A 144,179-nucleotide genomic window follows, 5' to 3' on the forward strand; every position below is an offset into this window, starting at 1 on the left:
GAAAAAATTTGGCATATTCGTTCCTTAATCTCATTTATTCTACTCTCTTTTGAAAACTCCAAACCGAATTGCAAATTAACATGATTGTTGATTGAAAAAACATTTTTTAAACTGTTTGTTTTCATATTGAACTAACTTTTTTTAACAGCGATTACAAGAAAACTCTACCGAATTTTTTTGAAGCATTGATTTATCAAATTATTGAATTGCCAAATCAAAATAAAGTTCACTTAATTATTTTTTCAAATGTTTCTATTCTATGTTTATATGCCTTGAATTAACAAAATATATATTTCTTCAAAAATTATATTTTTTTAATTCAAGGCATATTGAAACGTACTGATTTTTTCTAAGTATCCAGGATTTGTATCTGAAGCAGATAATTCAATCTGTTCTTTTGTAAAAATACACATTTTGATTATTTCAATATTTTCTTCTCGTACACGTGTGGCAATTATTTTGACTTTTGACATGTCTTTCGTCATTTTATATTTGGATTTGGTCATATCATGTCTTTCTCTCTCTTCTTCGTTTTCTGCATCGCAAAAGCATGCAAAGCATCGCAAAAGTCCTTTCTTGATTTTATCGATAACTTAACTTAGCAATACTTTTCAAAAGATTTTAGACGTCCATTTTATATAACAAAAAGTTGTTTACCTCTTTTTTTTATGTTTTAACGTGCTTTTCAACTATTTATATCATAATGTTGTATCTACCACCTTTTATTTTCGAAGCCACCGTAAAGGGATATTTTTTGCATTGATTTTTAGGGTACCTTTTTTTTATTATTCCATTCAGGCTTGAATAAACAAATAAATTAATTAACTTCTTTAGAAATAAACTTCGCTGCGGAATTATATTTTATTGTTGTTATTCTCGCTACTCAGTCTTCCAGCCAATTAATAAAGTAAATGTTGTTTTTATTCAACTCTTATTTTGTTTTCATGGATTCCTGTTGATAAAGGTTCTTTGCTTTTGTGGTACTTATTGTTTTTTTCCGACTGCAGAGACTCTTTGATATTATTTAAGTACCACTTGCTGCCATAAATCCTGTCAAAGCTTTCAGTTTGCGTTAATAGTCGTTTGAACTGGTACAGATTCAAGTTTTATGTACAGTTTTTTGGTGCTCGAAATAATTAACATAACTTTTCTTACCATCATCAGTTAAAAAGAAATGTATTTTTTCGTCAGAAATGATATGAAAAAATGAAGGTATTATTTTATTTATAGCGAAAATACATTTGTTTTCATCAATTTATTTAACTTTTTATACATAATACATATTTGTACATGGGCAGGCTCCATGGTTTATTAGTCTCGATTGTCTTTTTTTCGTTTTAGAAGGTTTATATGATAATTTTCTGATATTCTCGTATTGTGTTCATGTTTACTACAGTTTTTTTCATGTTTTAATTCGTCGTCTACAATTACATCAGTGGCTAATTTATGAATAAATTTTAAGGATTCTAATTAAAAGAGTTCAGTTACATTTAATTGTTTAGTTTGTTTAAAAAGTTCTTTAGTTGCTGTTAGATAGGGTTTTTTTTTTTTTTTTAAAGGAATAACCCGCTAAGCCTCTATTTTGAGGCTTGTCAGCAGGTGGGATAGAGGGGATATGGAAGAAGGTAATGAAAAATACACCACAACCCCCAGACCAATTGAGAAAAAATCTTTCTTGGATTTTTTTCTTGCAACTGGCGGGAATCGAACCCGCGACGCCAGTTTCACAGATAGCCGTCTAACCAACTGCGCCACGGCGCCTGTCATATCATATACTAATTTTAATGTTTTATTTTGCTGTCTTTGTAGTCTGTTTATGTCATTTTAATTTCCTGATCCCCATAGTAGTTGCATGTAACATATTTTAGTTTTTAGATAGGCTACGTACATTAGAATTTTTTCCGTTTTTGGAAAAAAGTTTTTGACTTTAAAATAAAGACTCGATAATGTCACCACTTTGCTAATTACATTGTTGATATGAATTTTCCATGACAAATGTCTGTCTATTGTTAGTCCTATAGTTTAAAGTATAGTTTTTACAGAGATAATAAAATAATAAAACCAAATAGATACCAAAATAAAAGTAGCTATATTTGTTTATAAAATATTTCGAATCAACACTCGTCTTTAATGAGAAAAAATATTAAATAAAATTATTATAAAAAATAGAGAAGAAATTAGGAGAGACTTAAGCAAGAGAAAGGAAAAGATTCTTTAGCGTGATAAACTGAGATATTGTACAACATTATTTTTTGGTACGTGTACTTGAACACACAAATCTGGATTTTCTCCCAAAGGGGGGTAGGTATATATTTTTATTTATATCCCTACAGAGATGAGGTAGAATTTTTTCAAATTCAGGATTATGGATATTCGAGCGTTTACAGGGCTTATGACCTGTCATTGGCTGGGTTAAGTGGCCACTTTAAGTACTACAACATTCCCCATTCCGCTTATTAGCGAATATCCACACCAGGTAACATTTTTGATTTTTGTATTTATGTTACGAATTTTGAGAAACCATCCACAAGCGAGTTGGAGCCACATCTATGTATTGATATTGAAGTTAAGTATTAAATTATTTTTTTAATTAATTAATCTAATATTTATGAAATAGGTTTCGTACGTACATTAAAAGCTGTAAAACAAAAATGCTTATTTTTCAATATCTATTATATTAGGATAACAACTACACGTGATAAAACTTTCAAAGCGCCTGTTGCACCTCATAAAATATGTTTAAAAAATTTTTGCTTTTTTGTAAAAATTGGGAATTCTGAGTTCAGGCGAATAAATCTAAGGCAGATATAATTGACAAGATCAAGAAAGGGTCTCAGATATGGTTTGGTCATGTAGAACGAATGGATGACGAAATAATGAAAAAACAGGTATGCATGGTGAGAATGAACGGTAACGTGGTAGGAGGATGACCAAAGAAGACGTGAATCAGGTAAACCAAAATCTTGTCATGTTTAAAGCAGGCAGAACCGAAGGGCATGTATGACAAGATGTATGAATGTAGAAGATGCTAATAATGTATGCCAGGATAGATGTATGTGGCGTAGTAATAGTACAAAAAAGGGAATATAAAATAACTCGTGCAACGGTAAAGTTTAAAGTTGAATTAATTATTGTTACGATTTCGCCAAAACAGACTATTATTTTTTCATGCGTGACATTTTGACGGAAACAGTAATTATTTAACTCTTTAAACAAAATTTTCTTTAGTGTAGTTAGACTCTTAACCATCCAACAAATTAAAAAATGTATATAAGTGATTACGACAGGAGAGTTGCTTTATTTGATATGCATATGATTTATATTCTAAAAATTGTTTGATTATCTTTATTATTTTTTAAGCGATTGTTAAGTACTGTTCCGATACTTAAATGTTTTTTGTAATGTCTTTTCGTAATCTGATTAAAAATGGTTCTAGGGGGTATTTATAAACATATAAAATAAGCCTGTAATTGGGCCCCATATTATTTGAATACAATTATAAGATGAATTAGCTTGATTATTTATCTTATAGCCTGCAACCAAAGTGCTTTTTGTTGACCACTAACAAAACATATTTGTGGTCTCTTCAGTATTATAACAATACACAAAATATTTTTAAACCTATCTTGTTACGAGATTTGATCAGTAGTTACTCTTAATTATAGATTGCGCCCAAAATCAAACAACAATTTGAACATAATGGCTTATAAATAATAATAACATGGTATTATGGCTAACTCTCTTGGTTTTTTACTATCATTATGTATATGTACACGATGATAAACAAATACCAGTTGATACAAACATCAATACAAATATTTTAAATCCTAATATTGTGTTTATGTTGGAGACTTAAACATGTTCTGGCTGTTTCACAATAACCACAAAAAATTTCATTCCTTTTGAATGCTTCCCTTCCAAATGCTTTTAAATGTTTATCAACTGTCATGTGATCAACTCCTAATGATCCTCAACGTTTATTTTGCATCTGACATGGATCTTTATCAAGTAATGTTTCCAATTCTTTGTCTTCACACTTTTCCGGTGCGCCAGGGCGTTCTTCGTCTTCAATTAAAAATTTAATTTAAAAAAATTAAAATCATTATTTTTGAAGCGTCTAAACCAATATCTGTATGTTGTTTCCGACAAAGCGGGTTGTTGTAAGTATTCACATGAATTCTACATGCTTCAGCTGCAGATAAAAAAACTAATTAATAAATAAAATATTTTAGAATAGGGTTAAATTACAGGATTAGTGTTTTGGACGAGCTCAAAATATTGTAAATCTTGTTAATAATAATATAATAATAATAATAATAATAAACTCAAAAAAGAGTATTTGCGGGGAATAGCATTATCGACAAAATCAAGAAGGGAGCTCTGCGCTGGTTTGGGCATGTAGAACGAATGGACAGCGAGAGAACGGCTAAGAATATTTGCAATACGAATGTTGATGGATGCAGAAATAGAGGAAGACCGAGAAAGACATGGCATGACCAAATCCAACAAATACTTGAAAATGAGCATGTCAAAAGTAGGAGTAGCAAAGAAAAATAAGGGCAATAAAATAATCGTAAATAATATATTCATAAACACGATAAACACACACTGTTTTAGTGGCTAAGAGATCTACGAAAACCTGTCAAATCTATCCCAAAGAATTTCAAGTTGTGTGACGAATTGACTAATCTACACTTTCTGGACATTGGGGCATAAAAATAAAACTTGACATTTGGAAGATTTAAGAAATAGCAGATTTTGACTTCTGGTGATATGGTTGGGAACGTGAAAAGAAATTGATTGCAACAAAGATGAGACAAACGACAGGGATGTATATACAAACAACAACAACAACATTCCCTTTCCGCACCTAATGGTGCATAGGGCACTGCATTGGTATACCAATCACAGTGTATCTTGACAATTTTTTACTACATGAAGGTAAGATGATTAGTCTGACGCTTCAGGTACCAGTCCAGGGACGGTGAAATATTCTGATGTGCAAACACTCTTTCAAATAAATATTTCATATCAACCATGTCGGGAATCGAACCAGAGACCTTTCGCATGGTAGGCAAACGCGCTGACCACTGCACCACGACGCCGATGAAATTTCATATACAAAAAAGTTAAATAACCATCATTCAAAATCACATTTTTTTACAAATATTCTCTTTTTACTTAAATAATTTACAATATTTTTATGAAATAAATTAATCAATCAATAGTCTAACAAGTTATGTGACATCGTGTATTGAACTATCCAAACGAAAATAATTATACAGCACAAAAATGTTAGCATGTTATCAACTGTAGAATAATTATTTAATGATACACACATAATTATTCATGCGCAAGTTAGCAGGACTATTTGATTCAATTGGGTGCAACCAAGATACTCGGAAGTTTAAATTATGTTAATTAAGTACCAACGTAAATAGAATATTGGTCTATCTCAGTTTATCTTGAAGATTGGTACAACCAAATCGAATATCTACAGGCAATGCATTTATAACATTAAATGGCCTCAAAACTAGAAAGACCGCGACTGTCATTTTGAAAGCTAATTGAGAAGGAGGGTATATGGTTATGGTTAGGGTATATGGATGGTTACCTACCTACCGTACTCGTATTGTATAGGACTCGTCGCACATTATTCATTCGATGTGTATCAGTTAAATTTAAAAAATAAAATTCTTTTTTTTTTCTGAATACGGTTTTGAAATTTGACATACTTAAAAAAAAAAAAAACAATTTACATCATTTCGTCATTTGAATTTTAACAAAAAGGTTTCTAACTTTTTACTATGCTCTTAATTGTACCATTTTTAATACAATTACAAGTTTTAAGCGCATATTTTTTTTCATACTTACGCACCCATACACACGCACCCTCTCCCTCATTCATTCCCACACGCACATTCACATACACATGAATACAAACGTCACACAAATACAATTACTAAACTTCTTTTCTTATATATTATGTGTCATTATATTTACAGTGGATTTTTTTAATTGGCTTTAGTATTGTTAAGATTTTTCTAATTATTTTGTTTATGTAATAGCTGTAAAAACTCCAAATAAAATAAAAAAATAAATAAATAAAATAATATATATAGGAATTTACCAGTTACATAAAAAGTATATGGTAAATTAGGTGGTTCACAATGGAGTTCTGGTGCTGACCCTTAAATATGGAATTATGATGACTCTCGGGCAAATATTTTGTAAAACGATGTATTATAGGTGCACAAATATTGTGATCCGTGCATTATGTAAGGCTGAGACTAGCATTATCGACAAAATCAAGAAAAGTATGCTCCGTTGGTTTGGACATGTAGAGTGAATTGACAGCGAAAGAACGACGAAAAGGATTTAGGATGCGTATGTTGATGTAAACGAGTAAGACCGAGAAATACATGGCATGACCAAATTCAACGTTTACTTGAGGATTGACTAATCGGCGCGCGTGCATGTGTAAATATATGAATGCAGACGAAAAGAGGTTTGTATTCAAAGTCGGAGTGATTTGGCTTTCTGTCTTCCCTATCTACCCCTTCGGGAAAACGGCGCGGTGGTTTGTTTGTTTATTTGAAACGCGCTCGAAACTTGCTTTGCGGTGAAGTTGAAAAAAATTTGGCGCAAAGAAGTATCACTTAGTCAACAAAAACAAAAATAGCGAATACCCTAATTTTCGCTTTATTATTTTACGCCACAGAAAGATAGACTCTTGAGAGGAAGAAAACAAAGAAAGTTAAACGCGTTTACAATGTGGTGCAGGCTCAGAGTAACAATTCTCTAGAGATGCCCATGGCAAAGAACAAAAGCGTTCCGAATTTTCGGTTTGGTTATTCAGCAACAAACGAGTAATTGACAGTTTCGGTTAGCACTCGCAATTCTCAACACAAGTGCCTACGGTCCGTTGTATTGAATCTGTAGCTAAGTTCGTGATCAATAATCATAGAATGGTTTTTCTCCGTATGGGTGACTCTAGGGGTGCAGGCATGGACAGCCTATAGAATTAATGTTTCTATAATCCAAGAATTAGGTTATCTTGATTTGCTGTCTCTTTATTTCAATATTTTCTACGCTTGGATGCGCCTCACAAAAAAATTAATAACTCTATCCTATTAGTAATTTTGTGTAGGTATATGTAAAAATACTACTAAAATGACAAAATCTCCTCAGTATAGCTGACCTGTTTTTTCAGAAATAAACATAATAATCTATCGTTTATGTTCAATAAACATCCTAGACATTTAAAGTTCTTTAACACGTGGAGGCGACCGCCCCGCGGTATCTTAAGTGTTCATAAATTTGTTCTCGATGAGTCCTAAATTTTCACAAAATATTTAAAGAATTCTTCGTGCGTCGTTTTGCCCTAATAAATAACGGCTCGCTTAAAATGTTACGAGAAATACAAGTTAGCATCGCGATTATTTAAGTGTGTATTCTATAATAGAAGAGAGATATCATCGCGTCGTCTGTCATACCAATTTGCTGAAACAAAAGAGTGTGGAAAATATTTTTCATATCGTTTTTCCTCTCAGCTTTCTTTAACTTGGCACTTGTCCAAGTTCCGCGAACTGTAGGCTACGGTAGTGTGTACCATCGGCATTAAGAACAGATTACTCTTCACCATATATCACGCCCGTAGCCTATCCGCCGTCTCTTCTCCCGAACTCATATAAAACAATATTTATTTGTTGTTTCATTAAATAAAATATAAATGACCCGTTTCGTTTTATTGCGATTATTAAGTGCTACTTGTAAACGTGAGTTTGAGGTCAAAAAACAACAGAATAGTGTACATGAGTAGATAAAATAAGGGAAACAATTACGACGTTTCAATCCATTCCAAACTACGTATTTATTTGCGTTATTCTCGTATTCTTTTTCTTATTCTTCCGTTGCCTCGTCGGGTCCCCCTGACGCGACGTTGGCGATCTCTGCAGCGAAAACATTTATTTCCTGCGCTACTCTTACATATATTCGACTGCTTACTAATATACTAGCCTCGGTTCCTGGGAAATTATGACCAGAATGATTTCCCGTTGCCTTCTCTGGTTTATTATTATTATTTATTTTACACGCGTTCATTTTTAAACACTTATGTATTGTACTTATTGCATTTAGGTTAATTAAAAACTTTATACCAAAACTTTATAAAAAACCAAATACATTGAAAACTTTATACAACACTTTTGTACGCAGTAATTTAGAGTTTGCATCCGTTGTGTGGAGTTCACAATACATAACAAACATAGAAAGGATTGAAAATGTTTAACGAATTTTTTTTTAATACCAAGATTATAAAAACAATAAAACGCTTTGTACTTACAGCCAATGGATTTTTTACCCTTGAAAATAGACGCACTGTATCTGAATTATGCTATTTACATAAATTATTAAATAAATAAAGTAGACTCTTTTAACCTACTATCCAAAATTAATCTTAATGTCCCCTTTCGCGTAACAAGAAATAAGTATTTATTCCATCTGCAAGTCTGCAGTACTATGCACAACACTCTTTCCTCTATCGATCTTGCTCTAACTATAATGCTTTTTTTTCATCTATTGATATATTTTACATACCCCTTAATTTATTTAAAAATAAATTAAGACTCATTATTTCTGACTGCGATACGACCCCACTTACTATTTAATGATGCACACTCCGGAACACTTACTCCCACACTAATACACAAACACACATCTACTCTTACTCTCATACAAATACATATAAACACATCCTTTTGTTGTAACACAATTTAATAATATGAATGGTTTTTATTTAGAAACTTTGCTGGTCTGTCTTAAAACTGTTTTTTTTTTTTAATGTTTTTATATCAGTGTCGGCTGTTTGTTTCTTTAAAATAAATTAATTAATTAAAAGAGTAAAAAATAAGCACGGAAAATATAAAACAGTTTTATTTGGGAGGTACAAATTGATCTTGAGTCTTTGATCTTCGCAAGTTCGACCACATCACCGAATATCACACGCAACTTCACTGGCTCAGTATCAGGCATAGAAGAAACATTCACATTCTATCTCTTTGTTCCAATATTTTCAATAATCCCACTTCGCCTTTTTATCTGAGAGAGCTCTTCCAGCCTCTATCACAACACGGACTATCTCTTCGTTCTAGTTACGAAAGAACCCTTTTAATACCCTTTCATCGCTCTAATTTTCTCGCGTCCTCTTTCACAGTAATAGCTGCTTGATTGTGGTATAATCTACCCACTAATGTTAGAGATGCTCCTTCTTTATTTACATTTTAGTCAAGATTGAAATGTCACCATCCAAATATTTAAGTGGTTCCTTTATCCTTCTTTTTTCTTTCCCATCCCCTCTCCTCTCTTCATAGTGTAGCATTTTATTTTTGTATTTTTTATTTTATTTATCTTTGTTTTTAATTTTCTATAAAATCGTAAAATTCAATATGTCCATGTACTTGTAATTTTCTCAAACTGAACGGTTTGGGTAGCTAGGAAAAATCTCGCACTTATATGTATGTAAGTTGTATACGTATATAAAGTATTAAATAAAACATGTTTCAAAATGACGAGACATTGCTAACATATTTCATCGTCTAAAACTAAACAAAGTGTTTTTGTATAGCGCTTATATATTATTTGGCTTTAAAAACACATTAACCGAGTTGTATTTTAATGTCATTGTAAAGTTAGAGCATTCTTGATAAAGGGGAAAAGAAGCCAGTGTTGATTCCACATGAATATTATAGTGTCATAAAGCTTATCCATACTTATATTATAAATGCAAAAGTGTGTTCGTTTGTTTATTTGTGTTTCTTTCACGTCTCAACGAAGCAACTGATAGATATATTTTTTTTGCATAGGGATAGCCTGAGAGATGAGAAGTAAATAAAGATGCTTATTTTTCATCCCGAATTAAAAAAAAGCAATATGAAAAAATTTATAACATCATATATCAATAATGAGCAATATTATTTGAAAATAAGTAGGCGGTAAGGTGAGATGTCAAAAAGAAACAATTTGAAGTTAATTCATTAAATATCTATAATTGAATTACTTTATCTATTGTTATAGTAGAGCCAATTTAATAGGTCACATTTGACATTTGTCGGTTTTAGCTTCATAGTGAGGTGACCTGCTTAAAAACATCGATTAATGTTAATGAATCGATTCGGACTTTAAACATAATATATGTGAATTGAATTCAGTTACTATGAAAAAGTACTTATAGGTACTGTAATTTTATTTTTAAAACCATAAGTCAAATCTCTGTCCCATTATTACTCTCTATCGTAAATTTAAGAAACAAAATAAGATAAGTACATAATTTAACAAAATTATCAACATTCGATTTTTCTGGGTAACATCCCTAGTGTTTAAAAAGAAAAAGAGTTCACTGATGCAACATTGTAACGACGTTTAGAACAGAAAACGTTTATTATGTTTAGAATGGTTTATTAGTGAAAGTAAATCGTAAAATTACCTTCTTTTGTCGTTATTACAATAAATATGTAATCGCAATTGAAAAAAGTTAAGCAATTGTGCAGTTCTAAAGTCGAAAAAATAAATAATATTTTATTACCGCCCTTAAAAGGTTATGTTGTTGAATTTTGATGAAGTGTCAAATGTGACCTATTAAATTGGCCCTACTATGGTTTGGTTTTTTGTTTTGGATTTGCAGTAGAATTTTGGATTTGTAAACAGAATAACGATGCTTCGTCGCCATAGACAAAACGGATCGGCGTGTTTTTTTCATAGCGATAGTTGAAAGACCGGCAATCGATAAGAGCTACTTTCTATCCTGAAAAAATACATCATTACAACAGAAGAACTATTATTGATAAACAACAAAACTATTTTTTTTTTTTAATTTTCTTACCTCTAAATATAGAAGTTTTCTTTTATGAATTTATATGCTTCTTACGGTACAGTTTATTTGATGAATATACGGGTTTAAGTAGACCGGGAAATATTTGCGATGTTCTAGAATCTCTCTCTATCAGTCGACTGTTTGTATAAAATCAAGAATCAGGGTATTTACTATATTTACTCGTGTCCTAACAGGACACAATACAGAGCCACGAAGGGAAGAAAACTAACTTACTTAACATATGGATGGACACACAAAATCACAAGTCTGTGTGCACAAGTCGAACAAACAGTATTCCATCTTAGCTAATTATTTTATTTATAAGGTTTCCCTCGTCTCTGATTGCGTAGAATATAATAACTCAAATATCAACTTACTCTATCTCAGTCAACAGAAATTCAACACCTAATCCATATTATATTCAGACCAGATTTAGGGAATAATAATTATTACGTCTTTTATAATAATTTGTACAGTACCAAAATAAACAGTTATTTGGCATTTCGTATACAATAATATTTATTAATTTTATTCGAATGTTTGTTATCTTGTTTTGTTCTTATTTTTTCATTCTTTATGGTATGTATATAAAGAAGTGTATTTATTTTCTTCTTTATCAACATTGAAAGGTATTACAAAACTTACTGATAACGTTTTTAAGAAGGAATATACAATACAATACGAATCAGGTTGTGGTCCCGTGGCTAGTTTCTCGGACTCACGGACCAAAGGTCCGTCGTTCGAATCCCACTCTACCCCAACTTGATTCCATTTTCTAATAGTGAGTTATTTACAACTCGTTGAGAATGGCCCTCAAAATTAAATATTTGGGTAAATTATAAGAACGCAAATATTTATTTTAAAAAAAAAAAATTGAAAACTTGGTAAAAGTATTTTCTTTTAATTATTTATTATTATTTATTATGATTAATCTCACCCTCGTCTTCTGTTAAAATGTTCTCTTAAAACCTAGATTTCCAATATCTATATTATTTTTTGTTTTTTCTCCGTGGACTCCCTAAACGTTTTCTTTGTCTGTTATTAGTTATTGCTTTGAATTATTTATATATATTTTTTTCATACTTGAGACTTTTTAATTGTGTATTAAAATAAACAAAAACTAAATTGAACTATTTAAATTTTATAATTTTCAAGATTTGCACATACGCAAAATATTTGTTGAAAATTTATTAAAAATCTAATAGCGTCATAGCCGCGATTATGAACGGATATCTTCATCGTTATATTATACTGAGGCGGTATAAACTAATATCGATATTTATGTACGAAAGTATGTATATTTGTATGAAAATTCCATGTATCTTCGTCGGTAACCTTAAATTTGATTTTACTTAACAGAGAAAATTGAATATAAATTTAAACATCCCATCAGAATACGTACCCAGGTAAAAATATCACGTCTTCGAAATATATTCTTCTATTTTAACCACCATGTTTTTATTTCAACATTCATATATTTTAAACAGATGTTGGAAGTTTGATCAAATAATATTCACGTATTTTTGCCTTTATTTTTTGCTCAGCGCTTCTCCATACTGTTTTCTTACGTGGAACTTATATTCAATATTCCAATCTTCCTGTCGACCTCCCGTTATATGCAGAAAAACTTCTCTACACCTGATTATATTTCTCGGGTTGCACATAAATCTCAGTTCTCGGGTCCCAAACACTGACCCGGCAAATTTTCGACTAAATATTATTTTCTTACCCATCATTGAAAAATTGTCCTTTCATCTCCAACATAATTTATGAATAATAAATTATATCGTCTCGGGGTTCAGGACAAACGATATTTCGTGAGGCTGTTGGAAAAATTTATGTTATTTTGTTTAAATTATGATAAATAGCGTCTTTTCGGGTCAAGTAATTTTAGAAAGAGTGTTAGCTTTGCTTAAGCAGGTTTTTTGTATAATTCGAAACTCTTCTGAATTTGAATGGCGGTCGAGTAATTGATTTATTAATTCTGAACACGCACATAATATGCATGGTTAATCTCGCTTTACATTATATCATTTTTTAAATTAATATTTAAATCACTAACTTTATTATCGGCCGCGTGGTGTAATGATCAGCGCACCTACCTACCATGAAAGAGGTCTCGAGTTCGATTCCTGACATGGTTGACATGAAATATTTATTTGAAAGAGTGTTTTAACACTAGAATATTTCATAATCCCTGAACTGGTACCTGAAGCGTAAGACTGATTACCTTACCTTCATGTAACAAAATTGATCGAGATATGCTGCGATTAGTGTATCAATCCAGTGCCCTATGCACCATTAGGTGCGGAAACGGAATGATGATGATGATTAATTTTATGGTTTTCCGTGTTAAATAATATAAACAAATATTATCTGCGTAAAATCACTACATATATTTAATCTGCCGACCGGTTTTAGATCCCGAAGTGATTTTTATACAAGGTAACTTATCCACGTATCCCCACCATTGTTCGTTTTTTAGTATACTTTTTTTACACGTTTTTTTTATACGGAGTATTAGCGTGAAACCACTATGTAAAAAGAGGTTCCGGTCTCCGGTGTACATGTACAGTGGTCCAAAAGAAAGTTTTTTTTCATTGGATCTCTGCTTTAATGCAGCAGCTCGAAGGGGAACGTAACAAATGTCAATCGATAGTCCCGTCCCGTCTTTAGGAACTTAGTCATTATGTAACATTTCGTTCGTTGACTAGACCTTGCGTTCTGTGTGCGAGAGTTTTACAAAAAAAAAGACTGTGGCGCAGAGAAAATTCTGCAGTCATCGTGGTTTGCGTAACATTGAAGATGCGCCATGTCATCAGGAAATGGATTAAAAAAATTTGAAGAAAACACTTCAATAATAGATAAACCTAAGTCCGGCCAACCGGGGTGGGGTGGGGGTCATCACGAAGTGACAAAAACGTGGAATGTACAAATCGGTCTATTTGTGCTACTTTGGACCTTTCCATTTGTAAGCGTCAATTCAAAACGTTATGTGGAAATTTTGAACATTTTTTTGGTACCTGAACTGCAAAACTTACTGATTATAATCAAAGAGAGCATGGTTTCGCGGTTTCAGCAGGACGGAGCAGTCACACACATCCGCCACAAATTCGTATTTTTTTGTTCATCAGGAGAGGTGCCATAAATTATTGGCATCCACGCAGTCTTGATTTGACCTCTGTGGACTTTTTCTTTTGGGGATATCTAAAATCGAAAGTTTACGTGAATAAACCAAGTTCTCAGGTGCAGTTGAACGATAATATTCCGAATGAAATGGCAGACATTACAAAGACTACGTGCCGAGCCGTCCTGAGGAAATTCACTGTTCGTTTAGATAAGTGCAACGAGAGAGAAAGATTGCATTTAGGTGACATTATTTTTTTTTTTAAAAATTCCTTAAATGTATATTTTCATAATTAATAAAGGTTTTTTGATGGGCGTCTCTCTTATAATTATATCGCCATATCTTTCTTTCGAGACACCTAGTATTATGAAATATTTTCCATGCTTTAAACAATTTCATGATAGCGGAAGATACTTCTAGTAATACAAACGCCATGAGCTCTCTTGCATTAAACTCCAGAGTATTACGTCTATCATTGTTAAGAAGCAACGGTGCATAATTATTTTTCTTTAGTGCAGAATACTGTGAATATAAAGTTGAATATTGTGTATTACGTATTACTCACGCCTGCAAGGAAAATGTTGTTTGATTTCAAGACCTTTTCTTCATTTACACGTCAGTGTAAATAATATATTTCACACCAGCTAGTCTGGAAATGTTATCAATAAGTTTTTAGTATTATTATTATTATGGATAATTTATATCGCGCCATTTTCGTAATATTCAAGGGCGCTTTACAAAGTGATTACGTAAAGAAATAAATTTAATTTTAACTTTTTCAATGTGTAATTTAAGCAAAAACAATTTACTTTGTTATCACACGCAACGGATTTATTCAAATGATTTAGAGAACGAGTGGGCTCAAAGTTTTTTCCGAAACATCACTTCACTCTCACAGATTCGCACCTCTGCTGGGAGAGCATTCTATGCCGTAGGGCCTAGAAAGGGCGTAGAAAGAACAAAAGAAGTATGTTCTGTTTGATGGTTGATTTCCAAAATATATAAAGACAAAAACATAATTATATAAAACATAATATATCTCGCTGGATGTAAATTATGTTTTGGGCTAATTTTGTCTTTCTAGGAGTTCAAAAACATAAATAAGTATTGTATTTAAATGCATTATTTACCTTCCCTTTCGAGACGACATAGTACTATTAAGCGTTTTGTCCAGATGTTTGTTAAATTTATATGTTTAATAATAATAATAATAATAATCATAGTCTATTAACAAAATAACAATTACTTTATCTACTACATACACATTTAGATAATAGATTTCTCTGGATCATGTCCAGTCTGCCTAACTAGGTACAACCTGTTTTAAGGCAGACATTTTTATTTTTTTTTTGTTTTTGTAATAATTTTTGTTATTCCTGTTCTTGAATAATATGCGTGCTTCCATTCTGCATTATGTTGTATCCCAACTCAACACAGGACTCCTTGTGTATTTTTGTATACATAAATAAATAAATAAAAACAAGGAAATGCTATTCCGACAGAATTTCCAGTACTAAACATGAGACAAATATACGTTTAAATTGTTCTACGACACTTCCACGAGAAACCTGACAGACATAATGATAGATAACAAATATATTACTCTAGACAAAGACAAAAAAGAGTTCTTCTACTACCAAAGACAAAAACAAATTACGGACAAAGACACTACAATTTTCTGGCACATATACTTTTTTTTTTAAGTATGAAGATACCGGAGAGCAAAATAAATAACAATGTATGTAAGATTTATAAATTTAATATGTATGTATCTTATATTTTTTAAATTTTAACTATGTTTTACAATTCGTATAAATTGGCTACGGCCGTTAGTAAATATATTTTTTTAATAAAAAAACTCTAGTTCACAAATGAATAGCTAAATGGTTTAGAAAGGAAGCTGCGGAATATATTTTATATGTCAAGAGTATAATTTGTGTTTTTCTGAAAGTCTTTTCATTTTTTTATCTTTTCTTTTTATTTGCATTTTCTTATTTCTTTTAAAAATTGTACATTAAATTATAATTGTAATTGATTTCAAAGTAAAGTAATGTAATAAAAAAAACACTGGCACTCCGGAACGTGCTTATGGGGTGGGGTCAGTGGGGTTGCTACATCCACAGATTAAATAACAAATAAATTAACATATTACAACAGAGATGAAGAACATTTTAAAGAAGGTAATATAGAAGTCAAGGCATCTACAGGGCTTATGACCTGTCATTGGCTGGTTTAAGTGGTCACTTTACACACTGTGTAACATTCACCATTCTGCCCATATTAGAACATCTATATTACTTCAATTCTTTCATCTGTTGATGTTTGTGAAGTTAAAGAGCTGAAACCTTTATTTATGCGGGTGAGATTCATCTAATTGAATTATTTCACCTACATACTAGGCAACGCCTGAAATTTTTATTTTTTCAATTTCTATACTTCTTCATGGACCAGGTGGATTTATCAACAATATTTTGAGTTTGTCCGAATTTTTGTAGACAAGGACTGGATTCAACTCCCTGGGGAACTGTTAACATTAACATATTACAACAGAGATGAAGAACATTTTAAAGAAGGTAATATAGAAGTCAAGGCATCTACAGGGCTTATGACCTGTCAATGGCTGGTTTAAGTGGCCACTTTACATATCTTCATCTCTGTTGTAATATGTTAATTTAAACAGCTCCCCAAGGAGTTGAATCCAGTCCTTGTCTACAAAAATTTGGACAAACTCAAAATATTGTGAACAAATAAATTTTTAAATGTAATATATATACATTTTTTTAAAACTGTAGCGGTATTTGTGTTTAATTCGTTGGATAATTGAAACAATAAAAAACATATATACACATTTTTTAATCGATATTGACGTTCTATATTCTCAAAAAAAAAGAAGACTTAGTGATGTATTTTATCATTAAAACATTCTTATGGACACGATGCGTGACACTGCGTCGAATTTACTAAAATTTCATATAAAGTTGGATAAACGTAAGACCACAAATACATTATTTATTAATAAAATAAATAAAACAACTTTGTTTTTAACCACCAACTTTTTTTTCTCCACCGACCGATTTCAAAGCAAATAAGCTTCTTCGTTAAGGTTTACGTAACTAATGAATTTATTCCTATTTTATTTTTATCATTTTAACTAAATACTACAAGTGGACACAATAAATCAAGTATTTTTTTCTTACAAGGGTGGTAATTTGATATCAATTTCTTCGAAGTATTAATGATTGAAATATGTTGCGACCGAGGGAAAATATTTTTAAAGGGGGAATATGGAAGTATTTACGCGGCCTATGACCTGTAATCGAATGGTTTATGTGACCACTTTACACTCTGTATAACATTAGCCACTATGCTTATTTTTATACATCCACATTTCCTCAACTCTTCCATCTGATTACTTTTATTCCTAATTTTTATTAGTACGCGCACAAAACCCAAAAGCAATATTTTCGATCGGTTTTTTTACTGAAAAATACTTTAACCTGTTAAATAATCTTGGAAAGTAAAAAAGTTTATGTTTTGGGATTTACGAGTCAGCAGATTCGGTACTTGTAGGGTTTTGATTAAAAATATCACGAGTCTCCGAATAAAGAAGTAACCTTGTATAAACATTAAAAGTTACACATTTTGCCCAGCTTGGGTGTAATCCGCGAGCTTAATTTATTAAGAGTTTTACATACAAATTAAGTACACAATATTATTTTCTTATGTCTACATTAAACAAGAAAACGCTGACAGAAAATGACAGAAAATTGTTTTAGTGGTTTATTATTACTTAAAACGTTATTAGGCCGGCTTTGCATATTAAGAAAGAAGTTATAAAAAACAACTTTTTCGATTTCATGCGAAATTGCTTTTCTTGGCGCGATATCGGAAAACTTCTTTAATAATGTAAATGAAGAATGTCTAGAAATGGTACATAAATTGAGGGGGTAGAACATGTGTATAAATACATCCATAAATAAGGTTTTCAATTTAGTATCAGTCGTTCGGAAAAGACTTCAATATTACTTTATTATTTTTGTCTGTTTTGTGATGTGAGATAAGGCACCCATTTGCGATTTATTTTATTAGGACGCGATACCAAAGTTTTATGTCCTGTCTAAGAAATCACTCTCTTTTTATGGCGACTATTATTTTGTCAAAAAATATTCATTTCAATAATAATAAAAGTTTTGATGGCTGCTTAAGTAAGGTTTTTTTAAAATACATAAAATACTAAATAAATATTTTAGGCGCCGCACTCTATGTTGTATTTTGGTTTAACAACCGAATAAAAAATGGCGGCTACGTTAGATTTTCGACGGCGCGGCCATCCAAATTCACCATTTTGGAAATATTTAACTATGTGTTAAACGAATCGTTTACTATCACTTGTTATTCAATATAAATATTTCTCCTAACCTTAGCTCTTTTTATAGCTTTCAATTTTGTTCATACTGAGAAAAGTGTTCGATTTTATTTTATTGTTAATGACTACAGATATTAAGATTCAATTAAAATAATAAAGTATATTTCGTTTGTAACATACCATCATGAAAATATTTAACTTCATTTACCCAGCAGAACGTTTAAAATCAATTCATTAATTTGTAATTGCTACACAATTTAGTAGATATTATTTTCATCAAGTCAATATTACACTACACCGAACAAGTATTACGTTCACGTCACAGGTAATTTATGTAATTAAAAAAATGTTCATCAATATTGATTTAAAAAAATAATATCACACATTTTTCATACATACATAAAACAGTAAAGAAAAATCGTAATATTGATGTGAAACCGTTTTTTTTTAAATTAAGAAAATCGAAAAGCATTGCGTTTTTATAACAGACTAGCGGACCCAATAGACGTTGTCCTGCCCGAACGTTGGCTTGCCTGCTATTATCTGGTTGAACAAACGTTTTTTCGTAAATAAGGACATGCGTTATTTATTTTGGTCTTTTTTGAGCTATTTATAAATTCGTAATAAGGGTAAATTTTTCGTTTTATCTTCTCATCTATCGACTGAGAGTCCTAGTTGTGCTCAAATCATGATTGTGCAAAAAACACTGCTCTAATGCCGTAATACAGGAAGAAAATACGGGAATACGTATTAATGAAGAAAAGTCCAACCACGTTTTACCCTGAGCCTTCTAGAATTACTCCACTCATCTCATGCTCTACGCGAATTTAGTCATTCTTTAACCGTAAGGCGTGTTTTGATGTGATCTTGACATTTAATTCTATGCCAAAATATATGAAAAGAGAAATGCCTGATTGTAAAGCGTGCAAAAACTGCCTGGATAAAAGGAAAAAGACTTTTCATTGATAAGCAGGTACTTTTTTATGATTGAATTCCAAAACTAAAAAGTATTAATATTCAAATACTGATTTTAATTAGGTACTTAGGTACTAGGTAGGTACTTGTTAACGGTTAAATTCCAAAACATGAAATAATTATTCCCAAATATAGAATTCTTTTTGCAAATGTTAAACTCTGCGCTACAGTGATGCATTTTGTGTATAAATCCGTTTTTCAAAAATGTTTCAAATGACAGTAAACATTATTTAAGCATTACAAAAATCCATTAAAAATATGTAGAAATTAAGAAATTGTAAGGAAATTAATCAATTCAGTATCCATTAAAAATAATTGTTGTTAGTAAATGCTAACTTTTTTAACATACCAAAAAACAACATCCTCCGAATTTTCCCATGTATGCATTTTAGTCGAATGCAACCCTGGAAGTTCGATGAAAAACACATATTCGGTCCCAACTTTTTTTCTGATGAACATATTGAAGATATTATTATTTACAAACCTATTTCACGTAAGTTAGATAATTTTGCAAAAATCGCATGTAAATTTGTCCAGTAGCTATTGAGTCTCTAAAGGACAAACATACATACATTCGTTTTTATAAATTTGGATTTAGTTTTTTCTTAACCTTTTTTAGCAATAACACTCAGAATTCTGACTGATAAAAGGTAGCTCTACATAATCCTATCAGCAGAACCCAGTATTACCAAAACTCCGCCAACCACAATATTAGTTCGGTTTCTTTTGGGTACGCCTTTGTTAACTCCCGGACATTATCTGCTTACAGTTTCACTTGTCTATTTCGCCTTTTTTCACATGTTTTTTTAATTACCTAGTTATATAATTAATGTACATTATAATTGGCAGTAGTGCTGTATTGTACATTTAAATAAATAAATAATCAGCATTTGATGTCTGAACTACTGACTCGAAAGGATTCACAAGAGTTGGCAGCCAATTAAAAATCATAGATATTGTTTATTGATGTCGTTTGCTCCATCTAAGGAGCGGATATGGAATTAAAATATATAAAAAAATTATGACTCGCATATAACTGTTTTTTATGTAAATGTCCACAGTCCACACATTGGTTAATATTATATTTTTTTTAAACTTCAGTTCTTTGTCAATTTAGATGTGGTTCGGAATTATTATTATGATTTGATTTTGATGTTTTTAATTAAACAATATAGTATTATCGCGATATGATTCGATGTTCGATCATCTATCTCGTCTTCATATTATTTAATTACATTGATTAATTTTACAATTACGTTTAATTAGAATTAGAATAACTAACATGATATTTATTTTTCAATGAATTTACAATTTAGAAGTTAAAAGTAACATATTAGATCGAAGGTTGTCGGCGCGGAAAATACAACGATTTCTCTTGTATTTTCCTTTTATACCGTTTTGACACCGCCCTCTCTGTCGGTCTTGTATATTGACACAAAATAATTAGCATTGTGAGTAATTAATTTAACTGGCAATTTGACTAAAGTTGACTGTTTTTTTATCCAGCCTGCATGGGAGGTCTGAGTGTTGGAGTTTCGTTATCAGTGGCTCCACTGGTGGTAGCCATCTGCAGAAGGAAGTCCACCCGCCTTACTGCGGTCCTGGGCGGTCTCCTGCTGGCCTTGGCTTGCCTTTTCACCTCCTTCGCTGTCCAGCTGCATCAAGCCGTTATTAGCTATGGTAAGGATCCAGTGACATTTAAACGATTACAAACAAAAAAAACATAATTTTTCCTGTGTTGTATCACGTGCAACCATTAGATACCACCACGCAGTGCAGAGTTTTAAAAGCGATATAAAATATTATTCAATTCTATAATCATAATAGTCAGGTGAAAGAAATCCTGACAAATTAACGCTTCTATAAAGTATCACCTTCTTTGTGGTATTGACTATTCCTGATTTTATTTTCCATTAATTTTTTTCAAAACCAATCTGTTATCTTTAATATTAATATTCTCAAGTGGATTAATTGCGTCTGGCCCTTATACGGCAATAGCGGCACAGAAATTTGAACCTTATTTTCGTGGTATCAACGCTAAATTAGGGTTATTGTCGTCTCTTGAAATGTAATATTCTCACGGAATAGTAATTGTATTTCCTTATTTGTATTAATATTTACCTGGGTTTTTTAAAAATCATCCATGAGATTATATTGTTTCAACTATTATTATCACAATAACATTTACCTATAAACTGTTTTTTTTAATGAGCCGTGAGAATATAATTTTTCAGTATTATCACAAAAACATTTACCTCTAAATTACTATTTCTTAAAAGCCATAAAAATATTCTCCAATCCCTTTAAATTCACAACGACTAAATTTCAATGACTTAGAGAACATATTTATAAATTCCCTTAAATTTAACTATTATTTACATTACGAAAATAATTCAGTTGTATCCTTAATAACGACTGTCGTTTTTATTATTTTTATGGATAATTGATTTAGCGCCAAGATTAATGAATATTCATTTTAATTTGTATTATGGATACGTAATATAGTTCATCTGAGATCATAATTAACCTTCATAGGGCACCTAGAACGAAGTGGTACTCAAATATACCACCAGAATTGAGGTTCTTATTTTTTAATATTAAGTATTAATAATAAATCTTATTTCACAAGAGTATCGGGTAGATCAGTTTTCCACTCAGTTTTTTCATATGCAATTGATTTATCATTTTAAAAAGAACATACTTCATTAGGTTTAAGTTTTTAGTAAGACGTAAATCAACCATAAGTGTCCTATAAAGGGTTAATCAAGGCTTTAGGGGCCGATCAACGATCTAAAATGGCCGTGAGGACAGATTTACCAAGGCCCGTGAGGCCGATATAGGAAAGCCGAAATTTATAGATTGTAACAGTTGGCGACAGCTGTTTTATTATTTTAAATTACAAATTCTTCGCTTTTAAATTTAATCACTTACTAAGCGAACTTTTTGTGGAGATATTTAATATATATTCGAATCAATATAACTAAGGTCCATAGGTCCGATTTAATAGGATCAAGAGGACAGATACACTAAGACCGACTAAATGAGTACCAGCATGTAACAGTCGAGCACAGCTAACTGTTATCTTTTTAAAGTAATTATTCTTTTATATTTCATTTTAATCGCTTACTTACCAATATTTTTACGTAGATATGAAACATTTATGTAAATTTTGTGTGGTTTTAATTGCATTATTTTGTGCGAAAGATTATTCTTATTTACATTATGATTACTCTAAGCAACAAAAATAAAGTGAGGCCCAATGCCACGATGCTTCCAGGTGACCGAGGATCTCATCAAACGAGGCGCGAAGAGCCAAAAATAATGCCCGTATGGCCGATAAACTGAGGCCCGGGGAGCTGATTACGTGAGGTCTGGAAGGCCGATTACATGAAGCCCGAAGGGGCGAATCCTTTATCATATATCAATTATGCGTACTGTTTTTTTTCCAATAAACACCGTATTTTAGCACTGATACTAAATAACTAATTCGGTATTTTAGCTCTTGTTTCACCATCGTCGTCATGGGTTGATACTATATCAATCGCAGTGAATCTCAATCATTTTGCATAACAATGCAGTGCTTTTGGAACCATGAGTTGCGATATACGAGGAATTTTATGGATCTTGCAAATCTTAAGCATGCAAAAAAAAGTGTTTTGATGTATTTATTAGAATGTTAATTTTTTTCTTTAAATAAATTTTATAAAAGATACATGTTAAAAAAAATTCTTTACAAATCTACTTTATGCATCTAGTAAATTTTATCACTGTCCAAAAAAAGAGACTAACTCTTGTGCTTGGAGAGTTATTTAAACTGTTGTAGTTGTTTATTTATAAGAGTTTATATAATTTTAAATATACGAGTATATGAGAAACTAAATAAAAACAAAGGATATAATAAAGAAAAACATAAAACTATAATACATTCATACTAATTAAAATCTAATGTAGTTTTTACACGTGTTAAAAAAAATCCTTAGATTTACTTTAAATTTATTTTTTGATTTATTATTTTTAATAGTATTTAGTTAATTGGGGAGATTATTATAATTTTTTACATCTTTGAAGACGGTTATTTTGACCATGACGTGTGTGGAATTTAGGAATTTTAGTATTATGTTGGTATCTGAGTGACTTATTCATCTCAAATTTTTTTTCGTCTTTATAAATTTGTCTAATAGAATTTATTTTAATAAGAGTGTCTACTGTATGAATCTTAAATATTTTATATGGACTTTCCGTATTGAATGTTGGGGGTTTCTTTAGAATTACTTTAATAATAAATCTATATGGACCACCCCATCCTGCAATACCATATTGTAACAAAGATTGTACAATTGAGTAATAAGCTATGTTTAAATTATTGATTTTTAAAATATCCCTTAATATAATAAATATGTATCTACATTTTCTAACTAGTTCACTAATATGGTATTTCCATTTTAAGTTTTGGTCTATGTATACACTGAGATATTTCATTGTATCTGTCGTATCAAGTATTGAACATGTTAGATCGCAGTTAGTTTTGTTGCAATTGCTTTGGGTGAATAATTATTTTTACTACTAAATTTTATTTTTTTTGTTAATAAACAATGGGATGAATTTCGTCTTTTCCGTGTTTAAAGATGATATATTTTTGTCAAACCATCATTTTAATTTATTTATAACGTCATTAGCTACTAAATTTACTGAGTTCCAGTTGACTCCCTCAACTAAAACAACCGTATCATCGGCATATGATATTATTTTTTTATTTAAATTTTGACAAAATATGTCATTGACATAGAATAAATAGAATTAATTGATTTGTAGAGCTTGTTGAATGTTTGTAATTTTTATTTGCAGGCATTTTCTTAGGAGTGGGCTGCGGAATGGTACGCGAAACGTCATCCCTGATGCTGGGACATTATTTCCGTAAAAGAAGAGAGTTCGTAGAAATGGTAGCGCAAGCGGGAGCAGGAGTGGGGATAGCACTTTTCAGCGTCTTCTACAAGGAGGCCGTCGGGTGAGTCCAAGAACAACTAAAATTATTTAATCAACATTTTTTTTTACTTTTATGTGTCCGGGCGGACGAAGAATACAGTTATGTGTGTGTGTGTGTGTGTGCGAAATAAAACCAGAATCCTAGAGGAATATTTCCGACTTGATGGCTAGTTTTATTTAAATCCCCTTAAAAGGAAGTCGACTGGAGATAAGCCTACTTCGTGGCATAGACTTTGTCGCGTTCGCTGGTTTAACATTTGAGATTTGATTCCTAGATGGATAGACGTAAAGTATTGATTTTTCACTGCAATATTTCATTGTATATAGACTGGAAACTTAAGCGTAAGACTGATCGCCTTACCTTCTGTGTAACAAAAAATATTATTACACCCTGCAATTATAAATGCCGTTCTCTATGCACCACTGGGTGCGGAAAGAGAAATGATGATGATGATATATAAACTTTTTGTAGAACGAAATTCTTAAGAGCACTCATCCTTACTGTTTTTAGTTTATTTGTGTATTTATTTATGTATATTTTTATAATTTGTTCAATAAATGAACAACACATTCAACGTATAACAGCTGTCTGGAGATTGGAAATTTACTCAGCGTAAACCAAATACCGCCATATATGTATAATGGTTGCGGCGTGAAGGAAACACAAACACACTTTCGCATTTATAATATTAGTATTGATTATACAATATATATTTTTTTAAATTTTAGAATAATCTCGATACATAGGAACTGTAGTCTAATATTTTGGTTTATTTATCAAAATATTATAGCATTGCAAAAATGAAATCTAAAATATGTAGTTATTGGTTTTAACCTTAAACATAGTAAACAAAAAACCTCCCTCGAGTCACTGTATGTTAATCTGAGGTTAAGAAATGATAGCTTGAGGTTAGGAAATGATCGCCTGATAATCATTGTCTCTTATTTAAATTATATGTGTGTCTTCCTTAGTGATCTAATTAGATATTTTTTTATATGAGTTGCTTTATTATTTATCTTGCTTTATATACTAGGTTTATTTTATTTATTTATTTAGGTTATTATTTATTTTATTATTATTTTATTATTTTTATTTTAGGTTTATTTATTTTTCTGCAATTAAATATCTTTGAATTTATCTAAATTTTTGGGATCAGGAGGAATAAACTAATGTGGGTCAATCAGGAACTTCTCAGCATTTGCTCATGCAGAGAGGAAACCACTTAAAACTCTTCAGGAGAAGCCGGCCTGTTGGCAGTAGTTAACAGGCCTTCCGTTCCACTAGAGGAGTGTTCGGCATTTTGTTCCCTACTTTGGTTTATTTATTTATTTTATTTATTTGGATAACCAACAGCTATAATAATCTTATATATATATAACAGAAAAAATAACAAATAAGCCAATTACAGGTTTTCACAAGTAGCATCACAGTAATTCGAAAAAGATTCTCGAACGAAAAATGAATAGTAATTAAATGTAAATTCAAAAGAAAAGAAAAAATACTCCGAATTATTTCGAAAGCAAACGCCGTACGTCATTAAGATTATTTTCAAATAAATCTATGTTAAATGATTTATTTATTACATTAAAATTTATTTTACCAATTGCCTGCACTATATTGATCATGTATGATACTACTTCTCGTGTGAGTTCTTTGATCTAATTAGATTACACCTCTTTCCCTAAAATGAATGTTTTATATATTTGTCTCAGGGTATTCGATATTTTGTCATTTTCGGGAATCCTGATGGACAAAATATTTTATTCAAAATTATATAATGTACCGGCTTAAATAATTTATTTAATTTTATTCTTATATGATAAGGTTTGCTTGAAAATAACATAAAAAATCGCGGTTATATTCATAGCAGCTGCCGAGATTTTAATTGATTAACTGCAATTTGCGACACCGGTTATATTACAAAAACGGGAATGTTAAATTTTATATAAAAACTTAAAAGCGTATAAAGTGTCCTTGGTAGGTACTACATACCCCTACCTCTCTTAGTATTAATTAACATGTAAGAAAAAAGTCATAACCACTTTTTAATTTTAAAATAATTATGTATGGTACACATACACATGTTTAAAAATAATTATGATACGTCTATCTTGCTGAGCTATAGAAAAACCGCCTGCTAAAACGAGTAATTACTTGAAATTGCTTAAAAGCTTTGACTATTTCTTATGTTTCAACATTTGTATAATACTATAAGTGTCCTAATATGTATGTTTTGCCTCCAGGTAGCTATAAGTTATAAGGTGTACAGGTACATAGTAAATAGTATCTATGACTCAATAGGCTCATTATTTGTAAGACATACTGTACTAAGTAATAACTGCTTATTCTCAACTACGTAAATTAGTTCACTTGTTGATTTTCTTAAAACATTATATTTAATGGAGTAATATTATAATATTATACAATTAGAAGGATTTTTTATTTGAACGTCTATACAAGGATTTAGATTACATCGTCAGAATATGATACCTGGGCCGCAATTACAAACGCTATCTTCATCGGTTCATTTCGAGACGGTATACATAATTTTTCTACATCTCTGCCTTCCCCGGCACGGTGAATTTAGATCTACCAACCTGTCAATGCGTGTTTCCATTACGTCATCTCAGACGTCACATCATCGAATTCAACCAAAAAGTGGCGCTGAAACTTTACACCGCGTTCAATATTAAATTATTTCATTATGTCATTTCATTTTCATTTCATCCTGCAAGAATAACAGTATTTCAAATAAAATATCCGTCTAGATAAGAACAACGTCCTGCAGTACATTCACGCCATGGAGACATGAAGAACAAAGAAACGTGGCCTATACTATAGAGCACAGACGTGGTAACGCCCAGTCAGCCCAAACCAGTCAACCCGAACAAGTCCACCCAGTCGTGTAGCAACTTAGTTCCAGCATGTAGTTCAAGTGCTATCAATTTACTCATAATTGCCATTACTATCGTGTGGAATATTCAACTGCTGCAGATATTTAAACAATGCGATTGGAAACATCGCACTCCACGCAGCATCTACGAAGTATCCCATTGGACAACAGAACACAACATGATTTCGCTTCAAAGAACACGCTCAACTACACTGAACTCGCTCCTCTACACTGACTCATCTACCCCTCCAACTCTCAACCAGTGAAATCCTACAAATTATGAAGAGGGAAGATAAAAGTTTTTTCTTAATCCAGAATGATTAGAATTTGAGTACCTACTAATAATCATTAATTAGAATGAACAATGGCGTAAAATCTCAAATTATATTTTTTAATTACTTATTTAATATTCCCCAATAATCGCCGATATAAATTTTCCACAAATTTTCGATGAATTTTACCTAACAATTCAATCCGTAAAGCACAGATTTTTACTGCAATCTAATACTTACCAAGACGTTTACTTAATTGGAGAATTAATCAAGATCCTGATTAAATGTAAATTTCTTACATAATTTCCCAGCATTTATTTAAATTATTAATTACCGGGGCTTTAAAATAAATCCTCATCCGATGTGCGTATATTGTTTCAAAATGATAATTATATCGTTATTGAATACGAATGTTATGAATTTGATTTTTATTTTATTTCTTTATTGAAACTAACTCGGTCATACAAAATTAAACAATACAAACAAAGTAACAACAAAGAATCAATCACCAATCACGGGTTTCACAGAGGAACAATAGTACAAAAAAACATGAAATACATTTCACCGGGAGTGAAAGGAAATCAGGAAAATAGGGACGGAGGAGGAAGTAATTGTAAAAACCAGACAAAAGTAATAATTATTATTATAACAGAGAAGTATAATTTTTTTTCCGTTCTAAAATGAATAGGGGTCTATTTTTTTTTTACTTATTCGTAGCGTAAAAAATATTTCAATATTTATAATTTTAAATACCCATGAAAACTGTTTTGGCGGCGGCATTGGCCACGCCCCTAACACGTCACAACTCAGTTAAATTTTGAAATTTGTTTATGACCGTTTAAATTTAACTAGGAAATCGTCACGAATCTTGACGTCACAATTGTCAAGGCCAAACATGTCGCGTTTTATGTTTTTCTTTTTTTTACAATTTAATTTTAGAAATGACCTCGTATGACAACATGTTTGTACAATTGATTTTGAATATACAATTAATTTTTCTGAATCCTTACATGTTTTTATCGGTATTCATGGTATGTGATATTTCCCTATTATAATGAAAACTAAGAAAACAGCATAAAAAATGGTAAGAAATTCTGATGTGTGTCGTTATAACTAAACTCATATTTTCTATCCAAAAGTTAAATACTTTTATATAATTTAACATTTATGTCAGCTATCACAAAGTTTTTTTTCTAAGTAAAAATAAATATTTACGTTCTTCTTATTCACCTGAATATTTTCTGTGCCTTAGAGGGTAAAACATGGGAGTCCACTTTTTGCCGTTTTGAAGTTAAAAATGCTATACGTGATGTTATACGTGAATAAAACACGGAAGTTCACTTTCGTCATAGGGTCAAAGAACCAGTTAATGACCACCCCCCAGTAAATGACCATTGGTTAATAAAACACAATAAAATAAGAATTGCTACATGTGTCCAATCAAAAAACTTTTAACACTAGAAACTATGACAAAAACAGTAGGCGGACACATCTTTTGGTAAGAAACAAATCTATCAGTTTTGAATTGTGGGTTGTCAAAAGGTAATAGTGCGTCTTCCCGTTATTGTTCTGAGATTGATAGTGTTTTTATAAGGATAGGTGTGGTAAGTGTTTTATATGATGTTTTTTCTTGTGCAATTCTTTGAATACATCTATATTCTAATGTGTTAGGGTGTTTTATAATGTTATGATGTAACTAAATCTGAGTATTATTTTTACTAGGGTAGTAGTGGTCATTCACTGGTGATTCTGCCAGTTTTTTAGAGTAATATGAAATATAATTGTAATACTCGTATTTCAATAAAAAAGTATAAGTACTTTGAAAAATTCATGTGTTTTTTATTGTTTTCTTTTATTTTGTACGCTTACATAATAAAATGTATACCTTCAATGTGGACTTCACTACTAGCTGAACCTTAAACGGTCATTCGTTTGTGCTTTGACCCTATAATTGCCTTTTTAAGTTGAAATACATATCAGAAGTCCACTCTATTTACATGCAAAAACATCATTAGTCCTAGATACGCTTTTTTAATATGTACGTTTATTATCAAAATGGTCATTATTTTGCATTAAATGGTCTTTATTGGTTGAAATCATCTCATTTGGTTCATAAGTTATGATGTTTTGGAAATTGCACAATCGCAAAATCACGTTTTCTGAATATTTTGTTCCGTGTTTTACCCGTTAAGGTACAGTTTTCATTTTGGGACCATTTTATTTTTGTCGCAAACATCTGTGTTCGGAAATGAGAAACAAGTAGTGGTAGAGTGGAGTTCCAACTTTAGACATCCTGATTCCAAGTTCACTACAATACCCACGGAATCCGCTTCTGGGTACATACCATATTAAAAAATATATCGACAAATATAATAAAATCTGTCTTATTCTTAAATTATACGAATCTTGTTTTATTTGTTTTGCGCGAATATAAACTAATCATTATCTTATTAATTTGTTCAATGTATGCGTTATTTGATGTTAACATTAAGTATGCATTTAGAGAACGAGAAACCATAAATATTTCTAAATGATATGTTGCCCGAGCAAACTGAATCTATACATAGGTTTTCTCATATAAATCAGTGTGAATTGAGAATGCTGACATGAAAATTAATTCTAGAGCGTGAGAGTTATGTATTGCAGTTAATTTGTCAGCTCTTCCGCTGTGCGCCATATTACCTAGATATATAATTTGCATTGCACTTTGTAACGATGTGGATAAAATCCACATAACGTAAAATAGTATACATGGTTCATTTACATATTCAATCTTTCTAAAAGCTTTTATATTAAAATTTATACAATTGTTTATTTTTTACGAATTTTTAGTAATTCATTTATTTATGCAACACGGTAAAAAAAGGCTAAAATTAAAAATCTCAAAAAATGTTTAAAAAATGTATCCGACGAATAAAGATGGATAGAAAAAAAAATACTTCTATTTATTTATGATACCATATTTATTACAGCAATTTACATTGAGTTATATGTAAAATAGCTTTAATGAGTATTAAATCTGCCTAACTAAGGAGTTATGTTAGTTCCATGTTCTAAGAGAGTAAATACATTTTTCAGAATTTGTTATTTTTATTATAACTGTTCACTGCATTTTTTAAAATCATTTTTGTATTAGATTCACCGTTATAAATTTAATAACATCGTACATCAATAAATTAGGCAAAAGTTCATTCATACCATATCAAAATTCAGACTTAAAGTTAAGACCTCCGGCGGCCTCCTTGGTGTAGTGGTCAAGACGCTTGACTCACGCATGAAAGGTTCCGGGTTCAATTTCCGGTGAGAACACAAAAATTAAAATGTGATTTTTCTCAAGCCTGGGTGTTCTGTGATGTAATTTACCACTGTAATTAGGCCTCCTGGCCTGTTGTGGTGCAAAAATAAAATAAAATAAAATTATAGAAAAGACGCATCTGTTAAACTATTTACAAATGAGATTTATGTTTAAACAAAATTATTATTAAAAAATTACAACAGGGATGGAAAATACCTTAAAAGGGGAATATGTAAGTCTAGGCATTTACAGGGCTTATGACCTGTCATTGGCTGGTTTAAGTGGCCACTTTACACACTGTGTAGCTAGCTAACGACAGGTCATAAGCCCTGTAAATGCCTAGACTTCCATATTCACTTTTTAAGGTATTCTCCATCCCTGTTGTAATATTTAAATCTCAATGACGCCCGAGGGGGTGCAATCCAGCATTTTGTCTACAAACATTTGGACAAACTCAAATATTGTAATATTATTATTATTAGAGCAGAAGAAGTATATTCTTATGTGCGCCCTACTTTCAAATTTAAAACTCAATAATAAATAAACCACGTATACCTAAATCCAAAGTCATTATCAGGTATTTTTAATTTTCTTCAATTAAAGCACGACCGAAAATAATTTATAGTAAAATATTTTTTAATACTTATACTATATAAATAAAGTAAATAATCGACATATAATGCATTTGATGTACTAATTCAGTTCCCCACACACCGCGGCTAGTGTTTTAATGATGGTCTTATAATATATATAATTACTAAAAATAATAATATTAATATACACATACACTTTTTTTTCTTATTTATATAGTTGGTACTTAGCACGTATTAATCATATGTACTTATCTATAGTTAATTATACGGCTATTTATAATAATAATTGACAGAATGACCAAATTATCTTGGGTTCGATTTAACACAAAATTCAATGTATTTTAACAAACCGTTTCATCCCAGGTGTTTATTAAAAAAATCACGAAATTCAAGATTTATTTACTCTGATACCTACCGAAATTCAAAAGGGGCGAGTTTATTTTTCAATTACTGGTATCCTACTGTTTTTTCTGCTTATGTTGGTAGTCAAAATTACACACATAAGTTTATTTTTTTAAGTTGACATCTAGTTTCTGAATGGTTTGTTTGTTTTATAGCGAATCCCTGTTGTCCTTCTAAATGATATTTCAAACTTTCAGGCAAGCTTGAAAAACAAATCTTTCAAAATTAAACTAATACACTGAATGGAAACATATTGTAATAAAAGCAAATGTTTCATTAACATCAATTTATTATTAATTTAAATACCAGTGTTCATAATAAAAATAACATTAACTATATTTTCAAGTATAAAATATTTATATTTTTTTAATAAAAAAAATAAAAAAAATTTTGCCGCATACTGAATACAAGATATTTCTTTTAATTGATTTAATATCAATTTATTTATTTGGAAATACAGCTGAATGTAGAAAAGCTTTTTAAAAAAACACTTAACAATCACAAAGCCAATTAACGATTCCACAGATAAAAATTATTAAGCATATAAAAAAGGTAAATAACTGTACAATATATACATGTGTATTTGTGTGTGTCTATATTTGAGAGAAAGAGAAAGAGGATATCTATGTGTGTGTATCTACAGGAATTAATTCAGGTACGAAAGGGTACGAGCGTTGTTTCATAGTTATATATTTTGGTAACTGAAGCGAAAAGCTACTTAATGAATAATGCTTAGTTTAAAGGTTCTTGTAAATCAAGTGATGAATGTTTTTTATAACAAGTAAAAGTTTGTACACTAAACAAAAACAAACTAGGTTGTTCAATTCCTGGAAAATTTGGTTATTTCAGAATATTTTTACAGGGCGTTTGATTCATTAGACGCTTTGAGAAAATAATAAATTATCCCAGTTACTGATATGAAACGATATTTCATAATTTATTTTTTCAGTTCCAAACTTTTTGCTCTGACGAGTTGATTTGTGATAGTAACTCGACTCCTCGGCGTTTATTATATTGGATTTGATAAATATTCAAAATTGAATTTATACAAAATTTTCGCACTCCTACACAATCATATTAAATCTTGAATACGTGAATGTCAAAAGTCGAGTTGAATTATTTTGTTTACTAAGGTGCAATATTCATTCAATTTTTGTTTCGTTTATTATCAATATATTAGACAACCATTTTTCCCAAAAAACAAGCAACTAATATGATAGAACACATGTTTTTATATACGTTATTTATAATATTGCTATTTAAGACGTAATATAATTATTTGAAAAATAGTACTCCATAGATAAAAATAACAAATTTAATACCATTTATGAATTTTTTCCTTTTAACGTTATTATTTTCTATCACTAATTAGCAAAGCATTAGAAAATCTTATTAAATATAGGAAATGTGAAACATTGTTCCTTTATTTCATTTTATATCACAATACGCCTAGCGGGCATTTACAAAAATAAATTTACTTATTCTACAAACATTGTAAGTAATCATTTTTAAAAAAACAACATGTTAATATACATATTAGTATTTTAAAAATGTATTGAAAATAAAATACTGTGTACACTGCAAGTCTTAAGGAATAAATATAAGGATTTTCGATATGAGCAAAGACTTTTCTTCAGAAACTGAGTTTCAAGAAAATGTTTTTTTTGTGTTTTGTACGATCATTTAAAAAAAAAAAAGATCTTAGAGACTTTCATTACCACCTAAAATGTTTAATATTTTTTTATTATATGTACTTGTATAATTGTATCTCTCTATAATAATGGACGGAGAATTGAGAAAGTTAACAGCTTTAAATACATGGCAGTTCACATAACTGAGGATTAAAGCGTGCACAAAGAGCTCGCTACCCGCCTAGGAATTGCTGGAGCAACTTTAAACATGATGCGTGTTGTCTGGAACTCTAGTCTATACTCGGTCAAAAGGAAATACTAATTATTTAACTCTTGTATAAAGCCAATACTCCTATATGGATACACCTTACCAAAACTCAGAACACCAAACTTCTGAGTTTTGAGAGTAAGTTCTTGAGTAGAATATTAGGCAAAAGGTGGGTTGATTTAAAACTATCATTGAATTCCGAGAACGGACGCAGCAGCCTCTCATAACTAGCGTCTTGAAGATGCGGCGGTGGACCTTGCTTGCACACGTGCTACGCATGTCTCAAGAGAACCTCAACTCAAACTATCTGTTGTTTAAACCTGTGGGCTCACGCCGTCCTGGAAGGCCGTCGATGACGATCTTTCGACTTTATTTGGCGGAACTATTGACGTGGGAGGAGGCGAGACTGGCTCAGAATAGCACTCCTGCAGTGCTATTCTGAGCCACTCTCGCTGCCGTAGACAACACTTTTATCTCGCGTATTTTGTATGTAAATAAAAGCTTTTTCTGGGCAACTGGTGATGTCCACATGCTCCACTTAGAAGCAGATGTGGAAAAGAAGAGAAAATTATTGTATTTGCATTGACAGTGTCCACCATCAGGGTTGATGTTATCATAAGAAATATATTCTGCTTTCTTTTAATCGAATACTTACAACAAACAAAATGTTAGTTAATTCTTTTTTTTTTGTTTTATTCCGTCGTTCCACGTAGCTTGAAAATGTAAAATAATTTATGCATTTTGTTAAAATTGTAGATTTTGTATTTTGTTACTTAGGTTTCTTGAGTTTGTAAAACTAAAACTTTAGTATCAGTTACTTGACTGAACAATGTTTTTGCATGCGTATTTTGTATCTTCTTTATAAAAAGGTTTGAGGTTTTTTATTAATCCCTTACATTTTCTTCGATAAAATTAATTTCCATCTATTTCCTAAAAGAAATCTCTAAGGAGATGATGTTTTGCATCCTTTCCGATTATTTGTAGTAGACGGTTCAATCAATCTAATGAGTTTAATCCATTTCAACTGGCTACGTCTCTCGGTGTATGTACATAAAATACAACTATGGGGTTCCCCAACAAGATCAATAGAATTTAATTAAAAAATTAATCTAATATTCCATTTCCTTCACAATTTATTTTGATAAATATTATATAATTCAACGACATTTTGAGTTTGTTCAAATGTTTGTAGACGAGGACCGGATTTCACTTACTATTGAGTCATTAAGATCACCATATTACAACAGAGACGGAGAATATTTTGAGAGAGAAATTTGTAAGCCTTAACATTTTTATGATTTACGACCTGCCATTGGCTGGTTTTAGTGGTCACTACACACTGTGTTACATTTTTTTTATTTTTGTCAAAATAAATATTTGCGTTTTGAGGGTCATTTTCAACGAGTTGTAAATAACTCACAATTAGAAAATGGAATTAAGTTGGGGTAGAGTGGGATTCGAACTACAGACCTTTGGTCCGTGAGTCCGAGACACTAGCCACAGGACCACAACCCGATTTTTCATTCACCATTCTGCCTGTGCTTGAACATCAATTATCTCTATTGAATAATCAAAGGTATATGGATGTTCAAACATAGACAAAATGATAAATGTTACACAGTGTGTTAGGTGGCCACATAAACTACCTAAGGATCTTTTTGACTTCAGTATTTTGAGTTTGCTTAAACGTTTGTAGACAAAAGACTGGCTTTCACCCCCTGGGAGCTATAATAAAAAAAAAATACAACAGAAATAGAGAACATTTAAGAAGGGTTTATTTTTTACCATAATTTTGTAACGGTGATTTAATTATTTAGTTTTTATGGTTTACTTTTTATCATGAAAACTTGTCAAATTATGTACTCTGCACAATGTGTATTTTTTGTAAAATTATTGATATAATAGTGAAATATTACTTTTTTTACATTTTTAAAGCAATAAAGGTCTATGAAATACGGTCCAGTAAAAAAACCTATTATTAGTAGCATAAAAAATACTTTTCAATTTGTAATTTTGAATTCCCACAAAAACGATCATTCCATTGGCCACGCCCCTAAGACGTCACGATTCATATTTATTTGCTCCTAGCCATTGAAATTTGTGTAGAACAATATCACGAATCTTGACGTCACAACAACCAAGGTCAAACACGTCGCGTTTTTCTACGAACGTATTTTTTTTTATTTCTTTTTTACATTTATGTATGAAATTATTTCTCCACAATATCCATATTGATTTTGAAAATGTATTTGATTATTCCCAATCCATTCCATATATTTTAATCAGTGTTCGTAATATGTGATAGTTATCTTTTGTAAGTTACTAGAATTCCATTCGCCCATGCGTTTTGTAGCTGGAAGACGATTAGTAATCTAGCTTCCGTATGTAAATATTATCAACTATCAAATATTTAATTTTGTAAATGGGGTTCAGAATTTCAACCGTCCATGCGATCATCAGCTGCAAGACTTGTTATAATCTAACTCCTATCTGTTAAAATTTACTACTACTACTACTACTACCATCACGCCATTTCCCCGTAGGGGTAGGCAGAGAGAATAGACCACCACACACGTCTATCCTGGCATACATTCCTAGCTTCTTCCACATTCATACTTCTTGTCATACATGCCCTTGGGTTCTGTCTGCTTTTGACATGACCAGACTTAAGATTTTGTTTTATCTGGTCGTGCCACGTCTTCCTTGGTCATCCTCGTCTCACGTTGCCGTTCATTTTCGCCATATGTACTAATTAACCATTCTTTCTTAGTCCATTCGTTTTACGTGACCAAACCATCTCAGAGACCCTTTCTTAATCTTATTAATTATACTTGACTCAAATTTGCACTCTCGCCTGATTAAATGGAACATAATTGTAAAACGGTAACTAGAATCCCAATCGGCAATTCACTTTGGATATTGATTTATTGTACAGCGCCCTGGAGATGATATTTACAAAAATGGCGCCATATAAATTATCCAAATATAAAAATTATATCTAACTTTAATATTTTATTATTTATAAACATTAATTTATTTACATATCTGCGTGTGTATATGAAAATATAAAATTTAGGGTTTATCGTACTTCGCTTTGAGCTAGCGGTATACCATATATTATTATAAGTACATATAAGTCAAAATAAAAATAATTTTAAAAGTTAGCGGGAAAATTTGATGGACTTTAGAGACACCCATTACTTAATTTTATCAGTGGCACGCCATGGGAAGCTTAACTGTGTGATATTGGTACATTTCTTAGTAGACCCCTTACATTGATACTTGGAATGATATAATGTATTTATATGCCCATGAGATATCAGATAGATGGTAGACATTAGACACTAGTAATATCTCAAATATCATATACACAAAAGTGGATTAGTTTACCCTTTCTTACGTAATGATCATAAGTTATTCACGACGTAGATTCACAGATTGACTCACGACTAAATACTCGTTACAACGTGGCAAATTAATCTAAGTTTATATCTATGTAAACACCCTTGCAAACTTCGTCAAAATATGAGAAATTCTACAAAAAATATCTTGTACTAATTTCACAGGGTGCAAGAAACACTACAAGAAGTTGAGCAAAATTCAAACACAGAAATATTTTAGAACTTAACTCTTGAAAGGCTGTGCTTCAAAATCCTTTTACACGCGGTGATTTATCATCATTTTTCATCATTTATTTATTCATATATATGTACATTACAAAATAAAATATCTTAATTCATACATATAGAAATAATTAGGTAAAATTAGGTATATGTAAAAAAAACACATTAGTATACATAATATCCAAAGAATAAAATGTTAAAAAAGTAAGAGAATCTTGTAACGAAAAACTCCCTCAGAGACATGAAAAATATCAATGTCCAAAGTGATATTGTTCAACATAGAGATACCCCTTCCAACAGGCATAACCATTGGCAGGTTGGTCCTGTATATTGGAATGTGAAACAGTCTATGTTGACGCTGTCTAAGGTAATTATCAGGAACATAAAAGCTAATGCTCCGCATAATTTCAGGGTTGTCAATAATACCGCGCAACAATCGAAAGAAGTACGTTGTTAAATACACATTCCTTCTAGTCTTCAAACTGCTGTAACCAAGCATACCCTGGAGGAACTCAGTGGGATAAAGCCATGGATAATATTCGCACTCCCTCATCTAGAGAAACCGAAGAAATTTCTTCTGAACCCTCTCCACCATAAGAGAGTACTTCAACTCACACGGTCCCCAAATCATCGAGCCACTCTCGAGTCTACTTCGCACCAACGAGTTATAAAGAATTCTCAGTACTCGTGTACTACCAAAAACCCTAGCAGTACGCAAGACGAATCCTAACATCTTCAATGAACTACTACAAACTGTTTCGATCTGATCATGAAATGTCAGGGAACTCACAAAAGTGATGCCTAGATCTTTAACCTTCGCAATCCGCATAAGATTCTGGTCATTCATTCTATAGCGGGAGAATAGCGTTTTGTGGGCCCTGGTGAAAGACATAACTGAGCATTTTGAAATATTGAACAATAATTTATTTCGTCTTCCCCATTCAGATGTAACATTGTGCAAAATACAGACAATTCTGAAGTTTAGATATTTGAATAAAAAACATGGCGATATGCAATTTTTTAATTTGTCCAAATGTTTGTGTATAAAATACTGGATTCTACCCTCTCGGCTGTCATTAAGATTAACAAATTACAACACAGCTTACAGCTTATGATCTGTCATTGGCTGGTTTAAGAGGCCACTTTACACACTGTGTAACATTCACCATGTTGCCTATGTTGGAACATCCATTTTCTTCAATTCTTCCATTTTGTCTACAAACATTTGAACAAACTCAAAAAATTGTAATGACACCAACTGGTCCAAGAAGAAGTTTAAAAATTGGAAAATTGTTTTCAGGCGTTGCCTAGTATGTGAAATAATTCAGTCAGATGAATCTCTTCACAACAATAAAGGTTTCAGCTCTTTAACTTCACTAAAATCAGCAAATGGAAGAATCAAAGAAATATGGATGTTCAAAAATTGGCAAAATGGTGAATTTTACAGTGTGTAAAGTGGCCACTTAAACCAGCCAATGACAGGTCATAAGCCCTGTAAATATCTAGACTTCCATATCTCCTCCTTTAAGGTATTCTCCATCCCTGTTGTAATTTGTTAATGAAGATATGCTGTTAAATAATTTAGTGTCCATAATTTACAAAAATTATAATATAATTTAGACTTATTATAGCAAAATAAATTCAAAATCATAAATGCGCCGGTTATATAACTAACGCACTCTTACCTACTGCCAATAACCGACTGATTGAACAAATTTCTCCTTTGTTCATGTCTTTTTCACACAAACACCAGCCACAGTACAGCGCCTTTTCCTTGCTATAAATTCTATTCTCGTGATCTTTCTTATACAGTAAAGCAGATTAATTGTGGTATTGGCAAGACCTTCATTCGTATAATTATTTTTCGCGTAGTAAGAATAAATATTTTTTATGTAAAAATCCAGGATATTGATACTAATTTTACTCTCCAAATCCGAAATGAAAATGTCCATTTGAATATTACGATAAATACAACTTCATAATTTAAATAAATAAGAGAGCTATATCAAGTCTTGTATCCCATGTAAACTTTCAATTAAACTATGCTATTTTATTGTTAAAATAAATAAAATTAAAAAAAATTAATGTCCTTAATACGTAATACGTACTTTTTTTACAACATTGGACATTTGTTTAGTTTTATTAGAACATTTTCAAACGAGTGGTTAAAAATGCCCTAAGCAATAAGACAAATAATTACCCGGTTTTGTCAGTAACATAAATAAATACGTAGGCTCAAATCAGTATTTGATATCTGAGAAAATATATAGAAAAAAAAAACCAAAGATTCTTCGGATTCGCAAATCTTAAATTTAAAATGATATTAATAAATAACTGATTTGGTGTTGTTATGTATAAAAAATGAACAAATAAAAAATTGCAAAACGTTAACATAGGACGCGAACAGTCCTGAAAGACTAGGCGTTATAAAAATCTATTCTTCATTTAACCTTGTAAAAAATCAACAAGATGCATGAACGTAAAAAAACCTAAAACATGAAATGTAGAATAATACTAAGATCAGGCGTGTGTAGAATTTTATAATACCTTTTTACTTACCCCTAAGAAAAAAATAACGTCAGTATAACTGAAGGAATTATTTTCTTTTAAAATAGGTCGATTTTAGTATTATAAGCACGGCCAAATGTCAATAATTACTATTGTTCGCACAAAACACTGGCCCATAATGACCACTATGCTGTACTGTACGCTGGTCGAGTTATGGCGATAAGTAATGTTATATAGCCCCACGCCTAGGGCAAGGGGCCTTTAACTTTTCCCCGGGGCATACTTATGCCTGATTCATCCCTTGTGGAATAGAAAGGTTCCTATCGCTAGCCACGATCGCCTCAATGTTGTTTTCTGACCGCAAAGGATCCAGAAAACATCATACATCACAGATTCTATTACCGGGATTATTTTATTAATTATTTAACAACACACGTTCATTTATTTGAGAATAGTTTTTGTAACATACTAGTATATGAAGCAGTATTTCTTAAAGTGGGCGATAACACCCCCTTGTGGGCGCTGAAGGCATTAAAGGGGGCGGTAGGAGGTAATAAAGAACGCAGTTAATTAACGTATTACAAAAGAAATTAAGAACATTCCAGAGATGGAAATGTGGTAGTCAAGGCATTTACAGGCCTTATGATCTGTCATTAATAACATTAATAATAGAATTTTATTTGCCATAATAAACTTGGTGATACAGACAAAATAAAAAAAAAACAAAGGTATGCATGGTTAAATGGTGGAAATGTTACCTCTAGCAATTTATTAGCCTATCGAAAAATTTGAAAATTATTTTTTTTAATTGAACAAATACTTAATAAAATATAAACGATAAAAATGTTAAATTCTTGAATTAAATTGTTTTTAGATTTAAACTATCACTAAGATAGACCTTCTTTTGTCTTGAGGCAGTATTTATTTTTTTATCCTAGCTTTAATTTTCTTGAGTTGTATTTTATTTCAATTGTACCTGTATGTTTTATAAGGAAATGCGTTTGCCGTTATTGAATGGACTGAATAGAAAAATAAATGTATTAATAATAAATATATATTAACTATGGTGCCTAGTGCTTACAATATTTAGATTTACTCCTATAACTAGTTTCAGTGGCCACTTTACACACTGTGTAACATTCACCACTTTGCCTATGTTTGAATACCCGTATTTTTTCAATTCTTCCATGTGTTAATTTTTGTGAAGTTAAAGACCTGAATCCTGAAATGCAGTAAATATTAAAAGTTAGAAACATACTAGTAGCAGGATAATTATTTATTCTAACGATTAAACGTAGTTATGCAGAAAACAGCCAGCTTTAGAAAAATGGAACAGAGATAATAGCACTTATGTGAAAAGAGTGAGTAATCAAATTTACCCAACAGTTGGAATGTTTTAAACTATGGAAAATGATAAATAAAATGCATACGGTTTTTTTTATAATACAAAAAAGAATTGAATTGTATATTTGACCAGATTTAATGATTTTAATGACAGCCAAATCTAAAATCGAATGAAACCTTATACAAATTTTTAATGTATGAGGTGACATTCATTTTCGTTACATTTTGACATCGTGAAATTTTCAGAAGGTGATTATTGCAGTTTTTGTATGAAAGAGGCCTGGCTGTTTTAAACAGAACATAGAATTGACCTTCCTGAATTCGAAAACACCAATATCTCATTTTTTCAAAATTGTGGACTGGCTACCTTCTGCATAACTACGTTCAATTAAACTATGCAAAAACGGTAAAATAGAAACATACGTTTTTTTAAGCTTTTATTTTATTTATTTGTTAATAATTTTACAATGTTTGTATTATTTTACAATAAGTGAAATATGCCTTAAATTAGTTATTAAACATAAATATTTAAACATAATAAAAACGTAATTAATCTAATTAACCTAATTGCCGTCTTAAACATAATAAGCAATAAAAACTAACATAATCATGAAAATACATTAGCTTTATGTACTTTGTGTAAAATTTTTGGTCTATGTCCAAATCTGTGTAGACATGTAGGTAGGTACTAGATTTAACCTTAAAAGGATTTCTTCTTCACGAAAAATCATAATAGAGCGCCACACGTTTTCGCATACGGATTTTTACATAGGACGCCCACATCATATATAAATGACAGAAATTGAAACGACATAAAGATTCAAACATACGCATACGCAGAGAGGCGTTATAAATAATCTAGTTATATTAAGAGAAAACACTGCCTGACTTTTCTTCATACAAAAGTATACCCGTACGTTCTCCCGATATCACGGCACTAGAACAGTACTTTTTTTACACTCTATAGATATATTTATCGCTGCCGTATATCTATAGTATTGCTTGATAAATTGTTTTTTTATAGGAGATAGGACCATCCAAAACGCAATAAAAGCGCCCAGTTGTATCTGCCATCTTCTGGCGTACGGTATTCAAATAGGATAAATCATTTTAAAAAACCTAAAATGTACCGACACCGAAAATTTCATTTTGATACTCATTCTCAACAGTAAAAACAAAATCGGTTCAGTTTTGGGGTGTGGACATTTTTCGTCGATTTTAGTTACGCATAATCAGTCCAACGTGCAGTTGTCTTTTTTACATAGTATCAGGGAGGCATACAATATTTTAATTCTAAGCCAGCGTATTACTTTAAAAATGTAAAAAAAAATCGTGATATTTTACTACTGTGGGTATGCAGTATTCTTACATGTTTTTTTATTGAGATATTAGTTTTTACCTTACAAAGGATTACTCAAAAGGATGCCTTACTACGGTAGATTAAAAGCACTTACATCATTGAAAGAACGATGGAAGAAATGGGACTTGATACAAACTTGTAAGATTCTCAATAATTACTATCACATGAGATGTATAAATTAAATCCCAATACAAATAAATGGTGTCATAACTGTAAGTTCTATCGTCTCCAATTCCACCTCAATCAAAAGAAAAACTTCCTTTTTTAGCAGGGTAGTTTCAGACTGGAATAAATTGACAAGTTGTCCATTTCATTTCGGTCAACCAGTTCTAAAACAATTTGAATGCTTTTTTGAAGGAAAAAGAACGCAGAAAAAATCCAGTACACGAGATATAGGCGCATCAGCAAAGGCTGCCTGCCTATAACGAATAAAAATATAAATAATAATGATAATAATAATAATAATAACAAGGGGAATGCTTAAAACTATCAGAAAATAAACATCTTCGTGTTGACCAACATATTTAGGAATTGAATCGAAACCTAATAAAAAGGCAATGCTCAGAAATCTGAGTTACTAGATAGTAATTTTAAAAATGCTTTTGCGAATGTTTTCCGAATTTTCGGAGGTAAACAAATGAAAATCATATGCATGGAATACTTTTCGAAATATGTACCTTATATTTTTTCATGCTGGGGTGCGTCACATTATACAAAAATGTAGATCTCTTTCAAACATGATTACCCCATCTTTGTGTTCATCAGAACAGAAAAAGTGACATGGGTTCTCTTACGGAATTCTACATTCATTAAAATACTTTATTCACATTAAATATCTTTCGAAATGAAGTTTGTTTGATAACGCTCCATAAAATACCTATTTTCAAACATTCAGCTTTATATATAACGAGCTGAACCCGACGATGCTTCACTATGGCTAGATTTAAGTATATACTCTTATATGGATTAAATGAACACAATCGAATGTTTAACATGAATTATTTTATTTAGTTCAAATTTAATATATACAAAAACATTATTATTTTTGTGTTTTGGAATACATAGGTTGTGAGGATATGCGGGACAGGGAATGTGGTAAATGGGTATTTGAACATTGTTTTTCTGTCACTGTCTTACAAACGCCTCCCTGATACTGTGTGAAAAAGACAATTGCATGTCGGACCTTTTATGCCTAACTAAAATAGACAAATCGACGTTTCGTTTTCCCGTTTTTCGCGCCTTAGCACTGAACCGATTCTTAATATTTTTTTTATACAAAGTATCAAAATATATATTTATTTTTTTTGTTCCTTTTTGAAAAATAGTTATCATATTTGTATATTGTGCCCCCAAAAAACTGGGTGCTTTTATACGTTTTAGGATAATTCTAGTTCTCATACTAAACAATTCATCAAAAAAAACAATAGGGACACGCCAACGGTAAATATCTATAGTGTAAGATACACCTTGAGCCCTCTATAATTAGGACACTTAACTCATGCCCAATCGCTCAGTCCTGCCCTACATGTATTTAGTCGTTCTTTAACCGCCAGCTGGAATTCAACGTGAGCTTGACATTTAATCCGAAACCGAAATGCTTGGTTGTGTCGTGGAATCGTGTGAAAACCGTTCAGATAAATGTAAAAAATATGTTGTAAATTTCTTTTTGGTAAATAGGTATCTTGATATTTGTTTATGATTCAGAATATAAAACAATTCATTTTCAAATATTACATTTTAGTACGTACCTAGGTACTTGTTTATGGTTGAATTCCAAAACTTTAAATCAGTAATTAATTTTTAAATGTAGAATTCTTTTAGCAAATGTCAAACTCTGCTCTTCTCACCAGCAGGGGTACACTTTATTTAGAAATGCCATTTTTAAAAATGTATAGAATGTCACTTAATATTATTTTAGTACTACCAAATATCCAGTAAAAAGAAACAAATGGGTATAAATTATGAGGAATTTAGGGAAATAATCTGATTGGGACCCATAAAAAACAAATGTTGTTTGTAAACATTCAAAAATAAACTTTTTTATGAACAAAAAAATAGGGTCCTTCCAATTTTTTGTATGTATATTTATGCATTTTTGGGAATGCAGCCCTTGTGAAGGATAAAAATTATTAATGTCATTATTGATTTTGTATCCATTGAACAAACATACTTTTAATTGATAAAACAGTAAAATAACTATTATCACTTTCGATTACTATTTTATTTTTTACAAGTTTTGTGAGTGCTGTGTTAGAACTAATATTAACCATTTTTTTCACAATGGTGTCCATTTTTTATAGACCACAGAATATTAAGACGCTACCGCTTTAGAGCCGCCTATACGGACAAAATCATTTTAGGATTAACAATCACGAAATTACCTGAATTTATAGCAAAACAATGGGCCGCAGGTTAAGAATCGCAAGCGCAGCGACAAACCGTCCGTTACACGTCTGTTGTTAAACCAAAAACCAAACCAAAAATTTGCCACGCATTTGTTCTCTGAAATAGAGCGAAATAGCGTCTCTACAGCTGTAGCGAATTATTACTCTTGAGGAATGGACTTTATCCCCTGAGGAGTTTTTAAGATTGGCATGTATTTCAATAGACATGAAGAAGACCTTTGGGAAATAAATATTAACTATAAGGTATTCTCTGAATTTGATAGATGGAATCATTGACGAAATAAAAATATCTGAACATCGGCATAGGTAGAATAGTGAATAGTGAATATTACAGTGTTTAAAGCTATCATCCAACCACAACAGGTCATAGGCCTTAAACTATTTATACTTAATCTCTTTCCTCAAAGGTGTCCTTCACCTCTGTGTTTTTTTAATATTTTTCAAAATCAATGTTTCAATCCGATTACCATTCTTATCTGATCCTACACACACATTGAGATACACACCAAATTTTGACCATTCGCACATAACACACCCTTTCGCACATAGAATATGTTTTTTTATTCTTTTGTGAAATTATTCCCTTAATCGTAAATCAGACAGCCAAAAAGTTACAAAAATGATTGGAAATCGAGATCATAAATTATTTTTTAAATTCTGTATAGTGTTAAATTAATTTGTGTTTATTTATTTTTTCAAATTTAAAAATCAGCATCAAAAGTAAAACAATATGGTAAAGGTTATACGTTATTAAAAACATTTTTTTCTGCTCTACAAGATGTTGTCTCTGCGTTACATATATGATTTTATTTGATGGAATGTCAAGTAGACGAAAGTGAGAATTTCTGACACCACTTTCTGTTTGCGTTTAATAGGGGAATAAAATTGGAAACAAATAAATAGAATGAACTAATTTGTTGTAATTTTTTTTGTTAAGTTCTCATGTTCTCTTCATTTAGAAAAAAACGGAAATAACTTTTGCTAACACTCAAAACACAGTATGAAGTATCTGCACAATAATTGAGTTAGAATGTAATTAATTTAATATCTGAATGTTAATCAAATGTATTGTTCACAGGAAACTCGGGTGGAGGCTGGGATTACAGGCTGTGACGGGACTTTTGGTATTAAGTTTCTTCCTAGGAATGGTATACAGGAGCGCCTCACTTTACCACCCCCAAAGAAGGGCGATCCTACATCTCAAGAATCAGAGGAAAAAGGTAAGTAGCACTGTATTTAGGAAATGGTCTTAATATTTAAATAAGAACTCAAGTACTTCTCTTTTTTAAATATATATTTTTGTGGCAACACTATAGACGATACACGCGACGTCGCGCGCCAGGTCCGAGCGACGGACACGAGAGAAGAGTTTTGGCTGTATTCGGTGACACACGTTCTTTAGACAAAAACTTGATTTAATTTTAATTGTTACGATTTCATACTTTTTCTTAACTGCTTTATTTTACGTTTTACAAATTAGATTCCTTGAGGTATTTTTAATTATTTTTATTCTCTATTATATTAAGTTTAGTCAAGTTTATATATTGTATCTTTTGTATTAATGAAAGATCATGAAACTGTAAGTACAATCTTTTACTCTATCTGTGCATTATACACACCATGTTAGTCTGAAGATTTATCCAAAACGAGCGTGAAGTAAAAAACGTTCTCACGAGACGATTTTTACGGAACGATATCAACGCGGATAAATATTTAGCAATTTATGTGGAACCTACTAGGCAGTTGACATAACCCGACGTTTAGTAGGTAACAAACACAACCATATTTTTTTAAATACATAAATCTCTATTAAGAGTCCTGATACCGACATCAACTGAAGAAATATTCCACAAATCACAACTTTGACGCCAAAGCAATTATACGCTAAAACAATACTCACTTACATATTCGAAAACTATTCTTACTCCAACGACAGGCATAACCCCGACAATACAACGCACACAAATAATATAATCACTAGATCCTCAACACAAAGGCAACTTTAACAAATACAAACTAATACCACTTTCGGGCAAAAGGATTTTGAGTATTATGCTATGTAAATCTAAAACCTACTTCCACTGTCCGTTAAAACAATTAGTAACGAGAAAATGTTCAAAAAGGCCATAAAAAACGGATGGTAGAAGTAAGATGGATTGTCTCATTCGCTCAAACCAATATTGAATCACCTGCTCCACAAGCTTATAGTTTATGTTATGTTTTTGTTCGTGTTTATGCGTTTTATGATATTAATTATAAATGTTAGATTTACAGAAATGTAATATAAACATAAATACGTAGCGTTTATAACTGTAAGTCTGTGTTTGTTTTACTTTGTAAGTACTCTCTGTCTCTTTTTTTTTTTAATATTTTTTTTTGCCTAATTACGGTGATGAATCAGAGTACAGATAAAACACCCAGGCTTGAAAAAATCACATTTAAATTTTGGTTTTCTCACCGGGAATCAAACCTGGAATCTTCCGTGCGTGACTGAAGCATCCTAACCACTACACTTCGGAGGCCGTCTTCTTTGTACTCGTATATTCTTACATGTAAAAAAAAACATTATTATGCGTCTTCGGCACGATTACCAGTGAGGACACATTATTTTTATTATTGTTTACAACATTAAAAAAAATTACCTCTTACGACATCAAGTGGAGATCAGTTCGGTTCTTAGTGTGGTGGTTGGCGCATTGGTCTACTATGCTTGAGGTCCTAGGTTCGATTCCTGATAGAGTGGACGTGAAATATTCGTTTTAAGATAGTTCGATGCTGCAAAATTTCATTGTTCCCTGACTGGCACCTACGCGTAAGACTGATCACCTTACTTTCCATGTAATAAAAACGATCTATAGATCCTGCAATTTAAATCCTAATGCAGTATCTTATGCACCACTGGTTACGGATAAGGAGATGATGATTATAACAGTTGAACGAGATGTATGAAATCTTGGCATTTATAGGACACATGATACATCATTGATTGGTAGGTGATCACTTTACACGTCTTGTAACATTCACTATTCTGCCTATGTTTGAACATGCATGATTAAAAAAAACCAGTTGATTTAAATGAAGCTTTACAAAAATCACAGTTAATTCACAAATGTTCTAACTTTTAATCATTTTCCTTGATTTTGTAGCTTAAATATTTTGAATTAAAATAACATATAACAGACAATTTTTCTTTGTAGACAAATACTTCATTTCAACTATAAGGGGTTTTATCTATGTAATGTTATTTTCTGAATCCGGGCCGATGAAGAATACAGTTACGTTTGAGGAATAGAACCAGAATCCCGGACGAGCGTTATTGACTCGATGACTGCTCTCGGGTGAAAATCTTGAAAAAAGAAAAACGATTCGGGAAAATTCCGCCTCGTAGTGTAGTGGCTGGCGCGTTCACCCGCCAGTCTTGAGGTTCTGGGTTCATTTCCTAGGAGAGTCAACAGTAAATATACGTTTATAAGGTGGTGTTCGCTGAAGCAATTCACTGTTCCTAGACTAGCACCTGAAGCGTAAGACTGATGACCCGTGACGGCTGAAGGGGTTAAAAATGGGGGGGTCATTTTTTTTACTAAATAGGTACATGTATATTTCACAATAATTTTTACAATAAAGTACCAATAAAAATACATTCATATGGAGGCAGTCACAATATGATACACAAATGCACAAAATATTACATTTTATTTATAATTTTGAAAACCCCGTTAGGGTAAAATAAGAATCATTTTGAAATATTAAATTAAACCAACATTGGACAAAAATAATTATTGTTTACGGTATATTTTGAAAAAAGCATACTAAATAATTTTACGTATTTAAAATATAAATACTTTACTAATCAGATTACGCAGATTAGTATATGTATTTTATAACTAAATATACCTTGAAAAATAATTGTATTTGTCTAATATTTATTTTTTAAGGGCACAATTTTGAAAGGAAAACGGCGTTTTAAATAGCTAAATCGTATAATTACCTCAATTTTTATCAGACCACAGCCGCCCGCCCACGTAGTAACTATTAATTTATATTAGATAATTACTGAATATTAAACAAAGTTTTATGCAACTTTTTGTAAATAAAACCAATTTTCTTTGTTTTCTGATAGTTAAATAATTTATTACATGAGAGTGAACAAAATAATAACAATAATTTACAAAGATCATTTCAATCTTGTAAAATATTACGAGCTCTTGATAGGCTGGCACATACTCCAAAGTGAAGAGAAAATATTAGCTCATATTAATCATTTCCATTAAGAATTCGTTATTTTTTAGTGTAGGCATGTGAAATGCATAGGAATATAATCATCATTCTTATCTTGTTCACGCCGATAACAATATTATTTATCTCGTTCTAACCTTATTTCATTCGTATTGTTTATCTCACATTGGACACTGTCCCGCGTTCGTGTGATTTGAGCAAGAATCTTCTAGAACGAGGGTACGTTTCATCTCTTTCTTTCCCATGCAAAACTTTAGAGACAAGAAATTAGTTTTGGGACATTTTAGGAATTGACCCGCGCAGAGAAATGTGTAGCGCGGATTTACGTAAGGTATTTTTTCTGTATAGCATTCGATATACGAGTAATAATATATTAAGTAAAATATGCGTATTAATAGGTACTTATTACTTATATATTTTATAGCTGATTTTTTTTTTACATTATAAAACCTAATTACATTATATTATATACTTTCTTTATAATAGGTGCAAAGATTTTTTATTTTATTGGTAGCAAATTTTGGGGGGTCATTGACCCAATGAACATAAGGCATAGCCGCCACTGCTGATTGCCTTCATGTAACAGATGATGGAGATATATTGCATTTTATATTTAAAAGGTTTGATGATTATGGATTATGTAATTCATACAATTCGTGAAAGTTGTATTTTAATTTTTAGGTTAAAGAAAAGAAGACGCATATTCGTGTTCCAAAGCCTCCGTTCTTCGACTTTTCACCGCTTAGAAGCAGAACTGTACAAATGCTGCTACTTGCATCAGGGACCGCAGCGTTCGGATTGTACACCCCTGTTTTCTATTTGGTAAGTACCTATTTGTATAACCAATAAAGATGCTGAGTGGTTTTTCTTATTTTTTAATAGACTATCCAACTCAGTCAAAATTGTTTTTTTTATATTTCGTATAATCATCGGTACGATTTTTTAAAGTTTTTTAATTTTGAAATTACTCCGCCCATGACGTCACGAGTTGTCGTCGGTGACTTATGCTGCCATTTGATCAATAGTATCACGTAGCTGGCAAAATGCACTAAACGTTGAAAAAAAATGCTACTCGGAAACCGGGAATTCGAGGAGTTCGACTATCACAACACACTCTTATTTTTATTCTTAGAAGTGTGGGTCAGTGTTATAAAAGCTCCTGACGTCACTGCGACCTGTAAAGCTCTATTGTAACGGATCCCCATGAATAGTTCTCGCCCTCCAATCTCAGGTCTATAAAGAGCCCGGCTACTGTGTGAAAGGCGAGAGTTTTCATGTTGTTAAATATCACCTTCCAAACACAAATCCGTAAGGTAAGGGGCATTATCCTTCACATCCTCAGATTTAACCAGTGGTCCCCCGAGGATGACGTTTCTTTTATGATGCAAAGCGTTACATTCGCATAAAATGTGTACGGGTGTTTCCTCATCGGCACTGCAGAACCTACATCTAGAAGTTTCGGAAAGGTTCATTCTAGCAAGGTGTTTATTCAATCTGCAGTGCCCTGGGCGGGCTCTAGTGATACCGCTCACTTGATATCGGCTTAGCTTTATTAGGTCGAAGGGAAACCTTTGCAAGTACCTTTTTATCGCAACACATAACGATGTCATTACAATATTTGAGTTTGTCCAAATGCTTTTACTTAAATCAACAAATGGAAGAATTGAAGAAATATGGATGTTCAAACATAGGCAAAATGGTGAATGTTACACAGTGTGTAAAGTAGCCACTTAAACCAGCCAATGACAAGTCATAAGCCCTGTAAATGCCTTGACTTCCATATTCCCTTATTTAAGGTATTCTCCATCCTTGTTGTAATTTGTTAATGTAATAATTGTTTTTTTTTCATCCATTTGATTTTATTTATATTTTTGCGAAACATATTAGATAAACATGCCTTTAAGGTTTTTTTTTTGCACAACAGGCCAGGAGGCCCAATTACAGTTGTGAATTACGTCACAGAACACCCAGGCTTGAGAAAAATCACATTTTTTTGCGTTCTCATCGGGAATCGAACCCGAGTTTCGAGTATCGCGTCTCGACCACTACACCACGGAGGCCGCCGGAACAAATCAGTTTTTTAGAACAGGCATTTGCCCAAAAAGGAACCGATTGCACTTTAAGCGTATTCATCTTTCAAGCTTGCCAAACCCTTTCTATATTGGGCCTATTCGTAAAACATGCTAATTTCGTCCTAGTGTGTTTTGTGCAATTTTGTCTTTTAAATATAATACTCGTATTTATGTATGTATAAATAAATAAACATGAAACTTTGACGTTTCAAAGTAGTTCGTTCTAATTAAAAACATTTTTATTCTTTTTTCGTACATTTTCGAGAAACTTCGCGGTACAATTAAAATGAAATTTTTACTGCGTGTAAGAAATATTTTTTATATCTAATTTCCCTTAGCACTGAACTTCCTCATTTAGAAGCGGCAACCTTGTCAAAATATGTGAACCTACCACATGGTTGCTACATTATCATCAATGCAACCTTAGTACATCTGAAAAACTGTAATTTTAAACAGATCGCTTAAATTACCTAGGGTGGATTGACTTAAATTGTTTTTTTTCAATGTTTATGAGTGAAAAAACGGCTCGTCGATGGTTTTTGCGTTTCAAAGACGGCAATTTCAACCTGAAAGACATGGAATATTCCGAAAGAATAGTGGACTTCGATGAGGACCGCTAAAACTAGTTATTTAAATAATAAAAACATTTCTTAATAAATTCAATAATTAAACTATCTATTATCTGTAGGTATAATTCGATGTGTGAAAAACTCTTTTGGTAAGTCGAAATAACAAACGTTTAATGTTCGTTCGTTCGTTTAAAGTGAAATGTGTGTTTCAAAACCTTTTGAATTTGACTACCACAGTAAACTAAATTCAATCATCATTTGGATAAATCGAACTCTTTCCATTACGCTTTATACCCTCGTAACAATGAAATGCACAATAGATTGAAAGTTTGTATGTAGGTGAGATGGGTAATATCTTTTCTGTGAGAAATTCTTCCCAATTACCTTGAGTGTGTAAGTATGTACCAACGGCGAATACGTGAAACCTCGTATGGTGTATTTTTTTCTACGCCGGATTTTCTGTTTTTCTGAATTTATCGAAATCTTTAACAATAAGCACTGAACATTTAAGATAAGGTAATATAGAAGTCTAGGCAACTACAGGGCTTATGACCTGTCAATGGCTTTGTCAAGTTACTTGGTAGATAAATACAGACGAGCGTTAAGCATGTCGTCTTGACAAGTGTCAAAAGTCTTTTAAAAATCATGTTCAAGCGAGCATTTTTCGCTTGAATTGAGATTTGTTGGAGCTTATAATCGCTTTGAAGTGAACATTCTCTATCACAGAAGCCTATTTAAAATATAAATGAGAACTATTTGAAATGTTAATGAAGTAAGGAACGTGGACTAATTTTTGCGGTCATTCATTGGTTTGTTTCGATCATATGATGTCGAGATGACAAGTAGGTAGAACATATCGAGGAAGATACAGATAGTACAGAAGTTAAATATACCGTCTCGATATGTACAGATGAAGATAGCGTTCATAATTGAGGCCCAGGTATACTAATTTAGTTAGTAATTTTTATCTATAATTTTTATCTATGTATTTTTTGCTTACGAGGTAATACTAGTTAGCCTTCGATATGTGTTACAATATCCTTGTAATAGCGAGAGCGAGGTTATGGTTGTGACCCCTTTCTCACCACCACAAACCGCTCATATCTTTTACTAAGAAAAACATCCCCCTAAAGAAAATACAACAAAGGAGTTCTGTTTCTCTTGATCCGTTTTAGGTTAATGAGCATTACACAATGTTACTTTGTTCTTCAAAAAATATGTATTCGTATCTTTGTAAATCATTAAATATCTTCAACGTAACCCGTATTTAACGATAAATGGCCCTGTTATAATTTTCAAATGATATATGTATTTTTTTAACTAATTAGAAGGTTTTGACAAAATACTTTTAACCACTAAATTATAACAATATTCCACAAATCACAACTTATTACACTAAAGCAATTATACGCTAAAACAATACTCGCTTACAGATTCAAAAACTATTCTCACTCAAACGAAAGACATAACCCCAACAATACAACACAAACAAATACTAGATCACTATAAAAAATCACTAGATCTTCAACACAAAGACAAATTAAACAAATACAAACCAATATCTCTTTTGGGCAAAGAGTTTTTGAGTATTATGCTAATAAAATATATAACCTATTTCCACTGTCTATTAAAACAATTGATAACGAGAATATGTTAAAAAAGGCCTCAACAAAATGAATAGTGGTGCGGGGAGGAGTAAAATGGATTGTCTCACTCGCCTAAACCAATATTGAATCACCTGCTCCACAAATGAATAGTTTATGTTATTTTTTTGTTCTTTTATTGTGCTTTTTATTATATTAATAATAAAGGTATTCATAAATTAAATATAAACACTAATACATAGTGTTTAAAACTGTTTGATCATTTTGTTATTTTCTCTCTGTATATTCTCACATATATTTTTTTTTATTTAAATATTTTTAACAATCATTGTTTATAATGTAAAAAAAATAAATGAATAAAATAAATAAATATACCTACCTACGTTTAAAGTGGAATGTCGCGTTCATTTAAAAAAATTAAAATGGACTATTCCTAATTGACTCGTGGAAATGTATCAAGTTCAAGATGTACTTTACTCTCAGAGTAATAATGCTAGCTTGGCGCATCATTAGGTTTTACTGCTATTTTAGACATTTTAATGTAAGACTAACTGGAACTTAAAAGTATCTATTTTATTAAGACATTAAAGTGTTTGTAAATTGAAGTGTTTCGGAGAAGCCAAAAACATCTATACATATCGAAAAGTGTGCGTATATTGAATTTAAAATAAATAAAAATAAGTAAAGACGTAATACGTGTACGCAATACAAGTTTGTAAAAATTAATTACTATTTTTAAGAACTAAATAAAAATACATTAAAATACGAAAAAAAAAATTCATTATATTTTATTACCTAGATATATTTTTTAAAGAGAAAATGATGTAAAAATCATAATTGGGTTATCAGAATCATTTAAAGCGGTGATATGAAGATTCCAAGGTATTCTTGCGCTGTAACATTATTTGAAAGTCCTTTAAAACTAAAACCGAAAAAGTTCGTCATGCAATAATTATTAATAAATAGTCTAAAACCTTAGAATCATGTATGCCTTATCAAACCCCTATACACAGTATCCACGCCCAATGGTAAGGTGATCGGGCTTAAGGTGTTAGTCCAGAGACAATAAAGTATTGCATTGTAAAACCACTTTAGAAACAAATATTTTATCCCAGGAATCGAACCCAAAGCGTCTTAGGCAAACGCGTCAAACACTTCACGATTTTATTTGACGGGATTTTTACCTGAGAGGAGATCCAACAGGGATTTATTAAATGTATGAAGCCTATGTAAAAACTAAAATATGTTATATGCAACTATTATGGAGAACAGGATATAAAAATGACATAAACAGACTACAAAGACAGTAAGATAAAATATTAAAGGTACCTTCCTTATTTAGCAGCAACTAGAGAACTTTTTAAACTAACTAAGCAATCAAATATAACTGAACTATTTCAAGTAGAATCATTAAAATTTATCCATAAATTAGCCTCTGGTGTAATTGTACACGAAGAACTTAAACTCAAAAAAATTGTGGCAAACATGGACACAATACGAGAATAACATAAAAATATCATATACAACCTTCTAAAACGAGATAAGGACAGTCAATAACAAGAACACTAATAGACCTGGGACTGAAATTATACAATAAACTACAATACAAAACTAAACAAAAGACTGAGACAATCTTTTCAAAAAAAGTAAAAAATATTAATATCATCAACAGGGTATGATTTGATATTATTTTTGTAAAATTAATGCAATACTCCGTAAGGGTCAATAAATATTTTTTTTAATAAAAAAAATAAATAAATAAATATTTACAGGACGGCCTCTATGCAAGAAAAAACTAATTTATTAAAACATTGTCGCTTTTGACGGTTCTGAAACTAAAAAATGATCATGTCTTCTCACGTATAAAATTTTATCTGAAATCTTTAAATTAAGTTTTCCACGTAAGCGTTAAATGTTTTTTTTTAATTTTCCACATAACAGAACAAACAATTTTTTAAACAAAATATAAGTATTATAAATAGCCTTCACTTATGATCAACCAGATCACATTCACCTGTATTATAAAAACATTTAAGTTTGTAAGTGAAAATTCTTGAAGTTCATTGTAATTTAATATATTATTAAAAGACGAGTGATACTTTAATCCACAAATTTGGAATATCCAGTGACCGGTTTCATCGCTTTCGCGACATCTTCGAGACTTGATTGAAAAAAAAATGACAATGATCCTTATGATAAAAATAACTGTATTTAATTTACTTTCATAGAATTTTGAATTATCTATCCTTACCTCTATTTAGTATAAATACATTAAACTCCTTAATAAAGATACCAGTCTCGAAGATTTCGCGAAAGCGATGAAACCGATCACTGGATATTCCAAATGTGTGGATTAAAGTATCACTCGTCTTTTATTTATATAATAAAAAACCTGTACCATATTTATTAAATGCGGGTTCTTCATCTCTGGTTCTGTCATTAGTCCATATTATACCGCGTGTTTCCATATGAACACAAATTTTATACCTTTTTGCCACTTTATATTATGTATTCAGCAAATTCACATAAAACAGTGGGTTTAACGATTATTAAAATCAAACTTCCGAAGCGCGCTCATGAGGTTAACGGACTTTATACTGTAACAAGAGATCGGAATTTCAATAGGTTTTTGTTTTTAAGTGACCTACCTACACGTTTTGGACAAAAAGGTTTTCAGGATATCTCTTTTTTTTACATTCTCCATTTATCTATTTTTTCTCTAGTTTCCTTTCTCGTGTTTTCAATAATATTTTTCTATGTAATATCAATTAACATTTTTACTGTTCAAACTTTAAAAAAACATTCAATTTATTATAAAAATACAATTTTCTGGGTGAACCTACGCATCATGCGCGTTCGTCCATAGATTGTATGGAACTAATCGTCGCGCGTCGGTGATACTGCAATACCTCGTAACTACCAATGGATTTTTTTGGCGGGTGAACCTAAAAAGCGACGGGTTCAATATTGTTTACGATTTTAATCAACCAAAAATACCACTAGGGTATCAGAAAATCTATTATTATTTAGAGTAAAATAACAATAATTAAAAACTAACGGCTGTTAGTTCCTATAACAAACTTATTGCACTAAAATATATTAGTTAAAAAACAGGTTACGTTGTAGTGCAGTATTATCGAGGCAATGCTTCCCTAAAAATATGTCTTCTAAACAATCAGTGACTAATTTCTTCATGTAATAAAATCTGCCATAAGTTAGTAACTTATTTTTTTAGCAACTATAACAAATGAATGTATGTTTTAATTAGTTTGTAGTTAATCATAGCTAGCTGAGATGACTTGATGATAATTCGCTAATAACCTTTAAATAATTGCGTCAAGCCTACACACGACCTTTCGGCTGCCCAGTTATGCGCGGACCGCGGACTGAAGTTAAATACGCTGCGCTCCTTCTAATTCTAGAATTCTGAACTGGGTTAGTCTTTTGCAATCACCCAGTACTGAATTTACAAGTCCGCGCATGCGCAAATTGAGATCTTTAGTATCTCTTTGGAAACAATTCTAACAAACCAATCCACTTTATCTTTCATATATTGTGACGGTTTTATAAAAAATTTAGCACTTAAATCGGTTAACACGGTGGTATTATAATATTTAACTATGAAATACAACTCTTTTGTGCTGAAATCGTGGCATAAACTTGCTTTTTAGTTTATTTCAAAGCACTGAATTCAAATTTCTGTTCTAGTAGTAGGCACAATTTTTACCTTAGTATGAACCTAGTATCAAGTGCCTGTTTCCCTAATCGAGTAAAAAAAAGTTGAGTAAACATTAATGTTTGAAACATTTTACGCCATTTATTAAAATATAGGCCGGGTATACAGATTACTTTTGAAAAATACTACCTTTACTCTATCTAGCCAGGTAAATATATTTTTCTGACATGACGGTGGAAAATATGAAGCACCTTTGAGCTATAACGGTTGTCGATAGAAATAATTGTGTTCTGAAAGACAATCCGAAGCTTTCAGAATTTTCGTTTAACAATGTTATTGTTTCCCTTTGTTTCGGATTATTTTTTTATGTGTAAGCTTCGGCCGCAGTGAAACATAAACAAAAGTATTCAGTCGAACTATACTTCTTTTTTTGTATTTTATTCTCCATTTAATCATTTTTTTTAAACTGGAGGCATAATATTTAATGATCGTAATCTCCTGTAACATAGCGTGAGTGATTATTTTAATTAACAATCAATGAATTCCACCACCTTGGAAATTTAATTCTAGCCTTCCATAATTATTATTTTCATCTTCTTAAATATACTCAGTAGTCTGTGTTGTACTATAGATTAAGAGGATTCGCGGTGCCAGAAAAGTTTTATGAATATGTATTTGAACATTTTTTTTCTCTCATTATCTTGCAATGTACATTAATATTTTCGTTTTTCACAAAAACTCAAAAAATAATAATAATGACTACTTTAATAATAAAATCCACTTTACTCAAGCAAAAGCCTTACGGCTGTGTAATTTATCCCGACTGTGGGGTCAAATGAATCATTTCATTAAGTCAATTTAAAATCGTTTCCTTTAATGTTAGTTGTATAATAAAACATAAATATGTATATGCTTTTCAGAAGATTCGGTTTTACCTGAGAGCAATGCAGTGGCTTTTCCTAGCATTTACCGTTTAGCTGTACATAACGTGATTAGATATCTATACTACTGCTGGTGGTTCTTATTTCCCCGCGTCCAAGTAACCCTTATTTTACTTTTTTTTGCACCACAACATTACATAATTACAGTGGTAAATTACATCACAGAGCACCCAGGCTTGAGAAAAATCACATTTTATTTTTTTGTGTTCTCACCGGGAATCGAACCCGGAACCTTCCGTGCGTAAGTCAAGCGTTTTGACCACTACACCACGGAGGCCGCTCTCTGCTATCTGCCCTACCTTATGATACTTCTTTTATATACAGGTGTGTTCTTTAAACCCTTTTACATCCGAAACCACGATGGTCAGTATAAGCAAGAAAATATATTTGCACATAAAAGTATTTTTAGAACGAATAAAATTTTAAAAAAAAATATTAAAAAAAAAATGGTTGTTTACTTCTGCAGGGGTGAAACGAGAAGAGGGGAGTCTGATACTGCGCCGCGCTCCCCTCACTTCTCCCCTGCAGAAGTAAGGAACCATTTGTTTTTTTAATATTTTATTTTTTAAATTTTTCTTTGTTCTAAATATTTTTTTAAATATGCTAATATGTCTTCTTGCCCAAACCGATCATCGTGGTTTCAGGTGTGACAGGGTTTAAAGAACGCCCTGTATATATATTATATTATATAATATACTTAAATAGTACATGGTAATATAAAATTTGGCACATATTAATATCTCCCTTCAAAATTGTATCGAATTGACAGCAGAAGTAAGTTAAGCCATTTAGTCCTTAATTTTCCGAAACTTGACAGTGAATCAATAATTGGGTTTCTATACCGAATATGTGTTTTGTTTACATTTGATTAACCCACAAAGGCTAAACGGGGTAAAGTTCATAAAAAAATTCATGTTTTATTGTATTCAATCGTGTATCATATATTTTATTTTACTGCCATTTAAAGACCACAGAGAAAAAGCTCATGTTATACTGTCCATGTGGCTCGACTATATAATAATCTCCCATCCATTATTAAAGGTGTTTTTACAGCAATTTTGTTTAATAATGTCTAAAGAAATATTTCTGTCTCGTAAATTATTTTTCTTCTTTTATTCCCTTTTTCATATTAAATACTAGTATCGATCTTAATTTATACACCTTATGATCAAATATGACCCAGAATTTGTAAAAATAAAAACAACTTTAGCTCAATAATCCATAAATATTTATTTATCTCCTTCAAACTAATCGCCATCAGAGGCAATACACATATTTCAACGTTTTTTCCAATCTTCATAGCACTTTTCGCTCCCCTATCGATTCAAAATGCTTTTCGCAATGTGGTCATTTGATATTATTAATATTTAAACTTTGGGGTCGAACATTTTACTAAATGTTATTAAATATTTGTACATAACCACTTACCGACGTATATGTATATGACACTTCATCAGTAAGTAAAATATACAAATATTTAATAATATTTAGTAGTCATTTGAGTTTAGGGAACAGGAAAAAGTCACACGGGGCGAAAAAAGAAGATGGTGCTTTACCGTGATGCAAAAACTAAAAGTTATCTTTCCAGAAATCTGGCATTTTTCGACAAATATTCTCCCTCAAACGCTTCAATACGCTTAAATAGTATTCTTTATTGACCGTCTGGCCTGTTGATGGAACTCCGAGTGAACGACATCATGATAATCGAAGAAAACAGTCAACTTCCTTGATTTTTAAGGGACTTTGGCATTATTTTTGGGAGAGGAATACCCAAACAATCTATAATAAGCCATGCAATAAAATAATGACTATCCTGGAGATTTTTTTTAATCTATCGCATCTACATATGTATATGCAATAACGAATATATTGCTAAGGATTTTGGCTGGGCTCTGGTTGAAAATTTTAAGTCCTCGATTTGTCGCGGCATCTCTGAGTGCTTTCAATAATCCATTATTCATATTGACGAGGGTTGCAGTATTAAACAACTTAAATGGATGGACAAACTTCTGCTAATATTGTATTATATTTACTATTACCAGTATGTTTCATCGAGATACCGTTACCAATAACGATCAAATTAACGTACCAACCGCTATTATCTACTTACTGATCGAAACATTTTTATAATCCAGGTTCACCTGTTTGGGCCATGATAATTTACGTGTATTTTAATTTCATTGTTTTTATTTATTTAATTTCTTGTGCGCGCGTATTTACTCATTGGCGGGTGGCTTAGTGCTAAATGGCAACCAACCAATAAAATAATACAACCAAATGTGAACAGAATTCACTGTAATTAATTATTTACCATTGTTAAATGAACTTTATAAGTCCGTAAATAAGTCAAATAAATTTTGCAATATGGGTACGTAATTTAATTAATATCGATCCTAGTATTCAATGGAAAAGAGGGATAAAGAGAAAGAAAAAGCAGGGTCATTAAGGAAGGAAATATAAATATTTCATCATGCGTAAATTAAACAGAGATTCTGTAGAAATATATGTGTGATAGTGTGTGGGAAATAATTGCACAGTCGAGCTGCATGGACACTACTATATGAATTAGAGAAGAAAGAGGAACTGTAGATGGGAATTGAGAATGTACTTTAAAAATAAGAACGATGAGATAAACCTAAATAAACATTGAAATTTTTCACGGGGGTATATGGGAGCGTTAGGACTATGGAGTACAGTGAACAGAAGTGAGAGAGAGTGATATCACTCTAACTTTGAATTATTTCAGTTGCCTATGATAAGCAGATAGGTGGTCATATTTCCAAAGACCCAAATATATCGAAAACATCAGCATAATCTAAAATAAGTAGCACCTAATCATGCTGGTAAGAGTGAGCATTTGGTACTAATGAGTAAGAATTTTGGTAATCTAAGAGAGCGCAGAAAATATTTACCACTTAATTTTTTGGTATGGACTCGTCATCATAAATGTTATCCTTTGTTACCGAACAGCGGATTGTATAATATCAATAATAGCATTTTTTTGTGTGATTTTGATTAAAATAAAGAATAAAAGCATGGAAATAGAAAATAAGTCAGAATATTAGAAATAAACTAGTAAAAAAAAATAGAACATTAAGTATTTTGTTTGTAATTTAACGTATTTATTTAGATAGTTTTACAAAATAAAAGTTTAAACAATTAGTTACACCTGAACTGATTAACAATATATATACAAAATATTTTTTGAAAAAAACGAAACATTGTTATTTAATTCAGACGCTATTTGATGACACTATGCATTCCTTTATTTTTTATGTGTTTCCCATCTTCATCTGATTGCATTCTTTCAGTAACTTTGTTTGCTTTATCTCTCTGTTTCTGAAGTTCACGCAAGGGCCATGTATACCATTATTTGTTAATATCCTTAAATATTACTATACATTATATTTCAGGCTCTTCAAGGATATAAAGAAGGATTGGAAGACAGTGCTCTTGTCCTCCTACAAACTTCCTCGGTTTCGCCACTGCTCTCGGCTGTGTTGGGTTTGGACTGGTCATCGTCAGACCCAGCAGTCAATGTCTTATTTCACGTCAATATCTTGCTCAAGCTGCCATGCTAGGAATAGGTAACACATTTTTTTTAAATACATAGTATACATTATTTAATAAGCATTCAAAATCTGCTTCTGAGCCATAACAAAACTCCCATGACACTCGGTACAATCGCAATGGAAGGGTCTGCAAAGCCACAGAATCGCTATATTTTGCTATGAATTATTAAGGAGACTCAACTACATAATAAATCAGCTGATATAATGCAGATAGGAGTTTCTTACATGAACATTAAACCGCTATTTTACGAATTCCCAGATTGTGAAATCAGCAGAATTTCGTTTTTAAGACTTAGTCATTTATGTTTTCCTTTGTTTTCAAATATCTATTTATCTTACATTATTATATTTTTTAAATGTAGGATGGAAAAATAATTTTAACCTACCCAGCGTTGAAGCTAGGGGATGGCCACTCCGGCCAGGCGGGGCGACTGCCAAGGCCGCAACCCTTAGGGGAGCGCACTTTGCAGACCCACAGCCTTCTTTTCTCTTTCTCTTCCTAGAAAATAAGTATTGGAGGGCGCAAAATTCAAATCTTGCTAGGTGCGCTTATAACTCTAGCTACGACGCTGGACCTACGTAGGTAACAGATTTAAGATTTAACCCTCAGGGGGGTTTTTATCAAGTTCGTTTTTCAAACTATTGTTTTTCTAAACAATTACATTCTTTAATAAAGAACTGATTAAGAAATATTATAGTCAATTCGATTTTCATTTATTCTAAATAGCATAAATGAAAATATAGGGCGCGCAGAACCAAGTTTGTATACATCGCACTGCGTCCAAAAGTCCCTCAGAGGAGGGAGTAGAGACCCGACATCAATATACAGAAATATAACATAATTTTGTGTTATGCTATATTTTACAACAAAAAATATTTTACTGGCTAGACTATAAAAAAAAACATGTACTTTTATTAGGCAAACGTAAAAAAATCATCGAATAATCATTTAGTAATTAAATAATTAATAAATTTTAATATTGCACTACGGCTTATTAATAAAAAGCCGGGTAAAAATTCAACTACTCTGGCGATACTAACAAAATGTCCAAGTAATTTTATTTAACAATTTGACAGTTGGTAAAATAATCGAATTCTTAAATAATGTTACTTGTGAATTCGCTTCTTAAACATGAAATGTGATCATACTGTGTTCCCTTTCAATCCCAGCAGTATTTTGACACTTGCACGACACAACACGACATAATTGAATTTAAATCGGCTGTTGCGTACTAAGCTGCGTCTACAGAATACCTAATGGCCAAAACGTAAAACTACTCATTTGTGAGGAGTTTAGTCGGATTCAGGTTCATGCGCGTATGCGGTTTCTGGACTATTTTAATTCTATGGCTAAATCAATATTGACTTCAATGAAGCAGTTGATGATCTGCATTGTTTTATTGATATATTATATTACTAATGAATATATTAACCTTTTCTAGGAATATCTTTGCTAGCTCTGAGCACCGTGCAAGGCTATCATGGCTATGTTCTGTTTGTTTGGCTGTATGGGCTGTGCTTGGGAGGCTTCCTGTATTCTGTGAAAATGCTCACTATGGAGAGAGTTCGCGCTAAACACTTCACCAGAGCTTGGGGTAGATATTTACCTTGATAATGTTTTACTATTCCTATGATTTTGGTGATTGGTACCCAAATAAAAGACCATAACAACATCACATTTACAAAAAATGCTTAATATTAAGTAGAAACATAGTTAATAGAATAAAATAATAACATAAAACTACTGATTTAACATAACAGAACAGAAAATGTTGACTAAGATACCTGATACTGGATTCTAATTGTACTAAATGTTTCTACAAATAATCCCACTAGCTCAGGTGTACACATCCAAAGCTATATTTATTTATGTTTTCTTTTTTTTCAAACATTCAAAAAAAATATATAATTAAGGTAAGTTTACTTCTTCTGATTCTCTCCCGAAATGCAGGATCCATAGACTTTTCAGGAGAGAGTCGGAATAACAAGGAACCTGTTGATTCTTGCAGTCCAACCGTAGCTAAATTCGCCAGTTAATTTGAAGTGTTTGAACCCCCCGAACGATTTTTATTGCAAAACAGTAAAGTTATAACATCATAGTCCTAAGATCTAATTTTAAAAAATGTATAATATGGAAAGTATAGTATTGAACTTCCCTTGTTGGTTTCTGGAATAAAATGTTTATAATTTTTTTTAATACTACTTACTAAATAAAATTTAGTTCAGTATTTTATTTATCACTGTTATTATTAATTTATTTTGTTCTTACAGGGTTTGTTCAAGGTGCTAAAGCGCTTCCTGTGATAATCGGTGTTCCAGTTACCGGTTACATCAACCAACAGAGTCCTCGAGCTGGTTACTACTTTTCCTTCGCTACGACAATGATCGGAGCCATCCTGCTCTTCTTCGTAGGATTCTCCAAGAAGCCAGAACCCAACAGTTCTATAAACTCAACCATGACAGCTGCCACTCTCACTAATGGTGACTGCATCTGCCCCGGTGTTTCTCCTCAAATGCCAAGATTCACTAGCACCTTTAACCATTGCGGGGCAAACTACGGACACTATTCACACCCTGCTCCGTTGTATTCACACCACTTCTATAACCACCATCACCCACATCACATTCACCCATATGGTCATTTGCAAAACGGTTTACCGAAGTCGCTATCCTTCGCTGCTCCTCTAGACTACCGCGATGGTAATTATGTCAACTGCTCAAACGAAGAGCAGAACTGTCCCGGTTACAGCTGTACACGGTCTCCGTATCACTATAGATACAACCATAATGCCAGACTCCGACCGTCCAAGAGTGTGCCGGAAGGATTGGCTCGATACGAACCTGGCTGGTCCCGTGGTGGTTCCTGCAGAAGTTTGTGTCGAAGACCGATCATCAGAAATGTTCAAGTCATCGAACAGATTACCACCTCTGTGTAGTAGATTAGTAACTTATTGAGTACAAGTGTTCAGTAGATAGTATTTGATTACATTAATTAATTGTAATTATTTATTGAGAGAAGCGTGCAATTCTGAAACATTTATGTCCCTGTAGACTGTAAATTTGTACCTATAAAAGATTTCTATTATGATATGTACATAAATATATTCAGCATGGGTATTTGAGTCATTTGAATACTAAAACATGACAAACACAATATGGTATTTTTAATGTCACACCATACATACATCAAAAAGTATACATACCTACTTTTAGATAAAACATTTATTTTCTGATCATAAAATTATATCAATTTTATTATAAATAATTGCTACTTATGTGCTACATTATTCAGTAAATTAATTTTAATTTGTACAAAGACAATATTGGGAAAAAATCTTTTAAAAAATTCAGAATACTAATTTGAAATTAGAACAATCTTGGATAGATTGACTCTGCTTGCCACCAAAATATTTTTAGTTGTATTTTTTTAAATGAAAACAAATAGTTTTATGTTAATTATCACATTTAATAAGTACTTAAACTTAAAACCTGACGCCTGACATAAATAAAATAAAAACCATACCCAAACCAAAAACAACTTTTTTTCTTCAAACGGTTCATTTTTTTATTTATTGTATGTCGTTCATATAAACAGAGCTATTATTATTTTCATATATTATTATGCATTGTGTATACAAAATAATATATTATATGTCTATAAAAGAACTTAAAGAAACCTTTGTGCTATATTTTTTAACAATAAAAATATTATGATTCTTCTTTTTACTGGTATTGCCCATCTCATTGTATGTAGAAAATAATGTGAAGATGTTCTAAAGTAATTTATTTCTTAAATAATTTGAACTGTTTAATGAGGAATTGATAAATGTCTGTATATCTTAAAGTAAATAGGTAAAATTATAACATTTTAAGTTATACTTAAATTTAACCACTGTACTTACAAATTACTAGAATCTATTGTCAATTATATTAATGTTATTTTTTAAATTTTGTTAGTCCTATGGGACCATAAAAAATGCAAATATATTAAATAAAAAATAACACTTATAATAATTCTAACCTACTAAGTTTTAAAATTAAATATTTATTTTATTTTATCAGTAGATAAAATAAAATAAATGTTGGTTTTTTACCTACTGGTACCTAAATCATAAATATGTTTGCTGATGATATAAACTCAAACAAAACCTATAACCTATTAGTAGTTTAAAATAAAATTAAAATAAATAAAATAACTTTTTTCATATAAATTAATTTGTTCTGTACAATATTACAAGAAAAATAATTGTTTACTGTAAGTTAATAAACGGCTTTTATTTCAATTGAATTTACATAATATAAAAAAATAAGGATGTGTAAAAAAAAAAACTAAAGTCATATTATAAAACTAGTTAATTATTTTAACTGAATTTTGTCTACTATCTGCAAAATATCTATATCACTCAAGATCTTTCTTTTGTGTTAAAGAGGTTGCTTAATTTTATATATACTTATATGTATCAAATATATGAACCCCCAACAATCTTAAATGAAAATTGTTTGATACCTGTGTTTTGCCAGTACTCGCATATGGGTTTGAGACCATCACACTGTCAATCAAAAGTGTGTATAAACTGAGAATCAAACAGGTAGCCATGGAGCGAGCAATGCTGAGGGTTAGTCTGAGAGATAAAACAAGAAATAAAATCATAAGAACAAAAACAGAAGTGCTGGACATTATTGGGAGAGTTGGAACATTGAAATGGTACTGGGCTGGTCATGTTGCTCGTAGCTCAGATGATAGATGTACAAAAAGCCTCCTGTGCTGGCGCGCTGGAACTACTACCAGAAACCCCGGATGGCCGCAGCTCTGCTGGAGAGACGATCTTGTGAAGCATTCAGGAACAGCGTGGATGCAAATAGCCCAAGACCGTTTGGCATAGAGAAAGATGAAGGAGGCTTACGTTCAGGAGTGGACAGCTACAGGCCGAAGAAGAAGAAGATATATCTAATCTCCTTTTGAAAAAGAAACCTCCATATATTTTTAAAAAATCGATGAGGTGATGAAATAAAAACCACACTTTTTTTTTTTTCAAACTGATTTTAATAACTTATCTATTTTTTTAAATATATTTTTTAAATAAATTATTCTGTTAAACAAAACAATCGGTATATTATAAATCTTTTTTAAAACACATTGAAAAAATACTTGATTATTCATAGAATATTAAATAAATACTTAAAATATACCAACTCTAATATAAAACTAAAAGATATCTATAAAAATATGTAATCTTAACAAAAAATATTTTGCTTATTTTATTTATCAGGCTTTGTTAATGTTTAAAATGTAAAAGATATAGCTAATGAAGATACTATCAAAGATTTACTGTGATATCTTGAGATTACAGCTAGGAATAATTATACCCATTTGTAAATTCTAATTACTTGCTTAGTTTAGAAATAAGGGATCATTTTGTGGGTAGTTTATAATATTATGATTTTAATTTTACTTTACAAAAATCAACTGGCAGAATAAATGTGGATGTCCAAACACAGACGGAATGGTGAATATGTAAAGTAATTTCTTAAACTAGCATAAAACAAATCATAAATCCTGTAAATGCCTAGACTTACATATAGTCTTCTCTGTTAAAATAATATCAATCTTGAAAAACTCCCTAGAGAATGAAATTCAGTATTTGTTTATAATAATTTTGAAATAGTAAAAATATTGTTGTTTAATTTTTAAGTTACCCGATTCAATGCTTTTATACATAACTTTAAATGTTTTGTTCAATCACGATATTTAAAAAAAATCAAGCTTAATTTATATTGTTTTAAAAATCCACCATTTAATACTTCCAACAAAATCTAAGTTAAAAAACAATTTCATATTCACCCTGCTATTTTCTTTGGCAAAAGGTAAAACAATAAGAAATTCGGCACCTTGAATTTTGAATCGAACAAAGATCACATTCTAGACCATTTAAAGTCTATCCTAACCTCACACAAACAGAAATCTCAATTTCTTCAAAATTTTGGAATAATTAAAGAAATTGATAAAAATTTAACTGTACTGTGGGTAGTTACTAAAAATAAACACTTTTTTCATATTTCTTACAATCCCTATTGTTTTCAATTTTTTTTTTTAAGAAAGTTTTTAAAACACTGGGTGGGTCTACTGTAATCATTAATGTGTTATGTTTATAACCGATATGGTCTAATGTCTAATACAACAAATAAAATTTGTTTATAAAATTAACAATCTATCAAATGTTTAGGTATTGTGTAACTTAAATAATAATAATTAAATCGCTCGATAAAATTATACATAGGCTACTTTTTTCCTTCTTATAAGAATTATGTATATATTAAGTAGATAGGTGTGAATATTATAAAATGTTGCATACCAAAGATTATCATACATTTACATTGTATTATTTTCTGTTAAAATTAAATTTTATAGAGTTTATTTGAAATGTTTGACCAGTAAATTGTTTTATTTATTTATTGATTGATATTTATCATGTTGAATTTATTTATTTAAAATTAATATGTATACTAAAATTAATAAAGCAATAATGTTTTACAACCTTTGGTATTTTACTTTATTTCATAGAAATTCACCAATAATTGTTGTCTCCCGTAATGACCAACCATGTTTCTAAATATTTTTTGCGTTTTTACATATACGGAAATACTTACTAATAAAATTAAGGTTTAATCCAAATGGTCTTTTACAATGATTTCATTACTCATAATAGGAACTTGAATAAGTTCTCACTGTTCCTCGACATATGGTGTTACCAAAAGGAATAAAAAAAGTGTTAAAAAACATCAAGCAACATCATCTACAGCCAACTTCATCGTGAAGCTCACCATTAGGCTTGAAATGACAGTATATGCAAGTATATGTTATTCCTCCGAAGCGTACACAACATATTTTTTCATAGTGATAAAACTTGTCAAATTTCATGTCAAAAAAATGTATTTTTTGCGGAGAATTTTACTGCATTACTTTTTTCCAAAAAAACTATTTCACCCATTACTTTTGTCAAAATACATGTCAAGAAGCAAAAATCAGAAGTATACTTGATTGATTTTTATGCTGACAACACCAAACGTATCTTGTTTTGTGATTAGTTACAGTAATGTCCCTACTGCTGTTTTAAATGTTCTAATGGTGGAAAAGGAAAGGCTTCTAGTGGTTCTAAAGGAAGAGGCTAGCCATAAGAACAAAGAACACCATCCTTTTGACAAACTGTACCTATAAAAGTAAGCACCTACCTACTTACCTTCCCAATAATTATGTTGACTACTTATGTAGGTAGTTCTATTTTTAAATAAAGTTTTCTTTCAAATTATCATTTTATGTTTTTGTATGTAAAAATTGGTTTCAAAATGCATCGTACGACATTTGAAAAATTAACAAAGCATTATCGAGATTCAAGTAATGACCTTTATATTGCTGATAGTAATGATGTTAGTACCACAACATCATTTAAAGTTGATTTTAATGATCTCTTTGCGCTGGATAAATCAGTTGAAATGAAAAAGAGGGAGGTAATTAGAAATATTTAAAATCATAAAAGTGAAAATTCCAAATAATAAAAGATAGCCTTTAAATGATATTGGTCAATCAGTACCGGAATTTAGAGATAAATATGGTATTACTATAAGATAACGATTTTTCCTTACCTTGTAAATATTTAGGTACCAAAATGCTCATGGTAAAAATATCATTTTTCCAATACAGTTATACCGTCTTCACCAATCTTTTTTGCTAGATTTCAATTGGGATTTAAGACAAATCCACCAAATACCCTTTAAAAATACATATAGCGCCAGTGATCCAAGGTTTGAATTTGATAATGAAGAAACACGTGGCCTTTTGACGATTGATAAAATAACAGCTGGATTGAGTAATATCGGTGATTGCCCATTCATTGGGAACCAGGTGTTTACTACATGTGATATATCTAGATTGGTAATTGACAATACATATTTTCTTTTTTAAATCCTAAAACTTTGAAGGCCTTTAAAAGATGCCTGGGCCCAATTTTTAATTGTCTCTAAAGTACAAGCGAATATTTGGTTTGATAAATTGAGTATTCATTTTATTTATTTTTTTAAACATCTTCATTTACAAATTACTGTAGATACTTTTATACGATTTTGCAAAGAAAATTCAGTTTTATTTTATAGACAGTTCAACATTGTAATTGGGGCCCTGATAACAATAAACTCACTCTTTCCACCTTGAATAAAATATTATATTTATTTAATAGTAGCATTTTATATTATGTAACACAACAATTTATCTAATGTTAACCGGATGCAATAAACAATGAAATAAAGTACTGTAATACCTACATATTTTATGTTACATAATGTTATCCTTATGGCGAAGGGTTCCTATAAATAAATCATTATATAAAAATGTCTGTTACTTATTTTAATTTCAAAATTTCAGGGTTTATATGAAATTGATTTACTACAAAAATTTCCTTATATACAGTATTTGGATATATCATATAATTTATTAGGAACACTCAAACCACTGAAGAAATTAATATTTCTCAAGTATTTGAATGCATCCCACAATACAATTGTCTGCATTTTAGATTTTGATAGTAAGTACCTAGGCCTAGGGTACTAGTCATTAAATGTATTATTCTAGTCCGATTCATTATTTAGTAGTAAGCGCACATACCTACCATCTTTTAAGTAGGTAGATAATGGGTTTAATTCCCAGCAAAGTAAAAATAAATTATTTTAACATTGCTGGGATAAAATAAAACTTGTTTCGTTGTAAGGTACATCATAGTTTTCCTGGACTGAAATTTGAAGCCAAATCATCTTCCTTTCATACTCATCTACTTAAATACTGTAGAACTCCATTTATTCTAACTCCAGTCATCCGGATTGTCAAGGTTTAATGCGGAGCTCATCCTCGGGTTAAGGGGATGTAGAGGATTTGATATGTTGTAGAGCACTCAGGGAATCCAAGAGGATAAAAAAACTCGCTATATTATGAGCTTAAAGTGTACATGACAATTTATCTGTTTGCATCACATTCTGCTGGAAATACAGATGCATTATTGTGCAATTTGTATAATCTTTGAAAGTCTTCACTTTCATAATACCTATATGGCCGCACCTGTATGGGCTGTTGAAAAAATGTTGAATAAAGTTAATTGCAAAGTTTAGGTACAAAATAACAATACATATTATAAACATTCCTTCTATCTTCTTACCCACATATTTTAATGTTGCATGTTAAAACACTGTTTATTGTCACCTTTACCTCAGTGTCTTATGTTTAAAAGATAAACTAAGGATAATCATGTACCATCCAAAGAAGTTAATTAATTTAGTCATTTGTTAAAACTGTATCTTAAAGATGTGTAAACAGAATAGTCAAATTGTTTAATGAATACATGTATTACAAATATCATCTAAATTAACAGATTTCTTTTTATTGTTCTAAATGATAAAAATTCCATGTAGGTCCCTACTATTTGAAAGAAGTTAACTATTCATTTAACAAAATAGAGCACATAAAAGATCTGAGTGATTTCTGGTCTCTTATTGAACTAGACATATCTAACAATAATATAAAGAAAATTGAAGGCCTGGAGAATTTAAGGTATTTTGGTTTTTGAAGTTATAAATTTCCATGTTTTTTAAAAATATTTTAGTCACTCGTTTTGCTTTTACTGGTGATCAATTTGTCAAAAATGAAAACATCTTTATCTGTTTAAATGTGCCTTTCATTATTTTAATGAAATGGCATTGCATACTAAATTTTATGATTTTGCCAGTGTCAATTTCAAGTCACGAAAGTAATGATTCATTAAAATTACCTTGCTTAAAGAGAAGCCCTTTAGCTCTATTGCATAGAACAAAAGCGTTACAAATTGTTGGTTAGGTTAGGCTAGGTTAGGTTACAACAAACGTGCAATGGACGGTTTCAGTTTGTATTTGCAATTCTCCCTGAGTACCTACGTCCAGTTGTATTGCTGTAAACTGTAGCTAACTTTGTGGTTGATAATCATAGTATGGTTTTTGTCTTTATGGGTGACTATAATTGTAACCTTTATTGATGCGGGTGTTAGGTTTCAGCTCTTTAACTTCACAAAGATCAAAAGATGGAAGAATTGAAGGAATATAGATATTCAAACATAGGCAGAAGGGTGAATGTTACACAGTGTGTAAAGTAACCACTTAAACCACCATTGACAGGCCCTTTTATAAGCCCTGTAAATGCCTATATTTCCTTCTATAAAATGTTCTTCAACTCTGTTGTAATATATGAATAACTCCCAAGTGGGTTGAATCCAGTTCTTGTCTACAAAAAACTGTATAGTCTCAAAATATTGTTTAGTAATAATTATACATGGAAAATTTATTTAATTATTTCCACCCCTAAATTAGAATTTTCTAAGAATTTAGTATTTGCTGCAAAAAAGGTTAAAATTGATCATGAAATTAGTTTAAATATTTAACAGGCGCCGTGGCGTAATTGATTAGACAGCCAACTGTGAAACTGGCGTCACGGTTTTGATTCAAAAAATATTTTTTCCTGACCAATTATTGACAAATATTGACCAATTGGTCTGGATGTATTTTTCATAAATTCCTTCAAAATTCTCTCTATCCTACCTACTGACAAGTTTTTAAATTAGGAGCTTGGCAGGTTATTCCTTGAAAAAAATTATTCAATAATTATGAAAATTTTATTTTTGCAGGTTTTTAAGAAAATTGAATTTGGCGTTCAATAGTATTGAATGTCTAGAAAACCTTAATAAACTTTCCATAAAGTATTTAGATATTTCACATAATAATATATCAAATATAGTATTGGATTCTGATACTGGCCTACATACACTACATGACCTTAAATTACTGAATTTAGATCACAACAATATTAATTCATTAATGTTATTCAAATGGTGTACAGGGTAGGTTTTACACCTTTTTTGGAATGAAATTTCGTTTTTCCAAAATTTAATAACCTCATTTTAATGTTTTCAGAATTGAAAAAATCAGCATGGTAGGTAACAAAATAGAAAACATGTTCGATCTTCCAAATTATACAAAGGACTTGAAGCAATTGCGAATTCTTAATCTCGCTTATAATCCAATAAGCTTCAATGTTCATCTGATGAAAGTTTGCTGTCTTTTATTTCCAGATTTAGAAACATTAAATGATGAAAAAACAAATGACAATCTCAAGGTAATAAAACACTATGGTTTTTCTTCCCAGAATTGACAATTGAGTAGATAGTTAGGTTTTGAACTGTTGAGTTCATTATCTAGCTTAATTGCTACATGTTTTTCTTTTTGTTTAAACTTGACTATTTCAATGTCATCACTGAAGAAAAGTAACATACATAAGCTGATTTTGCAAGTATGTGTATGAGGATCTTCAACCATCCCATCCATTTCAGCTTTGAAATTTTAGGAAAAATGTCTAGACTTTTATTCAAGAACTATGATTGAAAGAGCCGAGAGAAATGTTATCAATCTTTTTCAAATAGAATCATTGAATCTACGAAAATATGCGGGTGGAATAAAATCGTTAGAAAAATTGTATTCGTGGCCACTTGTGATTCTAGTAGGACCTCAAGATTGTAACAAAGGTTTGTTTACTAAATGTGTACTTTTATTTATAGGCAAAGATACTAATTATCATTTTAATAACTTTTTCTCTTTTTACCAGAAATCTTATGTCTTCGCATTAGTGAGGAACATTGTGATAAAGTGTACTACGCATTTTTGCATACAACTAACAAAAATTTATCAACACACCCCTTGACTTGTCGACACCATTATGTAACTCAAGATGTTTTCGCAGAGATGGTAAAGCATAATAACTTTATCACATATTATGAAATCAATGGTGAAAGTTATGGCTTGAGTAAGAATACAACCTGTTTTTTATTGATAATGATCAACTCAAATGAATGTTAATGGCATAGCCGCCATAGCCCACCATAGTGAATATTTCCAATTGGATGATTTTAGGTTTTGAAGAAATAAAACAAGCCATGAAAAAACACAAATTGCTTTTAAGTCATCTTGGAGGAGTAGCAGCCTTGGCCCTAAAATCTCGCAGCAAACAAACCATTCTTTTGCTTACCATAAAAAGCAATAATCAAATATCTTCTCAAAATGTTCTCAAGTCACAGTTTTCCTTAAGGCGAGTTTCAAATATAATTTGTTTTGATTTTGAATTTGATTTTTTAATTGTGTCTTTATTTTAATATTATTTACAGTTGGCAATTTGAAAATCTCAATTCAAATGAAACATATAGCAGTCAATGCCTTTCTAATCCTAATAAGGAATGTACATGTGTACAGAAAATTGTAAGTTGCAATATCTTTAATATATTATGTAATATTGTTCTTATCCAATGTTGTTTTTAGAGGAATAACCCACTAAGCCTCTATTTTAGAGGCTGGTCAGCAAGTGTCTCCCAGACCAATTGAGAAAAGAATATTTCTTGGATTTTTTTCTTGCAACTGGCGGGAATCAAACCTGCACCTTGTGGTGCTACAGCTTCGTACCTACTCTAATTACAGTATATTTTCATCGTTTGAATGATACATTAGGGGAAAATGATCAAACTTACAATAGGGAAATATCACATACTACGAATACCGATAAAAATATGTGAAATGGATTTAGAAAAAATAATTATATTTTTATAATCAATATGGATCTTGTAGAAATATGTTTTCATTCATAATTTTTAAAATAAAAATGTTGAAAAATACGCCTTTACAAAAACGCCATATGATTGGTCGTGACGTCACAAGCCGCTTTCGTCTTCAATGCCTGTTATTTTTGCATACTGTTTGTACGGGTTGTCAATGTCGCGTGCGTTTTATAAAGGATTTTGACGTTGTGAATTATGTATTAAGTTATAAATGTAAATTATAATTACTCTACAGTGATAAAGAAATCATTCAAAATAATGGAAGACAGAATTTCAAAAGCCCAATTGGATAATTTGCCGAATGATGATGCGATTATTTTAGCGTCTTTTTTTGCTACAAATATGCAGTATAATAGTGCGAAAATTCAAGGAATCAAGGCTGCAAAGTAAGTAATTGTTATAAATATTTATAGATTTAATGTATTTATCAATTATATGTGTTGATGTTTGACATGAATCATTTGAATAGTATCTTAAACATTCCCCGAATACAAGTGTCATTCTAACCTCGTTTTGTGTTAGAAAACCAGTTGGCATTATAAATTGTTGATATATTAAACACCCTAAACTTAAAAAAACGAAGGCATGTAAATATTTAATATAAAATAATATCGATGTGTATCAATTATTATGTAAAATATTAATTAAAATATTACTTGACAAGTCATAACCTAATTTTTGTTCCCGATGGTTAAGAACGAAGTTTATGCTATTGTATGTGTACATTTATAATCCGTGTTTTTCCTAAAATGTATGATTTGCTTTTTAAATCCATACTTATTATTAGCAATAATGTACTTGGCATCAGATAAATGTTATATTCAAGACATGAATGTTTATAATATTTTATTTTAATCACTAGATTGATAGATACTGACGATTATATATTTTTTTACACAGGTCGTCCTGGGAAAATTATGGCAATAATGCAATTGGATACGTGCACATTCAACGAATTGGATTACTAAAAGCACATGTCACACCGGAGTACAAAGTACGCCAAATTCTGTTACTTTGATATGAAATGAAAGGGAGGAAATAGTGGAGTCTTGTATATGTGAAGATTGTCCAGCGGCTCAAGGTTAGTAGCAATGTAACAAAATGTTCATCATCTGACTTGTACTTTGTTTTGAGAAAGCAAGAATATAACTGTTTTATCGTAATTATTTTTGACCTGTCATAATAAGTATTAAGAAATATCTAATATATTTTTAATGGGCAACTAAAACTTTTCGGTATAAACAAGTATTTTGTCCATCATATTAACTTATTTAATCTAATATCCCAGATTAATATTTTATAATATGAAGAAAAGAAAGGTGTAAAATGGGTGCAAATAGTTCTATATTGAAAACAACAGTATTTGACGCCTTTTACAGTTTTTAAATTGCATACCAGCTTTTAAAAAGGAGTCAAAAGATTTTTAATCCATAGAATTTCAACAGTTTAGCTAAAATAAAGTAAGATAATATCAGAAAAATCCTCTTTTTGAAATATATACCTTGTATATTATAAGCAAAGTAAAAAATAATGCAACTCCCATATGAAAAATTTCCATAGAATTGAACTCCATCATCATATTAAGATGGTATGACCAGTTATATAAAAGTCAGTAAAAATACTCATTTATTTTCAGGAGGTTGCAAGCACGCTGTTGTTCTTTTGTCATGGCTTCATGGTCGAAGTAAGGAACCAGGAACAGGAGGGTGAGTGCTGGGAACAGAGTGAACTGTGAACTTAAATTAACCTCGGCAAATAAATGTTTGCCACAAGAGGCAAAATTATCAGTTCACAATGGAGTCCTGGCCCCGACTCTGATGTATGGGAGCGTAGAGTAGGCTGAAATGTGATCTCAGGCGAATGTGTACTGAAACTATGTACGATAGATGCACGAATGTCGATATCCGTACATTATGTAATGCTGTGGTAGGCATTATCGACAAAATTAAGAAAGGAGATGTGCGTTGGTTTGGATATGTAGAGCGAATGGACAGCGAAAGAACGGATAAAAATATTTACAATGTGAATGTTGATGGATGCAGAAATAAAGGAATACCGAGAAAGACATGGCATGACTAAATTCAACAAATACTTGAAGATAGACATGTCAAAAGTCATCCATGCAATAAATAATATGATGTTATGAACTATAAATACTTACGTAGAACTGTTCTGTTTCCCAAATAAATTTAATTAAAAAAACATTGTCAACGTACCCTGTTTCTTCTTTTTTATATATTCTGATTGTTTGTAATATTGTACCTTTTTTACATAACAAATAAAAGCTGGTTTTGTCAGCATTGAAATTGAATTGATTTTTTAACTACTTATTTCATTTCTCTTTTACTTGCAATCAATCACAATCGGCTGCGATGACGGTTGTTACCTCTTAAAATATCTGAGCGTGGTCCATTAAGTTGAACTCTATAGCAACAAATGCTAAGTAAAGTTTGCTGTAATGGTCAACGTGGAGTAAAAGATTCAGTTTGGATATCATTTTTTTATTTCAAGAATATGATACGGTCATAATATGTATTAAGTACTGTTTTTTTTTTACGCCCAAGGGGCATTTACAAAAAAACATACGAGGAAGAAGTCCAGCAGTGCTAGATCTGGACTGTAGGGAGGGTGAGGCAACCCTGTGCTTGGTCAGAAACTCCCTCACCAACAGCGTGGTGTGGCATGGCGAGGTATCGTGGTGAATCTTTCAAGAATCGGCGATGTCTGGCCTCATGGGGAAGACGTGTTTGTGCAACCTGTCAAGCACGTCCACGTAAAAAATGGCATTCACAGTCTATCCAGGGGATACGAACTCCTTGTGAGCCATACCGCGACGGTCAAAAAAGGAGATTAGCATGGATTTGACCCTTGACTTGCTCATTCTGGCTTTCTTTGGACGCGGGGAGTTGTTGGTGTGCCACTCGGTGCTCTGGTGTTTGGTCTCCAGGTTGTCACTGGTTATCACATTGTCAAGGAAATTTGGGTTTTCTTGGACACAGTTTCGAATTTCCTGGGAAATTTGCACACTTCACTTTTTCTTCATCATCTAGGACTTTTGGCACACTCATGTTATTCTCCAAATACTTTTCCAACTGTAATAAATAGAAACCCTTAAATGAATAGCAATATATTATTTATACACTTGAATAAATATCGTTACAATACCGAAATGATCCGAGACTTATTGGATAAATAAAAATACTCGCTATGAACGTGGAAAAGTATAATATATCGATAGCGTAGCGACAAAATAAATTTTAGGTTATACGAAATGTCAGAATTTCCGTGATCAATGACAAACTAAATACGCATAAAAACAAACGAATACTTTAAATAATACTTACATTAAAGTGATCTTCACAACAATAGATAACGGATTTGAAAGTAAACATCCTATTTTTCTTTATATCTCTTCATAGCGAAGCACTATTTTCTTCGTATTGATGCATCTTTGGGCACATTAAAAAACATTTTTTCTGGCGTTGTCTTCAAAGTAATCCTGCATTTGGGTACTATACAGTATTAAAAACCCTTTATTCCAGATATAATGCAGAAAAAATAGTTGTAAAATCACTAATATATGTAAATAAACTCGGATGAAATAATACACAACAGTTTCTGCATACAAAAATGGCAGAACGTCAAACTTAAATGCGGCTTGTGACGTATGACGGGCGTGGCCTATGAAATGAAGTGTTTTCGCGGGAATTCAAAATGATGAATTTAAAAATATTTTTTATGCTACTAATAAGTGCAAAAAAAAAATTTTTTTGACTTTGAAGTATTTCATTTACCCTTATTAATTCATAATTGTAAAAAAAAAAAACGTGATATTTCCCTATTCAAATCCAGTCTGGGGACTATGAAATAACCCCTTCTAATAAATATTTCATGTCAACCTCCACCGGGAATCGAATACAGAACTTCGGGCATCGTAATCTCCACTCTGTTCACTTTTTGGAGATTATTACCTATTTATAGTTATATTTCTCACAGAACTGTATTCTTCATTCCAACAGGACACAGGAATTAAATGTAGTTTAGGGATAACTTTGTCAATGTACATATGGCTGCATTATTTAAAACGAACTGAAATCAACATTCCTTTTTGGTATAATATCATGTGAGATGTGAATTTGGATGTATAATAATTTAGGTCATTTAATAAATACCTACCTAATATCTAAATCCTCTTTCTCCTTAACTTTTTCTAGCAAAAATCTGTCCATCCTAAAGAGATTCCTGCCAATGATTACGAACCCAAGAAAGATGCAAACATTTTAGAAATTTTTAAGGAAACACCAAAAATAAGGCTAAATAAGGATAAATCCACCAACTCATTTTATAGCCCAGAAGAATTAAGTAAATTTTATGGTCGTGTGTATGTAGTCATATTTCAGTTTCCATAATATTACGAGTATGTAGCTCATTTAGCAATATGCTTCACATTACATACATTAACAAAAAAAACTATTTCATCAAAAATGGCTAATACAAAAGAACTCGGTTTATCTGAACTCCAATCATCCGGATTGCAAAATAACATAATTGTTATCAGAAAATAAAGAACAAAAGAGATGTTTTAATTTTAAAAGGGGCGCTGGAGGCCGGAGCGCATTGCGTGGCAAGCAATGAACTTTGTTGAGCATGTTAACGTTTTTTATGTAATTCCAATTTACTATATTATTTTTAAAGCAAGAAAAAAACTAATCTTAGAATAAATTTTGCATTTTCTTTCAAAACTTTGTATTAATTTTAATGGTTAATCCAACTATCCAGATTTCCTTATATCTGAATAACGTTTAGCACTCATTAATCCGGTTAGTTGGAGTTTTACTGTATGCAAATGATGTAATATGTAAATGTATTATTTTCATTACTTTTAAAGTTATATTTAAATTATCAATATTTTTGTTTTCGCTGGAGCGTTTGAGGTGGATTTCACAAAAATGGTGCTAAAAATAATGCACTAGAAATTAAGTGGTCATAGAATAGGAATTAAACTTCGAACATCAAGTCAACAACATAAGTGTGAGCGTGGGACTTTAATATCTAATTTGTCCCCTTTCCTTAAAAATATCGATCGATTTACTTTTTGTCTGCCTACGGAAAACAAAGCCATGTACAGGTGTAGCTGGATGCTATGAATGTGTTAAATATTTCATTTTAAAAACTCTAAAATATATCGTACATATATGTATTTAGTTGCCAAAATTTGTAAGAATTATTTTTATTATATTTCCAGTGGTTGTGAAGACCAGCTTGATTCTTCTATGAGCAAAATAAAAACACCATCGCAACTTTTTGAATTAACTAATCTGTATGTTGCTCACCCACAGGATAGTGACAAAGTAAGTTAGTATTAGGTATTCTAGTTTTATTCTAAAGATCTTCATTTAACTTTTGAAAAGTAGAGCATTTTTATATATAAACCTATCATCGTTATCATCTTATTACATTATTTATTTTTGCTTCTATACCTGAATAAATAAATAAATATAATTGAGTTGTCACATGAAAAGAAGCAGAGTCTTATTCATATTAAAATTATTCTCTAACCTAGCATAATTTTTACTACATTTTATGTACTCTTTATTCAGATGCTACTTGAAAACAACAAAACTTTGGGCTTGTTAAACAGGTAAGATAATTAAATCTTAAAAATACTACTATTATATAACTTCGTATGTTTGTCTCTTTTATTGATAGTAACAAAACGTGTATTTTAGTAACAGTAGTCAATCTGGCAATGATTCCTTGGTAAATTGTAAAGAATCTTCATCCCAAAACATATGCTGCGCAGAATTTAACTCCTGTGAAGCTTTAAATCAAAGAATCGTAAGTTTTCATATTTATCCTTTTCTGGTGTAGCAATCAGTTGTCAACTTATTTAAGAAACCATGTGTGAAGGTCTGTAGTTTAATTTTCACTTACCTGTGAATCAAAAATAAAATTAATATTTTGATTTACAATAATTTTTCATTTTCATATAATAATTATTGTAAAATACGCATTACCACGTGTATGCTGGGTTGTCACCGGCCGTCTACCGCACTCGGGCTTCCTGGCGTAAATGGAAGACCACCCTCCTAGGCAGGGCCAAAAGGGAAAGCCGCAAGGTAGGAGCACGACTGCGCCGATCATAAGTCGTCAACCTCAATAGCCCTGAAAATAACTTTCCACCCGGTCCAAGTGGAGCAGAGAAGTGAATACAGTCGGCGGCCAGAGTGGAGGCGAAGAACGGAGAGTACCCGCTGCGCCGAGTGACCGGAAGAGAAGGGGTCATACTACCCCTGCCAGTCCGGTTCCCGCTTCGGCCACAGCGCTCTAAAATAGTAGCGCATATTACCCGTACGGGCCATTTTGCCACAACGCGCATAGTTTATACATTTTAATTTTTGGGCTTATAACAAACGTAGAGCATTGTTTGATTAACTTCAATACAAGTGTATTTAGGCTATAAATATCCAAGTATCGCTGAGGGCAGAGTCAAAAGCAAACCCTCATCTTTATTGAGGGTCCAGCACTCGCGTAACAGATGCCGGGGTTCCTAATTTATTTTACTTTAAGTTGGAGCATCCAGAACAATTATGGTACCTTCGGCCTGACGTGCAAGATTAATCATTTCATAAAATAAACCACGAGTGTACCAATACACTAATCTAGTGCCTCATACAGAATCATGAAGGTAACAATAATCATTATGAGATCAAATTCTTATAACCTCGTCAATTCCAAGACCCTAATTTTCCTAGAAAATTCAGAATTTTTTTATAAATTAAAAATAACAGTAATTATATCTAAATTTGTTGCTACAGAGAGAGAAACATTTTTGAGAAGGGAATATGGAAGTATAGGCATTTACATGGCTTATGATCTGACATTGACTGGTTTAAGTGGCTACTTTACACACTGTGAATAGCTCCGTAGGGAGGAAATCCAGTCTTGCAGAAGCAAACATTTAGACCTACTAAAAACATTGTTATAATAATTAAAGTTTGATTTTATTGATGGGTTCTTAATCCAGTTGAAAGCGGAAAATGGTTATTTTCAAACATGTGGTGTAAATGGTTTCAGAGTTGAATCACAAATAATAATTTGGTCTTTCTTTACAGATAAACTTAACATTTTTCGAGCCTTATGAGCCAAAACCACTGGACGATACGTCACAACTGCCAAAAGACTATATCATAGAAGAATACAATGAATCAACAAATTCTTTTTTCTCACCAGAAAAAATTCGAAATTCCACAATGAAGCAAGTTACTACTCAAAAACATATTTTATCTAAATTTACTTTAACTCGATCCATAACTTCCATGCTTCCAACGTAATTTAAATCAAAATTACAGTTCTGAGTTAATACATTAGTTTAAACACTTATTTTGTAAGTGACTATAAATATAATATATTTGTAAGGTTTGTACTTAAAAAAGTAATTCATTAAGAGTCTATATATATTATATATAGACTCTTAATGAATACTCTTTTACAAACCCTTTTGATAATAAATTACTCACATGTGCTGTAAGCACAGTGCAGTAGAGATAAGTTAAAATTATTTGAATAGTTAAAAATGCAATTTATAATTGTTTACAGGTATCAAACAATAACAGAGGAGGCAAATAGAAAACTTAGCCCAATTTCTAGTACTGAACAATCAAATATACAAGAAAGTCTAAGCAAGTTCTGTATTACGGGCATTTTTGAAACAATAGAAACTGACACCAATGCTCTTCTTCGCATATATTTCAAATACCCGGATAAATTTCATAACTTGGTAATAAAATACTTTATTTACGTATTTTATGTCTGTTGGTGAAACTTAATACTATTATTTTTACTGATTTTAGGTTTATACAGATAATATTCGAGAAGCCTATAAACAAATTGAAACGAACATAACCAAACTATTTGTAAAATACTTTCCGAAGAAGAATTATCTTAAATAAAAATTGAAATCAGTGACAAAATCGTACCTCCAGGTTATTATTATTTATATATGGCAAAATACTGCTTTGGCGACACTAGGAGAATTTTTTTTATAATCTAGAGTGCTTATTTGGTTTAAATAAAAGAGATTTTTAAAAATCTAATATTTTTATTAATCATACAGACATACTTGAATACTATACAATACAATCTATAATAAGTGGCAAATTATTTGTATTTCAGGGAAAAAAAGCAGAAATAGATATTACAAAGACTAGAACTTGAACGCATTAACATTCAATATTTGTAATAAAACACATATTTTCAAAATAAATAGAAAACAATCATGCTACTGTTATTGAAATTATCTACAAATCAAATAAACACTATTTTTCTTATTGTGACTAGTAAAGTATTGTCGTCTTCATTTGAATACAACGAAAATGATAACTTTACAGGAGACAATAAAAAATTAATAAATCAGTAATTTTATATGAAACTTGAGTTTTTTTTTTTTAAACAAATAATTCTAATATTTTGTTTCCAAACATATGTAAACTACTGTACTGACTACCTACTGACTTACGCTGTATTCTTAAGAATTATTATTCTTTGATATACGCGTTTTAAAAAAAATGTGCTTTATCTTTTTTTTCTTAAAAATTTCTTGAAAAATGAAAAAGATAGATGCTATTTTGTACAGTGAAAAATATTGAATCGTAATCTCAAATACAGATAAAAACGCCTTACGTTGTGTTTAAATTAAGGGGACATTTTATTTATATATTTGAAGGTGTTTTAATTGGTCGTAAAAATAATGATTTTAAACTATGAAGTATAAAACGTGTACATATTTTTAATACTTCAAAAATTAACTAGTCCTGTAATAATAGTAATCATTAATTTATGCATTCACAAGCCTTAATACACAAACAAGAAAACATTGTGCAATTCTTGATTTTAAGAAGTTTTTTAAATTACGATAAAGAAATATAAAATATAATAAATTATAACACTATAAACATAAAAACACAAAAGTCTATTGGAAACTGTCCTTTGCCATTGAAAATAGGCGGAGTACTTAGATAGTCCATATCATTTGGTTCGATGATAGTCCAAAACGGTGGCATATACTTATGGTTCTATAGCGCTGCACCTGCTGCTGCTGATCCACGATGGAATGAATACCGTTGTCCACACAATGTCTACCACCGAATTCATCATCTCCGACTCTCAAGAATTCCACCAAATAAGTTGTATCTACATATCACTTCAATGTGTCACAAAATAAAGAGTATGTACGTGTCCATGAATGCCTGGTGTCTCATTTTTTCTATCAAAATTGACAGTATCTGTGGGTCGATAACGGAACAGTTTGTTCTCTTTTTACTATTTTTTTATTTGAAGTTTTCTTGTGTTAACAAAATAAAAAATATTTTTTAATAAGACATATTTATTTTAAATAAATATGTCATAAAAACCTGATGTATGTGGGTACAGAATAATGTAACATCTTTTGCAATGAACTTCCATTACTGGATAAAATTATCTGTCATCCGAACCTTGGACTAGACACTAGATTATTGACTGAAGCAATCACTGGGTTGATTTATGAGGGTAAATGGTGGACTAAAATAATAACAATGAAAGAAGATAAATAAAAACATATTAATATAATATTATTTATTATTGTATAATTAGTAAATAATATGATATATAAAAATATACAACATACAAAAGAAAGCATCAAAATAATGTAAATAAAACAAATTAGTAATTCTACTTACATTATATAATAATTTAAGTGCTATTACAACTTACATTTTTTTAATAAAGGTTTATTTGACTGAAAGCTTATTCTGAAGCAATTTTTGTAGTTGCTTAAATGGATTTTTATTACAAATTATAAATTGTGTATTGCGTATTTAGAAACCTAAATGCAGGTTAAAAGTGTTCTAAAAATTAATCTGATACTATATTTCCACTCAAACATTTGCTTTTAGAAAAAACTTTTAGAACATAAACTAGAATGTCATTTTCTCATAGCAGATTAACGATTATTATAAAAACAGTAGTAAGATTTTGAAAAAAATACAAAATGCAAAAATGTTTATCAAGTCCAGCTCGATATGAGATTTTAAATAACTAAAGTTTAATAATCTTCAAGATTCTTTTGTGAAATTTAATCTTCTCCCCACAACCTTCAATGAATATACTCGCCTTATAATATACTTCAATAACAAATACATCTGTTACCGTTATGATTCTACCTAATCACGCAGAATATCCTTCGCTAAACTAGAAGCTAAGGTGGCGTCACGAGGGTCGCTCCTGCGCCGACAGCTTCTCTAGGCGCTGGCACAGGTCGTGCGCGAGACGGGCTGCGGCTGAGCAGTGCGGGGGCAGGGCGGAAGGCGGCGGCGTAGCGGGACCCGTGGCCGCGGGAGGAGCGCGCAAGGGCGGGTATGACTGCGCCGTGTGCGGGAACTCTGACAAGGGACACACGCCCAGCCAGCTGGCTTTGCCAAAGGCGTGAGACTGAAAAAGAAACATTACGTTTATTGACATTCTTCTTTGGTGACCTCCGCGGTGTAATGACTAAGATGCTTGATCCACCACAGAAGGTTCCGGGTTTGGTTCCCGATGAGAATGAAAAATTTCAATTAGATTTTTCCTAAGTCTAGGTGTTCTGTGCCGTATCTCACCACTGTAATTGGGCCTCCTGGCCTGTTGTGGAGCAAAGAAATACAAAATATAATAGACACCTAGATAAAAATCTTTATTTTAAAATAAAAACCACTGAATTTTGTAAAGAAATTTATCAAACTCAATATGAACATGATCATAATACCAGAGAAAAGGTAAAAATTCAGACTGCTGTTCAAAAAGAAGGCGAAGTCACAAATTAAATTTTATATAAGACAGTAAAAAAATATGATATGGGAAAAAAAAACATTTACAAAAAAAAAATCAAACATAAGGTAAGAGTCATATGTGTATGGCGTTAGAATTTATAAATTATATATATAATATTATTATTAGAGCATGCATAAGATTCACAACAACAAGATTCAAATAATAATGTATATTTTCATAGTAAATTTAAATTAAAGAAAAGAAAAAGAAAGAGATCTAAGATAATAAAAAGGACAAAGATCAGAATATTTAAGTAATAACATAAATTAAAGATATGTTTAAATACAATATTTTAAGCTGCCTTATCTCAGTTGATTTTTTAATTATAAATTCAAACATTGATATGGAAAAATTGAGGATAGTTTTTTTAGGGCTTATTGCCCAGAATTACTCAGAAACATCGTACAATTTTTAATTACAATATGTACTTAAATAATATTGAATTTTTCTATTTATAATAAGATAAGGAAAGTTGATAGTGACCACGCAGTTTGGACCAAGAGACAGACAGTGCACTACGCCATATTGGGTTATTCCAAACTTACCACGGGTCTGTCACGCTCCCATATCTCTCCGCAATGCTGGCAGAGGGGGCAAGGCCGCTGAAGAGCGTAGCCCCCACACTCGGGGCAGTCCAGGGACACGTGCTCGTGGGTCCAACTAACTCCGCATGTGAAGCACGAGTTTAGTTGTGCACGCAATTCCTCGATGGTCAGTGCTGCTTCCGTGTGCGCCAGGGGCAAGTCCTCCATGGAGGTGGCGAGGGGACTGCGAGGTGTCAACCTGGAAGCGGCGGAAGAATTAATTATCGAACACAGAACATTATACATGATCGCGGTTGCAATCTGTCCCGATATATCGGGGCTGTCACTGTTATTGAGCCCTCTGTCCCATCATAACCTATAATCTCCCGATTCCAACTTGCACAATGCTGTGGCAAGTAGTTAAAGAGGTACAAGTCACTATTAGCTGATTGTGCAGGGATCTGTTTAAAGTTTCTTACTGATTTAATATCAAATTGCTATCTTAGAATAAATTTTAAATGCCTAAACATAAGAATGAAATACATAAAGCGGTACCTACAAGTCTTACTGACTACGAATGAGTAGATTAGTTGGCAAATGCTTTCAGCAATTTATGTATCTAAAGAACTTTAAGAAGGCTGACCTTGTTCAGATAGAGTAGAAGTCAATATATTCTGTGGAAAAAAATGTCGATTTTTTTTCTGTCAATTGTTAAAACTACGCAAGTATGTATTTATTTATTTTCTATTCCTGCCCATAAAGCCACAGCGGAAAGAGTAATATTATTGATGTTGGCTCAGTGGACCGATGGAAGATATCATCAGAATCAATATTATTATTAGTTTTAATTAATTTTATTAACGCAAAAAACACCACAATCAATGAAGAATTTAAAAAAATTAATTATAAAATGGCTTTTTTGGTTGCCCAATCCCTGAATATCCCAATGAAAATCATACCCTATAATATTATGTACATGACAGTACATAATAAAATCATACATTTTTTATTAAATATTATTTTTATTTTTAAGTATTATTTTATTTTACCTTGGGTGTTTTAAATAACTTGTTTTAAAAATTATATTATAACTAAGATTTATAATATAGGTATTGTGTTTTTTAGCGTATCTTGACTTACATGTTTACACTTTTTTTTTTATTTGGACAATCTTTTATTTTATTTTTAATGTACATGGGAATATATATTTTTCTTTTTTTTCCATAGTAATAAGAGTTTTTATGTTATAGAATTTAAGAGATAAGATTATGTATTTACATATATTAGAACTTAACTTTATAGTGCTTATGCACCTGCTGAGGAACTGCACTTTATAGGACTTGATAATTTATATTTTGATTTTTGTATGCTTTCGATAAATAAAAAAAATATTTTTCATTTAATTAATTGTAGTGCTTTCACATTTATAGATTACAGATAGGGTACTGGTCAATTAACTAAAGCTGGCGCGTTTGCAAAACTTACACAAAGGCATTTAAAATCTACAGGGTGTTTATTTTAAAAAGGTTATATAAAATTTTAACCAAATGTCATATCTTTTCTTTAAAATTTGTGTTGGATTGGAGGGTTGTGGATATGAAAAAAAATACAATGTATGAATTTATTTTAGTACAAGCACATTTTTTATTTATAATAAAAAAATAAAAAATAATAATATTTTGTGTTCATCATTTTTGACGAACTAAATAATAAAAAGGCTAGTTTTCTGCTGCCATTTTCGGCAGATCTTTTTTTTTGGAGCGACACGTTATTAAACAAGTATACAAATTTTCTTTACTGATTGTTTTTATGCTATAATCCAAAAGGTATTTTTAAAAAACATAGCACATTTGACTCAAATTGAATATGAAAGTTTTTAAAATCAATATTCTATACATTCAAAATATGTTTGTGTAAGTTTTGAGAACGCGCTAGCACTAGATAATCGACCTGGATTAGATCAATTGAAAACATATATTTACAAATCAGTGTTCTTATTCCATAGCTTAACATTGAATATATATTATTATATTTTTACTATTAAGAATCGCAGCAAAATTCAGACGAACGCAGAAGCATCCAGTGTATATTTTATTACCATATCATTAGCAACTAACAAAGCAATAGTAGTCTATGTCACGCTCATAAGCGCGAGAGAGACAGAGATTATTTTCATAGTGCGTATGGGTCTAAGCTTAACTTAGTTGCACAGTTTAAACATGCGCTGTGCCAGTGGTGTCCTGCAAGACATCAGACTGTGTGTTATTTAAAACAGCCAAATTTATTTCCTAATTGCAATTCATCGAACAAATTTTGTCCTTGAAAGCAACTTTGATTCATTTGGCTTCATAATACATATGTATTAGTTTAAGCCTAATAAGCATACGATTGTTTGGATATCTAAATTTATAGAGTTGACATATTTCAATTGTATAAGGAACACATAAAAACATTGTGTTAGTAACTGTAAGAACTGTTATCATATTAAATTGAATTTATACAAAAATACATTATAGCCAGAATAACAAAGAATAGAGATTGTTGAACTGAAGGTTCAAATTAAAGTCATTTTAGGAAAAAAATTGCAAAAAGTAGCTTTATACTATAAATTCTGTACGTTCTGAATAATTCAACAAAACAAAAATCAGGACATATGTGATTTACATTTAAATCGGCGAGGATTTTATAGCAGCTATAAAATATATACTTGAACTAAAAATATTTATTAGTGAATGAATTTAATTGGATACACACTCATCTAAGATTCATTAAATGCCATTTTAATACTAATTAGACTCCTTGAATATTAAAACCATGTCAGTGACACATTTGCTACAAGGTTATTAAAAGTACCTACCTAATGATGCACCGTGAGACATTGCAACAGCAAGTCTCAACTATGCATTGAGCTGTACCTATACGTATGATTATGCTGAAAAACAAGGTAGAAGACCACGGCAGACTTGACTGTTGAGGAATTCATTCTATTTTAGATGGTGATAATCATATTTACAATCCAATGCAGCATTATTCATGGAAAATAATATAAAACGCCGGTTTTCGACATTAAATACAAAGGATCTTAGATAAATATGCTTATTTATACAAAGATTTTCTTTTTGCTAAATTTAACAATAATGTCATCAAATTACGTTATGCAGGAAAAGCAACTAAATACATAAATATTTAAATATTTTTTTAGACTTAATTTGGCCATTTTAAAGATAATGTTATTGTATAGTACTTACGAGTATATATTCTTAGCAATTAATTAGTGCATGTAATATATACAATACAATGTTTGTAATGTTTTATTTTTTAATATTTAAAATTTCAATCTTACCGATCTCGAGAAGTGCTCAATTCTGTTGGATGAAGGCTAGTCAAGGACATTTCACGTATTTTCGTTGAAGGAACTGAAAGAAGAAGAAAACGGGTCATTTTTTATGTAGCAATATTAAGACTTGGCTATTTTTTTAAACTTGAAAAATAAAAAAAACATTAATGACTTAATTATACAGTAATGATATTTAATGTGGCCTTAATAGGATTATTAGGTTATAGAGAATAACTATTAGGGAATAATCCCTACACAAGGATAAACAAGCTTAAATAAAAATTTAATTTACTATTTCAACCTCACTAAATATATTCACTTATTACTTCATTATGCATATTATGGTAATTCATAGGAACTGACCTATGAGGTCTTTTTAAATGAGATGTAATGAGAATTATTTAGATAAGTAGTATAACTTTTTTCATACCAAAACATAAAGATTATGAAATTTAAATGAGAGACAATCTCATGTGATTTAAGTAATGGATCGTAGAGATAAATATATAATTTACTTATCGATAAATTTTATTGGAATTTAATAACTACTAAGGAAAGCTATTGTTTAAAATTATATTATAAGTACTAAAAAATATATATGTCTGCATCAATACACATTTAAAGGAATGGCGAGTACCAGTTTTTAATAAGTTTATAGATATTTAAAAATAATTAACAGGATTTTAAACAAAAAGGAAACAACAACATAAACAAACAAAAAATATCTACTGCAGAATGAAAATATTATTAGGGTTTGAATAATTACATGAAATTACATTATACTTAAATTTGTTTAATTTAAACTCGTTTATTCTCATAATTATATAAAATCATGATTGGCAATCCTCTCTTTCACTCGTATGTAACATAGGAATTTGTTTAGTCTCCCACCAGTCTGACCCCTGACCCCAGAGCAAAACCCAGTCACTGGTGGAATTGATAAAAGGGGAATAAAAAAAAAGATGTAATTTTATTATTATAAAATGTAAATGATGTAGATTAAAATTTTTTTTTTTACTGTACCAAACAACCTCAGTGGCCCATAAATAATTTTGAAAATAAGTGCAAACATGTATCAGAAAAAAGAAAACACTACGTAAGTACTCATGCAAATGAATTTCTAAAGGCCCCCAAATCATACAAAGGAAATAGTCCGCTCAATATAAATGCAATCATATTCCAATACAACATAATTTATGTGGACAAGCTGTAGTTATTTAGTTACTTATAGTGTTCCATATATGGCGGCTATAAAAAGTAAGCACTACACTTCAAATAATATTATGATATCCATCACTTACATTTTAACAATATGTATCTCAATTAAGATAAGTTGTCAGGAGGAACAAAAACCATTTTAATAATTAAAAATTGAACTTCTGGTGCCAGTCCAGGGACTTAAATATTGCAGTATTAAAATACCTTTTTAAAATAAATATTTAATGGCAACCGTATCTGGAACCAAACACATTTTGGATCTGTAATCTTGAGAATTTGAATTATTGACTAGAGCGTAGTTTAATGTATTTTAAAAACATATTTTTTGAGATAAATGGTGTTAATATTTCATTTATTTTACAAATTTATTGCATAAATAAGTATACATATACCAGGAAATCTATATAAAGCTAGTGAATTAGAAAATGAATATGGAGCGTCCTCTGGTTAAGATAGTCTCCATCTAACATGGATCAGCCTGTTCTAAGATTCTAACTTTTATCATCAAATCTGGACAATTATTTTGGGTTTTTTTATATTGCAAAATGCTTTAAAAAGTCTTACTTTCCAATTATGAATATCAAATGGGTTGCGGGAATTAGGTTGTGGTCCCGTGACTAGTGTCGCGGACTCACGGATCAGAAGTCCGAAGTTCGCACCCCGCTCTACCACAACTTGGTTCCCAATTTCTGATAGTGTGTTATTTACAACTCATTGAAAATGGCCCCCAAAATTTTAATGTTCGGGTAAATCATAAGAAAGCAATTGTTTATTTTTTTAAAAACTTATAGATTAATTGATATAATATTATTGATAATAAGAACCATTCCACTTGTTTATTGGACCAATTAACACTTTTTACAGTGATATGCATCTTCAGACGGTGACTGAGTGAAAGTCATAATAATAATTGGCTAAGTGGAAGTGCTGGTAGTCATAATTTATTATAACTTACACATTCGAGTAAAATTTCCATTTTAAATCAGGTTTTGGTTCTGTGACAGAATGGCGGGCTTGATTTCTCAGATATAAGTAATACTTATAAATCTTTAGCTATTTCAACTTTTACTATTTAAAACAAAATCCTAAATAAATATGTATGTTAAAAGTATTTTTTTAATAAATTAAGTGCTTGAGAATTCATTGATCAATAAAAAAAATGATTTCCTTGTACTTTCAAATAGTTTCAAAAAATGTTTCAGCAAAATCAGTTCAGCATAATTTATTATTTTTGAACAATAAGTAATGAATTTATACCACTTTTATGAGAGATTCTTAAAAAGTGTTATAATTTTTTTAATTTATTTAGATTTCAATTTCTTTGCAATGTTTCAGACATATGAGCTTATTATTTATCAATTACTTAATATTTATCAATGTTTTTGAGTGTACACATTAACCGGCGTATTGGATAAAGGTCTCGAGATTTAAAATTAAAATATAACAACTTTGTTTTTAACCACTTATTTTATATTTTATTACAGACCGGTTTCAAAACTACACATGCTTCCTTATCAAGGTAAAATTTAGTAATGCATTGTTTACCTTGATAAGGAAGGTGTAGCTTCGAAACAGGTTGGTAATAAAATATAAAATAAGTGGTTAAAAACAAAGCTGTTTTATGTTTATTATAATGAATAGCCACAAAGTTAGAGCTTCAAATATAAAATTTCATGTTTTGAAATATGACTTGAGATTTGCCTGATTTTTATTTATTAGAAACTTTACAATTTCTACGGGATTTCTTTTGCAAAAATGTTTAAAAAAAAATCCTATCTTTCCCTTTTGAATACTTGCTCCATTCTTCTTCTTTTCTCTCCTCTTTCCAAACAAAGTTTAGTTATTTCCTTGGGATGTACATATAATATCTCGATTTTGTTTTATTTTGGAAAGCATTTACTGACATTATTTTCTCAACTCAAGAAACATTTTTTCATTGGTTTAGTTAGAAGAAATTTGCCGCCAAAAGAGAAAACATAATATTTAATAGACAAATAAATAAAACACGCCTCCCGACTTTTTATATAACTTTTTTTAGCAAGAACTCTTTTGTTTTTTCTTATTTGTGAAATAATAATATACTGAAGACATATTGACAGCTCCTGTTGTATAATGGCTAAGATTTTTGCCTCAAACAAGGCAGTTCTGAGTTTGATTTTCTATGGAAAAAATAACAACCAAGATTGTCACAATAACACCTGGTTGTTCTGTGCACTGGGGCCTTAGTCTTTGGTGATACAAACAAAAGTTGTAAGGCATATAGAATAGCATGTATAAAACTTGAAAAACAAAAACAAAACAATATTTTTACTATTTAGGCTTTGATTATTATTTATTTTATTTTAATAAACAAAGCAATTTGATAACTTCGGAAATACATGTTAATGAAAACTCATTATTTTACACAGAAATTTGAAAGTATAATAATAATAATAAAGTAATGTATCACTTAAATGCTCATAGGTATTATATTTTTATACTTTAAATAAATGATACATTTATTTGTCTCCCGGGAGCAAATCTCAAGATTGCTTACCTTCTTTATACATTTGTCATTTATACACAAGAATCTAGCATATAAAGTTATTTATTATTTCAACAAAAACGAAACATTTAAAAACATTTTTCATCTAACATAAAGGAGGTAGGTAATAAGGTAATAATTTATTATGAATATCGCACATTATGAACACATTACTTTAGTAAGTTAATCACAATTCATATTATTGTTACATATTATTTAATAATACGCAATGGCAAAGTTTTTTCGTAAAATTTGATGATTTGTCATTTGATTTATCAAAGCTAAAATTATTATCAATCGTTTGTAAAATAATAATGTTGATACTGTTCATATTAACCGTGTCTTATTTATAAACATGTAAGCATTTTACTAAAGAATACAAGTTTCTTTTCACTTTGAGAACCAAAACAAATAATATTGGTGAAAGTAGAAGTGGCATCATATAACAAAATTAACACAACGCAATAAAACTCACCTTTCAAAGAAGATTAAAAGAACTCTCGAAAGCCTCCAAAGAGCTCCAACTACCGAAAGTTTTTATTTGGATTTCTAAATGCCACTTTGGTAAATCTCAATATTTAAACCGTTAGATGGTTGCATTCCACGTTCCACTAATCCACTGCAATCAACACGATTAAATCCAAATGTAATGAAACTGCACAAAAATCAATTTACGATGTCTCTTTATTATATTTTTAGCGAGACTTTGTTTTGATAGTAAAACAGTTAAATATTATTAAAGCGTCACTAGTTTTTGAATTTCGAAACTTCAGGCCGAAACAAACTTGCAATACAACCGAACAGGACGATAGCGCTGCGGCGAATGACGGATTTCGACGGAAACTCCAAATGACGAGAGCAGTGAACGGGGAACGAGTTTTAAAGGCGATATCTAGGCTCGATATATTATTTCGAACAGTAAGTACACTTAGTAAAAAGAACAAATAATGTCTGTGATTTGTGAAACTGACGAGTCAAATAGTTACATTTTTTTACATTTATTGAGTCACTGAGTGGGCAGGCGCCGGAACATTGGCGCCCCCTCTACGCAAAAACGCGCGCTCCAATATGGTTGTATCTAGAAAATTAAAATTCATGAGCTTATATTGTAAGCCATTCAGCAAAAAGTAATTATACGTAATATTAAATATTAATTTAGTGATATACTACAACGCTGTACGTTTCTCAGCAGAGGCAAAAAAATCGATGCAATAAATATTCAGCGAATGGAGCGGACGAGATGACTCGTGACGTCATGAATTATAGTGAATCTGCGAAAGTGGACATTATTTACAAGTAATTAGATTTGTAAGAAAATGCAAGAAAAAGGGTATGACAAATCGGGATTCCGCAAAAAACAAGCAAATCTATAATAAATTATCCTATCAAAACAGAAACAAATAATTCATCTTAAGATTGCATATTAGTAACAACGGCAGCAGAAAATTTGTCATCGTTTATTTTATAAATATTATGGTAGTTTTTTTGTAAATGATACTAATATTTATATTTTTTAACTATAGGTTATTATGTAATTTTTCACGAATTTTTTTATCTTTGTATTATTCTAAACGTAAAATAATTTCGTGTGTATTTGGTATATCCCATAGAATCACTTTTGTAAAGCGCCTTTAAATATTCGAGGCTTTACTGACAAAATGCATTAAGTCATTTAAACAAGTTCTGAGATAATCGCATTTGAAGCTTTTTTAATCTTTCAACGCATTATATCTCCCATATTTTTTTATTATTTTGAAAGCTTTGAAAGAGTAATCTTTATTCTAGGCATAGTATAAAATTCTAAATCAACACCTTTCACATCAAAAAATATTTGAAATATTATACAAAGACTGTTGACTTAATGCATTCTGTCAGTGTAGCCACGATATAAGTTAGGTAACAATAATAACGACACAAGTTGTATGCTGTATCATCAGAGTAGTAATTCACAAGAGAAGCCTTTTAGCTCTATTGCATAGAACAAAAACGTTCCAAATTTTTGGTTTAGTTTTTAGTTTAACAACAATCGTGAACCGGGCGGTTTCGGTTTGCGCTTGCAATTCTCCACCTGATTACCTAAGGCCCGTTGTATTGCTGAAAACTCATTTTCTTCTGCTTTCTGTAAGGCTGCGTCCTGTTATTTATCGAAGCCTGTTCCTGGGGATGTGGACCTCCAGCTGTCCCGCCATCTTGTTTGGGGTCTTCGAAGGGTCTGCTGCCAACTGGTATTTCCCCTGCTACTATATTCACCACTCTTTCCGAATCTGCTATCTCCAAAAACGCCTTGATCTTCCCCGTCTCACAACATCTTCGACGTCGCAGATCCTTCTTATTTCAGAGTTTCTTACTCTGTCTCGGACTGTCGTTCCCGCAATGGGTCGGAAAGTTTTAATTTTACTCGTTCTTAGGAGGCTTTTTGTTTTATTGGTGTCGGTCCTTGTTTCTATGCCGTACATCATAATAGGTCTAATGCAGGTTTTATAAACTCGTACTTTGCTCTCCTTAGACATATGTTTGTTTCTTCATACATCATTTCTTAAGCATCCAGCCACAACAGCGACTTTGCTAACTTCGTGGTTGATAATCACATAATGGTTTTTGTCCATATGGGCGACTATATTAACTAAGGGACGCAGGATTGACGGGAAAGGAGACCAAAGTGCTGACTGGCGATAGGGTCCCCGGAGGCTTCAGGGGATGTCCACACGCTCAGCTTAGGAGCTGATGTGGGAAAAAAAGAACGTTTCACTAAGTTCGCAATCACAATATCCGTGCCGATTTTTGTGAATTTCTATAAGATCGCCTTTTATTTTTCAAGTGTGGTCGGGTTGATTCTTTGAATCATTAAAATGATCAAAATACATGCAACACGAAAAAAGTTTTTACACATTTTCGGTATGCATAATATAATTTACAATAAATATTGATCTTTATAGTCAACTTCCTAGTTAGGTCATTACGAGTATGTTGCACTCTGGTCACTGGCACACATTCTACATAAACAAGGTCAATGCGTAATAAATACACATAGTATTCCAATTTTCTTTTAATTCAAATAAATAATGAGTTTCATGTCATTTCAATAAATACCAGGAGTATACACTTTGCAATAGTGATACTGGATATTGCCGATTGTCCCTTTTTTACTTAAATATATTAGTAATTTAGAGGTCATCTTTGATAAACATTGTTTATTTCCGGAATAAATTATTTTTTTAGGGTGTATACGAACACTGACGAACGTTTTAATGCAAAGAAGTTTTTTTTTTCAAATAATGAGGGTTTCTTCTTTTTTCCCAAACACGGTCGATATAAACAAATAAACAGCGGCGTTCATTTCATTTCATCATTTTACAGTTTAATGAATACAGTTTAATGGTACTCGCCGGGTATTAAACTACTATCCGGTATGGCGGTATCCGACTGTAGGTGTAGATGAAACGGATATCCGGTAACTATCCGATATCCGGTCTATCTACACCTTCTTTGCAACACTTCATATTAAGATAAAGTATATTTTTGTTCGTTTTTAATAAATATTTGGGTGCTTCAAATTTACTTCAGTTTTGGGGTAGAGAAGATTTTACCTGGAGATTTTTATCTTTTGCATGCCACTACACTTTGATTCATATATATCAATAATGATGATTGAACGTCAAATAAATACCAGCACCTGAAACCAAACATGACGATTTTCATCAAGAACATTATTACGACCATTCCCCAAAATAATTAATAAGGTTGAATTGACCAAACCGTATTTGTTTTTTCTATTTTTAAACAGTTTATAATGTGGAACTATGAAATTTCAATTATAAAACCATTTATTTTAAATCATTTGACGTTTTATCATCAGTATGACATAGGCAAAGTGTATTCGCATGGCAAAAATAAAAATCCACAAATTAACCACTCTCTACATCCCAAGAAGATTCAAAACAGCACACCTGAACCCTGGACGAGTGTTATCGACTCGATGACTGCCCTCGGATAAAAATCTAGAAAATGGAAATCGAGTAAAAATTAGTCCGCCTCGTTGTATAGGGGTTGACCTGTGCACCACTTAATAAAGGCATTTTCTCATCACACACGGTATTTTTCTGCGTAGTATCAGGTTTTATCACGACGAAAGTGCGTTGGGGAATGAAGTCAAAGAAAGCAATAACCCATGAATTAAAATGCCATCTACTACGCCCTTGTATCGTGTCAATTCAATTATTGACCCATTACCTAATAGTATCTTATAAATTCTGCTATAGTTGTTTCTACTCATAGTCAGGGTGAGACGGAGAAATAATTCCTCCGATTATTGTTGTCCGACGTAGAAGGACCATAGAATATTATAATACACTAAAAGGCGCGTAGAATCAAGTTTGGATACGTCAAAAAAATGCCAAATGCCCCCTGCACGACATCCCACCTGCGCGCATGCGAGAAGTGGCCGGGTTATATTGCCAAACCGCGAACAATTTACTATCATAACACAAATATAAGATAATTTTATGTTATGTATCTCATCCTATTTTTTCTACACTTTAAAACAACACAACACGGGATAGTTGAATTCAAATCGGGAGTTGCGTATTGAGCGACGTCTACAGAGAAACTAATGGTCAAAACGTAAAACTACTCAATAAAGAGTAGTTTAGTCGCTTTCTGTTTGATACGCGTATGCGGTTTATGGACTATTCTTAATTCAATGGAAAAAGTATATCTCAATAATGAGCATCATTATTTGAAAATCAGTAGGCGGCAAGGGGGATGTCAAAGGGAATCAATTTTGTTTTGTTCAAATTGAAAATTATCATTTCTATTGTAAACTAAGCAGGTACTTACTTAGTACAAATGTTCAAATATAAAATTAGGCCTTTGTCATATTATTATAAATACGAGTACAAGATTGATTTACAAATCATGCCTAGTTATTATAAAGTCAAGCTAAAACAATTAAAAATTGGTTAGTTTGATTTACTTTTTGTTTTGGCTTTATAGTAGAATTTCGGATTAGTATTAGCTTGAGTCATGAAATTAATGCGAAAGTGTGTTTGCCTATTTGTTTGTGTTTCCTTAACGTCGAAACCGATCAACGTGATTTTTTAAATAAGGATAGCCGGAGAGGTGAGAAGTGTCATAGACTACTAAAAAATATATAATTCATTTGGGAAAATTCTTAGTGGGAAAATTAATTTATTTTACAACAGAATAACGATGTAACGTCGCCGTCAAACAAAATGACCGTCCATTTGCATAGCGATAGTTGAAGGACTGGCAATTGATGCAGGTTACTTTTTATCCCGAAAAAATATACTTCTTCATCTGGAAAATTCTTATTTATTAAATGACAAAACTAATTAATTAGCTTTTTCCCTAATACAATGCGAACGAAGTCGCGAATAAAAGCTAGTTAATTAGTAAAATGGAAAAACTAACAAAAAGGATGAAAGAAAATTCGAAGTGGATAATGTTTACGATAAAAATAACATGCAGTATTTTGAGTTTGTCCAAATGTTTATAGATAAAAGATTTGATTTCACTTCTTAGGAAGTCATTAAGATTAACAAATTACGACAGAGATAGAGAACATTTTACAGAAGGGAATATTTCTTCTATATTTCTTCGATTCTTAGGCAAATAGGTGAATGTTACACAGTGTGTAAAGTGGCCACTTAAACCAGCCAACGACAGGTCATAAGCCCCGTTAATGTCTAGACTTCCATATCCCCTTCTCTAAAATGTTCTCTGTTGTAATTTGTTAAAAATAACATGTTCCAAAAAATACATTTACTGCCTCAAAAGCTGTCCCTAGTTAGGCAGTTTAGATGAATCACCAGCAAAAAATTAAAATATGTTTGTCTATGTAACTAAATAAATTGCCGTGATAAATATGAAAATATAGAACCATTAATAAATAATAAATAGAACATTTATATTATATTCAGTTGGTAATGGATATTTAAAATATTGTAGACATTGGTTGGCAGAAGGTATCAAATTCCGCTTTTGGTTATTTGGCAATAAAGAATGAAGATGTATCTCCGTGATAAAGCCAATTGGTGATTCAAATAGTTTGCTTGTCATTCAATAACTACTGCCAGTGGCTACCTAGTACCTAACCACTAACTACTAACTACCTTGAACTTTAAAATAAAACTTTATTGGATAACACGCAACATGACATGTATGTATAACTAATATCTCATTATTCAATCTGCCATACGGAGCAAGCTATTATTTGAAATTGTGAACGGTTCAGAATTAAAAATATATTTTTTGTCTGTTTTAAGAAATATTTGAGTACGGATGAAGAATACATAAAAATCCTATGTAGGTAAATCGAGTGGAGATAAGTCCGCCTCGTTGTGTAGTGGTTGGCGCGTTCGCCTATTTTCCTTGAGGTCCTAGATTGGACTCCTGTCAAGGTGGATGTGACGCATTCATTTTAAAAATGGTTTGAATTGCAGTATTCTATTATTCCAGGATCGGTACCTGAAGCGAGAGATCGATCACCTTAGCTTCATGTAAAAGATGATTGAAAGACATTTCATCTTCATTTCATCTTTTATTTATTTTAAAACAACCGATATAAATAAAAAAAATTTTAGGGAATTTGAAAGTCTAGGCATTTCCTATTCAGTGATGGAACCTTAACCATTTTTTATTTATGTCTAAATCTCGTGCCAGCACGTTTGCCTACCACACAAAAGGTCTCGGGTTCGATTCCCGACATGATTGATGTGAAATATTTATTCAAAAGAGTGGTTTCACACCAGACTATTTCATAGTCCCTGGACTGGTACCTGAAGCCTAAGACTGATCATCTAACCTTCGTGTAACAAAAAAATATTAAGGTACGCTGTGATTGGTGTACCAATGCAGTGCCCTATGCACTATAAAGTGCGGAAAGGGAATGATGATGATGATATTATAATCTTTTTGGAAGGGATGTAAAAATTAATAATATTACGTTCAACATAATTAGTTTTATTTTAGCTCCTAATGAGGAACTTCAGCCCTACGGGAAATGGATACAAAAAATAATTTCTTGCGCGGGGTAAAAATTAGAGCATTAAATTGTAAAGCAAAGTTTCTTGAAAATATACGGAAAAAACATTAAAAAATATTTTCATAAAAACGCACTACTTTGAATGACGTCACTGGTTCATGTGAATCAACCTATGATCTGAGAGCTATGGAAGATTTCCGGTCTGCTTGTCGCTTCTGGACCAATGGGAAGAACTGAATGAGAATAAGCGGAAACGAACACCTGACGCTACACGCGGAGTTATTTCCGAATTACAAAAATTTAAATAATCGTAGCGCTGATAATACGATATTTAAAAAAAAATGTAACTTAGTTTAATAATAAAAAACCGCTAAACTTCCTCATTGAGTGTCAATAACTCCTGGGCTGCTATTCCAAACGCTCTCGCGGCCGTAGAAAACACTTTTATCTCGCGTATTTTGTACGTAAAAACATAAGATAAAAGTGTTTTCTATGGCCGCGAGAGCCATTCAGAATAGCACCGCTGGGGTGATATTCCAAACGCTATCGCGGCTTTCATAAATATTTATGTTTATTTATTCTTTTACAATTTTCATATATCCCATCGTCTCGTTTTGAACACCTTCTATGACTTTTATACCCATTTTTATCGAGATGAAGTCGCCAAGCAAAGCAAATATTTTTTTGTTCATGTATTTTATTCTTCCAAACTAAAGCCTATCACCGGGTAACCGAAATTATGGAATGCGCGCTAATGAGCATAAAACGAATCTTCTTACAGATCGCAACAGAAACATGACAGAGCGAAGACGTGTCAAAATAATGCACGTAATGTGAAGGTGATCGCACGGGTTGTTATTTAAATTAATATTTAACCTAAAAACACTAGCCCTTATTAGCAAAATGTTTCTTGGTGTATAATTATTTCAAATATTTACGTTGATATGGCATGCTTCACGACCGAGCGGGTAACGGCTGTCAATCTTCGCATCGTAATGGCTAATATTGAGATCCATGTTTTACCGATCGACGTGTTTTCGCAGTTGGCTTTAGTTTAGTTCAGTTTATAGAGCGGTTCGGAATATCATCCCAGCAGTGCTATTCTGAACCGCTCTCGCGGCCGTAGAATAAGCTTTTATCTCGCGTGTTTACATACAAAATACGCGAGATAAAAGTGTTTTCTACGGCCGCGAGAGCGTTCGGAATAGCAGCGCTGGCTATATAATATATTGACATTGTTTGTGTTATATGTTTTGAAATATTTTTTAAATAATAAATATTTTTTTTAATTAAAAGGATTATGATTGCTCTTCGCTAATTCGTGATGGGTTTTTCTTCTGATAATTTTGATGAATGAATACAGACCCGGCCAGGGATCAATACTAATACAGGTGGATTAACATTGTTCTACAAAGATACTAATAATTTCGTTTGGTATTTTTTATGTTTATTAAGCATCAATAGTACCTACCTATATTAACATAAAATATTTCATGATTGACATAATCGATATGGTTGACATGAAATATTTATAAAAAAATACTTTTTTACTCTAGAATATTTTGTAATCTCTATTCTGGCACACGAAGTGAAAGACTAATTAAAATAGTGTAATATAATATATCTTATTGATTGATTTGGTGTTTATTTTGTAGAGCTCCATATTTAAACTTATAAAATTAGAAATCAAACACTGATTTGAGTCTACTGAACACTTTATTTTATTTTTACAAATATAAAAATATAAAAACAAAAATTTCGTGACAATTGTTTGTATTAAGATCGTAGAGTGTTTAAATCAACCGTTTGAGCAACCTCCAAATTAAATCACAATAATCACAACCACAACATTCTACATGAGATCATTTTGTGCATCGAATGCATTTTATCCATTCTTCTCCTTTATTGGATATATACGCTTTGTTACAGTAAACACACTTCGCATCATCTTCATCGGTCATTGGATTATCATCATTATCTGTGTCCACGAAAATAAAGTTTCTCTCACTACAACTAACTTCTCCCAGCTTTTTGAGAAATCAATTCGTCCACAAAATGTATTTCCTTCTTATTTTTTACATGCTCTTCTAAAGAAGTCTGCGGTGCGTGGAACTGCTGCATTGCTTTCATAAAAATCTATGTTTATTTATTCTTTCACAATTTTAATATATCCCATCGTCTTGTTTTGAACACCTTCTACGACTTTTATCATTTCGGAAGAGTCCCATTTTTAACGATTAATCGATCGAGATGAAGTTGCCAAGCAAAACAAATATTTTGTTATTAATGTATTTTATTATTCCAAACTGAAACCTACCATCGGGTAACCGAAATTATGAAATGCGCGCTATTTAATGGGTACTTGGTATTGAGCATAAGACAAATCTTCTCACAGATCGCAACTTAAACATAACAGAGCGAAGACATGGCAAAATAATGCACGTAATTTAAAGTTGATAGCACGGATTGTTATTAAAATTAATAATAAACCTAAAAACACTAGCCCTTAGTAGCAAAATATTACATGAAAAATGTTTCTTTGTATTAAATTTATTCAAGTATTTACGTGAATATTGCATGCTTCACGACCGAGCGGGTAACGGCTGTCAATCTTCGCATCGTAATGGCCAATGATGAGACCCATGTTTTACAGATCGACATGTTTTCGCAGTTGGCTTTAGTTTAGAAATATTGGGGTACCTGGAATCAGGCAACTACCCGGTAAATAGTCACTTTCCTCTATTACGTGTACACAAATCATCCTGGTTGGGAAAAAAGCGTAAAACTCAGCTCGGTACGTTACATACGTGACTTACAATATTTGTATAGTAGTCGTTCGTGACTATAGGTCCATTTGCCATTAATTGGATGATTGCAAAATAAAAAAACCACAAAAGAAAACCTTATTTAAAAAAAAAAAATATCCGTAATAGGTGGTTTGTTTTTCCATTACTCCAGAGCTACACGATGATTAAAACTGACCGCAGGCAAAGGTAAAACCTACTAACAACCTTGGAATATAATATACAAGTACAACAATACTATTTTGAATCTGCATTATTTTTGTTTCATTCTTAGTTTTTCTGTGTATTCTGCATGCCAACAAAATAGCTACATAAATATGTAGGTACTATAGCCACAAACATAAGTTTCGTAAGCACTTAGTAGGTACCTAAATACGCTCACCAACAGGGGTGCACTTATGTAGGAATATGATTTTTTTAATGCATTGAATGTCAGTTGATATTATTGTAGTATTAACAAAAATCCAGTAAAAATAAATAAATGGATAGAAATTATAAGGAATTTAAGGAAATAATCTGATTGAGATCCACAAAAAACGAACGCCGTTTGTAAACATTCAAAAACATTTTTTTTTCAGTTCAAAGCTGTATGTCTCGCCTTTCTACTTTCTACGCTGCTTCACATTTACTGACCGCTGCGCGTAAAACACTATTTCCCACCAAATACAAGATAAGTTCCGGAACCTCAGTTGAATGGAAAACGAGACGGGTGCTTAGTGCCTCATCAGCATAATTTATACATACATATATATCAATGTAAACCTAGCAACCGAAATGGATAAAAATTTTAAGACAAAGCTATCAATCTTAATAAACTTCTTAGGGCGGCCTAGGAGGTAAAATCCAGTGCTCGTCTGCAAAGTTTTGGACATATTCAAAATATTGTTTATTAAATCATACTTTTTGTTCCATCTGTATATTTTAAGCCGAGTTGATTAACTTTGCTATCGGAATTTGATTAAAATATCCGAAACTATTTTTCATAATACAGACATAAACCACAATACCTTAAGACAAAATAAATTTATCCTGTAGCTCAATCACAAATAACTATTGACGTGCTAATAAGCGACGTGATAACAATTTCTCACCGTGGTTGTTTATCGTATTCGCGATCACAATGGAACATCAGTGTACACCTAATATTAAATGTCAAAATATTTACGTTTCGCGACGTTTAATTCTGCTGCGCAATCACATATTTAAATTTCACCGATGTAAATATGGAAAATATTCAAAAACTGCTATTTTATTTTTTGTTAATCGTGCTTTTTATTGCATTTAGCCTGCGGTTGGCAAGCCAAATGTCAAAAAAAGCAGTCGCCATGGTAATTGTAATTTAATTTTAACTTTTTTGTAATAGATACTCCTTACTTTTTTGCAAATGCAATTTATTGTTTTTTTTTTTTTTAATAAACGCTGATTTTTCGCCAATGAACTGTATTTATTTACGAGGAAAACAAAAAACAAACCGACACAAGCGTTGACTTAGAGATTACACACGCGTTGACTTTTGACTGCGATAACTTTAGCATGCTCATTATTGTTCATTGTGATCGCTCAAATGCTTAGCATTTGTGATTGAGCCACTGACAGCTAAACATTTCATGTCTTCGGTTCTGTCTAATGGTGTCAATATCGTATTTTACTCACGTTTCCACTAAAAAAATCCACAACATACGAATACGAACGAACAGTCTGTGACTCTTATGTGACATTGCTGTAAAATAAGATACCTAAAATAGTACACATTCAAATAAATTTATTCCGAAAATCGGCTTTTCTGTTGTGTGCTAAAATTTGTCTAATGAGAATCACATTATCATATTTAAACTGCAACTTGTGCCTACGAAGAATTATTACAGATTGTCTTTGTTAAAAATGTACATAACATATTGATTCTTGTACAAATTTTCCATGAATCTAAATCGGTAATTGGCCATGTAATATTCATTTGTGAAAAGCTGATTCTTTTGCTGATACAATAGTTATGTATGGCTAATTTTACACCGGTCGCGGTCGTACAAATCCACACGACACGGTTATTTAACTCAAAACAAAAATTCATAGTGCAAAAATTCATCAACAAATGAATCCACCCAATTTAGGGTGGATTCATTTGTTGATTGGGTACAATGGCCCACGCTGAGGTAAAAATCCGGCATAAGGAAATCTAGTGGAGATTAGTCGGCCTCGTGGTGTTCTGGTTAGTGTGTTTGCCTGTCATTAAATATATAAATATAATCAATGCACGATATTAATACAATAAAAATCCATGTTTTTTATCACGATTTTTACAATCGACTGAAATGGGCCTATAAATACTGGCAGTGTGATTCTGAACGCTCTCTAGGAACCCATGGGGTAGGGAAAGTCTCTTTACCTCCAAGAGAGCATTCAAAATCGCACTGCAGATAGGTTATACCAATTTAACAATATTTTAAAACTTTTTTCACCTAAAACAACATATAAAATACCTTCCATGGGTATGTTTTTTTTTAAAACTATGCGAGTAATAAATAGTCGGTTATTTTTTTAATGCGTTTTATGAAAAGAAAACACTTCGAATACAAAATGTATATGTTTTATGGTTTCATTATCACCATCATCTCTATTCGCACCCAGTGGTGCATAGAGCAGTGCATTGATACTTTAATTGCAGTATATCTTAACCATGTTTGTAAGCTGATCAGTCTTACGTTTCAGGTGCCCAGTCCAAGAACAAAAAAATATAGACGTGCTTAACCATTTTTAAAACCAATATATCATGTCCACCGTAGACGAACGTGCCAACCACTACCCTACGAGACGGACTAATCTCCACTCGATTTATTTTTTGAGAGTAACCATTAAAACACTCGTCCAGGATTTTGGTTCTATTTCTCACACAGATGTATTCATCCTCCTCCCGGACACGGACAAGTTTATGGTTTACTAATATGCAAATACAAATAGAAGGATGTTATTAAACATTGATCCATTGATCAGGAACATGTTTTTAGATTTTAAAGAAAATATGTTGATATGTAGGGTAGAGATCTATTGCCCAACTTGCCACATACCCGTGCCCAACTTACCCCACCTATGTGGTAGATTGAGTCACTAAGAAATTCATCAGTCATGGCAATATCTTCGAAACCAGTTCAAAAATCGTTTTATTTTATAAAAACGTTTAGAGTGAGGTAAATTATTTATCTAACATTATAGGAATCAGCATGCTTATTCTGTCAAATTTTCGTTTCGTAAATTTGTCTGTCGGCCTCGTGGTGTAATGGTCAACGCGTGAGCCTGCCACGCAAGAGGTCTCGGGTTCGATTCCCGACAAGGTTGATATGAAATATTAATTTAAAAGGGTGTTTTCACACTAGAATACTTCATAGTTCCTGGACTGGTACCTGAACCGTAAGACTGATCATTTTACCCTTATGTAACAAAAATGATCAAAATACGCTGCAATTGGTGTACCAATGCAGTGCCTTATGCACCATTAGGTGTGGAAAGGGAAAATAATAAAAATTTAAAATTAATTGTTTGTTCGTCAAATATTAATCTCACTCTAAGGCAATCAAAATCGTATTTCGCTCTCTTTCCCTCTTAAACGATACAAAAGAATTTACGAAACGAATTACTGAATTACTTACAGAATAAGGTTCCAGATAAATCTGATACAACCGCTTAAGGGTTATGATAGAGTCAATTTAAAAGTGCTTAACTAGGCCCACCCCTACTAACTACTACTATAGTCCTTAAAATATAGCTTGATTAGAATGACAGCTGTCAAACTAATTTGTTAGTGGTGGGAATTACTGATCACTGATCACTGATCAAATCGATTTTATCAGTTATTTCATGCAATCATGAAACTCTATTTCTGAAAATTGATACAAAAAACGCAAAAATAAGCCTATTATAGTGTGTTTAACACAATTATTCACTAAAAAATTAGACGTTTATACTTTTTTTTATTAACACTTTGAATACCGGCCGAATACACATAGAATTTACCCAGTGCCCGGCCCATTTTCGCGAAATTTCATGCTTTGTAAAGGGTTTCTTAAAAGTGTCGTAATTATGAAAATACTGGATTAAATCAATTGGAACTTCTCGTATTTATTTGAAACAATTTAATAAGTCATTTGTGTGTGAAAGTTTTGCCAACATTGGCCTTTATGGAAGGCCACACTGCAATGTTCGCACATATACAGGTCACACTCCCTTTTTTGTGCTTTGTATTCCGGAGCCGTCTAAACACGTGATTTTGAAACCACACGTTGTGTCCCGGTCCCGTGTTTTCACGTAGTTTACCAGCAGCGAAAAAGTACTAATAAAAGTCACTAGATGTCAACAAAATGCACTTTTTTAGACAGCTGGTAAACCACCTGAAAACACGGGACCGGGACACAACGCGTGGTTATATAATCACGTGTTTACACGGCTCCGGGATACAAAGTGTTAAAAACGTCAAATGATTTTTTTTTTATTCGATTAATTTACATTGATCAGTTTGTCCCATTTCTAACGTTTTTGCAAAATGATGTAACCTTGTAAGAACTTCGTAAATAGGATTAGTTTAGTTTTTTTTAGTTTTAAAGCTGACTTTATATATGAATGTTGATTTATGTACCAAGCATTGTATTACAAAAATAAATTAACACGCCAGATACGAATGATTTTTCGTGTGTCTCCTTTGACGTTACTACAAAGTTAAGTCGTCACTTTTTCTGACAAATATCATTCTAATCAAGCTTTATTTTAAGGACTATAAGTACCTGTTGTTGCATGCTTCACATGTTAACACAATATTTTTATGAATACAATTTATTTACGAATCATGATGATGTGTATAAAAATTACCACCAGGATTGATTAGGTTTTATCTTACAAAAACGAAATTAATACAATAAGCAACACTTGTACAATCTTACATAATATCAGTAGTCAGTAGGTAATTACATATCTGTCAAAATGAAAACAAATCTTAAAAGAATGTTAGAATGCCCGTTACTTTAAAGATAATAGTAGTGACAGCTTTGCCCATAAAACCGTCTCCGTTATCATGTCTGTCGCCCCAAGACAGATTTGTGACGATAAAAGCTTCGCGTGTCATCTGCATGCAATGATTTGCGTGTGAGCTAACGAGCAAAATGTCGCCGCTGATATTACTTGGTCATGACACTAAACTTATCTGATTGAAAAAATAACATTTAAATACTTTTAACTGCCTCAAACGCCCTTTACAAGGGGACAATAAAATGTAGTACTGCCCCAGGACTCGACCATTGTCCACGTGTCGACAGTAATTTGTAGGATAAGGCATTGATCCGAGACGTTGTCATGGAAATAGACGCGCAGGCTATCTCCGCGGCAGCATTGTCCTCGTGTGAACGCGCACGGCCAGAACCTTATGACAAAAGATATTTGCTCGACACTCAACGCTAATGCATTTTTTCTGCTAAAAATGGAGGCAGAAAAAAAACATTTTTATTATTTAGTTCATTCCTTAACAATTCCCCATACATTTTGGCATAAAATAAATAATATTTTTCATTTCAACTCGCTCGTAATAAACGCCGTCGTGTATTCATTTTGAACTTGTAAACTGCGGCCAAATTTTCATATTATCTAAGTTGGGACGAGAAAATATTCTTCTATCTATTTTATTATCCAAGTGCAAACGATACTTAACCCTGAAGGGTTAATAATAATTCGGCAGTGAACTGCCCAATTATTTTTATTCTAACTAAATACATATATATTTATATTTATGTGTGTTGGTTTTTTTATGTACACATTGAGATAAATAAAGAGAAAAAAAAACGTTTTATTTTAATATTTTAGATATTTATTTATTTTTTATATTTGGATAATTTATATGGCACCGTTTTTGTGAAAATCACCTCAAGGGCGCTGTACAATAAATAAATATCCCACCACGTCTTGCAGCTACAGAGCGCATAGACAGTAAAAAATCTAGCCCCTATTTACATTTTTTATTTGACAATAAAGTTTAGAGATTTAGTGATATTTGAAAAAAAAAAAAAACAATTTATAAAAATAGAAGTTAGATTACAACAAGTCTTGCTGCTACTGAGCGCATGGATGGTTGGAATTCTAAACGTGGACAATATGGTACATCTGACATCAAAAACTTAAAAATACAAGAAAAAAAAGAATGAAGAAAAAAGGAAACATGAAATAACATTTTTTAGCTAACATCTTTGTACCTAATAATGAAAGTTGCGGAAACAATTATAATTTCATATCTTAAAAAAATACAAAGAAATCACAATTTGACATTTAGCTAAACTACACTTTTGACAAAACACATGCAACTTGATGGTGCAACTAACTTTATGTACAAAAAATTTCGAAAAATTATACCCTGGTCGCGATTTAAAAAATAAATTATAAAGGCTAGTATGTATACAGTATAATATACTAGTCGCCGAGTGATAAAAATGATTGTAATCACTTATATACTCCGATTATAGTACAGATCGTATGCATTGGGCAGTGCAGGGTTAATACCTAATAAATAATATTTCTACTTTGCGCGTTGCCCACATGCAAAATGAGGAAGTTTAATGCTACGGGAAAATAGGTATAAAAAATATTTTCTTACACGAGGTAAAAATCAGAGCATTTAATTGTAAGGCGTATTATCTCGAAAACGAATGAACAAATTAATAAGATAAACTAATTTGAACTACGTTCTACAAGTTCTTCCGAATCAACGGATTGTGATAGATATCCGGTTTCCGGGAAGCCAAATCACCAATCAGCAGGACTCACCGACCAGAACTTGTGACGTCACTAGCGGAGTAATTTTAATCGTAGCGCTGATAATACGATACATAAAATCATATTTTTTAATCTTTTGGCTTAGTTGAAAAAAAACATTGAAGTTCAATGTTCTTTTTCAACTAAATTGATGTGTTTATTGCAGCATATGTTTTTGAAATTATACGTATTTATTTTAAAGCAGGCAAACATAGTAACCAGTACACCATGAGGCCGACTAGTCTCCACTCGATTTCCTTTTGCAGGATTTTTAACTGAGAGTAGAAACTGAATTAATTTTTAAAATATACAAAAGACTATAATAAATCTCAATCCATCATGATTTTACCGTACCGTGTAGATTTAAATGATACATGTGAAATAGGCAATAGTAAGTACGAGTGTATAGTATACATATATCACAAAGCTGTCAAAATTGTTTTATTTTTTATTTATTTATTAATACGCAAAATACACAAAATATACAAAATACATTTAGTAATTTTCATGTCCCAACTTGCTTTAAATTCCGTGTTAAGTAGGTACTCTTCTGTACTAAAATCAATACATTTATAAATATTACCAGTTATTACTACGCATCAATATACAAAATACACAATAACAATTTATACATATCCAAAAATGGTGTAAAAAAATGAGTAGCAATGTTAGGTTCATGAATCTAAAATGTCAATTTAATTCTTTAATAATTTCATAATTAATTTTGATAATAGAAATCAAAACAAAATAATTATTTATTTATATGGTACAATATTTAATTTAATAATTAATCAATGATTTTATGTTTCATTTAGTAATAGCATATTTACAAATTATTAAGCATCACAAGATGATATCAAAATAATATGCGTATATACATATAATGGTATATAATAATGAAGACAGCATCGATACTACGATGAATCGGGTTGTGGTCCCGTGGCTAGTGTTGCGGACGCACAATGGTTCGAACCCCACTCTACCCCAACTTGATTTCCATTTTCTAATAGTGAGCTATTTACAACTCGTTGAAAATGGCCACCAAAATTTAAATATTTGTGTAAATTATATGAACGCTAATATTTCTTTTATCAAAAAAAAAACTCTTTTATTCCCGGAGCAATTTTATACAGTGGTCTCTGATAATACTATTGTATTTGAGAATACGGTCGTATCTGAGAATACATACTCTCCTTCCTATGAATACCGTCGTATCCGAGAACACTGTCTTATCTGAGAAAATTGTCTTATCTGTCAAAACTGTCGATGGCTAAATATTTTCATATAATTTCAAATCTTCAAAAGAATTTGTGATAAAATAAAAATATAACTGCACAGGTGCACGGTACACATTACTAGCATTTACCTCCCTAGTACCAACATAATTTATTTTTTTAAATTTAAAATTTCAAGTTCAAAAAATGCTTAAAAAGCCCTTTGCTGAAAGCAATATCTTCCAGCCAACCAAATTTATGCAGGTTGAAGGTGCCTAGCACAGATAAGCAACAATTGAAACCTCAGTTAGTTTATAGCTCAATGCAAATAAAGTTCACATCCCCATCTGAAATTTTGTGTTATTTAATAACCGAAAGTTAAACAATAATGGTATTCATATTGGTACTTATTTTACCACTATGCCTAGGCGTATCTTTATACCAGGTTTATAAGTAAGGCCTATCACGTTATTAATTAGGAATTAGAAAACGTACATTCTTTAAATTCAACTTGAATTTGAGGGCATTGGAAGCAAAAATAGCAAACTCCCGTTTTGGTGTTTTCGAGAAAAATCACAAAAACTGCTACACTAATGCGAAAAAGAGCCTTCATATTGGAGATGTTATTTCACTGTACTCAAACTATAAGATACTAATAAATTAGCTTTGGTAGAAACACGAATTCAAAAAACTTTCTAAATATTTGTATGGCACGGCAATTTTGAAAATTTAAATCTCAAGCCTGTCATTGGTCGAATAAAAAGGCTGATAGATATTGCTATGTTTGCTTCCAAACGCCATTTTCAAACCATCAGAAGTATGATTTTAAACTACATTTGCAACTCAACTAATGATTGTAATAAAAATAAAGTTGATAAACTATAGAATGACATCACAACCAAAAAAAAATATTTTTTGGAGGTTGCTGTTTTTACTTTCAGTGCCCTCATTTATTTACTGTTTTTTTTTAAATTATTGAATGTTATTAAATAAAAGCGGGAAATTTAATTTATACCTAAAAAAATATGTGTGCGTAGGATAGCGTAAACTATAGAAAATGTATAACTTTTTCTATTATTTTGACGCTGCAATTTAATTAATTATACAATATTGTGTTTTATGCGTCCATCATTTTATTGAAAAAAATGAAATACGCAATACAACACCGTCACAAACAGTTTGAAGTAGGTAATGGATACTAAGGTATGTACTTATCTAAGTCATAATTATTTTAGCCTTTGTTCGTTCGTTCCTCGTTGAGTTGTAGGCGAATGCCCTAACTTTGCTGTTTTTCTGTTTTTCCTATCTTGATATTAAATATGCTACACTCCTTCGAAAGACATCCGGGACCATATAAAAGATTACTCGGAAACCCATCTTTATGTCATTACAATAATAATACTCGTAACAATGTAATTTATTTAGTATGTACGGTGAATATGACGTATGTATATGTGAAGTGACCATGATTCTACGCTAATAATTCATAAATATGCCTGTTCGTTATGTAATTAAAGCGTAGATAATAACGGACAGTTACGTGACAAATGTACAAAGCATGCGATGCCTATAAACCAGTTTCAGGAAGATGTTCGTAAAAAGAATATCAAATTAAAGTAATACAGGCTACGACAATTACATGTTGATGTGACCCTTGTTACAATACTCGAATTTTTAAAGCTGACACTGGCGTATAAATTTTTTCTATGTTTAGTCTTCTCGTAAGTACACTTTTTGTCAATTGATTGGTTATAACAATGGTATGACGTCACAAATTTACAAGTATTTTGCTGTGCAGAGCCTGAACCGCCGCAACTCACATTTTGTCGTTTTTAAGTTATTTATTGATTCGTAATCAGCATTTAATTCGCTATGAATGTATCCAACTCTTTTTTTTCTACAACTGGAAGTTTGCAAATTAAATACCTACTCATGCATCAAGTTTTTAGTCTCATAAATGATTAAAATACTAACTTAAATGCGATTTTTCAAAAATATTTTTACTTCATTATTGAAAAGTTTCATTTGTAAAAATATACGCCTCGTGTTTTATTTTTTAAAATTTAAATTTAATAAAGAAACTGTTCAAAAAATAAATTAATGTCAGTTTTAATTCAAACTGCTTATAAGATCTCAAAAGAAGTATCGGCTATCAGTTTTCTCCAAAAACCCTACCAAAACGCAGTAATCCTTGCATTTTAGTGTACAACAATTGCTAAAAGTAGTAGTTTTTGCAGTCTTAAGTCTTAATACTGCATTTCAATAGTTTAAGGCAACTTTTTGCCTGCAATGGCTGATGCGAATTTAAAAAACTTTTTTTTTATAACTTACATAATATGAGGGGTACTATTTGCGAACCCGGCAAAATCCATATTTCTTTATTTTGACCAAATCACAAAAAACTGATACAGTAATTAACTTCAAGTTTTTTTTTAAAATTTCAATTATTTATTATAATCAGTAAATATTGTGAGAATTTCCATGTGAAGCTTTATACAAATTTTCTATCCAAATGAATACATATATCTAGAGAAATAAAATTTAGATGTTTTCTTGTCGTAGATTTCATTATAACTTTGAATTAATATTCCTTCTCATCATAATTTGTTTAATAACTGGCGTTGAAATTGATTGCATTATTTTTCAATTTGTTTTTAAAAAAAAAACGTATTTCCATAATTTTGTTATGCGCCTATGTAGTCGCACACAGAGAATGATTATTCGAAGTCCGCTAGATCAATTGACAAGACACGAAGATGTTGTATATTCATTTATTATTTAAAAGACATGACAAAAGCCATTACAGTATTGCACTTAAAGGTTCTGTATATATTTAAACTAAGTATTACGCCATAGTGACGTAGTAACCACGTGAGGTTATATTTCTAATTGCCCCCAAAGGACTGCGTATGGACTTATATAATACAATTTTGAGTCCTTGTGGAAGGGATAAGTAAAGACAAAAATAGTTTTTTTTTGTCTTCATGATTATTTCTGTCTAAATGCCCTCATTTGCCAATGCATGTGGTGTAGGTAACTCAGCCTAAGTTGAGGCGATCACAAGACTCTTACAAGCATAGATATTAAATACAGGGTGATTATTTTCTCTCCAAATTATATTTTATTTCTTGAATATTTCATTTTAAATATTTTTTCTTCTATTAGAAATAAATGCACGAAGGTCATTTACAAAAAAAAAACATAAAATGAAATAAGCATACAAAAATATTTATGTGTTTATTTATTTAATTCAGAAGTATCCATGTTTATTTATTTATCTTATTAAATTTGTAATAAGTACAATGAAACATTTTATAGTAACACGTCAGATACTATTTATCTTAATGTTAGGTTGTTTATTGGGATTGGTGGTTTATTATTGAATTCTTTGTAAGGATTGGGATTATTACCATAATGTTTGCCTCGTTATCAAAATCGAATAATATTGAATAAGCGGGAAAACCTTTAATTAACATTCGGCGCATACGTCTAGTAATTAATAATTAGAATTAGTATAATGTCATAATAAAGTAAACACCTCTATGCAATAGCGAACGGATCATTCTCAAGCGTGCACATAAATTGAAACAGCGGGAAAAACTAATAGTTAATGATAAACTTCTTTATTAGTGTTTTTTTTTTCTTTTTTCGTTTCTTTTCTTGAATTAATTTATAAGTACAAAAAATTTATATTCATCATTTTTTTACATCATTTGTATTTTTATACACAAATATATACTATTTACCTAAGTATTAGTTTTAAATAATAATACATATATATATATATATATTTTTTTTTAATGTTATTCAAAATTGTTTTCTTAGTTTTTTTTTAACTGGTTCAAAGTATTTCTAATACAAAATTATCTTTTTTTTATCGATAATTCTATAACTGGTAATATTTTATTCTTTTATAAAGTTTATCTTTTTTAGACTTTCTTAATTTGTTAATTAATAATATTATTTTTTTATATGGGAGTTGCTTTATTATTTACCTTGCTTATAAAGGTTTATATTTCAAAAAGTGGATTTTTCTGCAATTAAATATCTTAAAATTTATCTAAACTATTGGGATCAGGAGGGATATATTAATGTGGGCTAATCAGGAACTTCTCAGCATTTGCTCACGTGGAGAGGAAACCACTTAAAACTCTTTAAAACTCTTTTTATTAAAAAAAATAATTATATTGTTTTAAATGCTCTGTATTACTTATGCTTACATGTATGTATATTTAATTTTATTTGTAACTAATATGTAAAAGGCACTAAGTGCCGTTTATTTCAATAAAATAAAGACATTAGCTAATGGATAATTTGGACATACAATATTTATTGCGTTTTCTGAGAAAACTAAATTAATTTAAGTTTGAAGTGAAATAAATGACTGATAAAATCATCATTAGTAAAGCATCTGTATACCTAATAAAAACAAAAGTATAAGATAAAAACATTTGATACTCTTGATCTTTGGCTCTTTTGACTAATGAGTTTGCCGACCACTGGGGTAGAGCCGTTTGTTAAATGAACGTTATACGAATGGGTTAACCGTCGGCGTCGTTTAATCTAATTTCAATAACAATAATACAACATAATACAACAATACTTACTTTTACAACAATAATATTTTAATTATTGTATTTTTTTTTATTATTTTGCTATGCAATGTTAGGTTAGGTTAGGTTAGGATAGGTTGGGTTGAGTTTGATATTTAAAAAAAAAGTTTTTTTTCTTAACTTAATAATTAATCCTTAACTCTAGAAGTTAAGTAAAAATCTTTTTTTAAATTATTCAGTTCAATTAATTTATTTAAAAATAACATATACATTACAAACTAAAATTCAAGACGCACATATTATAAAAAGAAAAAAAACATGAAAGAGACTTTTGTCAAAGTAGTATGAGAATCTTGCTCCGGAAAACGCCCAAGGATACATGGAACAGATCAACATCCAGAGCGATGTTGTTTAGCATAGCGGTAGCCCTTCCAACAGGCATAACCATCGGCAGGTTGGCCATGTATATCGGAATATGAATCTCAAGATTATCGACCATACCGCGCAACAATCGATAAAAATGAGTGGTCAAATACACATTCCTTCTAGTCTCTAAACTGTTGTCGCCAAGCATGTCTGAAGAAACTCGGTCGGGTAGAGCCAAGGATAATACAATACTAAGTCATTAAACTTAACCCATCCTAACCTAACCCAGTCGCTTTTGGTTCGGCCGTTTTAAAAAGGCCAGCCTTAGAGTAGATGTACATATATACTCTAAGAGGCCAGCTTTCAACCAGCCTACACGTTGAACGTTGAGTTATCTTAATTCATTCAACGAACGGCCTAAGTTTATATATTTTTTGAACTTTGAAACAACCTATTTTCTGTGTCTTTTTTTTGTTTTTTTTACAATAAACATAATAATAAAACAGAGTATTAAAAAAATAAGCATAATTACATAGCAATGAAATACATATTAATAGAAAAATAGTAAACAAAAAAATCCCACAAAGGCATGGCCTGTTTGTGGGTATACAAGAAAATGTTATTGAATTTTTGCTCCTATAATAAATAATGGACAGTTATAATATTTTTGTGTAACATAAGAAAGAAAAAATAAAATATCCTCTAAAAGATATTATGGTATTCTTTTTTATAGTAATTAAAAAAGGAAATAAAAAATATTTGTAAAAAAACACAAAAATATTCCTTAATATTAAAGGGCAACAAAATAAATCATAGAAAAAAGGAGTTCATGTCTTAAGTTTGAATCCAGGATAGTGTATGTTTTTTAAAAGAAGGAAAATTTAGAAAGTTTGGAATCAATGAAATATTATCAGTAAAAAAAGAATTAAAAAAATTTGGGCCTATAAAATATGCATGTCTCTGTGCAAGCCTCGTTTTACAACGTGGTATTTCTAACACACGATTCCTTCTTTGACATGAATTATTTTAATTACCTTAACTTATATTTAATATAATTTTAAAACGGTCATTTGATAAGTCACAATATAAAATATTTATGAGAAGATAAAAAGATAGCGATTAATTCAGTGGAATGTGATTACGCTTTATTTCGAAACATTTAATCAAATCGACCATTTTGTCCTTTACGAATAAGATTGTTTAACTCTCAAAGGTGATTCACAAAAACACAATGTTTCAAAACATCATATTTTTAATCCTGTAAGTTTGTTTACTGACTGATAAGCTATTATAAACGTTATGTGCAGATGTGCACAAACTTGTCCCTTGTGGAATTTTTGTAACTTGTAGAATTTTAATGGATAGGTATTTGAACATAGTTTTTCTAACAATCTCTCACAGATGCCTCCCTAACACCAAATTGTAAATTCGCTAAAATATTCCTTGTACTTTTCATATATTCTTCCGTGTATGATTTTCAGTTTTTTTTTAATGTGGCTCATAAGGCTTATTGTTCGTTATTCGCCATACGTTTTTGCGTTTACTTTTTTTAGTCAAGTAATAAATGTCGATTTAAGCCATTCTTTTGGCCCAGGTAGGATATTCTTGATCAAATATTTTTAACAAATATATTGTTATTTACAAGCTTAATTTACTCTTTAAACACTTCATCAGATCCAGGTGCTTTGCAATTTTTTATTTGATTAATCGCACTTATCACTTTTATTTTAGTATTTTTGGTCCAGTTTCTCCGTAAGGTATGTCAAATTGTTGTGATCTTTGATCATCAAACAATTATTTTATGTTTTCACTCCATGTATTTAATTTTTCATTGGAATCTAATAAAATCTTATCATTTTTGTCCATTAATATCGACATATTTTTCTTTTTGTAAATACCAACAGCTTTTGATTTTTTGTGCAAATTAAATGCGTCATGTTTTTGTTGATTACATTAGTATTTACATCGCAGGGGGTATGCCTTATCAAAATGTACCCACGCACGTTATAACTGTTATTATGTATTTAATCAGTTAAAAACATGTTTTAGTTATGGCATTTTCCATTCAACAAAAACATTGATAACTTCAAATAAACACATTTTGTTATAAATCTTCTGAAATAAATATATTACGTTTTGCCAAATCAAATTTAACTGACGGTCAATAATAAATTTTAATATTTAAACGATTATAATTTTGACGTCACAAATATCTCCTGTGGTAATTATGATGATTTTGCATGGAGAATTTCATCATCGCCAAAATTGATTTGTTGATTTCGTTATCTTTTTTGTGTTATGTTTAATGATGGATCTAGGTTTTTTCCGTATATTTCCGATATGGTGTTAAGCCAAACCATTTAAATATTTAACATTATCAGGTCCGCACAAATTTGCGATGTTCACCAAGATTATAAAATTAAATCACATGTCTATATATGGGTTCGGAAAATAATAAAACAAAATAAGGAAAATTCAGGAATCGACATCTGTAAAAGTTACAAAGATACGGGTTAATAGCATGATACTACTAATCACAAAGCACTCGGTAACTGTATCCTATCTTACAAATAATTATTCTAAAAATGATTTGTTATTCCTGTTATGTACGGGCCCGTTTCACACCTATCGCGCCAAACTCGGTCTGGTAAAATTAGAGTGGGTAGATATTTTTTTTTCTTTTGGTTTTATTTAGTTTATGTGAAAATTTTGCTAAAAAAATCGAGTGAAGGTTAGTCGGCCTCATGGTGTACTGGTTACTATGTTTGCCTGCTTTAAAATTAATACGTATAATTTCAAAAACATATGCTGCAATAAACACATCAATTTAGTTGAAAAAGAACATTGAACTTCAATATTTTTTTTCAACTAAGCCAAAAGATTAAAAAATATGATTTTATGTATCGTATTATCAGCGCTATGATTAAAATTACTCCGCTAGTGACGTCACAAGTTCTGGTCTTTTGGCTTCCCGGAAACCGGAAATCTATCACAATCCGTTGATTCGGAAGAACTTGTCACGTAGTTCAAATTAGTTCATCTTATTAATTTGTTCATGCGTTTTCGGGATAATACGCCTTACAATTAAATGCTCTGATTTTTACAAAAAGTAAAAAAGAAAGTAACGTGTGTCAATTTTAAGGTTATCGATACGGACATTTTCGAATAGTTATCAATATAAATATTTTAAGGGGTAAGTTGGTCCTTTTTTCTCTTTGCATATTTTTTATTTATGAATTGTTTGAATCTAATATTTTCATTTTCCATTTTTAATCAGTTTTTTTTATTTACTCAACCTATTTGGATATTAAAATAGTTTTATTTTTTATTTACATTTCGAAAAATGTAAGTATTTATATATTACCTACTAATTAAATGGTCAATAATCATTGCATGAAAACGTAAAATATCGATTGTTTCGGGACAGCACTATCAAAATAGTACAGCGATATGATAAACGTGAGTGAAAACGAGATAGAAGACTCACTACTTACTAAAATTTTTGGGTTATTTACGTTCCTAATCCAAAAGGTCCTTTGTCAACTGGCGACACCGGTTCCCATTAAAATGTGCATTATTGGCACTTCTAGTTTTCTTATCTAGTCTGCCTCGTGGTGTAATGGTCAGCGCATTTACTTATCATGCAAGAGGTCTCGGTTTCGATTCGCGATATGGTTGACATGAAATATTTATTTTAAAGGGTGTTCTTACACTAGAATATTTTATAGTCCCTGGACTGGTACCCGAAGCGTAAGACTGGTCACCTTACCTTCATGTAACCTTACCGTCTGTAACTATCTGCAGCTTAAACTATGGAGATGATCTTCCTGATAGTTTCGTATCATACACGGAAGATTATTTCTACGTATATTCATGTAATTAATTGTCCACATAATCACAAATGATTACAATAGGTATCATTCATCATTATTATATTCACATGTGCATATCATAGATTGACGTTATCATTTAAGTGTGATAGAGAATTTAATCATCCAATATTAAATATTTACATCTACTACTAACATCACGCCATTTCCGAGTAGTGGTAGACGGAGACTATGAAACGCCACATGCGTTTATACTGAAACACATTTCTACCTTCTTCCACTTTTATACATGCCCTTCGATTGTGTCAGCTTCTGACATGACTTAACTTGTTATCCGATCATGCCAAGTCATTCTTGGCCTACTAACGGTAATGGCTCTTTATGAATGACAATAATAAGGAAGTTCCGCCGTACGGAAAATTGGACACAAAAATGTCTTACACGTTGTAAAAATTAGAGCATTTAATTGTAAGGTGAAGTTTCTCAAAAATGAAATTAAAATTTCGAAATTTTTGATTTCGAAATGAACTCAAAAATTAAAAAATTTACAAAAAAAAATATTAATGAACTACTTTTCAACGTCACACGTTTAAGTGACCGCGTGTTTACAATAACCAATAAATTATAGCGTTTCTATGTTGTGGCAACCGGCAACGGATTTCCGGGATAGACATATTTTTCGATGTTTAGCGTGTTTCGACTTTTTGCCGGTACAAATAATTTGTTTTTATAATTGTACGAGGTTCAACTTTTAAGTGTCAGAAACACTCACCGACCTTAACTCGCGAAGTCGCGGGCGGCGTGATTTCGATGTTTCGGTGGGGATGTTCAAAATTACCAAACTTTTAGCAACCATGGCGATGATAATACGATACATAAATATAATATTTATTAATTTTAAAGAAACAAACAGTCGACAATGATATAATTTTTATTTTTTTTTTTAATACAGTTTAAAGACATACCAGCAAAGTTTCTAAATAAAAATCATACATATTATTAAATTGTGTTAAAACCAAAGGATGTGTTTATGTGTATTTGTATGAGAGTAAGTGTAGATATGTGTTTATGTGTATTAGTGTGGGAGTAAGTGTTCAGGTGTGTGCATCATTAAATAGTAAGTGGGATCGTAATATGATATGATATGATCGTAGTATAATATGATTTTTTGTCTTAGTTACGAGCGGTAAAAATATTTTCCTCGTAAGAGATTTTGTTGACAGTCAAAAACAGCCCGAGTGCGAACTGTCTATATGATAGCACAGTTATTTATTTAGAAGAAAAATCTTTATTTATTAAGTAACTTTTTAAAATTATTTAAAACATTATCACGTGGGGAGGTAGCTAATCGCATCAGACGGTTCGTTTCAGGCATGAGATTCTAATATCTGATAGATGCTTTGTCATTCTGCTGTGTGCAAATACAATTTATAATGACGCGCAAATTTAATAATGCTTTACTTCCCGCTTTACCTACTGAATAACTTTGACAGGACTTGTGTGCGTTAAAAATAAGCACACGTAATGTTAAACGGTTTTATTCGTCAATGATAAAAAAACTGGTTTATTTCGGATCTAGTGGGAAAACCAGTTCATTTCAGTTTACAATCCTCGTCTGTAAATTCCTTATTACTTCCTGAAAAAATCTCGAATTGATACTGAAAATCAACTGAATATATTCGGCGTATCGAGAGATGATGTAGATCAGTATTTTTCAACCTGTGGTTCGCGGGCACAAGCGAGGAAAAATTTGAAGAGGGATGAAAAACTGGCATCCTGGGGGAGATGACGCAAATCTTCTGAGAAATCTGGCGCTAACTTCCATCTCAAGTTTCCTGTCCCAAATTAAGAATCTTTAAATAAAACTTTTAAGGCGCCTCCGCCAGTTAAAAAGACACAAAAGGTTATAATAATTATATATTTAATATTCTAATAATAATTTAATAATATAGGCTATTAATTAATCTGTATAAAACTTCTTAATATTATTATTTATTTACTAAATTTTACTAAATGTTTTTTAATTTTTTAAAGGTGTATATTATGTATATTATGTGTATGTGTATTTGTATGTGTATGTGTGTGTATGTTTGTGTGTATATTTATATACTCGTATGTAAATACATATATAATACATATCTTACTGTATACCCATATACCTTTGTAATTACATTTCTTTATTTTATCTTATTGTTGTTTTTTTAGTCTTTCTTATGTTATTCTTACTTTTAACTTTATTCATTTGTTACACTGCTGCACTTGAATGTATTGCTAAGAAATATAGGGCGTTTAAATAAATAAATAATATTAACATCAGTAAATCGTTTTTCGTCTCATTGTAACACGGGTAGGCACAATAAAAAATCTACTTTTCTCGCTCAATCAGAAACATACCGTTTGAGAAAACGTTTTGGGTTCGATTTCCGGTAAGAATATAATAATAAAAAGGTGATTTTTACTCAAGCTTGGGTGTTCTGTGCTTTAAATTACAACTGTGAATGGAACATTCCTTTAAGTGTATTTGACTACACATTTTTATATATTGTTGCGTGATAGGGTCGATAATCCTGAAATTGTAGTTCGTATGTTAGACAGCGCATAGATTGTTTCATATTCCAATAAATGGGACCAGCCTGGCGGTGGTTATGCTTGTTGGAAGGGCCACCGCTATGCTGATCAACATCCCTCTGGTTATTGATCTGTTCCATATTTCCGAAGGGGTTCCAGAGCAGGATTCTTCTACATTTTTGACTATAGTCCCTGGTGAATTTGTATAAATAGAATTCACCATGCATTTTTAAAAAAATAGTAAGATAGCCATTATTAAATTAATTCTTCAAACTGACAATATGAGCTAGTGGATGAAGCCAACAATCTATTAGAGATGTACTCAGACCAGAGAAAATCAACATGTAATAGCACTGATTAACCTGGTGTTGAGTCGTCTTCCTTGTCGGCGATCAGCTCACGCTATCAGGGAAATTGGTGATCCAGGAACACTGCAGGCACACAATTTCGTCTGGAGGCGGCGGGTAATGTGAACGGCGTTGGATTGATGATAAATGGTTGCGGCGTTATGCGATTATTGGCGAAGTTATAATGACTTTCACGGATTAGCGAAAATACTTTTGAACTATTCGAAATGCGTGCGGACATAACTCGTCAAAAAAGCGAAGGGCAGAGCGGGGGGGGACAAGCAGTGTAGCCAAACCAACAAATGTCCCGTCAGGCGTAAAAATCTCACAAAACCAAAATTATCCAGTATCTACTTACATATAATTCTTCTGGCCAAAATGCACCGAAACAAACTATCGGCTCAACCAGTCTCTGTTATGTATTTTTTTATTAAATTAATTATGATTGCCTTAAATTTAAGTTTGCAATGTACATATTATTAATGAAATAAAAATGTACTTGATTTGAATTAAAGGCATCTACAAATAAATTTCAAAAAAAAATATATTTTTTTGCAAAATCATTACTTTGGGCACTAATGCATATTAAATATAAACGTTATTTTCTTACTAGTTACATACATATAAAGCTTATATTGCGTTATCATAAACAATTTGGAAAATATATTACGAAAATATATACGCATGCACAGATTTCTGTATGAAAGAAATCTAATTGTGTTCATTTATTTTATTTTATTTTATTTTATTTAGAAAACATACAGTCATACAAAATCAGTATTAAAAACAAAAATTTTTTAACATAAAAAGACCAATTAAGTTTTCATAAATTAAAAAGATATAAACATTAAATGTGACAAAAAATAAAAAATAAATAAGAATTTTAAGTGAAAAAAGGATAATTGTTGACATTTGCGTTTTCCATGGAGGTAATAAATTAAAATAAATAAAAATACCGAATGTACACTCCGAGCCATCCACGCACACACATGAACGCACATATAAAACATACACAAACATATACATTACATGCGGCACATATACATAGCACAAACCACTCAAGATGTACATTCAGCAACTATCCCAAATAATCGACCCCATGAAGAAATTTTCTGTACAAATGCAACGTGCAGTTAAAAATGTGTACATCAATACTGAGTCCGTTATAATTTCTACAGGTACATCTAATGAATGAATTCGAGGTATAATCATATTACTAATGCACTTTTAAATTGTGGAAAATATTATTTAAAATATAAATAATTATCTACGAGTTATTAATATTTAAAGTATTAACTTTATGGTCGTGCGGCTCTCTTCCTCCACTCCCTTATTTTCCAATAATTCTCCCAAATATTTTCATAAATTGTAAATAGTGCATGTTAGTGTTGGCTACTAAAAGCATGCGTCCTATCAGAAAGTCGGTTTTATATTTATGTGCAACTATTATGGTGATGGTGTAGGTATAGTGGGATTTGCTTAGTTTAATTTATGTCCTGACGAAGTGACGGGTACGTCTCAAAACCGGTAGACATAAAAAAATCTATTCGTGGTTATATACAATTATTTATCAAAGTTTAATAATTATCTACTCGTCAAAAACTAAATTTACAAATAAAACAATACATATGTTTAGTTTTCCACGGTTGCAGAATACGAGTAATTAAAGCATTTTCTCATCACACACGACTAGAGTTGCCAAAATATGACAGGCGTTTACCGCATTTGACAGGCATTTTAAGGTTTATACAGGCGTTGCTTTGAAGCAGGCATTTTTGAATTCTGACGATATTGGTGACATTTATACCATCAAAACTCTTTATTGCTCACTAGTTCGACCCCATCTAGAATACGCTTCTCCTATTTCGTCTCCATTCTACAGGACTCATATTGACCATATCAAGTCTGTCCAACACCGTTTTCTAAGAAAAGTGGGATGGTTGCTCGGATTACAAAGGGGTAATTATACCTATTTTGAAATAGAGCAATCTCTAAATCTGTCTTCATTGGTGAGACGTAGAACTGAGATGGACCATATATGCATTTTCAAAATACTTAATGCTTTAAGTGATGTCCCATCTCTGTTGCAATCAATTTTTTTTCATGTTCCCAACCGTGTCACCAGAAGTCGAAATCTGCTATTTATAAAATCTTCTAAGAGCAACTTTGGTTTTTATGCCCCAATGTCCAGAATGTGTAGATTAGTTAATTCATCACACGACTTGGAATTCTATGGGATAGATCTTCCGGCTTTTCGTAGATCTCTTCGCGACTAAACAGTGTCGGATGAAGTTGGATTGGCATGGTTTAGCTCGAAGTCTTAGGTCTTTCGTTTTTATGAATATATTGTATCCAATTATTGTGTATCAGAAACACAAGTAATACAAAATAGAGCTATAAGGAACATATGCGGTAAACCAATGGAAACGCATGTCAAAGACATTTACAAACTTACTGACATTCTCCCATTTTTAGTCATACCGAATATTGAGATTGCAAAAACGGTGCTTCAAGGTGTAAATAAAGACTCTCTGACTAATATTGGCTATACCTTTCATCGTGACGTCCATCAGTTTAATACGCGACAGCGTCAAAATATTCACGTACCTGGATCACGCACGACAAGGTATGGTCTAAGGTCTCTGCTGTACCTTGCTTGTAGTGAGTACAACAGGCTACCGGAGTCCTATAGAACGTCAATAAATAACTGTATTCATTTAAAAAATTACTACTTGAGGAGGTACGTGGAAGGTGAAATTTAGTTTTAAGTTCTTTTTTTCCCTTAAATATTTCTTTCTTGCAATATGTAAATATATAATTTTAATTTTTTATTTTTATTATGGATTGTTTAAATTTCTTTGTATCATATATTTGCTTGCTATCGTATTTCAGTTTTTATGTACATATTATTACTTGTTACTTTATTATTATTTGTTACTATATTATTATTGTTACCATACCTATATGTAAATATTTTTCTGTCCCAAAATGAGTTTGTTGTAACTCCTGGGAGTACAAAAAAAATTTTGTATGATTAAATAAATAAAAAAATTGTTTTGCCCTTGTTTGTCTTTGCTAAATAGTTTTATGTTCTTTTTGTTCAGTTTTTTGCATTTATGTTTCTTCGTGTTACTACTGTTGTAATTGGCTTAGCCCGTACATATAATAAATAAATAATACTCGTAAATAAATAAATAAGAAAATTAAAAAATTTCTTGCAAAGATTTTTACTTTTAGACATTAGGAAAAAAATCTGTTTAAAAAATTTCATCATCTGAAGAATATCAGCAATAATCACATTATTTTATTTATATAAACAAAATTTCAATTAAAATATTTGTTATTTTTTATTGTGTTTTACCCTAGACAGCCATTTTTCTGTAAAATCAGTCATTTTAGGCACCCTGAACAGGCATCTATTTAACTTGAAACGTAGGGACATACAACGACATTTTTCTGTGTAGCGTCACGTCTGATATCGACGGAAGTTAGTTAGAAAAATCAACGCAATGAAGGCAATTACCCACTAATTGGAATGCCATCGACTGACTGCGCGCTTGTAACGTGTCCACATATATTATGTAATTAAACGTCATTGACATTTGGTTGGTATATCCGGGTCCATGTGTATCGAATAATTTGATAAGTTTAGTGACAAAGCCCCCATACGCTTTACTCATCTACAGACAGTACTTTAGATACATTACATAGGTACCTATGCATAATAAATACGAACATTGTACATCCGTATCTAATTACCAAAATGAGAGGTAATTATCATTTGACTAAAGTACCAGCGATATAATTACATAAGAATTAAGTCGTAATAAAATCACATGAAAAAATCAGCGGATGAAATAATAGTACTGGACATTAGAGTGGGCCTATAATGGATAAAGTTTTTTTATTTGTGCAGACACCAAAGTGAAAAGGGTCTAAAAGGTTGCGTTTTGGATCACATTAAAAAAAATATTCAATACTACTTTTGGCCCTCAACCAAGGTTTGAAGTTTATAACTGTCTAAACATTTTGTTGATTATCTGTATTGATAAAATTATTTTTTTGTCAGTAAAGATATAACTTAATTCCATTACAAATTCGAGCACGTTTTAAAACTACCGAAATGTAAAAAGTTTACACTCCGCGGAACTGATCCCATTGAGCGCCTGCCCAATATTGACGAAAACAATGGCTCATTAAAACAACGTTACCCATTTATTACAAAACAAAGTGCAACTCACGCCTTTAGACGCTTATTTAATAAGGTTAAATGCACAGTTAAAAAAAATATTGGACTGATTTTTATTCTTCAATACGAAATGAGAGCTGGTTTAGCGCAAAAAAAAATACTTTTTCGAAAACTTCAAGCTCTGGTTGAGGGCCAAAAGTAGTATCAATTTATTTTTTTAAAATATTTTTTGCATTCTGAGTAATCCAAAAGGCAATTTTTTAGACCCCTTTCATTTCAAAATTCGGAAAAAAATATGTATAGGCCCACCCTACTGTACATTGTACTCGTTACGTCGTTACACAACTACCTACCTACTACTTGTATCTGTGAGCCATAAGCCTAGTGCCCTAGTGTCAAGATTGCCTCGCCATTATTCGTTCAACATTCAATAGCTTTTATTTTTTCTTTTCCCTTCAATTTTCCCACAGGTGAGTACCGTGGGCGACGAACAGGGTTGCTATTATTTTGCAATTATCATCATCATTCCCTTTCCGCACCTAATCGTGCATAAAGGCACTGCATTGGTTTACAAATCGCAGCGTATCTTAGTCATTTTGTTACATGAAAGTTAGATGATCGGTCTTACGTTCCAGGTGCCAGCCAGACCAGGGACTATAAAAAACATAACACCTTTTTCAATTAATATTTTATATCAACCATATTGGCAACATGTATTTTACAATAACAAATCAAAAATATTCAGTAAGTTGACAATTTTTATTGGAAAACATAAGACTTAAAAAATATTTTTACATATACATTAGATACAATAAGGAAGTTCAGTGCTACGGAAAATTGGATCTAAAAAATGATTTCTTAGACGCGGTAAAAATTAGAGCATTTAACAATTGGCGAAGTTTCTCGAAAATGTATGATTTTAATGACAGGCGCCGTGGCGCAGTTGGTTTGACGGCCAACTATGAAACTGGCGTCGCGAGTTTGATTCCAGCCAGGCACAAGAAAGATTTTTTTCTCAATCGGTCTGGGTGTTGTGGTGTATTTTTCATTACCTTCTTCAATTTCCCCTCTATCAGGCTTAGCGAGTTATTCCTTTGAAAAATTTACCACTTTGAACTACGTCATAAGTTCTTCCGAATCAACCAATGACAGAGCGTTGTGATAGATTTCCGGTTTCTGGGAAGCTAACTCACCAATCAGCAGACCGACTAGAACTTGTGACGTCACAGTCGGAGTAATTTTAAAATTTAAAAAAAATCATAGCGCTGATAATACGGTATACAAAAATATTTTTGTTATTTTTTAGTTAGTTTGATAGTCTATTAACAAATTTAAATTAAATTAAATACCACTGAACTTCTTCATTAGATTTTCCTAGTGGTGTTTTCTAATGAAAATATGTTTTTTTATATTGTTAATGTAATATTGCGTAAGGTTTACATCATTATGTAACAGATTAAGTCCTATGTAAGTATTTTATTTACCCTTCAGTGTAGTAAACAGAGCACTTGCCAAACTGAACCGATATTTGATGCTTAAGACTGATCTGGCCTCCGTGTAATATTGGAGTACAATTATTTACGAATGCACTGCTGTTTAAATAGGTGCGAAGGTTTTCACGGTCACTGTTATCAATTTGTTTCTTTTTTGGGTGATACCGTGTGTGTTGGATTAGTTCCGACGTTTCGGCTACCAATGCAGGAGCCATCTTCAGGGTAAACTGAGTGGTAAACCGTGTCGCAGTCGGTAGTAGGCGCATTTCTATTCATTTTTGTAGTATGTAGTGCTGGGAACCATGTTGAGTTTAATTTCAGCCCGTCGGCGTCGGCGTCGTCTTTGTTTGTGTTTTTTGGGTGTCTGTGTTTTTCAATTGCCTCTTATACACTATACAAATTACTAGTACACAAATACTTTTTTTTTCTACAAAACACTTGGTTTACCCTGAAGATGGCTCCTGCAATGGTGGCCGAAACGTCGGAACTAATCCAACAAATTGATAGCAGTGCTCTTTGTTCGAGGATGAGGGTAAAAATGTAATTTCGGAAAAACTGGAAAGGCGATAGAAAAATGAATATATATCAAATTAGATAATGATCCATGATGATTGAATCTAAGCCCCTTTTAACCTTGGTCAGTGTCAAATACGAATCATGCAGAATACCATTATCCAATACAGTGATGATTGCAATTACCTTTACATCACACAAGTAGTATCGCATTGATTGCGGAGTTTTCAGTCATTGGATTGACTGGAACTAATACATATGTACAGGGTACCGAAAAACTAATCGCAAAAACGTTGATTAGCCCACGATTTCGCCAAATGTTTTATCAAAAGAATCCAATCACGTTTTTTTATCGACTATCTTAGTATCCTAACAGTATAATAATTAATGGTTTTAAATTGCACCTTTTGTATATTTTATACAAGACAAATTGATATATTCTATAGACATCTATCGTAAAAAAAACATGTCTTGTGGTATCAAAAAATATATTAAATCAAACACTTTTTTAAAGACCGCTTGAATTTGAAACCAAATGTTTAATTTAATATGTTGTTTAATCATGTAGTTTTTTTTTATTTTGAATCTTGGAGAAGGGCACACATAAACATATGTGTAACTCGGAAAACACGGGAGTCACATTGAACGAAATGTTCAGGAAGAATTATTTTGTAACAGTGCGATTTCTAAAACACCATAACTTGTGAACCAAATGAGAAAATTTCAACCTATAAAGAACTTAAAATGTTTTTAAAAAAATAATAATTAGTTCATATTAAAACAGTTTATTTTCAATGAAAAGACTTTTTCCTTTAAAAACAGTTCTTACAGCCCGTGTTAGTGATGTGTAATGTTAAATTATTGACTTTTTATTAAAACTATTGTGTCACAATAAATTATATAGGTACTCCCAGACCAGCACTTTTGCTGATTGGACATATTATGTACAAAAAAAAGTAATGTAATGAAATATGTAAAGTTAAAACAATGTATTTTATCATTTTCTTAATTTATTTTGGTTTCGAATTAAATGTTAAGATCACAACAAAACACGTCTGGCGATTAAAGAATGACTAAATTCACGTTGGGCATGAGTTGAGTGTCATAATTTTAGAAGGCTCAGGTCTGTCTGACTTTTCCTCATCAACACTCATTCACTGATTTTCTCCATATATTGTGGCACTAGAGTAGTGATTTTTGCCCGATTTTGATTTAAACACGATAAGGCGTCTTAGCCAATCACACATGGAGATAAAACAAAAAACAAACCCTTATTACGAATATATAAATAGCTTAAAAAAGTCCAAAATAAATAACGTGTGTATTTAATTACGAAAAAAATGTTTGTTCAACCAGCTAATAACAGGCAAGCTAACGTTCGGGTAGGGCAACGTCTGTCGGGTCCGCTTGTTATATATACAATTCTTATGTACGTGTGATGTCACTGAACACCTTCTAAATGGCTTAACCGACTTACGTGTGGTTTTCAGCGAAATGTAGATCTTTGCGATGCGCGTGTTCATAGATATTAAAATTATCAATCGAATCTGTAAAAAAAAGTTAGAAGCATAAATATTTTTTTCATCGACCTACCATGGTTGCATTCGACGAGAATGCATTTACTAAAAAATGAATAGATGTTTTTTTTTGTGTTTTAAAAAGTTTGTTTTTGAATGTTTACAACCAATATTCGCTTTTTATGGATCTCAATCACATTCTTTCCTTATATACTGGTAACTTATAATTTCTTTCCATTTATTTCTTTTAACTGGGTTATTTGGTAATACTTATAAAAACATTAACTGACATTCAATTCATTTTAGAAAATTGCATTCATGAATAAAGTGCACACCTGTTGGTAAGAAGAGCCGAGTTTGACATAAGCAAAAAGAATTCTATATTTAAAAATCATTTATTTTCCAAGGTAATAGCAGGCAAGCCAATGTTCGGGCAGGACAGCGTCTGTCGGGTCCGCTAGTAATAGTATAAAAATCATTTTTGTGAAAATTTTTGAAGCATACCTACTAGCACAAATTCGTTGATTCATTCGTTACATGATAAATTAAAAATATAATGGTTTGTATTTTGCTAAATAGAATCAATATAATGTATTATTAATATAATACACAATGCATTAATATGTTTGTATGTACCCACATATGCATTTGCTCAAACTACGTAATTCTATAATAAAATTTATTAGTTAATAATAAATAATTATTTGCTAAACACGTGCTTATAACAACGTTATTTGTTGATAAACACAATTGGATTACAATAATTGTGTTTCTTGGATGAATTATGACGGAATCGAATTATTTAACAAAATGTTTTTATGTTTTACGTGCGTCATATTTACGTACGCTTCACGTTTAAAACAAGATTAATTCATCAAATCAAAAGCATCCATAAATAACATATTTTCAGAGAAGGCATTTAAATTTTAATCGGGTTGATCCGAAATTCGAACCCCACTATACCCCAACTTGATTCCCATTTTATAATAGTGAGTTATTCACAACTCGTTGAAAATGGCCTTCAAAATTCACAAGAGCGCATATATGTATACATCAGGCGTGTTCCGTCCATACATACTGTGGATTCGGCGCATCCCTTGAATATTTGAAAATCATCATTATTTCATTTATTTTCTGATTTAAATCATCATTTATTTTATGATTAAAAGTTATAAATATAAATTTTTTATTTAATGAGGAACTTCAGCCCTACGGGAAACCAATGTATTATCCAAATACAAAAAATGTTTTCTTGCGCGGGGTAAAAAATAGAGCATTCAATTGTACTAAAAAGTTTCTTGAAAATGTACAGAAAAAATAATAAAAAATATTTTGATAAAAACGCACTACTTTGAATGACGTCACTGGTTCATGTGAATCAACCTATGATCTGAGAGCTATGGAAATTTTCCGGTCTGCTTGTCGCTTCTGGACCAATGGAAAGAACTGAATGAGAATAAGCGGAAATGAACCTCTGACGTTGCACGCGGAGTTATTTCAGAAATAATTATTTTTTTTAAATCGTAGCGCTAATAATACGATGTATAAAAATTGAAGAAAAAATTGGCTTAGTTAAATAGTCTATTAACAAATATATTTTTTTTTAAAAACCAATGAACTTTTTTGTTTATCAGTAAGTGTGTATCCTTTTTTTCTCCGATATAGTTTGTATTGTGCATTTAAATTACATTGTATTAATTATTATCATAATGACTACAAAATATTGAATAAAAAACATGTTTGTTTAAAATTAAATAAATATACGACTTTTTCTTAAGTGATTGTTTTTTCCGCTCTAATTCAAAAGAGATTTTAAAAACATTTAATACAATATCAAGATTTTAAAAATCAATATCCTGTACATTAAAAATGCTTTTGTGTAAGTTTTGCGAACGCGTCAGCACTAGATAATCGACCTATACATGATTTGATTAAATGAAAACATATATTATAAACTAGTGTTTTTAATCGATACATATACATCGAATACATATTATCATATTTTTACTATTAAGAATCGCAGTGAAATTCAGACGAACGCAGAAGCATCCTGTGTATATTTCAATACCATTTCATTAGAAACTAACAAAGCAGTAGTTGTCTTTGTCACGCTTATAAGCGCGTCTGAGCGCGAGAGAGACAGAAATTATGTTCATAATGCGTATGTCGTGCGATGTCATACCATGAGCTTATTCACAGATACTACACAATGCGTTTGTGTAAGTATTGCGAACGCGCCAGCTTTAATAAATCTACCATTACCTTCCTATATATTTGTATTTATGTATGCTTAATTCCCAAATCAATTTTCTTAATATCAAGGTACCTTGGCCTTGATAGAATTCGTAATATACGCTGAAATCTGGATACTACTCTTCATTTTGAGTCCAGTCGTATTACAAATTCAAATGTTCGAATTTCCGCGCACGCGTATTAAGGTTCGTAACGTTGTTATATTGTTCTAAGAGACTCGTAGAGATACGTAACATCCAACTCGTGTAATGAGAAGAAAAAAGACTCTAATAACGTATTGCATTAAGTTACAAATGGCGTATTTTTGTAATTTGGCCTAAATTTAGGAACATCTCGAGTTTTAGGTACTGTCCTAGTCCTTTTATTGTGGTAGTAAGAGAACCGGCAGTCTTGAAAAAACATATTGATCTATCGGGAAAATTCTTATTGATCAACGACAAAACGAATTAATTATCTAACCAACTTCTTCTTAATACCATGAGAGTAAAATCTAGATGATTATAAAGTAGGACGCTTTGTATTTGTAAGATGGGTAGGAGCTTTTATAAGTAAGTACAATTCTTATGTTCACATTTTTTTCAGAACGCTACTGAAAATGAACTACGTGACTACTGTTTCTCGTGAAATTTGTTATTGAAATTTTTGTTATTCCTCTTTTAAAAGTAGGTACGGTATGAGATATTTATTTTTGAATTGTACTGAAATAACACATATTTGTTTAGTTTTTTGTATTTTTCAAAGACGTAACTTGTATGATGAACTCGCAAAGAAAGTGAAAGTAGGAGTTAGTAGTACGTGGTCATAAATAGATCGGAGGGAACGATCGCGCGTCTATTGTTAGCCTGACTCGGTCGCTCGTGTCACGAGAACACCGCACCGCGATGCAGTTGTACTATAAGAACTGCAAACACATTATGTATGCATTCTGTATCACGCGTGATACACATTCTTATGGAATAGGCAAAAATATCGCACAAATGTAATCAGAACCAGTAACGACTCCACGATATTTACAAAAGCACTTTTCTCATAGAAAACCTGTGGATTTAATAATAAGTTTTAGCGCTCTTATGATCCTACGTAAATATTTCAATTTTGGAGCCATTTTCTTTGAGTCGTAATAAACCGTGTTAGAACATGGGAAAAAAGTTATGATATAGCGGGATTCGAGCCTCGGGCCCCCTGATCCGATTGCATTGGAGTAGGATGCTAAAGGGCTTACATCTTTATTTACATAACTGCACCTTACTTTTTAGATGTAGTACTATCTTTATCTTCACAGGTCGCGGTGATGTCAGGAGCTTAAATTGCACTGATCGCTAACTTGAATAGTCTTTAATTTCGCTTTTCTTTTTGGTTAAATTGATTTGATTTGTTATGATCATTAACGTTGTATGTTCCTGGGAAGACAAAAACAAAATATTGATATAAAATATGGTTTTATACAGCAATATTATATTGTTCCTGGACTGGCACCTGAGCCTTTAGACTTTAGACTGAGCAACTTTTCTTCGTGTAGCAGATTAAATATACGCTGAGTTTAGTTTACCAATTCAGTGCTCTGCGCACCGCAGGGCACGGATACGAACACGATGATGATTACGTTTCCGTATTTTTCTTTATGTACGGTGCATTCAAACCTTTAATGGCCTTGGTTTATGTGTGCGTGACAGAATGTTTCCTCACTCACACAAACAAAAATATATGTTTAGTTGGTTTACCGACAGGCACTATTAATATAGGTACCTATATATTATAATTACTGTGTACTTATATTATGGTTAATGCACTACCCGCATAATCGACCTGGAATACACTTTTTATTATTATTATTATTTAAAACTTCAAATTCAAAGAATAAGTACTTTCGCGGACTTATTGCTTAAAGAAATTTCTTCCAGCCAACCAAACTGGTCAAAAGAAGAGATTGGTAAAAATTTTGTACTGAAAAACCATATATATATATTAAAATATAAATACATGTGTTAACAAAAAATATTTTAAAAACTTAATTAATTATAAATAAGAGCTGTTTTTTAATTGGGAGATAAGGCTTGCACATATTTACTTTAATAAAAACATTTAAAAAGTACATTATGTTATACGTATTAAGTGATGGGGAAAATGTGGGATCACATAATGAGTTTGGAAGAAGAGAGAAAGAGGAACCAAGGAAAGAAAAAGGGATAAAAAAATACATTTGAGAAAAAAAAACAGTAAAAACTCAAGGATTCTGGGGATATATAATAATGTTTCGGGCATTTCTTGAAGGTGGCTAGAGAACCTGCATTTTTTATATGAAGAGGTAGCTCATTCCAAAGTCTAGCGGCTTGGACGGAAAATTATTATTATTATTATTGTAAAAACCGTGAACCATATATTATATGTTTTTATTTCGTAGAATTTATTAGTCAGTATTAATATAACCAATCATTAATAAACAACATTTAAAAGTAGTGCGTTTTGTGATACGAATACTGATAAAATCTAGTCTACTTTTAGAATTATGTTAGTTTACCTACTAAATAAATTCAGAGAAAACATAATTGATAAATGATTAATATACCTACATTACGATTGGTGTACAATTGCAGTACTTTATGGACCATTTTTTGCGGATGAGATCAAATTAAATTACTAGTAGAACACGTCAAGGCCAACAAGGGCCTCCGCTATTTTAACCACATAGTTCGAAAATTACATTTTTTTTAGTAGGTACCTTTATAATTACATCGTGTACAGCTGTAGCCATATTTTTTGTTTACGAATAAGCACTTACCCAAATATATCATTTTAATGAATACATACATACTTTTAGTTTTACAAAAGTAATAATAAATAAAAAGGCACTAATTTAGTACTAAATATGCAAAAGGTTCCTAACTTCGAAAACATTTCATTTACGTTTAAAAAATTGTCGCGTCCTCTTGTTCACTTCATTCGAAAAAAAATGGAAACCTAAAAATTTTGTATTGAAGTAGGTACGTTTTGAAATTAATGCTGATTTTTGACAAAAAATAACCACAGATTTAAACACAATTTGAAAAATATTTTTTTATAAAAATCCGCAAAAAAGTAGTGCCCAAGCACTACTACAGGAATATAAGCCAGGAAAGATTTCTAGAAATACCTTTCGATATTGAGTACTATTTTTTTTTTCATATGAACCATTTTTCATTAGTGTACCTACAGAATTAATTTGATCAAATACTCAAGCCCAAGAAACACCTATGATGAGATAATCATTCCATGATACTTTACCTAGTCATTATTTCTCTTAATTCCTATGGTAAATAAATTAAGACGTCATAAACATGTATTTTAAAACTTTGAGAAAAAAAATGTAAGTATCTATACTTTCGGGTAAAAAATACAATTCATCATCATCATCATATCCCTAACCACACCCAGTGGTGCATGTGGCACTAAATTGGTCAGTTAATCTGCCTTACGCTTCGGGTGTCCGTCCAGAAACTATGAAACATTTCAGTATAGAAATACCTTTTAAACAATTTTTCATGTCCACCATGCCAGAAATCAAACTTAGGACCTCAACCATGGTAGATGAATGCGCCAACCACTACACTACAAACTGATTTATCTCCAGTCGATTTCATTTTTTGGTATTTTTATCTGAGAGTAGCCATCGATTCAAAAGCGCTCGCCCAGGATTCTGGGTTTATTTCACGCTCAGAACGTTATCCTTCATCCGCCCGGACACAGAAATGCTTACCTGTAGGAATTCTTACACCTACCTATTTATTTTGGATAAGTTTTCATTACTCTACTTGGTGTTTTTTAGTCACGGGAAACATTGACTTATTTGAAAAAAATCTTATTAGTTTTTTTAAATTGTACTAAAACTTACATTTTTTTTTGTATTCTAATCACCAGTGCCAAATCGAAACGATTCTTATGATTACGAAGCTTAAATTACCGACATAAATTTAAATGACGTAGACAAACTACATACACTAATGCAGCGGTCAGCAATTAGTTTTGGTTTTGGTGGCCTGCCGTATGAATATGTCAATTCTGTTTGGGGGCCACGCGACCGTCGACGTCACTCGTGCGCATGCGAGCCAAACACAACTGATTTCAATCCAATATGCCTAATATACAATTAAATCATTACTGTAGAGAAAGAGTACAATTTGCAACGACTTGTAAATAAAAAAAGGCCGAGTACAACAATCGTTACCCTGAACACTCTGATTTACGAAAAAATAAAGTGAATTCCTTGATTGACGGCCGGGCTGCATGTAGGAGAAGAATGTGTATTACGGTCACTTAAGGAGAAATAATCTCAAATCAACTATATAAATATTTCTTTATTAAACTTTTTACTAATTATACTCCTAGTATTTTTCCAACATAATCACAACCATTGAGATCAATAAGTTTTACAATTTTGGCAAAATCAATAAAAAAAAAAACGGATTTGACCGGTATTAAACCCCATGGCAGGTAAAAAAAATCACTAGGTTGGTAATACCGGTCAAACTTTGTTTAGATATAAGTCGCAGATATAGCCCTCGGGAGATTCATACCCGGAGCAATCAGCATGAGCCCAGATACCAAATAACACACACCTGTACCAAAGCTCATTATTTTGTCCATAACCATCACAGATTTTACTATCTAAGTCCTCACCAACATCAGTATCTTCATCTTTACGCAGGTCTGTCATTGTTATTTCCGAGTCCGACTTACTATCATCACTCTTGTATTTGTCTTAGAGTACTCTCTTCTTAGTATTTTTTACATTAATCGATTTTACTTTTCCTTTTCTTTTTGTTTTTTTTTTCAGATTTGATATTTAAAGTTACTTTTATCTACTCTCTTGTCGTTCTTTTATTTTCCTTTTCGATCAGAGGTTCTTTGTTGGAAGTACCTGTCAGGACTGTTGCATGTTATTTGCGACATACACATTCCTTCTTGCCTTTTGATTTGTTTGTTGTTTGGTGAAATCTGCAAAATGCATCAATCAATCTACGTATAGATTCTGATTGTTCCACCCATTTTTTGAGCATCGGTAGACAACTCCACGCGGCTTATCTGCTTATAACTTCTAATGCAGTTGAATGTCTCTTACGTGGATAAATTAGCATTGGAAGGACGGACATTCCAATAGCATTCACAGCACACAACTATGACGGTCTTTCTTCTTTCTCCACTAGTTATAGAGCCCACACGTTTTTGTCCTTTACTCTTTTCCAACTTTTTGGGAGTCTTGAACTGAAAAGATTCCAGGATCGTTGGTATTTATTATGTTCCTTGGCAGAAACTTCTATTTCTCCATTAGCCCTATAAGAAATTTGAAAAATAGAGCAACTTCATTCTTGCTAAAGACAGTGGCTTTATTTAGGCTCGTACTTTCAGCGTTCCTGGTGAACAAACGATTTCTTTTAATAAATCTTTTGAGCCAATCCTTGCCAGCTAATTCAAGAGTTTCATTAAAATTTTGTTAAATAATGTTATTTTTTAGAGCATATTCATAGCCGATTTTTTCTTATCTGAAGCAAAGTAGTCAGCGGGGTCAGCTTGACCGGCATTGCTTGCCTAGGAACATTTCTGTGAAAACATTTTTAGGTTAAAAACCTGTTGAGACAATTTCAAAATCGAAGATTACTTAAAATGCTTGATAATTAGACTGGATTTATTATAACTAACAATGTGAGAAACGTAATAAAACCAACGCTCACCTTTTATTGTCTGACGATGAAAATTTACATCAACTTGGCGTGAAAACAATTTATGCACATTCATCTCAAACGTGTGCTGGAAACTGAGCGACTGTCGGTGCAGCGATACGGAATATAGTTACGCCACCCGTTTTATATGTGTGCGGGCGCGGGAACGTAGTAATACGAGTGGTATTGTAATGACCGGTATTATCTGCTGACCGGCATTACCCGGTTTTTTTTATTTTTTTTTAATTTCAAAATACAAAAATGTACAAAAACACAATGGTATTCCCATGAGTTAGCAAACTCATTCTGGGATTGATACAATTAGAGATTATCAGATAAAAATAAAGTTTTACCCCACTACTGTGGTCAGTTCAGGAACTGAACAGGAACCCGTAGGGCCGGTAGGGAGCACTGTGGGCCGCAATTGCCGATCTCAGCGCTAATGTAATAAGTCGGATGAGATTTTATTTGAACCGGGGTGCGGTCCCGTGGCTAGTGTCGCGGACTCACGGATCAGAGGTCCGAGGTTCCCATCTCGCTCTACCACAACTTGGTTCCCAATTTCCTCTAGTGAGTTATTTACAACTCGTCAAAAATGGCCCCCAAAACTGAAATGTTTACGTAAATCATGAGAATGCAAATATTTCTTTATTATTAAAAAAATACATACATATATTTTTTTCTAGGTAGGTTTTTTATTGTTGAGTTGACACATGAAAAACATGTCCTGATGCTAGAGTTTTGCATTCTTCTCCTCGTCTCTTTACTTCTGACAAACCTAGAATACCCTGTCTTTATAAAATGATTCACGTACCGTATATTAAAATATTACCCGGAATTTGTAAAAAAAGAGCTTAAGTTTTGTTTATTTTATCCCAACCAACGATTCTTCCAATCTTCATAGAACTTCTAATGGGCCTACTTCGAAATGGCTTTCAGATCCCTCTGCGAATTTTCTTTTATCATATAAATTGAGTGAAAACGCTTTCCGCAAAGTGGCTATTTGGTTTTAAGGAACAGGAAAAACTCACACGGAGCCAAGCCAAGTCAATACGATGCATGGGGAACGATTTTTACGTATTTTTTTGTAAAATAATCACGTACAAGAAAAGATGTTCGCAGCCGTATCGTGATGCAAAAACCTTTTCATATATCTGGCCTTTTTTGAAAAATATCCTCTTTGTAACGCTTCAAAACGCCTTAACAGTATTTTTTATTGGCCGTCTGGCCTATTATGGATAGATGGAACTCCGGGGGCAGACAACCGTGATAATCGAAGAAACCGGTCAACATCCTTGATTTTTCAGCGACTTTTGCGTGGTTTCTTGGGTCTTGGTTTGATTGTCAAGCGCCTCTCCGAAGATTGTCGACTTTTTCCAGGTCGTAGTTTTTCTTCTTTTACAGGTCGTATTCAAACACTTACGTCGCATCACTCGTAATAATGCGCTAAACGGCGGTATCATCCATGGGAAGTATCCTTAAGTGACATATTTGCGTTGATCTTTTTGAAAAACAATAAGTAAATTTAGGCACAATTCGCAGAACACACCAAAGATTGACTTGTTTACAGTTTACACCGTTACCATAAACAAACTACAAAACTGATCGCGCTAAAAATTAACACGTATGTCTATAACAGCCCTTCCAACCTTAAGAAGAAAAAAAATTACCGCGGTGCTTTTAAATTACAAATTCCGGGTCATATTTGAATATAACAGTATAATAATAATTATTGCATCTTTTTAAGGCGTTGCGCCGTGTGCTGTCATTTCGGCCATTGCGCGCTTTACGAATATAAAAAAGTGAAGATCAAGCAAACACTCGTAAAAACGGAAAGAAATCACGAAATAAATGTCGTATTCAATTGGAACGAACCCGTCACCATGTTGAGTTTAGATTTAAAATTTTATGATATATTTTAAATGTGCATTATAAATGCTGATGAGCAAATAACTGCTTTAAAATGAGAAATAAGCGATATCTTTGCATTTTTTATTTTATAAAGAACGTAAAATTAAGCTTTACTTCCGCTGCCGGATGCACAGTAGATTATTTATAAAAAAACAATTTTAAATATGCCATGGAAAGGGAAATAAACTGCTTCAAAAGCCCCGTTTTATCAACTGACACCGCCTTAGTTATTTTCATTTCCCCACTTGTGACTTGAATGACTCGTGAAATATTCATAAAACTATGTCGATGTGTCGCTTTTGAATTCTTAACATTTAACTTTTTCTTTAAAATAAAAAATATTAAGAAAAACATAAGTATCTTCAAAATTGGCACTGGCAAACCCGACTCGGCGCCAGTCTGAGTATCTTATATTATTACGAACTAAAATTTCATGGCACAACTGACAACTAAAATAGTTTCCCACTGAGGTCTTATTATAATACTGTGTGTGAGATTATTACGCGTAGATATTAATGGCGTTATATCCTTCTTTGAAGTTTAGCGATTGATTTAGTAAAAAAAGCAGAAGGCAAAAACAACCGGAGGTAAATTTTACTTTACACTGTTTGATAATAATGTAATTAATCACATTGTGTTTGCACAATTTCAATAGAAATACCAGTAAATTTTAATTTGCTAACGGCGGAAATGTCTTATTTATGCTTTCAGAAGACTTTTTTTTTATTAAAGGAATAACTCGCTTAACTTATTTTAGAGGCTTGTCAGCAGGTGTAAAAAAGAGACTCCATAGGAAGTTGTAAAAAAAATACACCACAACACCCAGACCAATTGAGAAAAAGTCTTTGTTTGATTTTTTCCTGCAACTGGCGGGAATCGAACCCCCGACGCCAGTTTCACAGTGGCCGTCTAGCCAACTGTGCCACGACACCTGCCAAAATAAATAACTTTGTTAATTGCTAACATTTTTTTCCTAGAGTTTTTATTATTTTAAGTGATTCAAAGGTTGGTGTTATTGTTACAAATCATCTTACCTACGTCGATTTGTTCATATTACTAAAATTAACGACATAATTAATTATTTATAATTTTAACAGTTTTCCTTTTCTTTTTTGTCAATTTATTGCTAAACGTTAAAAAAGAACGCGAATCTTACTATAGAGGTACACATTAATACAAGAAAGCAATACTATTTGCCAAAATAAATAAATGAAAAATGGAATGAATCTGGAATAAATTTAAATCGCAAAGAAACAAATACCTAATTGAATTAAAAAAGACAAAAAATGAATACTTCAAAACAAAAATTGAAGCTGAAAAGGAGAATCCAAAAAAAATGTGGAATACAATTAAATCATTGTTAAAAAGTAAAGAAAAACAAATAAATGAAAACATACAATTTCCTAATGGAATAGAGGGATCTAATATATCTAATAAATTTAACAAATATTTTATAAGAAGCGTGGAAGAGATAAATGAGAATATAGAACATATAAATTATAATTTTAACTTAGATGAAGAACAGGAAACCAAATTAACATTCAAAAAATTAACACAAAAAGATCTTTACGCAATAATTAAAACAATTAAATCAAAACCTAGTCCAGATGGAATTACAATTAAATTATTGGAAATGACTCTACCCATCATAGGAAATTACTTATTGGATATTATAAATGAATCGTTATTGCATGGAGTCTTCCCGAAATCATGGAAAACATCATGTGTCATTCCAATAGCAAAAATAAAAAAATCAGTGAAGTGTGAAGAATACAGGCCCATAAACACCCTTCCAAAATATGAACAATTATTGGAATATATTGTAAAGAATGAGTTAGTTAATTTTTTGGAACAATGGGGAGTATTATGCAAAGAACAATGTGGATTTCGAACCAATCAATCTTGTGAAATGGCTATTAACTTGGTTTTAAAAGATTGGAAAGAGGAAACCGATAAGAACATGTTCGTAATTGCAGTTTTTTTGGATTTTAAAAGAGCCTTCGAAACAATAGACCGAGAAATAATTATTAAAAAATTGAAAAAAATAGGAATAAAAGGAAAAACCATAAAATGGTTTGAAGAGTACCTTGGCGATAGATACCAAATAACGAAGGTGAATGATGAAATTTCCGAGCCCCTCAAAATTTCATTGGGAGTACCACAAGGATCGGTTCTCGGACCGGTTTTGTTTATTATATACATAAATGATATTGTCGAAACATTAAAATATTCAAAAATAAGACTCTTTGCAGACGATGCCTTAATATATATATCGGGAGAAAATTATAAAACAATTATGGACAGACTAAATCATGATCTTAATAGTGTATCACTGTGGCTAAAAATTAATAAATTAAAATTAAATGTTAACAAAACTAAATATATGAATATAGGAAACAAAAGAATAGAAATTACACCATCAATTGTAATAGAAAATGAAAAACTTAATGAAGTCACTGAAATTAAATATTTAGGTGTAATGTTGGATTCAAAACTTACATTTCACCAAAACGCTAAGATGGTAATAAATAAGATTGCAAAAAAAATATCAATTTTGGGAAGGATCAGAAGATTTATTGATAAGGACTCCTGCAAAACTATTTACAAAGCAATTATTGAACCACACGTTAACTACTGTAGTAGCATTTTATTTTTATCAAACAAAGAAAACATAGATAAACTAACTGTATTACAAAATAAAGCCTTTAGAATCATTTTGAAAAAAAACAGATATACGAGGGTAAAGTCGATGGTAAATGAAATGAAATTATTAACATATAAACAAAGAATATTTTACAATACAATGATATTTGTTCATAAAATTATAAACTCTAAGAAAAAAACAGAATTTTGGAAAAAAATTGATCGGAACCAGCATGAACACGATCACAATACTAGAGAAAAGAACAAAATTAGACTTCCATTTAGGAAAAAGGCAAAGTCACAAAATTCAATTTTATTTAAAGCAATTAAAAAGTATTACGAAATGGAAAAAAATATTTATGAAGAAAAAAACATATCAAAATTTAAAATAATGGTCAAGACATATGTGATAAACAATTTATAAATTAAATATATTTTCAATGTTATTATTAGAACACACATAACAATATGTATGATATGTGTGCCCTACTTTAAGATTTAAATAAAAATAAAAATAAAAAACATTCAAATTATTTTTAACGGTCAAGTGTACTCAACGGTATACGTTTTTAATTGAACTTAAATATTTTAAATACGTTTAAACCTGTAACCGGTTTTAAGCTGTTAAATAATTAAAATCTTATTTAAATAACGTCCGTTTTCCTTGTAATGCGTTTTTCTTAGAAGAATGATCCTATAGCTTTTGTAAATATTTAAGTATTTTCTCTTTAAAATTATTTCAAAGCCAACTAGGAAAATGTAACATTATAAATCCCAAGTTTTCACCAAATGGCGTATTTTTTATATTTTTTTGAAATAAAATTACATGTGATGCAATATAATAACAATCCAGAAAAACAAGGTACAAGTAATAAATTATAGTTTTATATCGTATTTATTGGGTGTATCATTATATTATTTATTTGGTGTCATTTATTTGTGTCAAATGCGTTATTATCCTTATGTTTTAATTGTGACTCTATATTTGATTACGTCAAACCAATTCGAACATGGGAATTAGCATAAATACGTATAACATTATTCTGAAGGTTAAACTATTGATTATGTTGTGTCGTTATGTGTGTTACATAAGCATTGATATAATGCAAATGCGATAAAGGTTACACATCATAAAGTGCATTGACTTGCAAAACATAATCTATAAACTATAGATTGCATTACCGTACACTATTTCTAATGCCATGTTTACACGGACTCAGTACTTGTCATTAGAACTAATCGCTTCGTAGGAACCCGCTCAGTAACGAGTAACAAGTGAGAAGTAACCGTTTACACGTTAGTATTAGCAGAAAGCAGAAAGGTACATCCTTTCGAAAGAGAACACCACCGCCGCACAGAGGAGTATTTGACCCAAAAAGATGATGTAAATAAATACGTAATTTAAGTACGCGTAAATATTCGTTTGTATACTAATTGCAATATAATCTACCTTAAGAATTTATTTTTTTAATAAAAAAAGTCGATCAAAATTATTTATAAAGTACATTCGTTTTATTTTCGCTTTGTTTGAACTGACAACTACAAAAATAAACTTTGGAGTTAATAATTATCAAATAAGAGGGATAATGCGTTTTAAAAAAAATGTTATGATAAGTTATTCTTTTATAAATATTTTTAAAAAAACGTATGACAGGTGTCTCTTAGGAGTTAGGAGTCATAATAGCGCGTTACAAAAAATCCTATAACGTAGTAATATTTAGATTTAAAAAAAATAAATAAAAAAATCATATAAAATATGCTAAACATACCTGGTAAAACTGAAAAATAAAATAAGGA

General features: G+C 31.4%; 3 protein-coding genes and 2 long non-coding RNA genes across 5 annotated transcripts; 3 read left to right on the forward strand and 2 right to left on the reverse strand.

Annotated features, from left to right (window-relative positions):
• Positions 1–20,847: 20,847 nt before the first annotated feature.
• LOC148283877 (monocarboxylate transporter 8-like) lies at positions 20,848–65,121 on the forward strand. Its single transcript, XM_088243037.1, is given in 8 exon segments — positions 20,848–21,018; positions 24,184–24,343; positions 45,995–46,136; positions 49,834–49,974; positions 61,428–61,479; positions 61,482–61,601; positions 63,029–63,181; positions 63,858–65,121. Coding segments are annotated over 8 exon segments (1,602 nt in total). The 5' UTR covers positions 20,848–20,849; the 3' UTR covers positions 64,523–65,121.
• A 3,772-nt stretch (positions 65,122–68,893) lies between these two features.
• On the forward strand, positions 68,894–82,304 carry LOC148283878 (uncharacterized). The gene is made up of 17 exons (XM_088243038.1): positions 68,894–69,092; positions 69,286–69,516; positions 70,003–70,162; positions 71,040–71,178; positions 72,281–72,493; positions 72,567–72,768; positions 72,997–73,174; positions 73,255–73,452; positions 73,560–73,734; positions 73,811–73,901; positions 78,469–78,635; positions 79,500–79,605; positions 79,855–79,895; positions 79,984–80,092; positions 81,370–81,512; positions 81,854–82,034; positions 82,108–82,304. Exons 1-17 carry the CDS (start codon positions 68,901–68,903, stop codon positions 82,204–82,206), a joined length of 2,625 nt encoding a protein of 874 aa, XP_088099164.1. The 5' UTR covers positions 68,894–68,900; the 3' UTR covers positions 82,207–82,304.
• Positions 74,374–76,565, forward strand: LOC148283879 (uncharacterized). Its single transcript, XR_015825479.1, has 3 exons — positions 74,374–74,640; positions 75,155–75,335; positions 75,891–76,565. It is a non-coding gene; the product is annotated as an uncharacterized LOC148283879 (long non-coding RNA).
• On the reverse strand, positions 76,740–78,016 carry LOC148283880 (uncharacterized). Its single transcript, XR_015825478.1, has 2 exons — positions 77,599–78,016; positions 76,740–77,346 (listed from the first exon to the last, which is right to left on the reverse strand). It is a non-coding gene; the product is annotated as an uncharacterized LOC148283880 (long non-coding RNA).
• Positions 82,305–83,854: 1,550 nt separating the features above from the next.
• Pino (protein pinocchio) lies at positions 83,855–93,531 on the reverse strand. The gene is made up of 4 exons (XM_088243039.1): positions 93,181–93,531; positions 88,970–89,042; positions 85,648–85,885; positions 83,855–84,724 (listed from the first exon to the last, which is right to left on the reverse strand). The coding sequence occupies exons 2-4, from the start codon at positions 89,017–89,019 to the stop codon at positions 84,503–84,505; spliced, it is 510 nt and encodes a 169-aa protein (XP_088099165.1). The 5' UTR covers positions 89,020–89,042; positions 93,181–93,531; the 3' UTR covers positions 83,855–84,502.
• Between the last annotated feature and the right edge of the window lie 50,648 nt (positions 93,532–144,179).

The sequence above is a fragment of the Micrasema longulum genome, unplaced genomic scaffold, assembly GCF_059751315.1.
Source record: "Micrasema longulum isolate JH-2025_06_02 unplaced genomic scaffold, ASM5975131v1 h1tg000183l, whole genome shotgun sequence".
NCBI lineage: Eukaryota > Metazoa > Arthropoda > Insecta > Trichoptera > Brachycentridae > Micrasema > Micrasema longulum.

What these genes read in the sequence shown, in the direction of transcription:
- LOC148283878 (XM_088243038.1), top strand. Translation starts at nt 68,901, where the DNA reads ATGTTTTTGTATGTAAAAATTGGTTTCAAAATGCATCGTACGACATTT. An exon ending in CTGCATTTTAGATTTTGATA is followed by an intron (nt 70,163 to 71,039) that starts GTAAGTACCTAG and finishes AATTCCATGTAG; the next exon opens with GTCCCTACTATTTGAAAGAA. An exon ending in GAAGGCCTGGAGAATTTAAG is followed by an intron (nt 71,179 to 72,280) that starts GTATTTTGGTTT and finishes TTATTTTTGCAG; the next exon opens with GTTTTTAAGAAAATTGAATT.
- Pino (XM_088243039.1), bottom strand. Translation starts at nt 89,019, where the DNA reads ATGTCCTTGACTAGCCTTCATCCAACAGAATTGAGCACTTCTCGAGAT. An exon ending in TTGAGCACTTCTCGAGATCG is followed by an intron (nt 85,886 to 88,969) that starts GTAAGATTGAAA and finishes CGCCGCTTCCAG; the next exon opens with GTTGACACCTCGCAGTCCCC. An exon ending in GGGAGCGTGACAGACCCGTG is followed by an intron (nt 84,725 to 85,647) that starts GTAAGTTTGGAA and finishes TTTCTTTTTCAG; the next exon opens with TCTCACGCCTTTGGCAAAGC.